Source organism: Bubalus kerabau, chromosome 3 (assembly GCF_029407905.1).
Source record: "Bubalus kerabau isolate K-KA32 ecotype Philippines breed swamp buffalo chromosome 3, PCC_UOA_SB_1v2, whole genome shotgun sequence".
Taxonomy (NCBI): Eukaryota; Metazoa; Chordata; class Mammalia; order Artiodactyla; family Bovidae; genus Bubalus; species Bubalus kerabau.
Window position 1 is genome coordinate 184,160,940 of NC_073626.1, and position 130,137 is coordinate 184,291,076.

Consider the following 130,137-nt stretch of genomic DNA (forward strand, 5'->3'; position numbering starts at 1 on the left):
ACCAAAATGTATCATGACCGCTTTTGCTCCTCACCTCCGCCAGCATCCAGGCTGCGCCCCCATCAGCCCCAGCGGGACAGCTCTGGGGACACATGGCTGGCCCCATCCACACCCTCTAAGCCCCTTCAGTGGAGCTCCATGCCACGGCCAGAAAGACCAGCCAGCACAAACTCTCATGCTCGGTCCCTGCCCCAGGGGCTTTCTTCCCTGAGTAGAGCATTTCCAGAGCCTTCCCCTGCTCTCTCCAGACAGAGACCCAGATCCTTACCATGCCTGCAGGACCTGTCCTGCAGTCTGGACCAGCCACCTCTCCAGGCACCACCTCCTCCCTGTCTGCATGCACAGCCTTTGTGTAGGGAGCACCTTCCCTTGGACCTCCCCCCGCCCTCCAGCCCCTCCTGCTCATCCTCAGAGAAGCCATCCCCGGGCCCTCGCCCAAGTCCACTCTCTAGCAAAGCCCTCCAGAGCTCAGCTCAGTTTGGGAATCCACCTGCCCCGTTCCTACAAGGACAGGGCTCATCTCGGCTGGCACTGGACACAAACCTTCAACACGCAGTGTGGGGCTGCCTCCGTGAGGACTTTCTGCCATGGTCCCAGCACCCTTTGTGGGGGAGGGCCTGGCCCAGGCCCGGGAAGGGGGCTAGATCCTTTCTGCCCCCTTACCTGCCTGTGTGACTGCAGGCAAATGACGTGACCTCTCTGGGAGCACAGCTCAGCGTGGTGGGGAGGTCTCCACGGGCTCTCAACATCTGGGATGATGTGGCAGGATATTCACTATTCTTATTAATCTTAATAACAGCCCTTTGAAGCAAGTTCTATTATTATCTACACTTTATAAATGAGGAGAATCAGGTGGAGGTGAGGTGACATGATCCATCCAAGATGCCACAGCTGTGAAGCAGCAGACCCAGGGTTCAAACCCAGAACTATGGTTTTCAGAGCCCGCATTCCCGCTGTAGTGAGGCGGCAGGGAGAGGGGAGAGAGGGATAGTCAGATGAGTGGGAGCTGCCGACTCCTATCCCGGTTGTTGATTTGTGGGTTATGGAGGCGGGGGGTGGGGTGGGGTGCGGGCCGTTCCCAGAGCTGTGTGTCTTTGGGAGGTTACTTCACCTCTCTGAGCCTCAGGTCCCAGCCTGAAAAATGGGACACCACCACCTGCTGTTTAGGGGGGCTGATGATTTAGAAGGTGCCTGGTACCCAGTAGGCCCTCCTGCCTCTGCTCCCTGCCCGGCCCTGAGACCATCCTCTGGGGAGGTAGGGGTGGGCAGAAGTGATCAGAGTGTGGCTTGTTATCAGAAAGAGGAGCATTAATATCCCTGATATTAAAAAAAATAACCTTATCATCATCATTCTGCTTGTCAGGAGGAGATGAGCCCCCATCGGTATTCTGACAGACAGGAGCAGCTCTCTGTGTTTGCAGGAGACAGTCAGAGAAGGAGGGAGGGAGAGAGATGCAGAGAGACAGAGAGACACACTCAGAGAAGAGAGCCCCGTGTGTGCGTGTGCGTGTGTAGGAGAATGAGAGTGCCTGGGTGACATGACTTGTTGGGGATGGGTGGGTGGGGATGGCACCTCTCCAGAGTAGGGAATAGCTTTAGGAGGGTGACTTGGTAATACCCAATATCGAATGTATTGAAATGCTAAGCAGCTCTAAAGATCTCTGTCTGATTTTCATTAAAGCTGCTGAGGCAGAGGGTGTGATGGGAGGGGCAGGGCCTCCCTGGCTGCCTGGGAGGATCTGATTACAGGAGCCCCCCAGGGTCGTGACCAGCGCCGAGGCCACACCCCCACCCGCTCGTGGGCGCCACCGTCACCGCCGTCACCGCAGGACCCGCAGCACTGGGTCACTGAACAGCCTCGGTGATCACGGCTGCTCCAAACCGAGGGGCACTGCACCCCACCCATGCCCCTCTCCCTCCCTCCCGGCCACACCAGCTCCTCTGCCACCAGAGCACTGTGACATTCCCACCCCATCCCCTCCACCCAGGTTTCTGAGGTCCCGAAGTGCTAGGATGGTGGGGCGGGGTGGGGAACACACCGGTGGCCCTCCAGTCCCTGCCTGTCTGAGAGAGCTAGAATAGATGCTTTCAGGGCCTTGCAGCAGGAACACCGACAAGCTGCTGAACGGCCCAAAGGAGGGACAGCTAAACAGGTTGGTGATGGTGCGCTTGTGGAGGAGGCGGGGAGGAGTCACAGGCCCAGAGAGGGCAGATGATCCCCTCAAGGTCACACAGCCAGCAGCAGCCACATGTCTGGGACCAGCACCCAATCTCCTTGCCCCTGTCCAGTGCTAGGGCCCCCACATGAGGCCACCTCACCATGGAGCGTTTTTTAGGATGTGGAGAGGGGCCCGGGCAGAGGGTTTGATCACAGGTCAGCCTCAGGGAGAGGTGTAGTGGGGTGGGGCTGCAGGCGGCTTCCCCACAGGAAGGGGAGATCAGCAGCTGGAAGAGGGTTATCGTTTATGGGGTGTCTGCTGGGATGCTCTGCAATTCCCCTGTCCAGGAACCCCACACCAAGGGTATCATACCACGTACATTAGTCTCCCTGGAGGCTCAGAGAGGGAGAGTAAGCTGTCCAAGGTCACTCAGCCAGCAAGCGGCCAAGCTGAGATGTGAACCCAGGATATCTGATGCTCACACTGGTGTGTGTCACTCTTGGCCAGATGACCCCTGGGGGAAGGGCTTCTTGAGTAAGAGACAGAGAGTCAAGTGGGAGCTGGAGACCCATCAGTGGCCAGAGCTCCCAAGAGTCCAGTTTAGTTTGAAATGGCCCCAAATGCAGATTTACTCTCGGGGAGGTGGCTGGAGGAGGGAGCGAGAGCCCAGGGCTGCCGGGGGTTGGGGTGGGGTGGGGGCCTGGGCTGTTTGAATTCCGGCCAAGCTCTTCCCAGCCTGGCCCAAGGTCATTTGTTCGGGGAAGAGAGGCAGCTTCTCCGCCCTGGGCGCCCCGCCCTCGCGGCTCTGAGCAGGGAGCTGGTGGAGACTGAAGGACAACATTCCTGGTGAAGGCAGATTACCAGCACGGGGCCGGCAGGGCGGGGCGGCACCGTGGTGACAGGTCCATCGGGCGCCTCGGCTTGCGTCTCCTCTCCCAGGGGATGTTTCTGGGGGCTGCTGGTGACAGGCCCGGGGCTGTGGAGGCAGTGCTGATGACGGGGACACAGCCTGGCCCCTCGCCTGGAGACGGCGATGGGCAGGGGCTCTCAGCCTCTTCGATGCCTCCTCCCCAGGAGCCCCAGGAATCACCCTCTCCTGGTTTGGGACCACCCTGTGAATCCACCCCCTCTTTAACTCCATCATGCCAGGGCGGGTGTCTGCCCCAGGTGCCCCCTCTCCCCTCTCCAATCTCGCTTCTGACCGCAGGCAGGGTCACCTTTCTCAAGCACCACTCTCCCCTGCTTACCTGCTGCAGGCACCCCGTGGTCCCAGGAGAAAGCCCTGCTCCTTGGCCTGAGAAGCGAAGCCCTTTGAAGTCTGGCGTCTGCTCCTTCCCTGCCCTCTTCTCCTGTCTGCCCTGGGCCTCTGCGCACCCTCCCCTTGTCTCGCCATTTCCCCACGGGGCCCAATTCTACTTCTCCCGCAGGTCTAAGCTTGGACGTCACCTCCTCCCTGAAGCCTTCCCTGAACTGCAGTCCGGAGGTCTAGGTAGGGTGTCCCCGCCCCCAGCATCCTGGCATTTACCTCTTTGATCATCCTCACCTCCTACAGCAGCTCACAGGGTGGAGTCTCAAGTTGTGCAGGGCCTGTGCTCAGTGTTGTGTTCACGTCTCCTCGTTCCACCCTGGCACCCCCCAGAGTGTGGGAAATGCCTGTTCGTCTGCGGCATGCACCTTCCGATACTTGAGTGCCTTGTGATCACCCACTTTTTAAAGGAGGGGGTGGGGGGCTCCAGATGGAAATGATGTCCTCAGAGGCACCAGCGGCTAAGTGGCTGATGTGAACCAAGACTTCAAAACTCCTGATCACCCACTTCTAGCGCACATCCTGGGCTTGCCCTGTGGCTCAGCTGGTAGAATCTGCCTGCAGTGTGGGAGACCGGGGATCGATCCCTGGTTGGGAAGATCCACTGGAGAAGGGATAGCCCACCCACTCCAGTATTCTTGGGCTTCCTTGATGGCTCAGCTGGTAAAGAATCCTCCTGCAATATGGGAGACCTGGGTTCGATCCCTGGGTTGAGAAGATACCCTGGAGAAGGGGGAAGGCTAACCCATTCCAGTATTCTGGCCTGAAGAATTCCATGGACTGTATAGTCCATGGGGTTGCAAAGAGTCGGACAGAGACCAAATGCACATCTTACCTTCGATATCTCGGCTTCTGGGGGCTTCTGAGGGGTCCTGAGCTCTGGCTGGAAGCAGCCCTGGGCAGTCTGACTGTAGCCAGGACCATCCCTCCTGGCAGCCCTAGGCCTCTGGGGACCCGACAGTTCTGAGCTACTTCCAGGGAAGAGCATGCACTCCTCCCAGTGCAGCCAGGAATTCTCAGCCTACTCCTGGGACTCTCAGCTCCATTTTGGCAGCCCCTTAACTGACTCCAGAGTTCCTGACCTCACCCAGCTATGATTTCCTGGTTTCCAGATCCTGGCTCTTGCTGGTCCCCCATCCCTATCTCCACGTGCAGATCCCACCTTTGTCTCCCCCCCCCACCCCACCCCGCTCCCTCCAGCCCGCTGGCTCTGTGTGGGGCAGCTGGGGATAAGCCTGACCTGGGACCCCACCCCAGGGCCTGCCCCGCCCTCAGCCTGGGCTTCAGGCTTGTTCTGCCAGCCTGTTCCCCCACCAGAGCTTTGAACCCCACCTCCTCTCCGCACCACCGCCGAGGGGCTGGGGGGGCTGGGGATGATGAAGTCGTCTCCGAAGGAGGAAGCTAAAGATGTAAACGAGCCCGTGAAATCTCCGATGACAGCCGTGACCACAGTGGCTCCAGCCATTAAACACGGAGCTTTAATGGCCCCCGAAATACACCTGGGGCACTTGTCAGCAGCTCCTGCTTGTCACACGTGCACATGTGAACCGAGCACACGCGTGCACGCACACAGGCGCAGCGAACAGCACAGAAGGGGAGAATAGGAAACCCTGGCAGATGGTTTCGGCAATTCCCCTGGCCTCGGGGTTGGAAGGGTGGGGTCCAGGGTGGGGGGTCCAGGCATCCTTTCATAGTCTGCATCCCTCGTGGCCTCTTCCCCTCTCAGATCACACTTTATCTTTGCACAGCACTCACTTGTCTCCTGTATGCTTCTGAAAGGGCCTTGGTGTGGTTCAGACGCTGTCTGATCCCTGCCCCTCCCCGTCCACAGCACAGCCTCCAAACATGCAGCACAGTGCCCAGCACACAGCTGGCAGAAGGAGATGTGTGTAGGCTGAATGCGTTAGGTTTCAGCAGCATCAGAAATTCCTAACCGAGACCCTCATGCTTTGAGGCTCACTTGATCGCGTTGAAAGTGCTGGATAAGGGCTCTGAGTTCTGGCCTTGACACTAACTCGGGTGTGACCTTGGTTTCTTGTGTGACCGAGGTATCCTCCTCTGTAGTATCAGCTTCCTTACCTGAAAGGTCCTCGGGCTGCCCTGGTCGCCAGAGCATCTGTGATGGTCGCCTAAATCACGTGGTGAATGTTGGTTGGCCTGCGGTCCCTGCAGCCTGACCAGGGATGATGGCCTGGCCGCTGTGAACACTCAGAGCCTGCAGGACCAAGGAGGCTCTGTTAGGAGTGTTCCTATGTCGACAGTCATTTTTGTTCACATAGCACTTAGAGCACATAGTAGGTACTCAGGGTAGTCTGGCTAGTCTGAACTCAGCCATCAAATCCTGGAAGACTGAATTTTCAGGCAGCATTTGGAAAACACTTCTTCTGTATCAATTCCCCACCTAGAGAGTTCTGCATCCTGACTCTTGATTACCTCTTCAGTCACGGGTCTCACCACGCCTCCTTCCCCATGCTAAGCAATAACCACTCTGAGCTTCAGTGTCCCCAGGCTGCCGCAGTCTCCCCGGCTCCCCTCTGCCAGTCCCTCAGTGGGTACACTCCTCTTCCCCTAGTCCCACCCCTTTGCCTGGTGAACTCAGCTTTAAGCTACTCCAACTTCAGGTGTCCAGAAAGCCTTCCTTGGCTCCCTGCGCCTGGGTTGGCTGCATCCTCAGACTCACAGCATCCTGAACTTCTGCCATCACTCATCACGGTGACATGTCCATGCGAGCACCTTCTCCAGCCGCCTAGGACTTGGGAGAGCTGGCTGGTGTTCCCTTCAAGGGAAACTCAGGGTTGGTGGGTTCTGGCTGCCCTCCCACCCTCTCACTGGTTCCCACCTCATGATTTGAGCATCCACCTGGTTCTTCAGCGCCTACCAAACATGGCTATTTCTGGGGCCAAGGCCCCTGCCCGGGCTGCCTGCCCAGAGGGCTCCAACCCTGTGCCATAGGCAAGCCTAAATGAGGGCCGTCCTACAGCACCAGGCACGGGGCTGGTGCACAAAAGCCAGCCATGCCCTCGTGAGTATGCCTTTTCCAAACACAGTGGGCCCCCTCTCTCATGCTCCCAAGGTCTTCGGGGCTCCGTCTCCCCATCTCAGCCTCATAACTTTTGCCCTTTCCGGGAGGCATCTTTCAGTGATAATCGGAAGCAGAGTCCAAGGACTTTGAAAGTTCCTGAGCAGAAAACTGCCTGTCCTTGCTTGTGACAAGACCAGATGCAAAGGATTATCTGCAGTGGGAAAGGTCAGATGGGTGGGGGGACAGTAATGGTGGGAAAGCGGGCATACCCGGAGCAGGGAGGGGAGGCCAGGCCGGAGGAGAGAAGGGTGACGGGCCCTCGTCTGCGCAGACATCTGGTCACAGGGGTGGGCCAAAGGCTGCTGGGAAACTAAGCTCTGACCGTGGGTGAAGGGCAGGCTCAAGACCGAGTGCTAGGCCCTGGGGCGGGGACACTGTGGGGCCAGCAGCGGTGGGTGAGGGAGAGCCCTGTGGAGGAGCCTGAGCGAGCTGCTGTGCTCCTCTGGAACGTGGAGGTGATCCCTGCAGCTCTTCCCAGGGTAGTTCTGAGTCCACAGAGGTCCAGGTCTGAGAGGCAGGCCTGGCATATATGTGTTTGCTGTGATCGAGATGCTGCTTGGCTACCCACGTTTTTGCTCTTGCTGTTATCGTGGTGGTGGTTCTTTATCGAGCCGTGAGCTGGCCCTAGTCATGTGATGGCTCATTTAATCCTTGCCACACGGTGTGCGTAAATACTCTCACCCCACCTGGGGGGCCAAAGGAGCAGGGCGCTGGGGAGGAGATGAGGGACCTGGAGGTGGAGTCTGTGCAGAGTCGAGGTCATGCCCCCACATTCCCTTGCCTCCGGCTCTCTGTCATCCTCCCTGCACCATGGCGTGGGTGATCAACTGGGGAGGGGTGGGGAGCCTGTGGGGCAGTGGGATCTCAGCCAGCGGAGCCTGGTGGCTGACCCCGGGAGTGTCCGGGGGTCGGGGGGGGGGACCCATGCGGCAGGGCAGGTCTGGGGTGGCCTGGCTCAAACCCTCCACCCACCCCTCGGTTTCCAACAGAGATTCATTTAAGAGCAATGGCCAGCTTGCTCGGGGACTTCAAAGATAGTATTTGATGAGTTTTAGCAGCTTCAGCAAAACTCTAATTTGAATTTCAGGCACTGGTGTGTGATTTCCTCGGTGACAGCTCCGAGGGAGGCTGGGGCTCGGCTGTCATCCGCTGGGGCCCTCTCGCTGGCCGCCCACCTTCCCAGGGAGGAGGGACAGGAGGAGCCGGGAGCCCGGGCTCCACTGAAACTCAGGGAGGAGGAGAATAAACAAGTGACAGGGAGAGAGGGGGCTGGGGGGTGATGAGAACAGACACCAAGGAACAGAGAGAGAGGATGGAGAGGCTTGAGGGGCTGAGGGTGAGGTTAGGGACCCCCGGAGGACACCCCAGATATGCGGGGAAAGATGGGGAGGCCCAGAGGAAAAAAGGTGAGCGAAGGGAGAGAGAAAGAGACAGAGAGAGACGGGAAGGAACAGAGAGACAAGCCAAGAGCCAGGCTCAGGGAGTGAGCGAGAGAAAGAGCAGGGAGGTGGAGACTGAACTGCCAGGAGGAGGGCGGAAGAGGGAGCGGGGAGGATGGACAGACAGACAAGAATTACGGGCAGACACTCTTTCACTGAGCATGCGCAGGGCCAGGCCCGGGGGCCCTGGGGTCCCAGAGATGGAGACAGGGGAAATTGGGGTTGGGGGTGAGACTTGGCTCAGGGCGCTGGGTGCGGCAGGAGAAGAAAGTTCTGTCTCCCATCCTCCCTTCCCCAGCATCCCCCCGCCCCCACCTTAGCTGAGGGTCTTAGGTCCTGTGTCTCTGGGTCCCAGAGTCCAGCTCTGAACCCAACCTCTCTCCACTGTCCTGACCCCCAGCCATGGGGCAGCTCGCGAGCAGGATGATAACGCCTGGTGCCAAGGCTGTGTGTGGGTCCCGTGTGCATTGTAGCCAACCCACCCTCCCCACCGCCCCACGTACCCACACACAGACACGAACGACGGGTGAGAAGGAGCCAGAAAGGGACAGGCAGAATGAAAGAGGAATTGAGGTGCAAGGGAAAGAGTCCCTTCTCTCTGAGCCTCAGTTTCCTCCTCTGGGAAAAACCAGGATCCAAATTCCCACCTCTCACTGGGCTCTTGCCAGGGTAAGTGAGATGAGTCGTGTAATGGGTTTAGCACCTGGCTCAATTGAATCTGAGCTGAAGGGGACCCATGCCCTGGAAAGAGACCCGGGGTTCTGAGATCTGTCTTCCTCGTGATGTCTCCCCTCCTGGGGGAGAGGAAGGCAGTGCCCCTCTCCCCTGCGTGACCTTCAAGGCCACAAGGACCATCCCCCAGCCTCAGAGCAGAGCTCTGGGTGTCACAGGCCCTGTGTGGCTGTCATCCAACTGGGCTCTGGGGAGTCAGTGAGAGCAGAGGCTGGGGGCAGGATGAGATGAGAACTCCAGCCCAGCATGGGTCGCACAGGCAGCCACTAGCCCCGTGTGGCTACAGAGCCCGTGAAAAGCAGGTAGTTTGAACTGAGATGATTTAGCATGAAGAAAATGTCAACTATTTCATTAGTATTTTTATATTGATTACACGTTAAAATGAGAATAATTTCGATGTTCTGGGTGAAATAAAATATATGGTTAAATTGAGACTTCCCTGGTGGTCCAGTGGTAAAGAATCTGCCTGCCAATGCAGGGAACATGGGTTTGATCTCTGGCCCAGGAAGATTCCACACGCGACTAAGCCCATGTGCCTGCAGCTACTGAGGATCTTGAGGCTGGAGCTCATCTCTGCAAGAAGAAAAGCCACTGCAGAGGGAGCCCTGCACGCCGCAACTGGAGAGCAGCCCCCAGTCGCCGTAACTAGGGGAGCCAATGCACAGCAATGAAAACTCAGCACATACTCCCCCACCCCAAAAAATATATATTTTGGGGCTGGGGCTTGCTCCAGGTCATACAGGCTAAAAGGAGTATCCAGAACTCACCAAGGATGGGGGCAGGCCAGTGAATTAAGGACACCATAGCCGCTGAAGGATGTGCTCATTTAAAAAGGAGAAAAAGGCAAAGCTGAACTCTGGACTCAGCCTTCAGTGGTGAAGGCTACAGGCCTTACACGCTTCATAAAAGGCAGAGCAGAAGTATTACAAATAGGCCCAGGTCTGGGCCTAAGGACCTCAGAGACCCACCAGCAGGCTGTGCAGAGGACAAAGGCGAAGCTGGCTGGGGGGTGAGGCCAGTGAGTCAGCCTCTCTGGTGCCCGCTTCCCTGTTAGTGGCCTAGTGTCTAATGGGTCAGTGGTAAAGAGCCTGTCTCTCAGTGTAGGAGACGTGATTTGATCCCTGGTCCAGGATGATCTCCTGGAGAAGGAAATGGCAACCCGCTACAGTATTCCTGCCTGGAGAACCCCATGGAGCCTGGCGGGCTACAGTCCGTGGGGTCGCAGAGTTGGACACGACTTAGCAGCTGAATGACAACAGCAAGTCCGAGAGGGTAGGCTTTGGAACCCAGTGGGCCTGACCCCTGGCTGGCTCTGTCACCTATCAGAGGCCCTGAGCAAATCACTTGACAACTCTGAGGCCCCCCTTCCTCTTTGAAAAAACCTCCTACGTCCAAGGACGGCTGGGAGGGTGGGTGAGTGAGAGATGTGAAGGGCTCGGGCCCTGTGGGCACACAGGCATGGGAAGTGTTCATTTGTTCAGCACCTGCCCTGTCTTAGGTGCCGGGAACCCAACAGTGAACCAGGAAGGCCAGGTGCCCACCCCCCCACGGTGCTTCCCGTGTAGGTGGGGAGACAGACCAGTGAGGAGAGGCTGTATAAACATGTAGATGGTGACAGGTGCGGTGAAGACAGCTGACTTGAGGGTGAAGGGACAGACAGTGACATGGGCACATCGTTTTAGGCCGTGTGGACGGGTGGTTCGCTGCACAGTGATACTCAGCTGCTGTGGATATTATTACAATCCGAGAGCCCTGGTGTTGGAAAGCTCTACAAAGGCTCTACAGCTCCGGCCCTCCGCCTCCCCGGGGCCCACTCCTCCTGCAAGGCTGAGACGACAGCTTTGACGTTGGACTTCCGGGTTTCAATCTCAGTTCCACCTCCTAGTAGCCGTGTGACCTTGGCTGAGTTCCTATTCCGTCGTCTCTGCCATGAGGATGATAACACAGGACAAGGTTGTGCTGGCCTCCCGGGACGGCCGGTGGGGGGCTTGGTCCACCTGCAGATGACAAGCCCAGGCTTGTCTGGCAAGGCTGACCCCAAGACAGTGGACCCTGGGGTCAGGGCAAGGCAAGGGTGCAACGGACGCGTGAAGGAGGGTTTCCTGAAAAAGCCAACATCCCGGTCACAGCTCGGAATGCCTTCCAGCGGAAGCAGGAGTCGGGCAGGAAGAAGGGAAGGCCAGGCACCCTGGCCTTTGTGACCATGAGCAGAGGCGCAGGGAGCCATGCTCCCTTCTTGCTGTAGGAGCAGGACAGGCACAGCATTTAGGGGGCTGCTGGCAGTCTGGTAGCCTGGAGAGGGAGGTTGGAGGCCGGGACTTGTGAGTGATGAGTCATGGAGCACCCTGTCTGTCGGCTGAGCTGCCAGGACTTCATCTCGGCCACTCTGCGGGTCTGGAGCCAGGGCACAATGTGACCCCATCCCCGTCGTAAGCAGATCCTGCTGACGGTTGAAGGGCTGGGAAGACAGCTCTAGGGCCCCGGGGGCCTTCCCTTTTCTAGCCTGGGCTCTCCAGCTGCATCTGAGGCCATCTCTTCAGCATGTGCCCTGCTTGCAAACGGGGCCCAGGGGAGTGAGGGAGCGTGGCTCTTAGACGGACAGCTCAGAGCACCCGGTGCGTCTGGCTCCCTAAACCCACCGTGTCTGTGTCTTCTCACCACACGCGTGCCTGCTTTCAGCCAGTGGGTTCAAATCCTGGCTCCCTCACTTACTCTCCGTGTGGACTTGAGCAGGTGACTAGCTTCTCTGTGCCTCGGTCTTCTCATCTGTACAGTGGGGAGGAATCTCCTCCTCAGTGCAGTGGGGGCGTGTGAGTAGAAGAGTTCATGTGTCTGGGGAGTGTGACTCATGGCTCCTGTGTGCCTCCCTTATCCAACACCCTGTGAAGTAGGTGCGGGGAGAGACTGTACTTACCTCCCGTGTTAGAGACAAGGAAGCTGAGACCGAGAGGGAGATGGCCTGTCCAAGGATACTGACTCCGTGTACACCAGGGGCACTGCTGGGACCAGGAGTCAGGTATTTTGGTATCTGGTCTGGAATGCTTTCCAGTACCATCAAGAGTAATATTTCAAGTTGCCCTGATGGAGCTCTAATGGGAGGAGTCTGGGCATCTCCCAATGATGTTATTTTTGAGCGGAGGCTCTGAAAGCAGGAAATTCTCAGCCTGCACCTCCATTTCCCCAGAGGAATCAGTCTATGTGGGCATCTGCTCTCTCTGCCACCCGGGACTGGGAGCTGGGGTCAGTAGGCTGCCCCTGCCCAGAGCTGCCTGGTCTCCCATCCAGCCCTGCCTGCTCGGCAACGTCCCTGGAGCCTTCCTGGTGCTAGCCCCACCCCCACCCCTACCCCGGCCCCAGCACAGCGCTTGTCATTGTGTATAACGATTGTCTAGTTTCCCGCCTGTCCCTCACTAGATTGTAGCTGCAGGGAAGAGTCTCTGAGCTTGGTCACCTCTGTCCCCAGCATGAGGACTGAGCCCTATTATTGTTTGCTCCAAACTCTGACCCTCCCTCCCTCTCTTAACCTGGTGCTTCTCACTCCTTCTTCCAGGATTGCTCCCCAAGGAGCCTTTTAAGACATCTTCTCCCCTAATTCTCCATGCTCATGAAATTTTCATACTATAGATACACTGTATGTTTGTGTATGTGCTCTATCTATGCACTTTATACATAACAAGAGTAAGATTTTTTTCACCCTCCAATTGCCAAATATCATCCCCCTTAATTGGGCTTTTCTGTTGTCTCAGCAGTAAAAAAATCTGCCTGCAATATAGGAGATGCAGGAGATGTGGGTTTGATCCCTGGGTTGGGAAGATCCCTTGGAGAAGGAAATGGCAACCCACTCCGGTGTTATTGCTGGGAAAATCCTAAGGAAGGAGGAACTTAGCAGGCTACAGTCCATGGGGTCACAAAGAGTCAGACATGACTTAGTGACTGAGCACATCCCCCTTAACCTTAACCCACGTCACTTGTGAGTCCCGTGGCCTGCAAACCACACTTGCTCGATTGACTTAATTGCTTCACCAAGAGTTAATCACTTCTCGGTGGAAGATGAACATGGCAAAACCGAGGTTAGGGCAATTTTGCTAGGTCAGGTGGGTGTAATGGGAGCAGGAAGGCAACATGGACCCCGGCCTTGATCCATCCACCCCAGCTGGGGGGCCCAGCTCAGAGGAGGGCGAGGGCAAGTTGGCCTCATGGGGTTATGGGAGATCTGAGTTGGCAGAGCCCTTCAAGATTGTCTGGCCCAAACTCATTTTACTAATGGAGAGATTGAGGCCAAGGGAAGAGTGGAAGGCCTAGAGAATTTGTAACAAGACTGTGAGCCTGTTGAGGGGAAGACATGTCTTCCTAATTTCTGTATTCCCAGCACCTGACACCATGTCTGACACAGGTTAGATGTACAGGGCATGGTGGATCAACAGATGAACAGATGGATGGGTGGATGAGTGGATGGATAGATGGATGGGCAGATGGGCAGATGGATGGATGAGTGGGTGGATGAATGGATGGATGAGTGGATGGATGAATGGATGGATGGATGGATGGATGAGTGAGTGGATGGATGGATGAATGGATGGATGAGTGGTGGATGAATGGGTGGGTGGATGGATGAGTGGGTGGATGAATGGATGGATGAGTGGATGGATGAATGGATGGATGGATGGATGAGTGAGTGGATGGATGGATGAATGGATGGATGAATGAATGGATGGATGAGTGGTGGATGAATGGGTGGATGAATGGATGGGTGAATGGATGGATGGATGGATGAATGGATGGATGGATGAGTGGGTGGATGAATGGATGAATGAATGAATGGATGAATGGATGGATGGATGAGTGGGTGGATGAATGGATGAATGAATGAATGGATGAATGGATGGATGAATGGATGGATGAGTGAGTGAATGGATGAATGAATGGATGGATGAGTGGGTGGATGAATGGATGGGTGAATGGATGGATGAATGAATGGATGGATGAGTGGTGGATGAATGGATGGGTGAATGGATGGATGGATGGATGGAAGGATGGATGAGTGGGTGGATGAATGGATGGATGGATGAGTGGGTGGATGAATGGATGGGTGAATGGATGGATGAATGAGTGAGTGGATGGATGGATGAATGGATGGATGAATGAATGGATGGATGAGTGGTGGATGAATGGGTGGGTGGATGGATGAGTGGGTGGATGAATGGATGGAAGGATGGATGAGTGGGTGGATGAATGGATGGATGGATGAGTGGGTGGATGAATGGATGGATGGATGAGTGGGTGGATGAATGGATGGGTGAATGGATGGATGGATGGATGGAAGGATGGATGAGGGGGGGATGAATGGATGGATGGATGAGTGGGTGGATGAATGGATGGATGAGTGGATGGATGAATGGATGGAAGGATGGATGAGTGGGTGGATGAATGGATGGATGGATGGATGAGTGGGTGGATGAATGTATGGATAGATGGACGGGCAGATGGACAGATGTGCAAAGGATGGCAGATTGTGACACCTGGGTTTCTAGAAAGCTCTCTTGATGCCAGGTACCAGCTGGGCCTCAGAAAACAAAATAGGAACGCTGGGCAGGGTGATCATAAGGTCCCTGACTCCAGACTCATGTTTCAGGTGCCTCTTGGGTGTTTAACTGAAACCTCAAGCTTAACACGCCCCCAGCTGTGTTCCTTCTCTTTCCTCCAAAACCTGCCCTCACTCTGCTCCCTTCCCCAGCCTATGGCGACTTCATGCTCCTACTTTCAGACCAAGCTTGGGAATCATTCTCGAGTCTCCTCTTTTTTCCCAGATCCCACATCTAATCCATCAGCAAACCCTGTCTGTCCCGCTGTCAGCATCTGACCGCCCCCCACCAGCGCCCTGGTCCAGGCCCTCACCATTTCCCTGCTCGGCTAACAAATGAGCCACTCAGAAACTTATTTAGGTTGCAGCCTCATTTTAATTTTTAATCTTTATGAAATTCTTCTGTGATGAGATACTGCAATAACCCCTAAGTAATCTCCCAGCACCCACTCTCTCTCCCTATATTTATTCTCTACACAGCAACCGCAGCACTCACTCAAAACCCGCCACTGGCCAAACCCTTACAAGGCCGTGGAAGGTCCTAGGTAATCTGGCCTGACTACTTTTCTTTCTTTTAATAGTTATTTTTATTTTTTATAGGGCTGCGAGGGTCTTAGCTGTGGCACAGGGGATCTTCGATCTTCACTGGGGCACGTGGGATCTAGTTCCCTGACCGGGGATTGAGCCAGGGCCCCCTGCACTGGGAGCGTGGAGTCTCAGACACTGGGCCACCAGGGAGGTCCCCCTGACTACTTCTCTAACTGGATCTCCTCCTAGGCTCTCCCTGGCCCACCCTACTCCAGCCACACTGGCCTCCTCCGTACTCCTCGCACCAGCCACATGCACACGCCTCGGGGTTCTTGCACAAGCTGTTCCCACTGCTGGGGAAGCTCTTCTGTAGACACTGACATTCACATAGCCAGGCCGTGGAAGTCATCAGGTCTTTGCTGGAGTCACTTAATAAGTGAGGCTTTTCCCAGCCTCCTATCCACACCTCTGCAGGCCCCTCTGTCGCCTGTCGATATAATCATTCTCTCTTTTTTAAAAAATTTTATTTTGTTAATTGTTCTCTCGGACACTCAACATTATCCAGCAGACTATTGACTCATGTATAGTCTCTTCTATTAAAATATAAGCTCCATGAGAGCAGGGATTTTGTTCTGTTCTGTTCACTGCGGTGTCTATAGCACCTAGAACCCTGCCTTGGCCACACTGAGTTTTATAGATGCCCGTCGTTGAATGAATGGATTCTAGGTACGTGGTGTGAGGGGGCGTGGCAGGGGACCAGGCCTGTCTTGGGAGCCTTAGGCATCATCACCTTTGTTCTTTTGCTCCTTCACTTGCCCCTCTTCCCCAGTCACTCAGTAGAGGCACAGGGCTCCATGGAGGGTTAAGCCGTGAACACAGATGCTACATAATTTCACTAATTCCACTTCCAGTTGGTGATGGAGAGGGAAGCCTGGCGTGCTGCAGTCCATGGGGTTGTCAAGAGTTTGAACATGACGGAGCGACTGAACTGATGATAAACCTAGACTCGCCAGTCAGAGACAGGGAGTGGAATGGTGGTGTCTAGGAGGAGGGGGACCAAGGGCTGATGCTCACAGGAATGGGGCCGCCTTCAACGGTGATGGAAACATTCAGTGGGAACAGAGTTTCAGTATGAAGAGGCAAGAAAGTTCTGGAGACGGACAGCGGTGATGGCTTTGCAGCAGTGTGAGTACAGCGGTTGTTGCTGCTGAGCTTTCACAAACAGCCACAAGGGTAAATGTTATATTTATTTTGCCACCAAAAAAAAAAAAAGTAAAAAGAGACAGCGTGAACACATATTATCAAGTGCTTTAATATTGTGGGTCATATAAGGGATCAGAGAAGGCCAGAGGCCAACACTTTTGGTTGGGGTGACTGGTGGAGACTTTCTAGAGTGGGAGTCACTCAGGCTGGTCCTTGAAGGATGGGGAGAAGCCAAGTGGAAAAGGCCGGCAGAGGACATGGGTGGACCATGGGGCCAGCTTGGGCCTGGAGGTGAGTTTGGCCCAGAGTATCTGTGCTTGGCTGGGGTCCATGGGCCCCATGCTGGGAGCCTTGAGGTCCCCTCTCAGGGCCTGGGCGTGAGCCCCCAAGATGGCCTGTGGGGAAGCCTCTGACCAGGAGACGGGGGCAGTCTGTGGGAGCCAGCGATCCTCTCCTCAGGCTGCCTGATAGCTGGTGTAAGGAAGCCCGTTATAAACCTGGGGTTCTGGTCTCCACTGCCCAGCCCATCAGGCCTCTCCCTATCACTGCAAAAGCCGCAGACTAACCGAGGTCGGGGGTGGAACTCCTAGCAGGCACCTCCTCTGCTCTTACCCCGTGGGCCTCAGAGTCCCGGCTGTGAATCACAGCCTCATCCTGCAACAGCTGACCTTTCGCGGGGTAAGGGGCCAGGGAAGCTAATAACCACTCACTGAGTCCCTGCTCTGCAGGGTATGTCAGGGCCTTCATGGGGGTTATTTTATAATCCTAAGAGGCAGGCAAGGGCTATTATCCTCCCCATTTCATGTGCGGGGAAGTGAAGTGAAGTGAAGTGAAGTGAAGTGAAAGTCGCTCAGTTATGTCTGACTCTTTGAGACCCCATGGACTATACAGTCCCTGGAATACTCTAGGCCACAATATTGGAATGGGTAGCCTTCCCTTCTCCAGGGAATCTTCCCAATCCAGGGATTGAACACAGGTCTCCCGCACTGCAGGCAGATTCTTTACCAGCTGAGCCACAAGGGAAGCCCAAGAATACTGGAGTGGGTAGCCTGTCCCTTCTCCAGCAGATCTTCCTGACCCAGGAATCAAACCAGGGTCTCTTGCTTTGCAGGTGGATTCTTTACCAACTGAGCTATCAGGGAAGCCCCCATTTCATAGATGAAGAGAATAAGGCCCGAGAGATTATGTGGTTTGCCCAGAGCCAGAGAACTGGGCAGTGGCAGGGCTGACCTTTGACCACGTGACCCCATAGCCCTGACCACTCAGCCCTGGGGCGACCCCCAGCCCGGGGTTTTCATCAGACCCTGGCTTGCAGGGCTGCTGTGCTAAAATCCCCTCCCCTCCAGGGCAGCTCCTCCCCACAAGCTCCAGGAAGGCCTGCAGGCTGTTGTCACTTGTCCTGCCAGCTCCTCCCAGCTGTGCAGGCGGTGGGTGTGGCCCCCACTGGGGAGGGGGTAGGCGGGGCTGGACCGGATGGAAGGCGCCTTGGGAGGCTCTCTTTGGCACAGCTCTGAGCACCTGTGGCAGCATCTTGGCCAGAAGGGGACCCATTCCCCTCCCCTCTGAGGACTGGGAGTTCCTCCATTGTCTCTTCCTCGAGAGTGGGGCGATGAGGTACTGTTGGGCTTTGTGTGAGCCCCCCGAAGCCCACCAGCAGCACCCTGGCCCCCTCGCCATGTGGCAGCCCTGTGCCTGGCCCAGGCCTCCGCTCTGCGGGGGCAGCACCAGCCCAGGTGAGGAGCCGGAGGCTCAGAGACAAGTCACACGATGTGGAAGTAGCAGAGTCGGGCCCCGAATCCTGATTTCTCCACCGCCTGTGCTCTAAGAGGAGTCACAGAATGTTGGAGAAGGGCCCTTAGCGGTCATCTAACCCGCTCGCTGGGGTGGGGCGGAGGAGACCTGTCCAAGGTCACGCGGCTCGTGAGTGACAATGAGTTTAGTTTTCCCACGACTCTCATTAAAAATGTGCTGGCCTGCTGCCACAAATCCTGCCAGTTCCAAGATAAACAAAACTCGCATTTGAGAGGTGGTAGGCTTTAAAAAAAAACACGTGTTTGAGGCAAGTGGCTTCTACTGCAATAGGAGACATGCAAAGGGTATGCACACTGAAGCCCCTGCCGCCCTCTCCGGGGCACAGTGGCTGGTGCCCAGGCGGCAAGCTCAGTGCCATGGTTTCAAGACGGGAAGGGTAGGGGGCTTCTTGGCTGCCTCTGTGGCACCCTCTAAGTTCAGTTCAGCTTTGGTGTGGAGCTGGAGAGAAACAGGAGCAAGAGTTGGGCATTGTGTATTCATACCAGCGTGACTCTTCCAGCAAGAGATCACCCAGCTTGGACGAGTTTCTCCACCCTTTGGAGCATCCACGTACTTGCTGCTGCTGCTGCTGCTAAGTCGCTTCAGTCGTGTCCGACTCTGTGTGACCCCATACATGGCAGCCCACCAGGCTCCCCTGTCCCTGGGATTCTCCAGGCAAGAACACTGGAGTGGGTTGCCATTTCCTTCTCCAATGCATGAAAGTGAAAAGTGAAAGTGAAGTTGCTCAGTCATGTCCGACTCCTAGCTACCCCATGGACTGCAGCCCACCAGGCTCCTCTGTCCATGGGATTTTCCAGGCAAGAGGACTGGAGTGGGGTGCCATTGCCTTCTCCATCCATGTACTTACTCGTCGGTAAAATGGGATGGCAGGACCGTCACTGTAGAGGACGCATCAGGGTCAGTCTGCAGGGAGGTAGAGCCCCTGGTACAAAGGGTGCCGACTAGGATGAGGATGAAGACGGGGCGGGCCCAGAGCAGGGGAGACACCGAGCGTGTAAGCATGAAGGCTGCAGGGAACGAGGTGTTCCGAACCTCGAGGCCAATGCTCACCACTCTCTTACTGCACATCCCTCCTGACAGGAGGGGAAAGGTGGTGGGTTTTGGAGCCTGACGGACCTGGGTTTGAATACAGGCTCAGCCACTTCCTGTGCAGTGATCACCTCTGAGCCTCCACCCCTTTCTCTGCCATCTAGACGACAGCCACTAGCCACACACGACCATTTAAAATTTAAAATCTGGCTTCTTGGCCACGCTGGCCACGTTTCAAGTGCTGAAAGCCGTATCTGACGGTGGCCCCACATGGGGCGGTGCAGGATAGACCACCTTTGTCATCAGAGAGAGTCCTGTTGGAGGGGGCTCCCTGTGACCGGCACCAGGTGGGGGGCGCACACCTGGCCCGGCCAGGGCAGAGGGCGGTAACAGACGCTCAGCCTGTCCCTCCTGCGGGCCTCCGGCTGAGCCCCGAGTCCCCGCCCTCACCTGGGCTCAGGTGTGCTCTTCCTGACAAAGTGAAGGTAATGCCGGGTCCAGCTGCTCTGACTGCACCTCTGCTACTGACTTCCCACGGGACCGAGTGATGTCACCTCCTGGAACCTCAGTTTCTTCATCTGCAAAATAATCATTCAAGCCCTTCCAGCCTCAGGGCAATGCTGCCCAGAGTCAAGCAAGCAAATGACTCCAAGTCATGATGTCACCGGGGGGACCAGAGCGTCACAGGGCAGCGTGGCGAGGTGGGGAAAGACTCCATCTGGTATCCAAACCATCTCACTAGCTGAGGACCCTTAGGTCCTCAGAGGAGGCTGCATCTGAATTCCTTCACTGGAAAAGGGTAACCGTGAAGATACTAACTCTATACTTTGACGTTACCATGAGGATGGGTGATGCAAATGGAAGTGATCTGAGAACAGCAGAGTGCTCCTCAAGTGTAAGGCGTTACAGACCCGCTGCTCCTGCACAATACGAGGGCGGCCCAGTCTCTGGGCCAAGGACCTGCCACCTCCTCTCCTTTCTGTGCTCCATGCCCCCTCCCCTCTACCCACGCCCCCACCCCAGGGCTCTCCTGCTCCAAGCCGAGAGACCAGGTTGGCACAGAAATGGGTCGAGACGACTTATTCTGCTGATGCCAGGACCAGACAGCGAGCCCACTGGGGCCTCAGGGCCAGGTTCTATCCAGGAAGTCTGCTTGCCCCTGTGACCTGTCCCTTGGGCTGTAGGATCTCGCTCCAGGTGGCCCCAAGGTGCAGCAAGGAGGAGCATCAGGAGTGCGGTTCCAGGCATCCAGACCCCAGCCCTGGGCTTGCTGCTCTCCAGTCTTACATAAGGTGCTCCCTGGATGCCAGACATCAAGGAAACGGGGGACGGAGAGATGCCAAGGCCGGGCCCTGACCTCCAGGGACTCTGTCCGGCTGGCCCTCTTTTTCACCTTCCACTCCCCTACAGAAGTCTACCCTGCTTGAGCTTTGGAAGCACCCCCGTGGGCTCTCTGCACTGGGACAAGGACTGCCCGAGGCTTTGGGTCCCTTGATGAATGGTATCACTTTTATGGAGCTCTTCCTACATACCGTGACCTATGCGTGCACGCAGAGCTGCTCCAGTCGTATCTGCCTCTTCTCGACCATGTGGAATGGAGCCCACCAGGCTCCTCTGTCCATGGGATTCTCCAGGCAAGAATACTGGAGTGGATTGCCACACCCTCCTCCAGGGGATCTTATCAAACGCAGGGATAGAACCGGTGTCTCTTGGGTCTCCTGCATTGGCGGGCAGGTTCTTTACCACTAGTGACGCCCGGATGACCTATACCAGAATCTCAAAGGTGTTCCTTTTAATCTCCACGATTACCTTGAGATTTTCATTACTTCCAGTTTACAGAGAAGAAAAACAATCAGGAAAAGACATGCAAACATGCCCAAAGCACACACCTATCAAGGGACACAGCAGGGATCTGAACTCAGATTTGAGTAACTCTACAACAGGCTCTGAACCACTGCATTCTCTATTGTCTCCTGATCCTGAGTTCTCCAAAAAAATGATTGCTGTTCTAGGAAACACTGCTTCCTTCAGGAGCCCAGGATAAGAGGAGAGATGGGGAAGGCAGAGAGGCTGTGATACTTCCCTGAGCTGTCTGGGGGGGAAGCACCCTCACACACTCGTGCCCGACCCCAGGCTGGGCTCAGCGGGAGCTCACACAGGGCCTGAATGGTCCTCTGATTTGAAGGAAGAGCCCCGGCTGAGCCATCAAGGGTCCACTGAGGACTGGTGACTCTGTGAGAGGCAGCAGGGGCCCCTCAAAGTGACAGCTCCTAGACCACAAACGATCTAGTCCCCACACAAGGCAAAGGGCATGACTCCTGTTGCTACTGGACACATTTCCAGCTGATAAAAGCAGAGTTTCCGGCCTGGTTGTCTGTCTCAGGCAGGAGAGACGGAGGTGGAGGTCAAGGAGAAAGCAGATCAGGGGATGCGGTAGGTCTATGACCGTCCAGGTGGCCCTGACCAGTGGCCCAAGGACTGAGAAGTTGGTGGCCCAGGTATCTTCTGCTAAGTGGGTATCAAGCAAGAAATGCCCGGATGTAGCTGGTGTTTAAGAGTGAACTCTGGGCGGCCTGGGTGGGAGCGGGGTTTGGGGGAGAATGGACACGTGTGTATGCATGGCTGAGTCCGTTGGCTCTTCACCTGGACCGTCACAACACTGTTAATCGGCTATACCCCAGTACAAAATAAAAAGATAAAAAAAAGATCGAGCTCTGGAGTCAGGTGGCCTGGATCATGTCCCAGCTGAGCTGCTCGCTGGCCATGTACCCGTCAGGTGGCCTTCCTGGTGTAGGTGTCCTTGCCTGAAATGTGGGGCAACAACAGCCCCTACATCATGGTGCTGGGGAGGTAAAAATTACATAAAGCTCTCCATCCAGTGTCCATCACGTGCTAAGCACTTACTAACACCAATTATTAATTATGACAGCATTTCTGGAAAATATTAATCCCCCCGCCACCAGTAAAAAAGACAAAACTAAAAAAAAAAAAAAGACAAAGGAACATAGCATTTATAGGCATTTAGGTTGCGCATCCGGAGAAGGCAATGGCACCCCACTCCAGTCCTCTTGCCTGGAAAATCCCATGGACAGAGGAGCCTGGTGGGCTGCAGTCCATGCGGTTGCTAGAAGTCGGACACGACTGAGCGACGTCACTTTCACTTTTCACTTTCATGCACTGGAGAAGGAAACGGCAACCCACTCCAGTGTTCCTGCCTGGAGAATCCCAGGGACGGGGGAGCCTGGTGGGCTGTCGTCTACAGGGTTGCACAGAGTCGGACACGACTGAAGCGACTCAGCAGCAGCAGGTTGCGCATCTGCACTGGCTTGCTGTTGTTCATACTTGTTTCTCATACGCAGCCCTTGCTGACCAGGTTAGCAGTCCTATTGGAGCAGGCATCGCACACTGTCTTAGCCTGTTGTTGCTGTTGTCCAGTTGTGTTGACTAAGTCATGCCTGACTCTTTGCGACCCCAAGGGCTGCAGCACACCAGGCTCCCCTGTCCTTCACTACCCCTGGAGTTTGCTCAAACTCAAGGTCCACTGAGTCAGTGATGTTATTTAACCATCTCATCCTCTGCCACCCTCCTTTTCCTCCTGCCCTCAATCTTTCCCAGCATCGAGGTCTGGGTCCTGGTTCTTCACATCAGGTGGCCAAAGTATTGGAGCTTCAGCTTCAGCATCAGTCTTTCCAATGAATATTCAGGGTTAATTTCCTTTAGGATGGACTGGTTTGATCTCCTTGCTGTATTAGCCTGATCCATCCTCAACCTCCACAGCGTCGGGCATGGGACCGTGTACACAGTAGGACCCCACGGGCTCCAGAACCTCAGCTCGAAAGGACTCCTGCTGTGCCAGCCTGTGCGTGTGAACAAAAAGGATAAAGCAGTTCTTGCCCTTGAAAGGGTCACAGTTTAGCAAGGGAGGATCTCAAGTCATCCTGTGACAATCTAACCGTCCCACGCTCCCAAGCCCACGCGCTCCTACCTGACATCTCTCTCACCCCCACAGTCCTGTGTGCACACACACGTCCCCTTGGCTCCCTGGGCTCACAGGCAGCTCTGGCCCTGGCCTGTCTGGAAATGTGGGCTTTGGCCTGAACTCTGCGTGGAGCACAGAGGTTTCAAAATGGAGTGAGCAGCTCTTTGGTCCTGGGCCGGCCCCGTGGGTCTGCTTCCCCACCCCCTGTCCGTTTTTATCAGACCCTCCTGATGGCAGGTCTGTGAAATCTCTCCTGGAGGGGGACTGTGGGTCCCTGGACTGACCTTGTCCTGATGTGTTTGATCAGCTGTTTCCGACCTGCGCTGGGGGAACCGGTGCACGCAGAGCCGGCAGGAGTGGTGTTTGATCAGAGCAGCTGGGGAGCTCTGGGCTGGGCGAGCTGCTGTCAGCCTTCTGCCCAGCTCTTCTCGGAGGACAGAGAGAGGAGGATGTCCTGATGGACCCGCCCATAGGTAACTGGGTGGGGGCCCAGTCGCTGGCGGTGGGGAGAGGCGGAAGGTGGGCCCTGCCTGAGGGTGTGAGGCCAACTGGAGGAGCTCTGCGTGTCCCTGGCTGGGCAGGAGGGGCACCCGCCAAACTCCCAAAGCTTGCTGTCTGGTGCCAGGCGTGTGGGAAATACAAGTGTCCAGTGGACGTGGGACCAACGCTCTGGTAGCACCGGGTGGCAGAGCAGAAGGCAAGACAGACGCACAAGAAAGGCCTGGCGAGCATTCACAGGAAGCTGGGCTCGCCCCCCGCACCAACCCCCCCAACCGTGTCCTAGATCCTCTCTTCTCAGTAAAACCATGAGTCCTGGAGTGCTTCCCAACAAAGGTCTAGGACAAAGCACGTGGAGCTGTAAGTTCTTTCTTTTTTACCCAAACACGTGCCTGAGTACCAGCTCGTGCGAGGGAAGATGAACAATGACTCTGAGAGCTCCAGAGGCAAGGCGGGACGGCCGGACACCATCGCATCCTCGGTGTTTCCGCTTCCCGCCCTCTCACTGGACGCGTGACCACCAGAGCTCCAATCTGTGCCCTTCCTCGGATGGGACCCCTAGGCTGCGGGGCCAAGGAGCTCCGAGAATCCCGGTTCCTTCCTGGGAGCTCCTGTCCCCCCCTTATCGCTGTCCACCCTGGCCTGAGACAGAGGCTCTGGATTGTTGTATATACTGTGGCCTGGGGAGCTCCATGGGGTCTTCTGGGTCTGGGTCTGGGTCTGGGGTCTGGGTCCAGGTCGGGGTCGGGGTCTGGGTCTGGGGTCTGGGGGGTCTGGGTCCGGGTCCGGGTCTGGGGTCTCGGGTCTGGGTCTGGATCTGGGGTCTCGGGTCTGGATCTGGATCTGGGGTCTCGGGTCTGGGGACTGGGGTCTGGGGTCTCGGGGTCTGGGTCCAGGTCTGGGGTCTGGGGTCTGGGTCTCGGGTCTGGGGTCTGGTTCTGGGTCTCCCCTGCTCTCTGCTCCAGGCCCTCCATCTTAGGGCATTTCCTGCCCTTCTCTGCCTTCTTCCCTCAGGTTCAAGTACTAGAATCAGGAACAGACATCATCTATGAAGCATCTGTACCATTTGGGCATTTTACAGGTGTTGACTCTCCCCCTCACAGCCGTCAGGAATGACTCACCCAAGGTCACGGTCAGTTGGGAGCTGGGGATGGGAAGCTGCACCACGGCTCTGCCTCCAGCAGCCGACCCCCTGGCCCAGACTGAAGGTAACACCACCTCCGGGGAATCGCTGGGCCCCTCTCCTACCTCTGCTCAGCCACTCCTGATCCAGAGCAGCACTTCATCTCTGTACAGACCTCCACAGCCAGAGCCCAGCTCCCAGGGACACCCCAGGATCTCAGCTCCAGATACGACTGATGACTCCAGCCCCTCTCCCCAAACACACCACTCAGGCAGAAAGGCCTACGTCCTAGAGGCCTCGTGGGCTCTGGGCAAGGGTCAGGACTGCCCCAGACTTGAGCACAGCCACCCCCACCCCTGCCTCGGGGCAGACCTGAGCTTAGGTGGGTACAGGGTACGACGCCCCCGCCTTCCCCGCAGGACTCTCACTGCAGAAATTATGAACATCCTGTCCGCGTGTCTACCTCTCGTTCCCACGTTGGCTGCCAGCAACATGACATTTTCAGCTGTTCACCACGAAAGGTTTCTGCTTATTTCACAGTTATCTGCTCAGCACTTCGCGCTTTGGGGGCAGTTGAGGTTCAAGAGATAAATGGAAAGTGGTGGGTGTTCTCAAGATCCCCAAGGGTGCAGAGAGAGAGGGAGAGGTGAGACAGCAGGAATGAACGCTCTCCCCAGTGCTGGAAAATGTAGGGAATGGCTGACCTGTATGTGAAGGACTTATTAATAACAACTACAATCGACACCAAATTCATTAAATCCAGGCTTTTAATTAGAACTACAATTCTGTGGGGTGAATACAATAATTTCCTCTATTTGTGAATGAGCACTGGGAGGAGGGAGCTTAGAAGAGGACAAGGATCTCACCAAGGTCACAGTCAGAGCGAGCGCCGGGATGCGCCGAGGCGAGGCTGGTCTCTGAAAGCGACACCACGCCTGCTCCCTGGGAGCGAGGGCTCAGGAAAAGCAGGCTCCACCCGACAGGCGAGCTCCTGGCCACCCCCAGGCCGTGCTCACACGTCCGCGGGTTCAAGAGCCCCTAGGAAAGCAGGCCTGTCCAGCCTGGTCCCATCTGACAGCTGCCCAAAACCACAGAGAACACGGGTCTATTATCACAGTCCATTTGAAACTCACACAGCATAATTCTTTCCAAAGTACGTATTTTATTTATATAGAGTAGTGCAAGTTGAATGCGAATTAATGGTCTGTAATCCAGTTTCAACAGCATCCTGTGCTGGCTAGCTGCCCTCACCACGGGTGGTAGCCGGTGTGGCTGGCCTTTGTAAGGGACATGATCAAACATTTCCCTGATTGGGAAGAAATCTAAATTAGCCCAGGGGATAATTTTTTTTTTTTTTTTTTCTTTTTTCCAACAATGTCATCTCCAAAGCACAACGTCTTCTCCTTTCCTCCCAGGCCGAGTCAGAGGGGAGCAACTTTCCGACTTCTTTCTGGCTGTGCTGCTGAGCTTTGGGCCCAAGTCCTACCAGCCCCCATGTTTCCCATGGCCACAAGACACTCCCTTCGACCCTAGATCTCATTCTTTCATGCCCACTTTCTCCCTGACTCCTCAGAACCCTGGAACACGCTGGGCCCAGTGGAGCTGGGCAGAGGCTGCTCAAGCCTTCCTGTGATGAAAGCACCCCAGGATTTTCTCCACTGCTGCCCAACTATCTACCCCAATTTCACAGAGATACCACTTGTCCCCTGGAACCATACTGTGTAAGGCTGGCAGTTCCTCCAACCCTTGGTCCATCTGTAGATCTCCCACCCACACTAATATCCAGTTAGCCTACGGCATGGTGGCTGCAGCATCGCCTGGGATAGAGAAGCTCTGGGCCCGTGCTTCCTCCTTGGTGCTCGTTATACCACGGGCAGAGGACGGGCTCCTGGCCTCCCTGTGCCCTTGTTTGACTGGGTCTCCTTCACCCTCGACCCGCGGCCCTCAGGGCTCTTCCGCGGGGGATGAAGCTGAAAGAACACACCGTGGTTGGGCCGGCGGGGCAGGGAGAGTCAGACAGCTTCCTCAGAGAGGACTTGAACCTCCAGGGGAATCCGCTTTCACACCGTACATTGTGGTACTTTCTGAGCTCAGAGTTTCCCAAACATCCAGCTTCTGAGACGGAAGAGACCGGCTTTATCAAATAAACAAGTATAGACCATTGTCTGTGCTTCACTCCCTTTCAGGCTCTGTTCACACACTTGCCTGGGCCCATCTTCCCAGGGCGGGCCTCGCTCCTGAGCGTCTCTTGCTTTCTGCCTCACTCACCTGTGATGAGCAAATGCCTTTCCATCACGGATCCCCCACTGTTCCCATGGAGTCAGACTCCAGTCTGGAATATGCCAGCCCTTTCTTCCTCACCAGGTGTTTCACGAGCTCTGGGATTAGAGAAGGGGCGGTGGGGGGTCTCATGAATAAATCCAAGTGTTCCAAGAAAGCCCACAGACTCCTGCGTATCATAGCCAGTGCCCCAAGGTTCAGCCCCGAGACTGTCCGGGCAGCAACCCAGCAGCAAAGGCCACATGAGAGCCAGTGACGTGGACAAAGGAACCCGGGTAACAGCGTCCTTTCTGGCAGCAATCCAGAGAGTCTCTTGGGCAGACAGAACTAGGAAAGTCTTCCTACAATGAAATCCATGCTTGGGGGTCTCCAGGGAGCAACGGTGTAAAAATCACTGTTGATGCAGCATCTCCCAGAGATCCACTCGGAGCAGAAATGAGACTCTGGCTGCACCTTCCCCTCACGCTGACCAGAACCAGCACAGGCCTGGTGCTCCCGCTGGCCGGCCGTGCCGGGGCTCAGAGTGCGGCTGGCGGCAAGGCCCACTTCCCTGCCTGCTCTCGGCACAGCGAGCTGCCGGTCCAGTGATTCTGAGGCGAAGGAGCGTCCTGCCTCCACCCAGGTCTCCATCCGAAACCTGAGAAAAGGCTGTCTCGGTACTCGAAAAGGATCGGAAAGTTGGGTTGAAAGTTTACAGCTTTCTTTATTCAGAGGACTTTTTTAAAAAGAAAAAAATCACTTTCCCCTACAGGTCCCCAGTCATTAATTTTTAAATTTTTTCTTTTTTTGGCTGAAGAAGTTTTGATGATGCTGCGATTCCCAAGTACCCGTGCCTTCTTATCTGCCAGGCTCGGCCTCCATGCCCTGCGGGTTGGGCAGCTCCGTAATCTCAGTGGGGTTTTATCTGGTGCCAAGCAGAGGTTCGGTGTCATCTCGTCACTTGCTGATCAAGAGCAGTCCTGGTCTGACAGCTCACGGGGCTGAGCAACCTTAAGAAGACAGAGACAGCCCTGGCGGAAGCAGTGAGGGCCTCACAGGGAGGCCAAGTCTTAAAGGTTTGAGCACCATCTTCTGGTCAGTCATTGGCCTTTGAAAACTTCATTTACTTCATAACGGGAAGATCCCTGAACTGACAAGCTCAAGCGATTTGCACAGAAAATGAGCACGGGGCTGGAGGGGGGAGCGAGCTGCTGAGCTGCCTGCAGAGAGCGGGCCGGTGGCAAGGGCCATACCGCGGCCCTTCCGGCAAAGTGTGATGGCGAATAAAGGACTGACCATGGCCCGAATCGACCCCCTCCCCTGCTGGTGCCTGGTGCTGTAAAATGTGCTGAGAGAGAAGGGGTGGCCTTGTCTCTGGGCGGCCTGTACCGTGAGGGTGAGGGATCAGACAGGGGGTCAGCCGCACAAGCTGGCAGGGAGCCGTGCTGGGCGTGGACACGCTGCCCTCGCAGACATCAACCTTCTGGCATCAAGGAAAGGAAGATAAATGCTAGCCATTCCCTCTGAACGGCGGGAACCTATATCCATCTAATTGCACTTCATAATGGATTCCATAAACCATTAATTATCGGATTATATTTTGGGAACTGAAGACAAAAAAAAGCTCTGTGAAATTCAGACTCCAGAGTCCCGCTGGCCAGCACTCCCCGTGGCGGCCGGGAAGGGCACTGCCAGTGGGGCTACACACAGGGCAGGGGAGACCGGGGCAGCAGGAGGAGTCGGGGGCCACGGGCACCAGGGGGAGGGGCCAAGGCCTCCAGGCTGGGTGGAAGCGTGAGGCTTTGATTAAGGACAGGGGATAAGGACACCACGGAAACACTGTGGGAACCAGCCTCCAGTGCAGAACACCATGAGGAGTTTCCGGGAGGGCAGGTGTGGTTTGCAGCTACGTGGCCTCACACCAGACACCCGCACGGCTATGGGAAGGGCCGATGGAGCCGACAGGGTGGGCCTTGGCCTGGAAACGAGGGCTTCCTGATGGGCACGCTGCTACCAGGCCTACCGCTGCCATGCAGGGGGCTGGGAGGATGCCAGACGCGAGGAAAGGGATCCTGCACGGCCTGACGGTGTGGTTCTCTTGCTTTTCAATGGCCAGAAGGCCCTGGCAGCATGTGCTGGCCCACTCCGCGGGCCACAGTCCCGCCTAGAACTGCCCCTCCGCATACTGAGGGCTGCCAGCTCGTCACACCTGTCCCTCTGATCACCGGCCCTTGCCCCACTGCTCCTTCAGCCTCTGTTTCAGAAGCCACACTCCGCTTGCGGATGGACAGGGTCAGAGGCCGCCGCAGGAGGCCTGTGGGAAACAGGCCTGCCGGCCACGGGGGGCGGTCGTGATGGCTGCCAATGACTCAGAAGCTGGTTTTATGAGAACAGCCATGCTTCTGCCCCTTCCCAAGGGAGACCATTTAGGTTGGTGTGAAGCTAAGATGCTCAATACTGTGCCAGGGAGGAGGGGCAACAGGCAAGTGTGGAGCTTTTCCTCCACTGCACACGCAGGATCCCCCTCCCCCAGCCATGAGCAGCCACTCATTTGGCCTCCCCACAGATTAGGGTCACGGTCCCGTCCAGCAAGTCCTCCACGGTTACGGCCACGAGCTCAGAGCTGGTCTGGGCTGTCTGTGAATCCGGCAACGTCACGAACACCTGTGAGCCAGTAAGCTGGGTCTCCTCCAGCGTGACTACCTGCTCCGTCGGGGCCACCGGCTCTGGGGTCTGGATCACCTGCAAGGGAAAGACGGCGAGGCAGGGCTGGGCAGTGTCCACAGCTGGCTCCCCAGAACTTACATGGTTTTCCTCTCACGCTGTAATGATGGTATTTATGTTTTCACCTGAGGAGAGCAATTACATGTGCCTAATGGGAAGAGGCAAGTCTAACACACCCGTGATGCAAAAGAGAAGGCAGGCAAACAATTTAAATAACTCTGTGTGCTAAATTGCTATAATTTAGCTCAGTACGCCATCTCAGGGCGCCCGGACTCTATGATTACACACCAGCGAACGTGGGCTCAGTTTCTCGCACTGGTTTTCCTGTCTCAAGGATTACACCACAGAGCTAAGTGCCATGTGAAAGATGCTACGGAATGAAGGTGGTTCGTGTCATGCTTGGACCAGGGAAACGGGGATGGCTGACCAGAAGCCTCAGCTTGCCGTAGGCGGCGTGTCTGGGCCTTGATCAGGCGGAGGGCCTCACTTGGGAGGCTGGGTGGCTACAGGAGGAAGAACAGGCGGGCAAAATGTGGCTTCTGTAGCTCCCCCGCGCAGCTCACCCGGCTGAGGCACAGGCTTCTACAGGCCACACGCACCCCTTTCAAATGGGCATCAGCTCTTAGAGATGACGCCCCCATCACCGGGAGAACCAGTCTGCTTAAGAACACCTGCTTCCTGCCTGAACCTCAACCTTCTGAGCTATAGAGCTCGGAATAGCTGACGCTGTCAATGCGGAGCGCCCGCAGAGGGCTCAGCCATCCTGATTGCTGAGGGGTGGCCGAGAGCGGAGAGTGTCCTCCTCTAGACAGGAGTGGAGAGACAGGGACGCCAAGCTCCGCCACGTCTCTGCTGTGAGAGGGGAGAGGCTGACTGTGACGTTCAATAAAAAATCATCTAGGACAGCAGCTTTCAAACTGCCATTTTCTTTTAGCAACGGACTCTTTTCTGTTTCCCCCTGCAAAGGACATCTTACCAAGAATCCTAATATGTATATATATTAAAAAACAAATAAAAGCAGAGCCGTTCTTGAAATGGCAGCAGGAGCAGCACCTGGAGGCCTGGCACCTGCCTTGCCCTCTGCTCTGCACAGGGGCCTGCAGGAACTCGGAAAAAGGGACTGCTCAACAGGACAGGACGGGGCGCAGCCCGGCCAGCTCACAGTGCCTCTCTGGTCCATCTGCAATTTACTGTCAATTAACAGAATGGAGCTTCATTTCCTCTTCTGCCCACCCTCTCTGGAGAAGATGGGACGAGCAGTAAGAGTTCCAGAGACACAAAGAGGGGCGGGAGCAAACACAGCCTTGAGACCTGAGAAGAGGCGGGGCTTCCCCCAGAAAAGCCCAGACATTCAAACATGCTCTGAGCCCAGCTCACAGGGGCTATCAAGCTTAGGGCTTTCAACCGAAGGTGGTCCCAACAAAGAGCTCCCCACCTCCTCCGAGGGTTCCTGCAACCCTGACCACACCCCATGGTGGTCGCAGAGGGTGAGCGAGGGTGTGAATGGGAAGGAGAGGCCCAGGTCATTCTGCTTTTAGAATTCTTTTTCCAGCTTCTCTAGACCCAGGGGCTGTTTCACAGGTAGCCACCAGGTGGTCGAGAGAGACTTCTGCAAGATCCTCCTGGCCATGAAGTCATCACTCACGGGGCCCCTTGAGAGTCCCAGGGAGAAAGGCTAGTTGTCTGAAGGGGCTGCCTCCGGAGAAGCCTCAAGACCCCTGGGTCCGCAACCCCGAATCCAAGGTCCCACAATCACCTGCACCATCTGCGACTGGGTTTCAGCGCCTAGAACCTTCGGGTGTTCAGACTCCAGGTGACAGTCCAGCTGGGCCTGGGAGGTGAAGAGCTCCCCGCAGAGCTCACAGGGGAAGGTGCTCTCCGACTGCTTGAAGTGCTCGGTGGTGACGTGGTGCTGAAGGGCCCCCGGGAAGCGGAAGGTGGCCGCACAGTACAGGCAGCGGAAGGGCTGTGACCCTGCGGGAGGGGGATGGAGGTGTGGTTGGGGCAGCCAGAGTGGGGCGGGGCCGGGAAGGGGCGGGGCAGCCAGAGGCAGCTCTTCAGCTTGTGTGGGGCCTGGAGCTTGAACAACTTGGGGAGCCCTCTTTAGGAAAATGAGTACAAATTTACACACACAGGATTGGGGGCAGAACTTTGGAAAAGTCCCACCAGCGAGAGGCCCCAAGTCCAGCTTCATTAGCATCCGATTCAGGCTAAATCTGCCTCTGCCAAAGCCCATTATTCATTGATTCAATGGTAAGGACGCTACTTGTCACTTTTGACACCTCTCAAACGGGATCAACAACAGCTGCGCTGCTGCAAGCCGTGGAGGTCGGGTGTGTCAACCGGTGCCGTGCGCGCACGCCTAAAGGGGTAGCATGGAGACCCGCGGGATGCTTGTCCACTGCCTCCAAGGAAAGCCCTGAGACGGGAGCGGTGCGCGTTTCTAACTCTCAGGAACCAAATGTGAGTTACATGAGAGGTCAGGGTTGGACGGTCAGCTGCATTCCCAAAGAGGAATCAGAAGAGACTAGCTCTACGTTAATGCTCAGGAGACCAAAACCGCAGGCGTTACCACACGCCCCCTGACCGGCGCCCTTGATGGCAGAGGACAACCCCGTGTGGAATAACACGCATGTCAACAATCTCACCTGAGCACTACTCTGGGAAGCTGAGTTCTTATGTTAATCAACTTACTTAATGGCAGATGAGAGTACATAAACATCTACGTCAAATTGAGCCCAGAGCAGGACTTAGGATAACAAGTTTTTCTAATGGTTCATTAAAAATGGTGCCTCTTAAATAACTGGCATTTAGGTTTGATGGGACATAGCAGGAACAAGGCTAATCACAGGTGATGCGTGAGATGCCTCCCTGCGCGGGGCCTGCACTAGCGTGTTTGGCTCTCACAGTTACCCCGTGAGGTAGGCAGTAGTCGGCCCCGTGTTGTGGATGAGGCACAACTCGGCTGTCACTTGGCCTGGGCTGCGCAGCTGTGAGGGGACGGGGAGGGGAACACCCCGGGCCGCCCTGCCCTGGGGCGCCTCGCGGGCACCGACCTGAATGCTGGCACTTGATGTGCACCTGCAGCAGCGCTGGCGTGGGGAAGAGCTCCTTGCACTGGTCACACTCGTGGAACTTCACATCTGCGTGGCGCATGAGCAGAGGCATGGCGGAAAGAACGAAAGGAAGACTCTCGCAGTCGGGAGTAATGGGGCTGGGGCGAGGGCGCACAGCAGCAGGCGTCTGCCAACTGCTAGGAGCCCGACACCTATGCTAGGGGCTGGCCCAAAAGTTCGTTCGGTTTTTCTGCCCAATGTTGGCTGCTGGCCAACCCAAAACACCAGCGAAATGTGTGGTAAAGAGCGCCAGAATGCCTGGATGTAAAGGGGATTACTGCAGAATCAAAGGAGGAAACACCGGTGCTTGGCGACACGCCATGTGCTCAGGAAACCCTCCCTGAGTGCGAGCTGCTGTCATTCTGCCCCCATTTACCGGCCACACAGGTGTGAATAATCGACCTTCTGAAGAGCAGGAAACGGGTTCAGAGCGAGGGGTCACTTTCCAAGGTCATACACCAGAGTCAGGATTCCTACCCCAGCCTGTGTGCCACCCGGGGACGGCGGGACTCACGCTGCTCGAGGTTCCACAACCTCTGCCACTCAAGCCAGTGTCACGGGTGGACTGACTGACGTGGCGCCCGTGGGTATGCTGGGGCACGACGGGGAGTCACCGAAGCACCCCGCGCTCCAGCACAGGGAGGAGCAATTCGGGGCTGGAGCCCAGGGCGCTAAGCCACAAGCCCCTCCCACTCGCCAGCCCCCACTCCCCGCCTGGGCACCGCAGCTCCACCTGCATGCTCCGTTTTGATGTGCTTCTTGTGTTCGAGCGTGGTGGAGAAGGTTTTGTCACAGGAGCTGCACTGGAGGGACGAGAACTTGGAAGATCGATGGTTCTGAGCAGCGAATACATCCGGGTGGTGGGTCCGATTGTGGTACCACAAGCCCGACAGTTGCTGAAAGGAATGTGGCAAGCGCCAGGTCTTAAACGTTCCGGCAAGCCGGAGGGTTCACAAGACTCGGGAGAGACAAGCGCTCCCAGGCAAGCTTATGATCTGGAGTCCCACTCTTTTTTTTAAGGCGTCTACCTGAGCAAAAATTGATTTGAATAAGGCAGCAGCCAATCTTAGCAGACAGAAAGGAGCTCCGAGGAGTGGGGAGCTCAGTTAGTCGACCTGGAGTCTCACTCTTACCCATCACCGTGAGCGCTGACAGGCGAGGGAAGGCTTGTTCATGGGAACAAGGCGCCCGTGTATGTACTGAGGCCACTACAGGGCAGGGCTGGGCCCTTCAGAAACGCAGCCTCAGAGTAAGCCTAGGAGGGAGGTGCTAGGCTCTCTGCAGTGCCCAAGGTCACACGATTAGCAAACAGAAACACCAGGAGTCACACCCTGGCCTGCCGACTGGAGAAACTGTCCTTCACCATCCACCTGTCTCTCAGAGGCCCAGGGTGCAGCAGGGAAACCTTATGGAGAGAGGCTGCTGTGCCAGCTCCGAAAGCCGGTGTCCTTCTTCCCGGGTGCCGGAGCGGCACTGTGCCACTCTCCCCACAGCTCCAGGCTTTCCTAGAGACTCAGCCCAGGTCTCACCCGGCTCTGCAAACCCAACGTCTCAGCACAAGGCTCACAACAAAGCTAGCTGTCCATTTCAGTTGAGCTGAAATGAGCTGCTGGGCATCTCTCTGTACCCAAATGTTACAGACGCCAGCAAGGGCCATCCTCTGCTCTGTGGTCTCAGAGAGCTTTTCATAGATGTCGTTTCTTTTTAGATCCATAGGGGGTTTCACTTAATTACACAGCGAACTCTAAGGTAAAAAAAAAACTAAAAAAAACAAAAAAAACAGAGCTCTTCCCTAGGAGTTAAGGAAAAAAAAAAAGAAACCCACAAAACACCAGTAATTCTGCTAAACAAGATAATCCAGCTATTGTCATCCTCACATCCCATGACACATGGATCAATAGGTTCCAAAGAATGTTGAGTATCCAGGGGAAAAGCAGCATTCAGTTCAGGACAAGGCTGAACTCTAAGAGAAGGAGGGCAAGGACTCTTGGCTCCAATTAAGCTCCCCACCAACCCCACTCTGACCAGTCACGGCAGAGGAGCTGAGTAAGCTATGAGCTGCATGCTTTGTGAGAACCAGCTGCCCGGTCATATCCTGGAGACGAGGGGTGTCCCACAAGCCGCCAGCCCCGGGGGGCCGAGGGAGACCAGAGGGAGGGCCGGGATGGGGGGCGGGCTGGGCAGGCTCCCGTGGGGGCCAGGCTCACCTGGTAGGCCTTGTTGCAGATCCCGCAGCTGAAGGGCTTCCCCCCGACGTGGGTCACCATGTGCCGCTCCAGCATGGATGGGGCGCTGAAGATCTTGCCGCACGTCGGGCAGGGGTGGTACTCCTTGGAGTGCACCTCGTGGATGTGCTTGCGGTGGTCTTGCAGGGTGGGGAAGCTCATCCTGCACTTCTTGCAGTCGTATGGGTCTTCGATGTCTGGTGGGCGGGGGAGACACCACAGGCAACAGTCAGTGAGAAGCGGCTGACTGTGTGCAGTTCCAGAGGCAAGACTGCTCAGAGGTCACGCGGGGCCACAGATCCAAGGGCCGGGAATCACTGCATCTATCACCCAACCACCTTCCACCTTCGTCCCAGGGTCGGGAGTGAGGCTCCTCTGAGGCTTCTGGATTAAGCACCATTTAAAGACTGAGCATTTAAGGACTGGTGCTGAAGCTGAAGCTCCAATACTCTGGGCACCTGATGCGAAGAACTGACTCATCTGAAAAGACCCTGATGCTGGGAAAGATTGAAGGCGGGAGGAGTAGGGGACAACAGAGGATGAGATGGTTGGATGGCATCACTGACCAATGCACACGAGTTTGAGTAACCTCCGGGAGTTGGTGATGGACAAGGAGGCCTGGCGTGTTGCAGTCCACGGGGTCGCAAAGACTTGGACACAACTGAGCGACTGAACTGAACGGAGCATTAAGCCGTTTAACCTCGATTCCTCACTTCGCATCTTACAAGTCAAACTTCGTTTTACTATTTTCCAGAAAGTATGGCTCTTCCCTTCCCCTGACGGTGGCGGGTGTTGTGAAGTTTTCTAATTCTCTACAGAGACTACCCGCACATCACTCCTGAAGTATCACTACTTCCTTTGCGGTCAGTAGGACGACTCAAGAGGAGGAATGCGTCTTTGATCCCCACTTTAGATTCAACGACAGAAACATTTTCCTAAGCCATGTCTGCTAAGTGCCAAATGACGGGCGAGTTTTAAGTGCCCTCCATGCCCTCATTCACTCAACCCTTCCAGTAACCCTATGTGCAGATGCTATGACCAGTCCTACTTTACTGATTAGGAAAATCGAGCTTTAGAGAATGGTGTGAGTAGGGTGCCGCGGAGCTGGCTAACAAGGCCACCCTCTGCACTGCATGCTTAACTGGACAAGGCAACTCCTCGGGGGAACCTCAAGAATAAGAACTGGCACTGACGAAGGCTACATTTGCCAGCCCTGTGGCAGGAGACTTCAGTCCACTCTCTGAATAGAAAGTAAGATATTTTAATAATAAAATCCTTTGCCCACAAGAAAGGCCCAGCCCACAAGCCAATCTCCTGTGTGCGCTGCTGATTCAGATTAGCTTGGGAATTCCGACATGCAGCAGCACTCAGGATCATTAACTAGTTTCCCTGCGGACAGGAGCTCGTGAGATCTCAGATTCACACTGTCTTCTAAGACACCTGATGGAATGCTCCAGAAGCAGCGAGGAGACCATGAAACAGGCAAGAACAGTCGATGAGAGAGGGGCCTGGATGCTGGACCGGCTGCAGGTGACGCACGCCAAGTCATGGCAGAGTGTTCAGGGTCTGCTCTATTCTGGAAATTGATGAAGTCTGCCCCTCTCCTGACCCCACGTAACGCTGCTGGGACACTGTGACTGAAGCAGAATGCCACTGAGAGAGGCTGAGAGGACTTCCAAGTTGCGGCACTGGCTCCAAGCCAGATCTCACCCATCTGCAAGTCTACGGTAACTGGATCTGCTGGGCAACCTTGTAAACTCCTTGGGGGGAATGGGGGGTTGGGGCAGGAGGCACTTTACGTTTTCCTGCACTGCCCAGTGTCCAGCCACATGCTGGGTACATGCAGGCTCTGGCCAAGTGCCTTGCTGGCCGGCTGACAACAGGCCTGAACGTGTTGACAGAAAGCACATGTTTGTGAGATACTGTATTTGCCAACAGCTAGACACTGGTGAGTGGGGACCACAGGCAGGGAGGGGAGAAGGGAAGAGGGAACGCAAGGTGCAGGGCGTGAGAAAGGAGACGGCTCTGACGGTGACAGGCGGCACCGGAGGCGGCTGCTCCGTCACCAGCGCGTCCTGGCGTTCACTGCGCGCTTCCTGTGTGGCAGGCGTGCAGCATCACGCTTTGTGTGTGAGACCTCTTCTGCTCTCACAGCAACCCGGCGTGGCAGCATGACCATTTCCTCCAACTTACAGACGGGGCGGAGCTTAGCGAGATAAGGAAATCTGTTTAAGGCCTCGAGGAAGTAAATGGCAGAGTAGTCAAGATTCAAAGTGTGATTTGAGACCTGGGCTCTTAAGCCCCTGCCGGACTGTGCTGATCATGCGCCTGCTACAACTAGAGCAGCTGGAGACGGGGTGACTGCGGGTGTGTCCTGATGGTTTCTTGACGATGCGTGCGTGCCTGCTCAGTTGCTTCAGTTACGTCCGACTCTTGGTGACCCCATGGGCTGTAGCCCGCCAGGCTCTCTGTCCATGGGATTCTCCAGGCAAGAGTACTGGAGTGGGTTGCCCTGCCCATCTGCAGGGGATCTTCCCAACCTGGGGACTGAACCTGCATCTCCTGGGTCTCCTGCATTGCAGGCAGATTCTTTACCCACTGAGCACAGGGGAAGCAGCCCTTTCTTGATGATGGGGGATCACAAAATCTCCTCCCCCTCCCTGCCGCGTGTGTAGAACGGACGTGCGTCTCCACCTGTAGCAGTTCTAGTCAAAGGGGACAAAGACGGGGCAGACCCCACTAACTGAGCGAAGAGCATGCTGGGCAGCAGGCTTTTAGGGAGCACGGCGAGGGGCCACACGTTACACAGTACTTCACAAAGTGTCTGGGCTGCTCCTGGGGCAAAGGCAGGTTATGAACAGGAGGAGAGTGGGAGAGGCGGGGTGGGAGGAGAAGAAAGCAGCTCAGTGGACAAATGGGAAATATTCTGAGGCCCTGTGAGCCTGTCTGTCATAGAGGCTCTTTCCTTCAAACATAATTGGCCTCTGTCAGCCAAGCAGAGCCAGGTGGGCTAAACCAGAAGACGAGGAAATAGCCTGGACAGGGAAACGAGGCATCACACAGAAACACGTTAAAATGGGATTCTTCTGGAAATAGCAAAGAGGGACTCCAGCTTTTTGCAGGAGGACAGGGGAGGGGAAGCGCTGAGCGGGGGCCCAGGAGGGTGGAGAGACAGGCGCTGTGAGGACCGCTGCGTGCCTTCCCAGGGCCTGGCCTGACATCCGCAGCCTCAGTACGTACTGTGAAAGGTGTGCAGGTGGATGGAAAGGCCGTTGGCCTGCCGGAAGCCCTTGCCGCAGTCTCTGCAGACATACGGCTTGTCGCCGGTGTGGGTCCTCACGTGGCGGGACAGCTCGATGGACTGGGCGAACACAGCATCACAGTACTGGCAGGCGTACATCTTCCCTGGAAACACACGGGGTCCATCAGAGCCAACAGTGGACGTGCAGGCATTCATAAAACACGATCACGCTCTAAGGCACACGGCGGGGAAAGACAGCCTGGGAGGTGACAGGGAAACACCAGGGATGCGTAAGGCACTGGGCGCGAGGTCTGGGCCATCCGATCAGATGGCACCTCACCAACGCAGCTGATTGCAGAGAGGGCAGCAGTGTGGTCTCCCTGCCCTGAGGGGAAGGACAGAGTTCTCCCCACACAACTAGCCGTCTGTTAATCGGGCCACTGCAAGTGTGGAAGAGCTTATTCCATTCCCAGGAAACGGATACATTCTTGAGCCCAGGGAACGCCTGGACCCCTTCGCAAACACGTAGGGCAGAAACGCATATAGAAATGACAGACACGGAAAGATTCTCCTGTCTTCTCTATTTTCTCATGCATGGGATGAAAATACAATGACCAGACTAGACTGCCAAAGAGTATTAGAAAACACTGGTAAAGAGCGTGTCTGGAAACCTGGTACTTGTTAAAAAAAAAAAACAAAGCTAGAACAACGGTACCTCCAATCTCCCTCAGGGGCCAACAGCAAAGGGGGAAAACCTGTAAGGTTAGGGTCCAGACCCCCCAGATCATAGGGTCGACCTTAACTAGGGGGATCAACCTCATTTTCATTTTTTGTATGTTTACCCTTTGGAATAAAATTTTGTTAGGGAAAAAAAGGGTTTCTAGAACCAAGAGCTGAAATAATTGAGAAGCCCAGGACTCAGCCTTTGGCCTTCTTCTCCACCTCCACCTTCTGGATGATCTCATCTCAGAGCCTTGCATTCCATCTGTATACTCACAGCTCCCACATTTAGAGCATCAGCTCCAGACTTACAGTCACTGCCTACCAGTCTCCTTCTCCACTTGGAGGTCTAAGAGGTATCTCAAATTATCATGTACCAAGACAGAGCTCCAGATTCTCTACCACACACACACACACACACTCTCTCTCTCTCTGTCTCTCTCCCTCTCTCTCCAGTTTCCCCCATTTCCTTAAAGGGCAGCATCACTTGCCTGGTTGCTCCTGTCCAAACCCCTAAGCCATCCTTAATGCCTCTCGTTCCCTCACATCCCACATCTAATCCATTCTCCATGCTGTCGCTTCCACTTTCAACAATAGAGCTCCCAACTTGAACTTTTTTTACACCTCCCCCAACACAGCTCTCATCAAAAAGCCCATCACCTCCACAATGGACTAACCATCTCTTTAAAGCCCAGCACCTCCACAACGGATTAACTGTCTCTTTGTTTATACTATACGCCTGCCTTGTTAAGCCTTATTGTCCAGAGTGGTCAGAGTTAACCTGAAAAACTGTGCGTCAGATCCTATCCCTCCTTGTGGTGGACAGAACAAAGGTCCCAAAGAGGTCCACACCCTCGCCCCTAAGGCTTGTGCATGTCACCTTACAAGGCAAAAGGGACTCGGTAGATGCGACTAAGGATCTTGAGATGAGGGCACCCTGGGTTACCCCAGTAGGCCCAGCTGGAATCTCAAATGTCCTTCGAAGAGGCAGGGAGGACAGGCAAGGTGGGGCACAATGACGCAGCAGAGACTGCAGCTACGGAAGCCCCTCCGGCAGCTGCGAGAAGCAGGAACAAACTCCCCGAGATCCTCCAGGAGGAACGCACTCCGCTGAAACTTTGGTGCTAAGCTTCCTAAGGCCCGTTTTGGATTTTTAACCTTCAAAATGGTAAAAGATAATACACTGATGCTGTTTCAAGCCACTGTTTCTGGAAATTTTTTACAGCAGCAATAGAAACTAATACTCCTCACATTAAAAGCCAAGTCCTCACCTTGGCTCCTAAGATCCTGTAAGAGCCGGCCTTTGGTGACCTCTCTGACCTTATTTCTCAACACTGGACCCTCGTGGACTGTGCTTCAGCCCCTTCTAGTTCTCTCGGGCCCCTCTTTCACGCCCGTGTGGGATGTGGGGGGTGTGGTCCGCATCATGATGTTCTCCCAGATCTTCCACTGGTTCCATCTTCACTGCATTCAGGTTTCTACTCAGATCTCATCTGCCCTCACTGTTGACACAAACACACAGGCCCGACCCCCACCGCTACTGCTTGCTTGGCTTTGTTTTCCCTCACTGCAATGGCTACTATCTGACTTTATATTATGCATTGATATACAGTCGGTTTTACCCACTGGAAGGTAAGTTCCACGAGGGTGTGTATAGTTGAACTATCTCTAGTGCCTGGAATCATGCTCAAGAAACTCATTCACTCTGTAAATGTTTATTGAGGGCCTCCTCTTGCTGAGCACTATTCTAAGTTCCACAGATACAGCGGAAGGAGGGGAAAAAAAAGACTGAGTGCTCTACCCTCATGCAGTTTCCATTCTAACAGGGGGAAAATCAACTATAAACAAAATAAATTAAGACGGGAGATGACAGACTGACCCTATGGTAAGCTCGATGGAGAAAACCAACGCAGTGGGGCTGGAGTGCTGAGATTTCACACGGAGGGGCAGGAGAGGCCTCACAGGAAAGGCGAGGCATGCGTGAGGAGCTGCAGGTGGGGACGAAGTGAAGCCTGGAGGCGTCTGAAGGGAAGGCCTTCCAAACAGAGGAACAGCCAGAGCACAGGTCAGCAGGAGGTGCCCCGCCGGTCAGAGGCCTCGCAGGGAGGCTGCAACAGGTGGAACAGGGCGAGCCAGGGAGAGCAGTGAGGGATAAGGTCGGAGGGGCATCAGGGGGCTTGATCAGGAGACTAGCAGGCTACCTTCAGAGTTCACACTAACTGAGGTGATAAACCTTTGTGGGGCTTTGAGCAGAGAAGTGACCTGCTACAGTTTAGCTTTCAGAGGCTCACTTGAGCCTGCGCGTTGAGCACGCTGCCCAGAGAAAGGGGGCAAGAGGCGGAGACCAGTTAGGACGCAACAACAGCGATCCAGGGGAGATGATGACGGCATCCGTGCTCACATGTATCTGCTCCAAAAGATGTGCAGCCTCCTCCGGGAAGCCTTTCCTGACCACACACCTCCTCCCCTCCCACTGGACTAGAAACCCTTACGCCCACTTTCCGTGTGTCCCTGTAATGGTTTTTATTCTACCTCACACCTCTGAGGTCTCTGTCGCTAGAGACACTCAAGACCATCAGCTCCGTGCTCACAGGGATTCCAGGTAAGACACGTAGCACCTGCCACTGCCTGATCCACAGTGCATGCTCCACCACGGTTTTTTATGCTTGACCTCCCCCTCGAAGCCCATGGGATTCCTGGCTTATGTAAATTCTGTAACCGTAAGTCACCATATTATGTCAGCTGGCCACTCTTTAGAGACTCTCACCATAGCAGCTTACATGTCTGTGCTCAAAGGTTTTCCCATCGTCTGTGGGCCTGGAGACTCTGTCTGTTTCTGCTTTTGATCTACCTGAGACTTTTTATCACGCCTAATGTCCAGTGGGTTTCCAGGCAGCTCACACTTAACGCCTGCAGGAAGAATGAAGACGCCCTCCACGCCTTACCTTCTGAGTGCTTCTTCTTGGTGTGGTAGGCCAGGGCAGAGGCCTGGGTGAAGGTCATCAGGCAGTGCTTGCACATGAACGGCCGGTCCCCCGTGTGAAGGCGAAGGTGGTTCTTCAGGGTGGAATTGGCCGCAAACTTTGCCCCACACTCTTCACAGGAGAATGGCTTCTCGTCAAAATGCTCTGTCAGTTTGTGGTACTGCATGCCTAGGGAAGCCGTGCCAGGGACCGGAGATACGAGTGATCAGAGCTATGAATCCAGCAGGAAGACACACCTGAGCACTGCCAGGCCAGGCCTCGAGAGACAGCATGGCGTGAACTCACTTTTCTGTTTCATTAGGTCTCAGGCAAGGGAAAACAATCTACTTCTGCTGGTTTCTAGGACACTTGTTTACTCTCCAGAAACCAGCGATACTTGGAAACCAGAGTATCAGGTGAGAAAGAGCTGGCTATCGTTATGAGTAACAGCCACAGTTTACTGAGCACTAACTCTGCTGAAGGCACTGCACCAGGTGTCTCAGCTACACTGTCTCAAATCTTCATGCAAGTGAAATGTCGCTCAGTCATGTCTGACTCTTTGCGAGCCCATGGACTCTACAGTCCATGGGATTCTCCAGGCCAGAATACTGGAGTTGGGAGCCTTTCCCTTTTCCAGGGGATCTTCCCAATGCAGGGAACAAACCCAGGTCTCCCGCATTGCAGGCGGATTCTTTACCAGCTGAGCCACCAGGGAAGCCCTAAATCTTCATAACGTCCAAAACAGTGGGTGTTAATCAGGGTACCTATTTGACAGAGGGGGAAATGAAAGCTCAGGATGCCGATTCCCAAGCTCCTGCTCTTCTCAAAACAGTCCCCTGCCTCTGCTTTATTTTCTAAGCACTTACATAGTCCTTCTCGTATCCTGGAGGCAAAGCCTGGAATCCAAACTACAACACAGTAAGTGCCTTACATACGAATATTTGGGTTGTGAACTTTCAAAGATGCGAACGTGCCCCTGTATGCCAGCTGCTGAATTGGACCACTGTATTTTTCAAGGTACTATACTGTAAGATTTAAAATGTTTTCTGTGTTTGTTTTTTATGTACTGTTTGTGTGAAAAGTATTATAAACCCATTATAATACAGTACTACACAGCTGAGCCTGTTAGCGGGGCACCTAGGCTAACTGTGCTGGACTTCATGCACACGCTCTCAGAACGGGAGTCGTTCGTATGTAGGGGACTCACTGTGTTTGAAGTATCACCCTCCGTGACCACGCCTTCCTGAACGTACCTGAGGCATGAGCAAATTCCCGTCCGCAGAGGTCACAGGTCACCGGGAGCCTCTTCTTCTTCTTCTTGGGGACGCTGGGCTCTCCACCCGCGCCGTGGGCCTCCAGCTGATGCTTCTCCAGCTCCTCCTTGGAGTCCTTGGTCTCGTTACACTCCTTACACTGCGCCTGCCTGCTCTTGGCCGCGCGGCAGCGCTTCACGTGCACCTTGAGGCGGCAGTAGAAGTGGAAGCTCTTGTCGCAGGCCTCGCAGACGAAGCTCTTCTGGGCCGAGTCTGGGGAGGCGGACGCGTCTTTCTCCCGTCGTTCGGGCAAGGCAGCTGTCTCGCCTTGACCAGCCTGGTTTCCAGGCTGGCAGTCTTCTCCAGCTGGCGTTTCACCTGCTTTGTCCTTGCCTTCAGACTGAAATTTACCACTCACTGTCCACCTTTCCTTCTCTCCCTTTTCCTGAGCAAGGAAACCTGTGCAGGAGAGAGAGATCGCATGGCTCTGGGAATTCTCCTGGCTTCTACTTTGCTTTCTAACTTTCCTTCTTTGGGGAAGATTGGAAACTACTTAGGACCCTCATCAAACTCTAATGAAATATCATTGTCATCTCTTCTCTCTGACAAACACAAATCACATCCGTGGTCTATGACATCTCTAAGTATTCGCGAGCACACAAAATAAATAAGGTAGTGATGGATGAACTCTTCTATGAACTGCTGCCTCTTCTGTCCAACAAGGAGACAAGCTGGGGCCTAACAGGACCCCACCTGCCGTTTCTTACCAGCGCACGCTAACTCCCGCATGACGGGCTGCAGGCCTGGGGAGGATCTGTGGATGCTGCACAGAAGCTGACATATTTCAGTGGCTGAGATGGATTTTTCCGCGGCTCTGCTCAGCAGTGCTCCCAGGGAAGCTTCGGGGCTGGCTGTCTCAGAGGAGCTGCTCAGAATCTAAATGAATACCACGAGACCAAGGTTTGTGGTTAACATCAGCAGATTTTTTTCGATGGTTTTCAACTTAGAAAACAAAGCTAATTTCAGAGATGCATTGCCCTATCTATAATAAATAACACATTTCTCACTATACATATAGCAGAGAGTCCCCCCTTTTCTCCAAGCACAGGGAAATTCACAAAATTTAAACGAGGAGACACATATGAAGACCACTGTGCAAATACAAAGGTGCAAGCAAAGAATCGTTGAGGATTTTCTATGAGAAATATCTTCTCAGAAACCAGGAGTCTCCTAAAGAACTTTTCTAGATCTCAGTATCAAATGCTTGGGGACAGCTATAGGACGTGGCTGTTGGCATTTCTGTCTCGAAGACTGAGATAATTTTTCATTGTCTATAACGGTCTCAGTGTCGGGAAGCAATTCTGCATGATCAGTGCAGGCTTCACATTTTTAGATACTTAGATGTACCCTTTTAAACATCATTTTCTTTCATAAAGAAACTCAGCTTTTTAAAGAAGGTTCAAATAGGGGCTTTAAAGAGGCCAAGAATATTATTTCAAAGCCACCCTCTCAGAACGTTAGAGCTATCAGCAGAAAGAATCAGTATGCTGAGAAATAAAACTAAACCATCCGCAGATGGCCAAATGGAATTTTCATTTTGGGGGATATTTTATTTCTGCTCTTTTCAAGTCTATCTAAATAAACCTGATGTCCCTGGAGGCAGGCATGAGACCAATTAGTGAGGCTAAAACTGATCAACGGCAGAAGCCCCATCTCTGAAGTGCGAGGCATGCTGGAGAGAGTCTAGCAGATGCATCTCTCCTCTGAAGCCCCACAGAAACATGTGCCATCTTCTGCCCATCTGAGAGCCAGACTGAGGTGGGGCTGTCACCTGTGTGCAGGGTTAGAAACCGCCCTTCTACACACCACGGCCACACCCATCTGGATCAGAAAGCACCATAGGTGAATCTGTAGCTAAATTTCATGTTCCTTTATGATTCTTTTGCACTCAAGATGCACATGATCCTGAGATGAACATCCGTGAATTCCCCCCACCATCCCCACCTGGTTTTTCTGGGATGCTGGCCACATTGCGAGAAGCCTTACAGAAAATGAGTTGGCACTATTTGCTACCCCATATGGGCAAAAGCTTTGTTCTTTCTATGTTTATTTTGGCTCTTTCTAGAAGCCAGAATAGAGCGTGTAATAAGACTAATTTTACTTTTCTTCCTCTGAAAAAAGTTGCTTCTTAGAACATGTGACAGGACAGTATCATGGTTCCCTCTGAGTTTTCCTAGGTTCAGACAAACAGACTCTGCATCTGAGTCACTTGAACCCGCGTTCCAATCCTGGCTGCTTCTCTGACCGGCTGGCACATCCTCAATCTGCCACTGACCCCTCGGAGCCCCAGGTCCCTTATCTGTAAAATGCCGGTGACAGCACCCACCGTGCAGAGTGGGGAGGATTAAAAGAGCGAAAGCGTGACAAATGCCGTTTGGCCCTGGGCCCGCCCACAGCAGTCGCTGAACAGGAGCTGGTTCCTCCCCTAGGAGAGGACACGCCGCTGTAGAGCTCCCCCAGACGCCGCATTGTCATCCCCAGCGCACCTCTTTCACGGTCTCTGCCAGCTGCTCCTCCTCTGAGGCCAGGCACTTGAGTTGAGCCGTTTGCTGGATGGCCTCTAGGATCGACCTGTGATGCCTCAGGATGGTCTCGAAGGCAGCACTTTCTGGGGTCATCACTGAACAAAGAAGGATTGAAAACTCATGAACAGAACTCTGAGCTCCATTTTTCCCTTTCACCTTTTCTCAACTCAATTCTTCAGCATGAGAATCTATTTTATCTGGCTCCCACCTTGGCGGGGGCCGGGGGGGAATGCCAAACAGCACTGAAGTTGGAGAAATAATATTATTAATACAAGTGTAGAATAACTGCCCATATTTTACTTTCAAAGGTTTACAAACTCCCATTTCCTTGAACAAAACTGCCGGTCCTTACTTCTATGGGTTGGGATGCGGAAGAGTGAAAGAGAGCTCTATTTTCTGGCAAGACTGACAATAACCTCTGGAGGGGGCAAAGCAAGCACAGAGTCCCTGGCACCGTACCTGCCCGGAAGAAAGCATGAGCACCGGGCTCCCTTCGTATCTCCTCCATGAGCAGACTCAATGGGCAGGGCTTCGTCTCCTGAGCCAACAGGAGCAGTTGCCAGATGGCCACTGCAGACACCGTGTGCTTCTCTAGAACTGCTGACATCAGAGCATGGGCACCACCAGAACCAGCGCCACGTCTCACAAGCTTCTCCATGACCTTCAGGACGCAGCACAAACACACATGTAAGGCTCTTTCTAGCCGGCAGTCCCGCTACAGAACTGCGAGTCTGGGCGTTGCGTCACAGTGAACGTATTTCTGGGGAGTTTTTCAACATCCTTCACCTCCTTCAACCTGAGAGATGATGATGCATGAGAAGGGTTTCCATTCCTCCTTTGGAAAGCCCTTCCTTACATCATTGCAGACATTACAACTACCCTACTTCTCACTCTGCCTTAGAAATGGAATCGCCTTCTATTTCTCCTTCTCTGCTGATTTCCTAGCCTATCATTTCTCAACATGGCTGTGGTGCTTATATAGAATATATATTAAACAAAAAAAAATATATATATATATGTTCATCTTTTCCCTTCTCTCTCATTATGCCCACCCTTCCTCCTTCTCTCTTACCTCTTTTTCTCCAGGGACTATACTCTTCACGTGTGGGATCATTCTTAGTAACACCTGGTTGTCTGTGAAAATCTCAGAGAGGTTCTCATGATACCGTCTCAATAGTTCAATCCCATAATCATCAGGGTTTGCTTGGGCTGTAAAGATATTAGCAAAACAACAACGTTTGATGCGACAAAGCCTCCTTAAGGGCTTCTTCCAGGTGACGTGAGGGGAGTTACAAATGCGGGTGGAGGAGCAGATCGGTGTGGGAGCCTGGTCTCCTTTGGAGCACAACTGCAGCTCCTGGCATGGGGCCTCACACACATGTGCTCACGTCTCCTCTGGGCTACACTTAATCACTCACTGCTGCAGGGCCACAAAACCCACCAGCACTTTGAAAGTTAGCGCCCAGTGGGAGAAGCTAGTGATTGCTCAACAGGGGGGTAATTAGAAGGCTGCACTTGTAAGAGATTCAGATGTACAGATTCAAGGGATATTATCCATCAAGCCCGAGGTAAAGCATCCACGTGGTGATCCCAAGTACAGGCAGGCACGAGTCGCGAGTGCAGTAGCGAAGCTGACCCATCCTTCTGTTTAGATGCCCTCGGAGCCAATCTGTTAGCGGCTCTCTTTCAAGAGGTCATACTTATTTGAAAGCAAAGAAAAATCAAAACTATCAGGCATTCCCTTTAGCTCTGCAGATATTTAAAAATTTATTCTCCTCTCTGGCCCAGTAACTCCACTTCTGGGAATCTAGCCTTAAGAAATGATCTGAAGGCAAAAAAAAAAAAAATCTGTGTACAAAGATTTCTGCCACTATGTATACCTATGGCTGATTCACGTTGATGTATGGCAAAAACCAGGACAACACTGTAAAGCAACTACCTTCCAATTAAAAAAAAGATATTTGCCACTAAGAAACTTGAGATGATGATGATGAAGAAGATAACTAACACTAACTGAGTGCCTATCATGTGTATAGTGAAGCCTATGGTTTTTCCAGTAGCCATGTACAGATATGAGAACTGGACCATAAAGAAGGTAGAGCACTGATGAATTGACGCTTTCAAACTGTGGTGTTGGAGAAGACTCTTGAGAGTCCTTTGGAAAGCAAGGAGATCCAATCAGTCAACCTTAAAGGAAATCAACCCTGAATACTCTTTGGAAGGATTGATGCTGAAGCTGAAGCTCCAATACTTTGGCCACCTGATAGCAAACAGCTAACTCATTGGAAAAGACCCTGATGCTGGCAGGAGAAGAGGGCAACAGAGGATGAGGTGGTTGGATGGCATCACCGACTCAATGGACATGAACTTGGGCAAACTCCGGGACATGGTGAGGGACAGGGAAGCCTGGCAAGCTGCAGTCCACAGGGTTGCAAAAAGTCTCACATGACTTGGTGACTAGACAAGGACAAAATCATGTGCTGAGCTCTGTGCTCAATGTTTACATACTATCTCATAGTGGCCATGAAAACGAAGGAGCAGGTACCATTCTTACCCCTGTCTCATGGAGGAAAGAATGAGGTTCAGAAGGGTTAAGTCACTCAGGGTCACACAGCTATCAAAGAAAGCAGGATGCAAACCCTGGGAATCTTGAGAGACTTCACTGTTAGGTTACACGTGCCCCTGGATACGGGCACAAGTAAAACAGCCTATGTATCCTGATGGTGGAAACCATACAGCCTTAAAAAAAAAAAAATCTAGAACTCTAGGGAGTGTTCTGAAATCTGGAGAATGTTTAGGTTACACTGTTAAGTGGGGGAAATGATAAAATGTAGTAGAGTATCTCAACACTGTAAAACTAATGTGACAGAATGTGTTAATACTGACATAATCAAGTGGGATTTGAGGTTCTTGCCTTTATTTTTTGAACAGTTCAGGTTTGTAGAAGGATATGTTATTTCTATCAGCTAGTAAAAAAGTTGTCTCACTTCCCAAATACCTTTTTCTGAAACCCACCTCAGTCTCAAATGGTCTGGGATGGGGTGGGGGGTGGGGGGGGGTGGGAGTGGGATTGGCTAGAGCTGGGCTGTTTTTCTAAGGGATGGGATGTGGACCCATTAACCCAAACTGGCTGGACACGAGGGGTGGTCCACTCTGGGCACTGCTGGAAGCAGACGGCACTCCAGTAGGCGTAAGGGTGTCGGGAAGTGAGCTCCTGCTGCTCATGTTTGTGAGCCCATCTGCTCCACAGGCATTCAGCCCCGGGAAAGCCGTACTTTCGTAAACCCTGAACCAGGGGAACATCACAGGGGAGTTTAATGGAGGAGAAATTCTCGGATTTCCAATCCTAACTCCAGAAACGCTGAGAATCACTGATGGGAGACAGCAAGTTTCTGTTTCACAGTGGCCTTTCCTAACACTGTCTTATCTGCCCAGTGAGAAGCCAAATGGGGAGTTTTTAGCTATGGCTTTCTGTAACAGTGATCCCAGCCCAGAGAGTCAATAATTAACTTATACCTGTGGTGCTCGGCAAAGCGGCTAATTTCTGCAAATTCTCCAGCAGAAGGCCCAAGCCTGGGAACGCCGCCTTCACAGCCTGCAGCAGTTTTAGCAGACTCTCAGCACTCAGGGTCTCCTCTTCAGACGTCCTGTGCAACAACTTTTCTATCGTCTCCTTGGGCGTGCTGCCCTCACAGCAACTCAGCATCACCTGCAGTGGTGAGCAACCGACCCACAGCAGTTACCGGCGATTCCGAGCGTGCCTGACACACCCCTGGGAAGCCCAGCAAGACCGCATTACCGGCTGCCCCGTCTCCAAGGCCGCTCCGGCTCACCTCTAGAGCTAGCTGTCACAGTCTCTTCCTTATTCTGTTTCAATAAAACCCAAAGCATTCTCCAAACAAACAGCTCTATGAAAATCTTTCTCTTTCAACTGCAGGTCTGTGCATATTCTTCACCTCAGTGCATTTTGCAAAAATATTCTTACGCTAGGCCTATGTGACAGAGCGAGCAGTTTACATCAAAGCTTTAGATTGAGTCTGTTCAGACACTAAGATTGAGAAATCGACTAGCAATTAATAAATACGGTTACAGTGTTTTCCCATTTTATCCAATAAAGTGGCCAGAAGTTGCAAGTTCAGAGCAATGCTATTCTTTTCTTTCCTTTATTGATACAGCAATTTGAATATACAGATACTTCATTTGTCTGTGGTCTCCAAAACAGATAGATTCAAAGTGCACTTTCGGATTATTTTCCTTGTGGGTTCCTCATTACCCCTCTCCTCCCCAGTGGCCACAGATACCAGTTCCAGGTATCAGCCCACGGTTCTACCCACTGGTTCTTCCCTGCATGCTAGAGGGTTCTCTGAGTCAACAGGGCACAGGGCTCCAGCAAAAGGTTGAAAAGTCAAATCCCTGACAGTTAGTTACTTTATAGCTATTTTCCTATTACAGTAGAACTAATTCTTCATGGGCTGCAACTCACTCTATATAACTTGGTTCTTGTGGATGACTTTGGGGATTATTTCAGTACATGCAGTCTACAGGTTCACTGTAACTGAATCCTGAGGCTTCCCTTGGGAAAAAGCCAGCTCTCAGGGGAAAGAGTTAGGCAGATCAGTCATTGTTGCATGTCAGAGGATGCCACTATCAAATTACTCCCATTTAAAAAATAATAAATTCAGGTATAAAACCAAATTGGTTTTATATATGTAAAAGGAGTATTATATCTATTAAAGGCATGTATATATATTAATAAATTAAGTGGTCATATTTCTTGTCCGTACAGAACACAGTCATTCTCTTTAAGGTCTCATACATATCAGATTTCTATCTATTAAATGAGACATAATTTAAAATAAGGGCTTGTACCTAAAAGCTATTCTGATTTCCATGTTACCTCTTAGATCCTAAGTGATAACCTGATCCAAAATGAGGCAGGTGGATACTGTTAAGAGTGAGAAGGAACTGCTAAGCCAGACAGGCCTAGTTTGAAACCAAGTTCTAAAATGTATGGCCTCTGTGACCTTGGGCAAGTTATTTAAGTCTTTAAACCTTAATTTCCTCATCTGCAAAGGAAAATAACAATACCAACTCTTGCACAGTTGTTATGCGGATTCTCTAACATGAAGTTCCCATTTGTAGAGCCAAGCCTAAGTCCTAGGACAAACGATTGCTAGTAAATGACACTGGTTACCAATATTAATAGGAACCAAGATGCACAGGGGTTAAGAGATGTGCTTTGTTCACTTATTCATTAAAAGATCTTTTTTTTAAATGTGGACCATTTTTAAAGTCTTTATTGAATTTGCTACAATCTTGTTTCTGTTTTATGTTTTGGTTTCTTGGCCACGGGGCATGTAGGATCTTAGCTCCCCAAGCAGGTATCGAACCAGCACCCCTTCACTGGAAGGTGAAATGCTAACCCCTGGACCTCCAGGGAAGTCCCAGATGTGCTTTGTTTAGAAGTCTGGGTTCCAGTGCTGGCCCAGGCAACCGTGCCTTTGGGTGCACTGCTCACACTTCTAAAGCTTCTGTTTCTTCATCTTTAAATTAGGGTAAGAGAGGAAATGGCACCCCACTCCAGTTCTCTCGCCTGGAAAATCCTATGGATGGAGGAGCCTGGTAGGCTATAGTCCCATGGGGTCGCAAAGAGTCGGACACAACTGAGCAACTTCACTTTCACTTTTTCCCCCCCATAAAGTTACTACAAGGGTAGAATTTAGTAAGGCTTAAAAGGTCCTCAGCACACTGCTTGGCACACAGAAAACAATAAATAAGTGGCAGCTATAGTAATTACTGTTTCTGTATCTGTTTCCAATCCTGAAGTAAAGAAATGCCTATTTACCACTTCTTATAGCACCCAAGGTATGTTTACAGACTGTGGTACTTGTGATTAGCATCATTCCAGAGGAGAGAAAGTTCCGAAGGCCCAAGATGGCACACTCCAGATGGTACGAAAACACCGTGCCTATGTGGTCGACATCCCTCTCTGCACTCCTGCCTTATTATGCTCCTCCAATTTTCGCGAGAAACAGTAGCTTAATGAAGCTCTGGCGGAACCCCAGTCCTAAGAAGTGCTTTTGTGATTTACAACTAATTTAAGTTCTTCTGCTTCAGCCCTTTCTGTCAAGCAAACCGAAAGTGACAGAGGAAAATGACGGTGGGGTCTGCCGGGCTGCGGGGAACGAGGCTGAGTCTGGGCTCTTCCTATAAGGGCTATTTTACCAAGATAATGAAGCAGTTCAGAGGACACATTCAACCTAGCTAACAAGGAAAAGGTCTGAATGAGTAATTGAATGAAATCACTAAACAAGGACGGGGTACCTCTAGAGCTAGAAGCAACTCACTTAAACTGCGTGCCTAAAATTACACTTAATCTCAAGTCTAAGGAGAAAATAGGGGTTTAATCTTATCCTGTGAGTATATCATCTTTCTCAAGAAGTTCAAAGGAGTTAAATTTTTAAAAATATAATTTTCAAAATACAATTTTGAGATGAAAAGTTTTCCCATTTTATATGAAAAAAAATGGCAACACAATATCATCGAGAATAAGAAAATCTAGGATCCATTCTCTCACTGTGAATCCAATACTCAGCCATCACACCCATGGTTCGTAAACATTTTCTCTCCTGAACAGTTAAACCACTTCCCACAGTTTGATGGCACAAAAGTTCTATCTCCGTATTTCTTCCTTCCCAATATCAAAATATTTTTAGCACAAAGTTGAAATCGATAACACCAACAAATACAGTTATCTAGTTGGCTTGAGAAGTCATGCTAGCAGTTTTATGAGGACTTTAGCAGCTGGCTGGAGGGAGAGTAAATTGGTACAACCTTCCTGAAGGGCAATTTGGCAATATATATCAAACACTTGAAAAACTTGACATTCTCTCTTCCAAATTCTTACTTCTTAGAAATTCCTCTGAGAAAATAACCTGAGATGTATGCAAAGATCTATGTGCAAAATGATCCCTGCAGCATCATTTATGATAGCAAAATACTGGAATAAGCAAAAAATAAGAAAAGAATGCCCAATAGGCAAGCATTAAAGAATCATGGTACAGCCATTAGAACAGAATACAGCTACCATAATCCATACTGCAGGTATGGAAATACATTCACAATATATTCAATTAAAAAATAAACTCACAAAACTATATGATACTCCCGTCCCAGGGTGATTTAGACGAGGAAAGTGGGAGCACAGGCTCCAAAATGTTAGCAGTGACGATCTCTGAGTGCTGAGATGCTGGGAGGTTTAGATTTTTTCCTTTCTGCTTACTTTCCCAATTGTGACTTCTTTACTTTAGTACTTACTTACTTACTTTAGGAAGTGACTACTTACTTCCTAAGTGACTTCATCACTAAAGATGAACAGTGTTATCATTTCTATAAAAAGTGTCATAATAATTAGAAATGTGCCTAAACACACACACACCTAACTCTTTTGGGGGCAAGAGTTACAGAGTCAGAATCTTACAGAGTCAGAGCAGGGAGAGCCATCCGTCCGTGCATCTAAGGACGCAGGGGATACAGGAGGCATGAAGTAAGAACCGAGCTTCAGGGCGCTTTCCGTGTAGCATGTGAAGAAACACTGCGAGGGGACAGGTGCTCTGCGCCACAAGAGGCTTAAAAGTAAGTGTCGCCTGAGTTCAGGAGGGAGCAAGAGACACTGGACAGTTACCCTTTTCTCAGAGCCAGGCAGGAATTCCTCCTCCACTGTTTCCAGGAACTCCAAAATGGGTCTCAGCTGTGTTACACACCGGATCAGGTCCTCTTTGTGTTCCAGTAACAGAACAGACAAGGTCTTTCCCTCCTCTGTGCTCCCTGGGGGAGAAAGAGCTGGAGACGGACAAGAGAAGCTAGTCAATTTGAAGAAAATGACAGTGTGGTTTGTCAAGAGAGATCTAACAGAATAGTAAAGTGATTCTCAGCCTATTCTGAGCACCCGAACGCAGAATCTCTTTTTGGAGAGGAAAATACTTTATTATTCCGTTTAAACTCTTCTATGAAAGGGAAAATGTTTCATTTATCTGTCGAAACACAAAGCGGCAGAGCCAGCCAGAGGTTAACGTCTGGTTGGCAAGGCCACCGCTTTGCACGTAACCCAAACGAGAGGAACCTCAGCCTTTACGTGCTGTCAGCAACCAGTCCACCCCGGGCACGCCAAACGCTGATTTGGACGTGTGGCTTTTGAAGGGCAGGAGAACACGGATGATATTCTGCAACTTCAAGGTGTCAGATTTAGCTAACTAGGGGGCAGAAATGAAGACTCAAATTCAGTTTGTATATGTTAACACGCAGCCTCTGGAACTACAGGTAGAAATTTATGTGCCAATCACTTAATAATAACTAGGCCACTGAAAAAAATGGGATCACTTGAGCAAGCTTTGTAGCATCTTCCCAGAACAAAACGCAGTCACTCAGGTGGATGGGGTTGCTCCTACCTTTCGGCTGCACTGCTTCTACAGCCTCCGGCTTTCTGCCCGCCAGTGCTGTCCTCACTGCAGGATTGGAATCCTGGTACAGCCGCAACAGGGACACAACGGTCTGAACATCCAGGCTCTCACTTCTTACTTTATCCAGGATTCTCTGAAATGCTGATTGTCCTTCACCCTCAAGGCATCCCATTATGGTCTGCGGAACACAAGTGCCCAGAAAGAGATGAGTCAGGAATCCTATGCTCCCTGGATTGGGCAAGCAGGCTCTCAACAGTATGGTCCCCGCTGATGTGACCTTTCTACGACACTTGATGGTACTATCGCTTCTGCAACACAATTCTCTGACTTCCTGACACGGAAGTGTTTTGGTAAGAACTTGCCTTTCTGAACTGAAGTGAAGTCACTCAGTTGTGTCCGACTCTTTGCGACCCCGTGGACTGTAGCCTACCAGGTTCCTCTGTCCATGGGGTTTTCCAGGCAAGAATACTGGAGTGGGTTGCCATTTCCTTCTCCAGAGGATTTTCCCAACCCAGGGATCGAACCCGGGTCTCCTGCATTGCAGGCAGACGCTTTACCGTCTGAGCCACCAGGGAAGTCCAAAGTCCAGTGCCTTTCTGCCACTCTTTCTCTGCCTTCCTCGATGGCTCTTCTTTCAAATCGGTAACCAAAAGCAGTACCTGAGACTGGTCTCAACTCTGTTTTTTCTCCCTTATACACTCTCCTTTTGAAAAGCTCTCACACACGTCTCTTTATGAAGACAACCCTGAAAACCAGCGTGCTCATCCTGAACTCTGTTTCAGTCAAGAGTCACAGTGTCTGTGGGATGTACCTGATCCTCCAGGGGTCTCAGCACCACATGCCTAACACCCAACTCACCTCCATGACTGTTTAAACCTAGAGCACTAAAATGCCAACAACTCCAGGGGTAAGATAAACAATGTTAGCACTCAACTGGGCGTCTCATGCAGATGGGAGGAAGGCCAACCGGAAGGCAGAATTAATATTTCTGTCTCAGCACTAATGAAAAATCTGGTAATCAAAACTTAATTTCATGTGGATAGCATTATGTATAATCTTTATATTCCTACTTGGCAAAACTACAACCTACCTCTGATGCTTTTTAGTATTGATACTACAAAAGAAAATAGTTTTCTAAGGAGAGTCTTTAGAGAACAAAAATCTAAGGTTTTCTAGACACACACACACTCCACAGCAATATACACAACACAAAAGGATCTCATGAATATGTACACTGGCAAAGTTCACCCAGTTATTACATATTCTGACAGTAATTACATGTTTAAAATTATTGTTTAGAGAGACTTGATCTCCTTGCCTCCCAAATAAACAGGATTATAAATGAGTCAGACTCTGTGTTTCTTGAGTTTGCTCGAGCTTGTTTCCTGATCAGAAAGGACTGTATAAAGCTAACTTTAAAAAAAAAAAAAAAAAAAAGGTTCCTATGTTTTTCGGCCATCTCCAAAAGTAAACAGAGATAAAATACATAATCCACACTAAGCTTTTACTGGAATAAGTAACTTTCATGAACAAAAGATAAATCGTTTTGTCTCTATTTTAAAAATAATAAATAAGATAAAGATACCAGTTGAATGCCTAATTCTCTTTGGTCTCATTTATTCGGGCTTTCTGGCTTTCAGCAGTTGGCCTATAGTCTCCTTAGAATGCCTCTTCTTTGACAGCAGTAGGGACCTGCGGCAGGCAGCCTCTGAAACGGCTCCTAGCATGCCCGCCTCCAGGTTTTCACACCCTTGGGCTGAGCCTCGTGACTCGCTTCTAAGAAAAAGAATAGGGGACAGGTAGCGGGCCGGCAAGTGTGAGGCTGGGTCACCGTGGCTGCCATCTCACCCCTGTGTGGACGCTCTCAGCATCTTTGCTCTAGGGGATGCAAGCTGCCATGCTAGGAGGTGCTCAAGAGAGAGGCCCTCGTGGCAAGGAAGTCAGTCCCTGGCCAACAAACAGATGAGTGAGCTTAGGAAGAGACGGCCCCAGCTGAGCCTCGGCGTGTCTGCAGCCCAGGCTCACAGCCTGAGTGCAGCTCCGTGAGGGACACTGAGCCAGGGACTCAGCTGAGCTGTGCCTGGATTTCTGACCCCCAGAAACCGTGAGGGCATAGATGCCTGTTCGTTAAAGCTGCTAAAATTTAAGAGAAATCCGTTCAACGTAGGACCATGGGAATAGGTATCTCCTAAAGACCCATGATTGCTCATACCCTTAGTTTTAAACCTGCTTCTTCCTCTTTATTTTCCATTTCCTCCCTCCCTCCCTCCGTCCGACCTTCTTGTGCACTTAGTTGATAACAGCCTAGCTATCTCATTGTATCCTAGGCCACTTTTCGTTCACCGAAGCTCTCCAGATATCCCAGGTCCGCCTCTCTCAGTATCCAATTTGTCTGCATTATCATTTGAGCCGGTGGGGAGGGGGAGCTTTCATCAACGGTGGGATCTGACGTGCTGCTCATTATCCTCACCGCCGTCTCCTCCTCTGCCGAACTGCTCAGCAGTGAAATTAAAACATTTGTTAACTTCATTGCTCAGCAGTGACACCAGGGTGGCCATCTGGGAAGAGAAGCGGGGCTGGGCTGATGAAAGGGCCGGGAGTGAGCAGTCAGCTGCCGGGACGGCCCTGCGCCCTGCTCTTTCTTCCAGAACCTCCTGCGGACCTGCATCAGAGCCAGTGCAGTTGACTGTCAGCTCCATCAGCGCCCTAGGCTGCCTGGGGCTCCACAGCGGAGTAAGCGCTTTTCTGGAAATAGGGAATCTGCCTAAACAGAAGGGTGTCACATATTGCAACAGGCTGGAACTCACTGATTGCTATCACGGAACAGAACTCTAGGAAAATGAACCAAAACAGACTTTTATTCTTCAACCAGACATTTAGAACCCCTTTGATTCTTAGAGTTAAAAGTACTTCAATAAATTCGTACCAATTCATGGTCACACAAGTACTCAAAGTACTTTTATCTATGAGTGAAATACGGGTCAATATATTTCAAGACGGAACAGTTTTCTTTCCCTCTGTTGTCTGTGAAAAAAATGACTCAATCTTCCCCTTACACTCAGATCTTTTAATGGCATTTACTTGTTTCCCCACTGCCTGCCTACGGCCTCTGGACTTGTCTGGGTCACACCATACTCTTGTTTGCTCATGCCTTCCCTGGATGCTGAGGGCCAGACAAGGGTAACAACGAGACAGACCGTGACAGCTCAGCGCCACCCCAGATGCTGTGCAATACGTGCCACCTATTCACTCCCCACGCCAGATCCTGCAGGCACTACCACGACTACCTAAAGGAGAGTCAGAGAGGCGCAGTAACTGGCCCAAGGATGCATGGCTGGTGAGCAGAACACCAGGATGAAACGCCAGCTCACTCCACTGACCTGGCACCTCTTTCGCAAGGTTCATCTTCCAGACTTTGAGTGTAACCAAATCCATTTCACTGGACTTTATTGGACTTCTTAGAATCAACATCAGATGGAACACTGGTTAGCCTCCAGACAATCTATACCATGCCTCCTGATCGCAATGATTAGTGCGGAGACTGGTATACAATAGGTGCTTAATAAATGTTTGTTCAACTGAATGAAATTCCCTTCCCATAAGACCACCAGCCCTTTGAGCTATAGCTGCATATCTTAGACTTGATAATTAGAAGAGACTTGAAAAACCAACTTGTTTCTCTCTCATAGATCTGTAAAGTGAATCCTACCCCTTCACTTCTCAAGAAAGTTACCCTACTTTGTCAGTGAGCACAGCCCACCAAACACAGACCTGCACTTCTTAACAAACCCTTGAGGTCATGACACAGTTGAAAACATCAGGTTCACATAAGAGCCTTCAATGTTATTTGCCTTTGAAACAAAGGTGAAGGAAAAAAGGATGCTACCAGGCCTTTGGTTTGGGAAGTCTTTCTAGAACTTTAGGTGAAAAGTAGATCAAACAGCAAGGAAATCAATAGTGGAAAGAGATATCTCCTTATTCTAGTCAGACTCACTTTGCTATATACACAATGATTTAAAAAGCAGGGCCATGGCTAGGAATAAATTAAAAGTTTTAGCATAAAAGCTGAAAAAAAGTATAAGTTTCTGGTGGTTCCAGGCTGTAAAGAATCTGTCTGCCTTGCAGGAGACGGAGGTTTGATCCCTTGTTTGGGAAGATCCCCTGGAGAAGGAAATGGCTACCTACTCCAATATTCTTGCCTGGGAAATCCCATAGACAGAGGAGCCTGGGGGGCTACAGTCCCTGAGGTCACAAAGCATCAGACACAACTGAGCAACTAACAGTTTCACACTTTTCTTTTACCCAGTTCAGCCAGAAAGCCCTTTAGGTCAGTACCTGCTTTTTCTAATGGGTCAGAGATACTACACTGAGATGAAGACAAGCGGAAGACACTGTCCCATCCCAGCACCCTAGCGATTTCTCCTTAATCAGTTCTGGCTTTGGTTTCACACAATTCAAGCCGCCCAGCCTCTTCTCATGTTGCTGCAATCGCTGCTCAGGCGATGGCTTTGCCACCTTTCGTCACTCATCTCAGGAAATAAAACAGTCAGGACACTGGCTCACGTGTCCTCCTTAACTCAATCCAGGCCAACTGCCTATCTCATATCTGTTTTTTAGGGGAAAAAAAAGGAACCGACTGGTCCATCTCAATCAGAATAGCACTATACGCCTTAAGAGGCCTCAAAATTACACATCTAAGTGTAAATTATTTTTAACACTGAGCTATCTCTTTTTATATAATTTTATTAATTTATTTTTGGCTGTGTCGGCTCTTTGTTGCTGAGTGGGCTTTTCTCTAGTTGCGACGAGCAGGGGCCACTCTCCAGCTGTGGTGCGTGGGCTTCTCATTACAGTGGCTTCTCTGGTGGAACATGGGCTCTAGGGTGCACAGGCTTCAGGAGTTGCAACTCCTGGGCTCTGGAGCACACACTACCGAGTGTGCGGCGAACGGGGTTACATGCTCTGCAGCATGTGGGATCTTCCCGGACCAAGGATCGAACCTGTGTCCCCCGAACTGGCAGGCCAGATTCTTTACCACTGAGCCACCAGGGAAGCCCAAGCTAATTTTTTTTTTTTTAATGTGATGATGATTAACCAAATAACAACCACCACCACTACCAAAAACAGTCAAAGCTAAAACACCACCACCAAACAAACTCCCCAAACAACCTTTAAAACTGTAGATGAAATGTAGAGTGCCTATGTGCCAGGGTTTCTTTGCTGTCAAGACATTCTATAAGGATAGGGATCCAGCCTTATTTATGTTTTTTTTTTTTTTTTTTTCCCAGCAACCAGCTCAATGCCTGGCACACACCAGTTGCTCAGTAAACATTTGCTGAATCAAGAGGAAAGCAAAGAATAACACTTGGGAAAATGGGCATTCAGCAACTCCTCAAAACACTGACAGCTGTCAGCATAGATGCGGTGACATCTGCCAGCACACATTAAGAATTTTGTAGGCGTTCACTTCTCCAGCAATGCTTCTCAAAATGTAGTCTAGAGGTACCAAAAAAGCCATCCACGGGGAACTCGTTCAAGATGGAGATTCCCAAGCCCTACCAGAATGTAAGATTCAGACTCCGGAAATGTGGTCTGGAGGCGTACATTTTAACAAGAGCATTTTTATATACACCGAGTTGTCACTCTAGAGACTGATGGCTTCGTGTGAGACGCTGCACTGGCGGTTCCGAAAACTACTTTCAAGGGTAATGGCACCCATTTGAAAGCACGACTTGCAAATTAAGCTTAAACATCAACAGGAAACCATCTCGTGTCAAAGGAAGTGACCACAGTACTAGGATATTATAAGGCATTAAGTGAAAAAGGAGTTTCAAGGCTGACTGAGTCCAAAAACACCGAGTTAATGTATCAGCAAACAGCAGCCGTCATCTCCTGTTGGGCTCCTTCTATATGCCTGGCATCTTGGTATGAGTTTTACATAAATCTTAATTAATTCACAATGACCCTATGATGTAGGTGATAACACTCCCAAATTTTACAAATTAGGAAATTAAGACTTACAGAAATTAAGCCGATGAAGGTCACAAGGCTAGTAAATGGGGGGGGGGGGGGGTGTGTGCGCGTGCTCAGTCACTCAGTCCTGTCTGACTCTTTGCGGCCCCACGGACTATAGTCCACCAGGCTCCTCTGCCCACGGAAATTTCCAGCCAAGAATACTGGAGTGGGGTGCCATTTTCTACTCCAGAGCTAGTAAATAGTAGAGCTGGATAAATAAATGGTATATACATACAATGGAACGCTGCTCAGCAATAAAAAGGAGTGAATATGCAACAATCTGGGTGAACCTCAAAATAGTTATGCTGAATGCAAGAAGCCAGACCAGAAGGAACACGGACTGTAGGACTCCATCTATGTAATACTCGAGAAGATGCACATTCATCGAGGCAGAAAGCAGACCAGCGTCACCTGGGGAAGCGGGAGGATGGATGGATTGCCAAGGGATGTGAAAATATTTTTAGGGGGGGGTGGACATGGTCACTATCTTGATTGTGATGATGATTTCAGGTTTTGAAACTTAGCAAACTGCAACCTTTAAATATGTGCAATTTGCTATATGTCAATCATACCTCAAGCTGTCTAAAAGAAAGTGAGAGCGTGAGACAAAGTGAGAGAAAGAAGTATACAGGGCCTATGCACAAAGCAGGGACTCCTAACTCTCTCCTGCTTGCTCGCTCTACATATATACACATATTTTTTTTGGCCCTGCCAAACGGTTTGCCAGATCTTAGCTCCCCAACCAAGGACTGAACCTGGGACCCCTGCAGTGGAAGCGGCAAGTCCACCAAGGAATTCCTCCTCCAACTCTATGTTTAATTTAATCTTATGTTCTTACAGTATTTTTGCCTTTTTCTTTCTGTAGCTGAACAATTTATTATAGAATAAAACAGAATCAGTGTTAAATGTAGCCACCAAGTGCTTTGTAGAGCTCTTACTCTGACCTCTAAAACCGAGGAAGAAATAACATAATCCTATAAAGATCACCCATGGAGAATCAGTGTTGTTGCAAAGTACTCTTAATGTTGTTGCCATCAAAGGATTAGGGCAAGGAGAAGGGGGAAATGCTGAATGAATCCTTATACAGCAAATATTTTTTGAGCACCTGTTATGTGCCAGACACTTTTAGGTACCGGTGTTAAGAAAAGAAAAATGCATAAGACACAGTTTGAGTGAGCGCACAGGTGACACTGATCGTGTGAGGACTGCTGGTCCAAGGAGTGCCGATGCCCCTGCAACCCAACTTAACCCAAGTTAAGTGGGCAGGAAGTCATGAGAGAGAAAGCGAAGAGCTGTGCCTGTAAGCTATCGAGGTAACAAACTAGTGACAAAAATGATGGACTGGACCGTTAAGAGAACATCCAAGTGCAAAAATATAAACCATCATGTCCTTCTGCATAATCAGTGCAAAGAGTACCAGGATTTACAGCCTGAAACCTCCCCTAAGAGAGTCATCAGGGTCCACGCAGTCTTGTAAACAGTTTATCTCTCAAGAAAACAATTTACAGCCAATTGTCAGTAAACTATGGTTGCGGTGAACACTTGACCTTGAATTTGTTTTTTCAAAAAAGTAACTTGTTGTGGGGCAGAGCGAGAGAGGCTCAAGATGAAGGGGATACACACACACACACACACACACTTACGGCCGATTTGGGTTCTTCAGTAGAAATCAACGCAACACTGTAAAGCAACTATCCTCCAATTAAAAATTAAACAATAAAATAAAAAGTAACTTGCTATGAATTAGGGAACTATTTAAATAGTAGAAGGCATGCATTGCTTGGATGAATAGTAACTGGTGATTTAGTCACTAAGTCCTGTTCGACTCTTGTGACCTCATGGACTGTAGCCCACCAAGTTCCTCTGTCCATGGGATTTTCCAGGCAAGAATACTGGGGTGGGTTGCCATTTCCTTCTCCAGGGGATCCTCCCGATCCAGGGATCGAAGCGGGGTCTCCTGCACTGCAGGCAGATTCTTTGCCAACTCAGTCACCAGCAGTAAGTAACGGCCACTAAACTGCCTACGGCACCAGAGGAGGCCTCCCCACCGGACCCGCCAGATGAGCAAGCCTGCAGGCAGCCCCGCTCACTCTGCCAGCAGCCCTAGAATAAGAGGCGAGGCCACGAGAAAGGGGAAGCGAGGGAGCCCTAGAGTGGCCGTGTGGTCAGCCCTGCACCATCAGGCGTGAGAAGCTGGGTAGTGAGGGAGTCCACTGTGGGGACGCATCTCACTGAGATGATGAAAAAACAGAAAACATCAACCGAGTAACAGAGATGATAAGCATTTGCCAGTTTTATGTAGACAACACTGAACAGTTATACACACGTGACATACACGTATCATTTTTACCCCGTTGGGAGGCAATAACTCAGTGCAAGAGAAGAGCCCTAACATCAGAACGCTCAGGTTTGACTTCTTGCTCAGAGTTTAGTTTCATGACCTCTGCAACCTTGGCCAAGCTAAATCACTTCTTTGAGATACTTCTTCTCATCCGTAAAACAGGGATATATAATAATAAAATAGTATCCACTTCAATGATTTTTGTGAGGATTAAATGAGATAACTAACATATGTACCAAGCATAGCACAGGTAAAGTATTTAATACAAGTTCCCCATTATTGTCTGAAAATAGCAACTGTATTCCAAAAAACTGGATGCAATTTACTATGTAAGTTTATATTAAATCCTTTTTGTATCATATTTTCAGTATTTATGGTTATTTTGTTTTTTGTTTCTATTATTTGATCTATGATTTGGGGTTATCTGTGACTGCCTTCTGCCTCATTTTATTCCTGATTAATCAGGAGGAAATGGTAACCTCAGTTAAGTATCCTGGTTCAAAACTGGGGATTCACCTAGTGATCAAAACGTGTTTTTGTTTTGAAAATACCTTGCCTAGCACTTTTGCAAGACTGTCCTTTTAGGGGGTAAATGTCCCCCCACCCAAAAAAAGCTTAAGGTTTGAAAAAAATTGAGACCCTGATACCTGATCTATCCTGAGAACATGAAACCAGCAAACAAATAAAACTCATGGTACCTACCTGCTTCTGCACATCTTTAATTTCTGAACACTCTTCTAGTCTTTTTAAAACATCCTGGGTAATCAAGAGTGCGTCTGAAAAGATTTTTTCATTTTCTAGAAGAAAATTCAGCTGGTAATGTTTCCCCTCATACTCTGAATGTAAAACAAAACAAAATTTAAAAAATCAGTGGCTGATTACTTGAAATGATTTTTACAAGTGTAAGCTGAGAACTTTTAGGTCATGCACTGCATTTATAAATGGTATCTAACATATCAATTATGAGCAGCAGAAACACCATTTCTCACAGCTTCCTCCTTTGTGTCATCTTCATCCTTGTTAAGATAATGGGTAAAAATAAAAAACGGTACATGGTTATTTCAATACAATACTGCTTTTCTGCTTTGTGGTTCACCTTCAGGCTTCCAACACTTAAAACCACAGACGTGCTTAAAAGACGAATGCCGTAGTACGATTATTGCATTGGATCTTGGTTTCCAATCTAACAGTGGTCTTTGACAAGTTTATCAATGAAACAAAAAAACTCATAAAGGTCACTGAGTCCAGTAATAGAAGGATAGGTTACAAAACAACGATTAAGGGAATATTACCTTGTTCTGTGCTTGCTTCCTTGGCCTCCCTAAAGGTTTGTACAACAGGGGAGGAGGGACAAACTTCAGCTGAATGAGACACCGGGGTGTCTGTGTTCCCCTGAACCTCCTGGGCAGCAGGAGGATCCACTCTCATCTCTTGCACTGCCGTATGGACCCCGTGCTTCACCTCCGCTTTCACGGGGCCCCCTGGAGGAGTGGAGACCTCCGGGGAAGTGTGATGCTCTCCAGCACCCTCGGAGGAAAGGATTTCCGTTTCAGGCTTCTCCGACTCCTTCCTGGACGGTTCTGATGGTGTGGAAACATCCCTCACCAGCTGACCCTGCACAGAGCAGTTTACGAGGCTGGCCAGAAGGCTTCTACAACTGACGGCCACGTCGAGCATCTGAAGGCTGTCGGCTAAGGAGATGATTTTGGAGAAGTTGTGCTTGCCCACAGGCAGTTTGCCTGTGTACATCATTTCCAACAAGAGGGCAAACTCCTCGGGGCTCACAACAGACGCGTCGATGGAGATGGTGTCTGTGTTGTCCAGCAGGGTTTTGAACAGGAGGCTGGCAGCAGCCAGGACCAGCTTGTGGGCCCTGAAGTAAATGGTCCCGATGGAGATGGTGCAGTCACAGAACTGCTGCTCCTTGCACAGCCTGTAGAGCTGCTGCAGCAGCTGCCGGCTGTAGTTGGGGAGCTCCATCACTTCAGCTCTGCCCGAGGACTCCCCTTCCTCTCTTCTTCCAGAAACGCTTGGTGAGGGTCAGCACGCGATCCTGGAGGAAGCCCCAGAAATGCCACGTTAACGCTTCACAAGCACACAGGGAAATGCCCTGAATGAAATATTAAAATGAACATGCAATTCACTGGTTCATTCAGCAAATGCTGCTGAATAGCAAGGGCTGGGTACACTGAATTAATCATGAAGATAACTGGCATGGGTCTGACTGCATGAAAGGGAGTCTGCTTGGTGTGCCATCTGGTCGATCTCATTTGATCCTTATGAGATACTCTAACCTTCCCATTTCACAGATGAGACTGAAGCTCAGAGACTGAGAGAACCAGCCTAAGGAAAAATAGCCATTAAATGGCATGCCCATGTCTCACTGATTTCAAAGCTGTAAGTAACAACACTGCTAAATGTGTCTGCTCCCGAGTTCTCAGCCAACTGAAGGAGACAAACACATATGAACAGGTCTACAATACAACCTTGACCTGCCTGGGGCACTGGACCCAGGTCATCATTCCCCGCCCTCTAAGATGCATTTCTCGCTTGCGCCTGCACTCTCTGGTTCCTCTGCAGGGTCCTCTGCACCACTATGGCCTCCAAAGTTTTCTTTGCTCCAAGACTGTCATCTCACATCTTATCTTCTCTCTCATCTGATTCCACACCTTTGAAACATCTAAATGCTCAGAGCTTTCAGATTTATATCTTTTGCTCAGACCCTTCCTCTGAACTCCAGATGCACACTTGGAACTACCTACTGAACACCTCCAACTGGAGGCCCAATCAGCTTCTTAAACTTAAATCCGAACTCCCCTGCCACCTTCCCCCCACTTCACAGCAACGCTGTCCCTTCTTGTTGTTCAGATACAAAACCTGGAAATCATTCTGGACTCCTGCTTTTCTCGTGTCCCTTATCCAAGGCTTTATAAATCCTGTTGGCTTTATCTTCAAAATACATCCAACTCCAATCACTAATCACCACTTCCCCTGACTCTACTTCGGTCAGCCCACGCCATCATCACCTTTTATCCGGGTTACTGCAACGATGTCCTAACTGGTCTCCATGCCTCCGCCCCTTCCAAGCCCTACCTCTCTCTACCCTACTCTCTCTATCTTCAACCCAGGAGTCAGAGTCATCTTTTAGCACACAGACAGGTACCGTCCCTTTGCACAAAAGAATCCGTGGTTCCTGGTCTCAGAGTAAAAGCCAAATGCCCGAATTTGACTCTGGCTGTCATTAGCTCTCAAACTCATCTTCCGCCCCGCTCCCCCTCACCCATGTGCTGAAAGCCCCAGGCCTTACGGGCTGCTCATGGAACACACGAAGCACACTCGTGCACAGGTTTCTTCACATGTGTGTGTGGCTCACTCCCGCTCCCATCAGGGCTCTGCTCAAAGCCACATGATCAACGAGGCCTTCCCTGACCATGTTCTTTAAACAGTAGCCTCCTCTCCAACCTCAGAATATTCCGTCCCTCTTATTCTATTTTTCATCATAGCTACTGACACGTTTTTATTCCTTACTTATTATGTACCTCCTTTCACTAGGATATAAACTCCATTAGAAGATGAGCTTTTCCCCCTCATTGTCTGCTGTATCCCAGTGCTTAAAATTCTGCCCAACACGAACACTGTTGGTTAGTTGGTGGAATGAATAAATGAATGGGAGGAAATGTAATGATAGAGATTTGTACCTGGAAGCCCAGCTTGGGGAACAGGGATATCCAAAAGTCAGAGTGAGGTTTCTAAGGAGGAGCTAACAGCTAACCTGCCTTAAGAAATGAGTAGGCATTGATGAGGGGAAAAAGGCATTCTAAGCAGGGAAGCCTGCAGGAAGCACACAGATAAGAACACATCACACAGTGGCAGGAAGGAGTTTAGGAGGGGGGAGCATAAGGAGATCATTGATAGTGGGACATAAAGAAGGGGACAGGGAGTGCCCGGACACGAATCTGGAGAGGCAGGCCCAGGCTCCGCCCGCAGAGAGGCACACAGACCACGCTCAGGGGCTTGGATTTAGCCTAACGGCAGTGAGGAGTCAATGATGGCTTTGAGGGACTTTAACTAGGACACTCACATGGTCAGATACGCATTTGAGAATATACCATCCAAGCAACACTTGTGCAGAATATGAAGAGGATAATGCTAGAGTCAGGCTCTATTACTGCAGAAGTTCAGGGGAAAATCATTGAGGGCTTTGACCAGCAGAAGTGGTAACAGAAGCGAGAGAGAGAGGTAGCAAAAAACATTTAGAAAGTGTAACCGTCATGACTTAGTATCTGAAGAGATGTGAGGGAAGTCAGAGACAATTCCCAGGTTCCTGGTTTGGTGAGTGAGTTATCCGAAATGATCCAGATAACATGAAAGAGTTTAGGGAACAAGACATCTACTTCTGTTTTGGGTCTGAGGATGTTATGATGATAGCAAAACTATATAATCTCACTTGTATAAATTTTTTAAAAACTACAAAAAGGATGGAAAGACATTTATCAAAATAGCAACGGTTGCCTTTGTTAGAAGGATTATGACTACTTTATCACTCTACCACTATTTCCGTATTTTCCCACATTTAAAATTGACAAATAGAAATGAAAATATTTCCAACTTCTGGTTTCCAGGTTTCTCGTCTGGCATGTAAGAAGATTAAAAGTCACCATTCTACCCTGCAAACAAGTGAAAAGGTAAATGGAAAAATCAACAGAGCTTGAGCTCTGTCAGAGAAGTGAAGTCACGGGGCAAAAGCACTGCCCCCAAAATTGGAGAGACAGGCAGAGACTCACAGCTTCTCAGAGAGAAAGCCACCAACACAAGTCCATGGGAAACAGCACCAGAATAGGAAAACTGAGCTTAAGTTGACAAACTGCTAGAGGCTCAGGGTGGACAAGCCTGAGAGTTTAAAACCCCAGAGGGGTCGAGTCATAATTTTGTGAGTTTTAACTCCAAGAGTTCTACTGAGTTCTAACAGCATATCCTGGAGAAAAATTCCCTTCTGTTCTGGCAGGAGGAAGGGGAAAGTAACCATTTTAAAATATAACAAAGCATTCTGTTCTTCTCAACAAGGTGTAGAATCAGAAAATAGTTCACCAGAGTCTAACCTAATTGGAGGAGGGGAAATACCCAATTTCAACTTCAGCCCACTCCAGTCATCCTGAACCACTTAAAGGCACGGCAGGGGTGGGTAAAAGCGCTTGTGAAGCTCACAGGCCGGGGGCGCAGGCGCCAAAAGACTGAGACCGACTGTCTGTAAAACACACTTCCTCCTCCTCACACCTCACCACCTCAATGCTCTAAAAACACCGATTAAAAACAGACTGTCAGAGTGGACCAAAAGACAAGACCCATCTCATGTTGTCTACAAGAAACCCACTTAAAGATGCACATAGATTATAGTCAAAGCTTTCTACCCAAGAATGGTCACAAGGCAGGGATGTCTCATTTCACCCTCGCTTTTCATTATCATTCTGGAGACAGTAAAGGTATACATACGGGAAGGAAGGCACAAAACAGCCTGTTCACAGATGATATGACTGTCTGATGAGAGGATATATAGAAAATCTGAAGGAACTGACAAAAAATACTAATAATAGCAAGACTGCAGGATACAAGGTAAATATAAAAGTTAATTGCTTTCCTCATCAGCAACGAATAAGTGGAACTGGAAGCTAAAACATTCCCATTTCAGTTGCACCCCCAAAAAGTAAAATTTAAAAAGTGAAATACTTAAGAATAAGTCTAACAAAATATATATAACATGTATATGAGAAAAACTACAAAACTCTGAGGAAAGATATCAAAGAAAAACTGAGTAAATGGAGAGATATTCCATGTTCACGGACAGGAAGACTCAGTGTCAAGATTTCAGTTCTTCCTAACTTGATCTATAAATTCAAAACAATCCTAATCAAAATCTCAGCAAGTTATCTTGTGGATACTGACAAAAGAATTCTAAAGTTTATATGGAGAGGCAAAAGATCGAGAATAGCCAGCTCAACGTCAGGGCAGAAGGACAAAGTAGGAGGACTAACACCACTCAGTACCAACTTCAATCCTCAGCCACAGCAACCTAAACGGTGTGTGACCAGTGCAAGAGCAGAGAGACCCACGAAAATACAGCCAGCTGATCCGTGACAATGGAGCAAAGACAGTGCGATGGAAAAAAGACAGCATTTGCAACAAATGGGGCTGGAACAACTGGACATCCGTATGTGAAAAAAAAAAAAGAAGAAGAATCTATTAAATAGACACAGACCTCATAGCCTTCACAAATTTAACTCAAAATGGATCACAGACTTAAAAGCAAAAACACAATAGTATAAAACCCCCAGAAAATAGCACAGCAGAAAACCTAGACGAACTCAAGTATGGCAATGACTTTTTAGATATACCTCCTAAGCCATGATCCCTGAAAGAAATAACAGATAGGATGAATTTCATTAAACTTAAAGCACTTCTGCTCTGTGAATGATTATGTTAAGAGAATGAGAAGACAAGCCACAGAGCAACAGTCTAGGAAAAAATATCTGCAAAAGACACATCTGTTAAAAGGCTGTTATCCAAAACATACAAGAATTCTTAAAACTCAACAATAACAAAACCCAACCTGATTAAAAAATAGATCAAAGACCTTAACAGACATCCCACCAAGAAAGAGCTACAGATAGCAACTAAGATTATAAAAAGGTGTCTAACTTCATATGTTATAAGGGAATTGCAAAGAAAACCTATTAGAAACACCAAAACCCAGATCACTGACAACACCAAATGCAGGTGAGGATGGATGGCAACAGGAAGCGCTATTCACTGCTGGCAAGAATACAAAACGGACAGCACTTTGTAAAACGCTTTAGGAGTTTCTTATAAAATTAAACATACTCTTATCATACGATCCTACAGTTGTGCTCCTTGGTATTTACCCAAACAAACTGAAAACTTACGTCCACACAAACACCTACATGCAGATGTTTACGGCAGCTTTATTCATAATTGCCAAAACTTGGAAGCAATCAAAACATCTTTTATCAGGTAAATGGATAAACAGTGGTACATCGCAACAATGGAATATGATTCCGTGCAAAGAGAAATGAGCTATCAAGCAATGGAAAGATGTGGAGGAAACTTAAAATGCATATGAGTAAGTGAAAGAATCCAACATAAAAAGGCTACTATATGTATACAACTATACGACACTCTGGAAAACATAAAATGATGGAGATCGCAGAAGATCAGTGGTTGCCAGTGGTTAGGAGCAGGGAGGGATAAACAGGTGAAGTACAGAGGGTCTTTAGGGCAGAGAAACTATCCTCTATGAAACTGTGGTGAATTCAAGTATCAGACACATGCCAAAATCCACAGAATGCATGAAACCAAAACTGTACCCTAATGCACAGGAGACAGGGATCAAGACCATCCCCATGGAAAAGAAATGCAAAAAACCAAAATGGCCTTCTGGGGAGGCCTTACAAATAGCTGTCAAAAGAAGAGAAGCGAAAAGCAAAGGAGAAAAGGAAAGATATAAGCATCTGAATGCAGACTTCCAAAGAATAGCAAGGAGAGATAAGAAACCCTTCCTCAGCGATCAACTCAAAGAAATAGAGGAAAACAACAGAATGGGAAAGACTAGAGATCTCTTCAAGAAAATTAGAGATACCAAGGAACATTTCATGCAAAGATAGGCTCAATAAAGGACAGAAATGGTATGGACCTAACAGAAGCAGAAGATATTAAGAAGAGGTGGCAAGAATACACAGAAGAACTATACAAAAAGATCTTCATGACCAAGATAATCACAATGGTGTGATCATTCACCTAGAGCCAGACATCCTACAATGTGAAGTCAAGTGGGCCTTAGAAAGCATCACTATGAACAAAGCTAGTGGAGGTGATGGAATTCCAGTTGAGCTATTTCAAATGCTAAAAGATGATGCTGTGAAAGTGCTGCACTCAATATGCCAGCAAATTTGGAAAACTCAGCAGTGGCCACAGGACTGGAAAAGGGCAGTTTTCATTCCAATCCCAAAGAAAGGCAATGCCAAAGAATGTTCAAACTACCACACAGTTGCACTCATCTCACATGCTAGCAAAGTAATGCTCAAAATTCTCCAGGCCAGGCTTCAGCAATACGTGAACCATGAACTTCCAGATGTTCAAACTGGTTTTAGAAAAGGCAGAGGAACCAGAGATCAAATTGCCAACATCTGCTGGATCATGGAAAAAGCAAGAGAGTTCCAGAAAAACATCTATTTCTGCTTTATTGACTATGCCAAAGCCTTTGACTGTGTGGATCACATCAACTGTGGAAAATTCTGAAAGAGATGGGCATACCAGACCACCTGACCTGCCTCTTGAGAAACCTATATGCAGGTCTGGAAGCAACAGTTAGAACTGGACATGGAACAACAGACTGGTTCCAAATAGGAAAAGGAGTACGTCAAGGCTGTATATTGTCACCCTGTTTATTCAGCTTGTATGCAGAGTACATCATGAGAAACGCTGGACTGGAAGAAGCACAAGCTGGAATCAAGATTGCCGGGAGAAATATCAATAACCTCAGATATGCAGATGACACCACCCTTATGGCAGAAAGTGAGGAGGAACTCAAAAGCCTCTTGATGAAAGTGAAAGAGGAGAGTGAAAAAGTTGGCTTAAAGCTCAACATTCAGAAAACGAAAATCATGGCATCTGGTCCCATCACTTCATGGCAAATAGATGGGGAAACAGTGGAAACAGTGTCAGACTTTATTTTTCTGGGCTCCAAAATCACTGCAGATGGTGACTACAGTTATGAAATTAAAAGACGCTTACTCCTTGGAAGGAAAGTTATGAGCAACCCAGAAAGCATATTCAAAAGCAGAGACATTACTTTGCCAACAAAGGTCCGTCTAGTCAAGGCTATGGTTTTTTCAGTGGTCACGTATGGATGTGAAAGTTGGACTATGAAGAAAGCGGAGCGCCGAAGAATTGATGCTTTTGAACTGTGGTGTTGGAGAAGATTCTTGAGAGTCCCTTGGACTGCAAGGAGATCCAACCAGTTCATTCTAAAAGAGATCAGTCCTGGGGGTTCTTTGGAAGCAATGATGCTGAGGCTGAAACTCCAGTACTCTGGCCACCTCATGCGAAAAGTTGACTCATTGGAAAAGACCCTGATGCTGGGAGGGAATGGGGGCAGGAGGAGAAGGGGACGACAGAGGATGAGATGGCTGGATGGCATCACTGACTCGATGGATGTGAGCTTGAGTGAACTCTGGGAGTTTGTGATGGACAGGGAGGCCTGGCGTGCTGCGATTCATGGGGTTGCAAAGAGTCGGACACAACTGAGCGACTGAACTGAACTGAATGCAAACTAAGGACTTCTGTTAATAATCATGTATCCATGTAGTTCACTGATTGTAACAAATGCATCACCCTGTTTCAGGATAGTGGGAGAAGTTGTATGGGGACAGGGTTATATGCGAACTCTCTGTACTTTATCTCAATTTTGCTGTGAACCAAAAACTGCTCTAAAAAATAAAGCTCTTTTATTTAAAAAATAATTTCCAGTTAGGAATGTAAATTTTTCAGTATTAATCACCCCAAACTTTATGTTGTATCTAACACTGCAGAACATTCATGATTTCATATAATTTTAAAAAAAAAAGTTTATTCAAAGAGCATCTTGAGAACATCTAGCCATACTGCTTGTGTACAGCTTGTCTGAACATCTGTATTACAGGAACACATACTTTGTAAAGACAGATAAACTGAGGCATAGGAGCTAACTGACTTGCTGAAATAGTAGTAGCAGCAGGAATAGGTCCGGAATATCTCCTGATTCTTGAGGAAAACAGAAAAAAAAAAAAAAAAAATTTGTAAGATTTGGAACAGGCAAAAGTAGGAGCTATCTTTAGAGAAAAAACGGAGCTAATTCTGAAAATCTTTAAATTATTTTAATATCTGAGAAAAAAAGTCAAAACAGAATTTGATTTGCAAATAAAACAAAGTAAAAACTACTAAACATGATGTGGTTTTTCTGAAGAACAAATGATATTAAGAGAATGTGATTTTCTTCCTAAGGCAAGAAATAGGCTCTATGGATTATAATACGTCGAAAGTAATACAGACATAAATCTTTTTAAACAAACATATTAATAAAGAACAAGTTACTAGGATTATATTTTTAGGATAAACTAAAACTTATTTAAAATGTTGCTTTGGAAGTCATTCTTCTGGTCATTTTTGGTCAGTCTTTCATTAGATTAAAAAATACAGAGAGCCACCAATGATCCAGAGGGAGGTATTTTGAGCATTAACTACAGGATTTTTGTAGTCAGTTATTTCATATTTTTGTAAACAACTAAATTAAATAAGAAAATAATAAAACATCTGTAATAGAAAAAGGAACTGAGCAGGGTTTAAAAAATTGAACCAATTTAAGTCTATTTTAGTAGACACTAAAAACATGGTTATAAACTTGAGCAAGAAAAGGAGAATGGGGATAGTTAAGGTAGAATTAATTCAAGGGTGATCAAAGGTTACTTAATGAATATGAGCTGGTAAAGTTGAAAGTTTACTGAGATTAATAGGAATACTAATTAAGGAAAGACTTTTGGCCAAATGGCACACTGAGCTGATGTAAATGGATCTTTTCCTCCCACTTCACACACAGAAACACTAGATAAAACATAACAAAAATGCTTTTAACATATATAGTCAAACTTTAAAAAAAAAAAAAAAAAAGGAAATCCCCAGGCACCTGAAATGAAAGTAACATCAAAATCAAAGCTGGAACAGTAAGTGGGATTTGAGACCATGGTGGCCCGTAGGGTTTTAAACTCCAAATCAGAACTCAGGCTTGGAGGAGAAAGCACTAAAGCTCACATGGAGATGGGAAATATAGCTTCAGGCAGGTAGAATTTAGGGGAGTTGGAACTGAGACCCTTGCACAAAGCCCAGAGCCTCAAATACCTATTCCTCCTTGATTTGCAGTCTGAAAAGTCTCACTGGCTCAGGGAAACGGCAATAAAAGTTGCTAATTATCTGGTTCTTGAATAGTGGAAAAGGCACTCACAAGAAATCTAAAACGTAGGCCTATGACAGAAAGGGTGAAGGATCCAAATTTACATTCTGTATCACACAAGAGTCATGAGCTGAGAAATTTACACAAAATCTGGTCTTTGACATGTGGAAGAAAAAAAACCAGAATACTTTCATAACTCAAAGCACAGAGACACACAGGGAAAAAGAAAAACAGACAGAAAGGAGCTCACTATTACAAACCATATGAGGAAGACCTGAATGTGAAAGGTAGATTTATAAAAGCTACAGTAAAAGATATCAAACGGTATCTTTGAAGCAGGAGTAGGGAAACTTCTTAAACACTGCCCCAAAAGCTTTAAAAAAAAGAAATGAATTTGACTATATTGATATTAAAGGTTTTTGTCAAAGAACTCTAGTCTATAGACATGATTAACAGACAAGGGACAAATGATAGAACCAGGAGATATTTGCAAAGCTTAAAGACAACATGGAATTAATTACTAGAATATATAAGAAATTCCTGGAAACCTTGAGTGAAAAAAATTCAATGGGGAGAAAAATGGGCAAATGATGTAACTGAGCAATTCAGAAGAGAAGCTTACTTAACTGGCTAACAAGTAATAGTAGTTGGTATAATAGCAGTAAAGGCAGTAATATTTATTATACATTCAGGGAGTACTTATTATATTCAGGAATATGCTTTACATATATTAACTCATTTTATCCTCTTAACAACCTAATGATGCAGATGCTATTATTATTCCCTCTTACTAATGAGGAGACTAAGGTCCAGAGACGGTAAGTAATTTCTCTAAGGTCTTACAGTAACAAATAGTAGAACACAGAATTGAACTCAGGGTAAAACTGGTGGTATATAAATTCATATAGCTATTCTGGAAAAAACTGCTGCTAATATTTAGTGAAATTTACTGTGCATATATGCCTTGTGCCCTAAGAATCATATTCCTGGATACATTTCCTTCAAAAGTTCTCACATAGGTTCATAAGAAAACATTGCCAGAAAGACCACTGAGCCATTGTTTTTGGTAGCAGGGAAACAGGAGGTAATTTAGATGTCGATCATTAAAAGAATTTAGTGATATGCAGATAGATATGTAGAATATATGGGCTTCCCAGGTGGTGCTAGTGGTAAAAAACCTGCCTGCCAACACAGGAGACGTAAGAGATGTAGATTTGATCCCTGAATTGGGATCCCTGAATTTGACCCCTGAAATGGCAATCCATTCCAGTATGCTTGGCTGGAAAATTCCATGGACAGAGAGGAGCCTGGCAGGCTACAGTCCATGGGGTCACAAAGACTCAGACATGACTGAAGTGACTTAGCATGCATACACATGCAGAATATATACTATGCAATAGACAGCATTAGAAAGAAGCAAACAACTAGCTATTAGACAGAATAAATACCCAGTTGAGTGGAAAAAATTACAAACAGAACAAGACCTAGAGCATAATACCATGTATGTGAGTCAAAAACACATAATCAAAACAATAAATAAGATAAAGTTACACTGCAGCCAAAGGCATTATTTCAAATACATTAGAGGGGCTGCTGTAAATGGGAGGGAAATGGGAGTAGGGGTTGGAGGTTAGGGAGGGAAAAAAAAAAAATCAAACATGAAGATCCTTACCAAGACAGACAGATGTAGAGTTTCACAGATGAGGAGGATTTCTGTACACCCCTAAAAGGCAAACAGTAAAAACAAAAAGTCAGATGAGGAAAAATGAACTGCCACATGGAAAGACATCAGATGCAGGAAAGAGCCCAAACGGCACCCCCAAGAACTGAAAACCCTAAAAACTACAGAACACTATGAAAACACTATCAACTGTTTAGTTTTAATAAACAGGCAAAATGAAGGGAAGTCATAAAGAAAGAAAAAGATAATATGAAAAAAGAAAAGGCAGATGTGAAAAAGAACCAAAGAACTTCTAGGAACAGAAGTTAAGTCACTGAAATTCACCCATCAATGAATTAAACAGATTAGATAAAGCTAAACAGAAAATTGCCAACATCTGCTGGATCATGGAAAAAGCACGAGAGTTCCAGAAAAACATCTATTTCTGCTTTATTGACTATGCCAAAGCCTTTGACTGTGTGGATCACAATAAACTGTGGAAAATTCTGAAAGAGATGGGCATACCAGACCACCTGACCTGCCTCTTGAGAAACCTATATGCAGGTCTGGAAGCAACAGTTAGAACTGGACATGGAACAACAGACTGGTTCCAAATAGGAAAAGGAGTACGTCAAGGCTGTATATTGTCACCCTGCTTATTTAACTTCTATGCAGAGTACATCATGAGAAACACTGGGCTGGAAGAAGCACAAGCTGGAATCAAGATTACTAGAAATATCAATAACCTCAGATATGCAGATGACACCACCCTTATGGCAGAAAGTGAAGAGGAACTCAAAAGCCTCTTGATGAAAGTGAAAGAGGAGAGTGAAAAAGTTGGCTTAAAGCTCAACATTCAGAAAGCGAAAATCATGGCATCTGGTCCCATCACTTCATGGCAAATAGATGGGGAAACAGTGGAAACAGTGTCAGACTTTATTTTTCTGGGCTCCAAAATCACTGCAGATGGTGACTGCAGCCATGAAATTAAAAGATGCTTACTCCTTGAAAGGAAAGTTATGACCAACTTAGCATATTCAAAAGCAGAGACATTACTTTGCCAACAAAGGTCCATCTAGTCAAGGCTATGGTTTTTCCAGTAGTCATGTATGGATGTGAGAGTTGGACTGTGAAGAAGGCTGAGCACTGAAGAATTGATGCTTCTGAACTGTGCTGTTGGAGAAGACTCTTGAGAGTCCCTTGGACTACAAGGAGATCCAACCAGTCCATCCTAAAGGAGATCAGTCCTGGGTGTTTTTTGGAAGGACTGATGTTGAAGCTGAAACTCCAGTACTTTGGCCACCTCATGCGAAGAGTTGACTCATTGGAAAAGACTCTGATGCTGGGGGGGATTGGGGGCAGGAGGAGAAGGGGACGACAGAGGATGAGATGGCTGGATGGCATCACTGACTCCATGGACCTGAGTCTGAGTGAACTCCGGGAGTTGGTGATGAACAGGGAGGCCTGGCGTGCTGCGATTCATGGGGTTGTAAAGAGTCAGACACGACTGAGCGACTGAACTGAACTGAAAGAGAAAATTACTGATTAGGAAAAGAAGTGTGAGAAAATGACTCAGAAGGTAGCAAAGTTAAAAAAAAAATCCAACAACCAAGAAACAGAATGTGAAAGAGGTTAAAGGACATGGAAAACGAATACGAAGGCTTCACACGCATCTAAACAGGTGTTCCTGGTAGGAATACTGAGGAACATATGGGAGAAGCGATCTGAATGTGTAATTTCTGAGACTGTTCAAGAATTAAAGTCAGACATGAGTCTTTAGAATAAAAACTTGAAAATATCAACAACACGGAGAAAAAGAAATTGTAAGCAAACCAAAAGAAAAGATTATTAACAAGAGAGTGACAAGTTGGCTGATACAGACTTCTCATTAATAACAACAGATATCAGAATAAAATGGAGTTAAGTTTCAAATATTAAGGAAAATAACAATTAACCATGTATCTATATACAGATTGAACTAAAATCACCTTCAAAGGTAAGAGGCTCAGAGAAAGAATTACGGTAAGAAGGATACTGTACCGGAAAGAAGGTACCGAATTTAAGACAAAACACCAAGAAGCAAAGAAACTGCGAACAGATTCTTTAGCTGCTAAGTCACTCCAGTCGTGTCCGACTCTGTGCGACCCCACAGACGGCAGCCCACCAGGCTCCTCCGTCCATGGGATTTGCCAGGCAAGAACACTGGAGTGGGTTGCCATTTCCTTCTCCAATTCTTTAGCTGCTAAAAGTTAAAACCAGAAAGACTGATAACACCGAATATGCGAGGATGTGGAATGCCTAGAACTCGTATACATTACAGGTGACGGTACAAAATGTTACAACTGCGTTGAAGAACTGTGTGGAGGTTTCTTATAATAAAGGATTAACCACTGATGCAAGTAACGAAATGGATAAACCCAAAAAACAGTATGTTAAATCAAAGAAGCCAGGCATAAAAGGGTACATATATATGACCCGATCTATAGGAAACAGACACAGAGGCAAAACTGACCGACAGTGACAGAAACCAGAGAGCAGCTGCAGAGGCTGTGGGGCTCGTGTGGGGGAAGGGAATTCAACAGCAAGAGACACGAGGAAACTTTCCCAGGGAATGGAAATGTTCTATGTCTTATTTTGGGTGGTGGTTAAAGAGTAGGTATTGGTCAAAAACTCTTCAAGTAGAATTCATGATACCGTGTGTTAATTCTATCTCAATAAAAAAGAAATTAAGAAACGTGTTGGCATACCTAAAGTACACCGGCTATTTACAAACAGATAGGGAAGGGGGCTGAAGATGAAGCAGAATGCTGACAACCACGGCAGCCACCGCTTTCCGCGTGCTTCTCATGCGCCAGGCGCTGTTCTGAACGCTCTGCATCTGTTAATTCATGTAGTCTTTTCAACAACTCTGTAAAGTCGGTACTCTTTATCATCCTCATTTTATATGTAAGAAAACTGAAGCCCAGGGAGGTTATATAACTTACCTAAGGTCACACAACTAGCATGTGGCAGATCTGGGCTCCAAACTCAGGCAGTCTGGCTCCGAGGTCTACATTCATAAAAATCCACAGTCTCTCTGAAATGAAAAATCAATAAGAACATGGAAGATCAGAGAAGAAGAATGAGAGTTAGAACGTTCTAAGGGCCAAGGGGATGACGAAAATAATGATTAACTTTAGCCCTAGGCTTAAGTGAAGGATGGATGTTAACAGGTAAGGAAATAAGGGAATAAAACCTGAACAAATATTTGCAAATAAGAGACGTAAAAATGATTAAGAAAATGGGATTACTACAACAGTAAGCGGCCTCCTCGGTGGCTCAGTGGTAAAGTATCTCCTGCAACGCAGGAGACCCAGTTTTGATCACCGGGTTGGGAAGATTCCCCTGGAGGAGGGAATGGCATCCCACTCCATTATTCTTGCCTGGAGAATCCCATGGACAGAGGAGCCCAGTGGGCTACACTCCATAGGGTCTCGAAGAGTCAGACACGACTGAAACGAATGATTAGACACAACGGCAAGTAGAAAAAGGGGGAAAGAATGGCAAAGCAAGTGTGGTAAATAGACAGCAACTTACGATGGCAGAAATAAGCCCAAATGTATTAGTAATCACAGTGAAGAAGCAGATTAAACTTCCTTCTTAATGGCAGAGATTCTCTGATTGGATTCTTAAAAAAAAAAAAAAAAATAGGCATGCGTTGCTTATCAGAGAATTAATGTGTGGGTGTGTTTACACTTAAAACAGTGCCTAGCATACAGTAAAGACTACATGTGTTAGCTGCGTTATTATTAGCAAGACAGACTAAACTTTCCTCATTAAACAGTTTTGAAACTACCCATCTGACATGACAGCTAAAGTACATATCTGTACATAAACAATTAAACCATATAATCTTTGTAGATCACTTTCAAGTACAGAATACTGTTATTAAATAAATGTAATATATAATCATCAGGGATACACTAGGGGCTACTGAAATGTACTATAGAGAGAGGCTAAACTATATTGCCAATCTCACAACTAAAATATAAAAGCCTTTAACATATATTTCACTGTTTCCTCCTGACTCCGCTTGCCAGGAAGTCAAATGGAGGGGAGCGAATATAGCACTAAATATAATGCCATGAAAGTGTGCTTTTCAGAGTTAAGAAACTGCAGTGGAACACAGAACACTGAACTGTGTGAGTGAAGTCTTATAGATCCCTGTATAGAGGCAACCTCGGATATGTTATTAAGCACTTACTGAAATTGCTGGGCTTTGGAAAATTGTCAGAGGTCCCAAGGGAAGAACACTTAAGCAACAAAAAAGCACCAGAGAGATGGATGTTACTCAAAGGAACAATACTAAAGCCTCAAGAAAAGACTCCTGATATAGAAGATACTTAGAAAGAAAACACTTAATTGGCTGAACCAAGTGCTGCATAATGACCCAAAACACAAATGGGAATTCAACACAAAGTAGAAACTAGGCCAGCTTTCTAAAAGAAGCACAAAGAGTATTTATTTATTTATTTCAATTTTTATTCTGTCTACTTCCAAAAAAAGGATTTCAAAGTTTGAGAATTCTTTAAGTTACAAAGAAACAACAGTCACACACACAGGGAAAAAAAAAAGCACAAGTGAGAGCTAAGTTAGAGCTGGTAAGAAACATGGAACCCCTTCAGTGAACAAGAAGGAATACAACACTAAGGGGAGTTCCCTGGTGGTCCCGCGGCTAAGACTCCAGTCTCCCAGTGCAGGGGCCCATGGGTTCAATCCCTGGTCAGGAAATTAGAGCCCATATGCCGCAACTAAGACCCAGTGCAGCCAACTAAACAAACACTAAAAAAAAAATGAAGAATATAATACTAAAGACTTATAGTCTCGATATACATCATTTAATTAAAGTAGATGTTCTGAAATCCACAACTGATGGCAACGTCCTTAGTGAGACTCAAACCAAGGCCTCCGCTGCCACTGCTGGAGGGGAAAAGACTCTTCTGTGGGCCTCAGGAACTGGACATGCCATTCCCCAATTCACTGCACTTATTTCTCGGTAGGTCTTCAGCCAGCAATACATGTGTCAACCAACAACTATTTATGGGTCAATTGCCTACCATTTACTCAGCCCACTGTTAGGTGCCGTGTGGAAGCCAAGTGAAATATAAAACAAGGTCCTTGTCCACAGGGAGTTTATAATAAAGTTGACAGCTTATTTCAACTGGAATGACTGAAAACGGAAGCCTTAAAAAGACTCAATCCACCAGACACAGAAGAGGCAAAGAGAGAAGAGGGGAAAAAAAAAAACAGATTGATCTCAGTGAATGAAAAGGAAAAGGGAAGGGCTGGAGTTGGTAAATGCAAGTTAAGTACAATTTCACCAGGCAAGGGTGAGAAGGGACGGAGAATATTCTGGGATCATGTGTGCGTACAGGCAACTGGTACTGCACCCCCAGGAAAGGCCTCCAGGGAGTTGTCGTCATGGACACGAGCTGCAGTGGGTCTCCGTATGTAAGAGGAAATGTGGAGCACCAGACTGCCTAGGCTAGGGAGGCCGGAAAAGGACCAGGCGAACTGCACTAAGGGAGGAGCTTCTGAAAGAGAAACAGCACAATTAAAGCAGAGCTTTTCAGCGACAGACGGCGCGGTCTAAGAGGGAAAAGTGACTAGCAACGGGAAGGAAAAACACGGATCCTATATATATTGTCTAACAGTAAAGAAAGTTCCATGGAACACAAGTTGGACCCATCTCTGCCTGGATTTCTGTATCCCTAATACCCAAGAAAGAAAAGCCATTCTAAGACTTGGTCAAGGTCCTACATTTTGGTTCTCCTAACAATTCTGCACTCTCTTTGGGGAACATCTTTCTCATGGTCTGAGATCTCTCTCTCTGGTCTGGCTCAAAGCAACCTTATCTGCCTAAAGTTCTGACTTTACTGTTGTTATTGATAATCCCATCTCCAGAATAAAATCTTTACTTCTGTCTCGATTTCTGGGCTCTGCTAGAACCAGAGAGCTGGAAAGGGACCTTGGAGAGCCCTATTTATTGCTTTCAGCAAACACAAGTTCATTACTTTATCTATCACGTACTCTTGTTGCACGCCCAAATGACCTTAGTTCAATCCCTCCCCTTTCTAATGGAGGAAACTGAGGTCCTGGGAGGCTGAGCTGCTCTTTGATCCAAGTCGGCTTGAACCCCATGGCTATTTAGTATCTCACAAACAACCAGAGTCAGGTGAAATAACAGGCACTCTCAACATAATTAGAGCAAAGATCACACATTCAGAGACAAGAAATGGGGCATTTGCTACACACTAAAAGACGATTTAAAATGTAAGGTATCTAAGGAATCAGCTAAGTTAAAAGAAAACCACTAGCAATTATTTCTGAGAACGCAAGTAGGATTGGTGAGGTTACAGAAGGGTGACTGTAGCTTTTAGCGGGCCCACATTTCTCGAGTTCAAAAGCAGCTGTCATTTGGTCTCTTCTTACACTGAGGGCCTGAAAGGCAGCAATATATAGTGTAAGGGATGGAGATTTTATATTTGACACTCCTGGGTTCATGACAGTATCTCTTTATACGTATTGTCATTGCTGTTTCTAATATTATCATCACTATCATCATCAATCCATCCCAAATGCGAGTCTACTACTGTTCCAACCTTTCAGCTTTGTGGCAATGCCTGAATGGCCTGTGTGCTTTCCTAAGGCACAATCTGGTTACTGGGAGATCCGGGTGTGGATTTGGAACAGCTCTGAAGAACTGCAGTACAGCAAGTCCCCTACAGTTGAATGAGTTCCATTCCAAGAGCATGTTCACAAGTCCAATTTGTAAATCCAACAAAGTTAGCCCAGGTACCCAACTAACACAATTGGCTATAATAGAACTGTACTCTAATAGGTTTATAATACTTCCCATACAAATAATACACAACAAACACAAAAAATAAAACATTTTAATCATACAGTACAGTATCTTGAAAAGTACAGCAGTACTGTACAACAGCTGGCATACAGGGGCATACGTTTGCATCTTTGAAAGTTTGCACCTTGAAGGTTCGCGTGTAGGGGATTTACTGTACTGAAGATTCTAAAGCAGCTGAATCAGGCCTAAGATTCACCTTCGGGGATTTGGGAGGCTGTCGAGTGAGCTCTATGGTACATACCAAGCAGGGATAGGATCTTGCTGTCTACTGGGATTTATACCTCGGCACTCCATTTATCTTTGTTTTACAGATGCAGACTAAGGCTCAGGGGTGTCAAATGGCTTGTTGAAGGCCACACAGCTAGCAAGGGGCATAAATGAGCCCAGGTCTCTTCAGAAGAACTATTCTCAAGACATAGCTCTTTTCTCTATAATGTGAAGGCCTCTCTGGAGGCCAAGACTTAGCTACCACTTCTGCAGATTATTCTCCCTTCTAAGAGCTCAGTGGCCATTAAGAAGTATAGCTATCAACTCTTGCTTACTTAACAAGGACGCTTGTAGCGCCCTGAAGGGAACTGGTTAATGAGCCCACCACAGCCACTGGCCCGTCAGCCCAGGAGACCGTCTTCTCTAAACTGCCAATGCATGTCTCATGAACAGAGTTAGCTCTGATGGTACCTGCTCTCTCTTTTCATATTTTACCAAATTTCACAAGGATATTATTTATCAAACAACCACAAATAAGAGCTGCTAATAAAGTACCTTACTATGCTTCTAAGCATGTTTTACATGTTACCCTCTTTAATAACTAATAACCCAGCAAGACAGCTAAAGCCAATTTACAATTCAGTTCCAAGGGCTGAGAGGCCAAGCAACAGGGCAAAGTCAGTAGAAGAACTGACATTTTAATCCAGTCTGCCTGAGCCTTAAAGCTCGTGCCCTTCTACCCACTACAACAGTCTCTCAAACTTCAATGTACCTAAGAATCACCTGGGATCTTGCAAAGAAAAAAAAAAGATTCTGATCCAGAAGGCCTAGGATGGGATCTGAATTCTGAATTTCTAATAAGCTCTGAATTGATTCAGATGGTGTTTGCCCAAGGAATCTTCTCGGACTAGCAAAACACTATACTACATTCTTCTCACATCACATTTTTTCACATCTAATTATTATCAAATATGTTAATGCAACCCTTCACCCTTAAAGAATTCTAAGTCATCCTCAAAACCTTCCCTTCTGCACCTGCCCTTTTCTCCAGTCAGGACAGCTCTAAGAATAAAACCTGCAAAACATGGAGGATTCTAATAACCTTAGGAGAATAGCCCTGTGGCCTGGAGCCAACCCAAACTCCTTTAGAATGCATTCTAGCGACCTGGACTTTCAGGGATAGACAAGCTTCCTTGGCTGCTGCCAAAGTAAATGGAAGTCAAATTGCTCCTGATCTAGAGTGAAGTGATTAACTGAACCTGGCTAAGCCTTGTCATGTCCTAGGATGGTACAGCCAATCCATAAATGCAGGCCGAACGGGACAGACTGAACAGTTCTGGGCTCATGACACCATGTGTGACCTACTGTGACATTTCCATTCTAACTACTATGCCCATCTGTCTTCCCCCTCTGAACCAGACAACTGTGCTTGTCTTCCACGGCCTTCTACTCAAATCCCCTGAAAGCTGTATCAAACAACATTTCAAGGCCTATATTCTCTTTTATGGTATCAGTCTAAAGATCAAGGCTTAAAAATCTGTGCTGCCTTGACATCTGGTAAAATCAGGGGGGCCTCAAATGTCCTAACCATAAATTCCAATACCCATTTTGCTCCCATGGACACAGTCCCCTAGCCAAACAATCTTCCTTATCAAAGAGGGCAGGTACTGTTTCTGTTTATTCCTGGGCAGTGGGTTTCAGTTCTCTGCCAGCCCCCAAAATTACTCAAACAAGCCAATCATATCCTCTGGCATAACCAAGAAGCGATCACTTTTTTTTTTTTTTTTTTTTTTTTGATACTTACAAGCCTGCCTCCCACAGCCCTTGGTTGCTCACTCTGCTCCTGAGTACACCCGCTGTGTCCTCCCTGGGCTGTTAGTATAAGTGACTTCTACACGCCGCCAGTCTCATCTGCCAGTGTCCACTGCTGTGTGCTCAGCCATCCACACAACCCTAGGGTAGGAATCCCTCCCTCCTCAATGGGGTGAAGAGGAAGTGATTAAACCATTTTATTTATTTATTTATTTTTTGCCCAATCCACTGGTCTCTGCCCTTTTCTCTATCCCTGAACCTCTTAATTGGCAAGGTCATCAACTGCTCTATGACGATAAGGATGCCCAGCATTTGTTCTAAGCTCTGTCCACAGACTTTCCCACTTAATCCCCCTAACATCCCTATGAGGTAGATCTCATTATTATTCCTAATACACAGAGGAAACTAAACTACCCAACAAGGTTATGCAAGACCTTGTCCAAGACCATACAGGTCTGAGCAGAGCTCAAATGCAGATCCACCTGTTCTTAATTACTACCTTAGTCTTGAGAGGATTTCTGGGCTCAATGCCACTGTTGCTCAACCCCTCTCACAGACAGAGATGTGTGGCTGGAAGGTCCAACCGGATCACCCGAATTTGAGACGTCTTGTCTTTTGGTGATATCTGCTAAAAGATGGATGGAAATGCGTATCTGGGAAAAAGTGAGGTTGGAACAGACCAGCTGGCTTGCCAGGAAGAGACTGGCAACGGACTTCCCCTCGATGGTTTGAATTTCATTTACCAAAGGTCTAGTTTGATTATCAACCTCACAGATACAAACACCCTAGGTCTCAAAGTTAATCAGACTTGGGGAGTTTGGATCAGTTCAGTTTAGTTCAGTTCAGCCGCTCTGTCATGTCCAACTCTTTGCAACCCCATGGACTGCAGCACGCCAGGCTTCCCTGTCCATCACCAACTCCCAGAGTTTACTCAAACTCATGTCCACTGAGTTGGTGATGCCATTCAACCATCTCATCTTCTATCATCCCCTTCTCCTCCTGCCTTCAGTCCTTCCCAGCATCAGGGTCTTTTCCAATGAGTCAGTTCTTCACATCAGGTGGCCTAAGTAATGGAGTTTCAGCTTCAGCATCAGTCCTTCCAATGAATATTCAGGACTGATTTCCTTTAGGATGGACTGGTTGGATCTCCTTGCAGTCCAAGGAACTCTCAAGAGTCTTCTCCAATACCACAGTTCAAAGGCATCTGAGAATTTGGATAGCACTGTCTAAACTTATAAGAGAAGAAATATAAATCAGAAAGTCAATTTATTAGTTCACTTATTAGTGAAATATGCCTACTCTTCGCAGTCATCTGTGAAAGAATTACAGCAGTAAGGTCAAGTATAATGAGAAATCCCAGAAGACACTGTATCTCTCAACATCCAGTGGTGGCCTGGTGTATCTGTCTTTGCCATGGAAGTAAATGTGTGACCCCCAGACCAGGCAGATAGAGTCTGGGGGTCAATGTCCACTGCATGGCCACTGACATTCTGGCTTGTCCCTTCCACTAGCAAGTTCCTGGTTTCTACTGTGGCTCTAGCCTCTGCTCCGACACAGCTGAGCTCAGCTTTGCCTCTGAGGTGGCCCTGTGCAGGTACCTAATAGCATTGACCATGGGCTAATTTTTCAGTCTTGTAGAACACAGGGAGTGCCCTCTGGTTGCTCCCACCCCCAGGCTTCTCTTCCGATGCTCCAAACCTCTATCTGTAGCAGATCAGAACTACTCCTCCTTCAAGCAGGCTATGCGCAAGGAAGTGCTCAACTTCGATCTCATCCACCTTCTAACTTCTATCTGGGTCATCTGCCTTACACCGCTGAACCAGATTCAGTCCTTACTCCCTTTCCCTTGGTCCACTCACCTCCTCCTTCCTCCCATGCACTTCGTTCACCTATTATTCTGCATTCTTTCAGACCACTCTGCCACAAACCACTAAAACTTAAATATATATAAACATATATATATATATATATATATATATATATAACATGAATGATTTCTGATCAGAAGGATAATAAAAAAATCAGAGAATTTTACAATGAGAATTATCTGTAGAGACTATGTAATTCAGCCCTCTCATGTTCCAGGTGAAGAAATGGATAGAAATTCAGTGACCTGCCAAGTCATGTTATCCAGGCAATGGTAGGGTTAGAGCCAGGATCTAGGTTTCTGGGTTTTCAAGCTAGCACGTGAACCAAGTACCAGACTCCTAAGTGTATACAAACAGGCCCTCAGTCGGGGGGAGGCTTTCTGTGTATCTGACAGACTGGCAGCCGCTAGTAGTAGGTATGTTATTTGGTTTACTATTTTTTTCTTCGAATGTTGATTTAAATATCAATCACTGATAGCTCTAACAATGAGAAAATAATTATTTTCAAGCCACAGAACTGCCCAAAAGTATCTCAGGGGATACATAACTGCAAATTTCCCAATCTACTGCCAAAGGGAGAGCAGTAGTAGGGTGGGTTTGTGACTTAACGAAAACAAGAAAAAACAAAAAACAAAAAAATTTTAAGTGACTAAGATATTTAAAAGATATATTAATGAATACTTAACTAAGGTCAGGGTGGAGAAGGCCTTTCTATGCATACAAGAAACAGAATAAATTTACAAATGATCAATAGGTTTGACTACATATAAATGAAAACTTCCAAGAAAATCAGCATTAGCAAAATTAAAACAAATAAACACTTCATATCACGTGAAGTGAAAACTAAGCAGTTAATATTAGAATAGAAAGATGATACAAAAATAAGAAAAATCTCAACATTTATATTTCTTAATGGACAAAGAAAAACAGATAATTCACTAAAGAAATAAACAGTTAACAACCCAACAGAAAAGTTCACCCTGATAAACAAAGAAATGCAAATCAAAACATTAAGACTATTTAGGGGCAATAAATTTGGAAAAGTTTTGCGATGATAGTATTTCAGTGGGAAGCAGTGGTTTTAAACCAAGGACTCTGATTTAGACTTCAGTTTGAAGCCTAACTTGGACACTCAATCAGTGATCCTGGGCAACTCACTTCAATCACTGTGAGCCTCAACGTCTCTACAGTTTTGGTGTGAAGATGAAATGAGACAATGCAGCTGAAATGTTTTAACAAAGTGCCTGTCAACAGTAAATGCTCAATATGTGTTACCTATTATGATAAAAACAATATTTGCACGCGTAACAGAGGGAAGGAGCAATGAGGCAGGTACCCATACAGTGCTGATGGAAGTTTAAACTGGTAAAAATCTTTTAGGGATGTAATCTGGTAAGTAACCTGCTCATCTAAAGCTCTAAAAAATGTCCTTGGAGAGAGACATGAGAATTTGGGGAGACTGGGGAGAATATACTTTACATGCATTGTTTGAATGTTTTACCAGGAATGTTTTACCAGGAATGTTTTACCAGGATATATTACAGAATATATCTGTAATATAAATCAGCTATATTAAAAAAAAGAATGAGTCCCATGATATTAGAAGAAAAAAGGTTTTTTTTATAATGCTTATTCCTTTAGACCTACTTCTAGGAATCTATCTATAACGACATACTTAACAATTGGAGACATAATAAAATATTTATGCAGAGCAATAGATTTAATGGTAAAGAAACTAGAAACTTAGATGTATGAGATTTTTAAAGATACTATGGAATATTATGCAGCCATTAAAAATCAGGCTCTGTATATGATACCTATAGATAGCATAAGTAATCAAAGGAAAAGTAAATTGGACTTCATCAAATTTAAAAACTTCTGTGGATCAAAGGGCATGATCATGAAAGTAAAAAGACAACCCACAAAACAGGCACAAATATTCTCAAATCATATATCTGATAAGGGTCTGGTACCCAGAATATATAAACATAGCATATAGGAACAAAGTATCCAGAAGTCATAACAACTCAACAATAAGAGGACAAATAAGCCAATTTTAAAATGGGCAAAGGATTTGCATAGCTCTCTCTCCAAAGAAGACATACAAAATGGCAAATAAGCACATGACAAGATGCCCCACATCAGTAGTCACAGAGGAAATGCCAATCAGACCACAATGAGACATCACTGCGCACCTGCTGGGATGCTGTGATAAAACAGAAAAGCTAAGCATCGCCGAAGACACGAAGCAACTGCAAACCCTGCACGCTGCTGGCAGGAGCGCGCGGTAGTGCTGCCGCTGTGAACAACAGTTTGACAGCTCCTCAAAAAGTTAGAGACAGAGTTCCCAAATGACCCAGCAATCCCACTCCTAGGTATATACCCAAGAGAAACGAAAATAGATGTCTACACAAGAACTTGTACACTAATTTTCACTGTAGCAGTATGTATAACAGCCAAAAAGTGGAAACAACTCAAACGTCCACCAACTGATAACCAAATAAAATGGTGTATAGTTATACAGTGGAATATTATTCAGTCATTAAAAGGAATGGAATACTCATAGTGCTACAAACAGGGGAAAACCTTGAAAACATGCTAAGTTAAAGAAGCCAGACACAAGAGGCCAGAGCACGATCCCTTTTCTATAAAATGTCTAGAATAGGCAAATCCACAGAGACAGAAAGTAGTTAAAGAGATTGCTGGAGGTTGGGAGGAGGAAGGATTGGGGAGGAAATGCTAATGGGTGTGGGGGTTCTTTTGGAGTGATGAAAATGATCTAGAATTAGAAAGTGGTGATACTTCACAGGCTTTGAATTGTATACTTTAAAACAGTAAATTGTATGGTATGTGAATTATATCTAAATAAATTTTTTAAATTAGGCTCTTGAAGATTTTTAATAACATGGTGAAATGCTTTCAACGTACTAAAAGAAAAAAAAGCAGCATGCAACTGTATGTATAATTGCAATGTGGTTTTAAAATATATGTAAATGCATATATACATATGCATTTAAAAGAGAAAATACATTAAAATGCTAACAGCGGTTGTCCCTAGGTAGTGTCACTATGGAGGACTTATTTTCTTCTTCACGTAGTTCAAATTTTTCTACAGAAAACATAAACTATTTTTATAATCTGCAAATTAAAAAACCCAGGTATGTTTGCCTGGCTTCAAAGCTAGTGTCATTTCTGACACACTATACACTCATTAGATATTTATTTATCTCCTACCAGGTACCAGGACTTTCCTGGTGGCTCAGTGGTAAAGAATTCCCCTGTCAATGCAGGAGACATGGGGTCAGTCCCTGGGTTGGGACGATCCCCCTGGAGAAGGAAATGGCAACCCACTCCAGTATTCTTGCCTGGGAAATCCCATGGCCGGAGGAGCCCGGCAGGCTATAGTCTACGGGGTTGCCAAGAGGCAGACACGACTGAGCAACTAAACAACTACAACCACCACCACCATGCACCAAGCAAAGTTAAATGAGGTAAAATCAGGGCCCACAGGAGTGTACATATGTCTAGTGTGGGGTTTGAGCCCAAGTCCATGGACAAGGAAGGCGAAGACGCATCCATAGGGTCTTTAAATCACCTGACACACGACACCGCTCAGCTGCACGCTTTCTGGGAGACGATCACGAGCAGCAGTGTAGCTCACTGCTTACAGGCTGGAGTCAGAGCCAGACTACCTAGGTGTGTAGCCTGAACGCCCAGGTACAAGCTGTGTGATCTTGGGAAAATCACCTAAACTCCATGCAGCATAGTTTCCTCATCTACTAAATAGCGGTGATAACAGTACCTCTCTCACTGGGCTGTTGGAAGATCAAAAGAATTAACACAGCTAAAGCACCAGCATTATACGCTCAGGACATAGTAGGTGCTCAGTAAATTAATTAGCGGCTAACTGCCAGCATCAGCCTCCCTGTCCGCATCACTACCACCACCTCACCAGCATACTCTCAAGGAGGCAGAGACACAGAAGACTAAGGACCGCTAGAAAGGCTGTTTTCCACATCTCAAAACTGGCTGCTAGCATCTGCTTCTTAAAGCCTATAATAACTATTACATTCAACTAATTTCTTTTTCCAGATTCTCTCAATCTCTAATGAAACTCTATTTTTGAGATGTTCTATAAAATACAACATCCAACTGTTCGGCATAACAAACTGCTTGTGTCCTCTTATCTTTTGTCTAATTCATAGAAACAAGTGATTTTTTTCAAGCCTATTGTAATGGAAGGCGGCTTTGAGAGGCTTATCTGCCTTTCCCCTGCCTTTCTGGGCCATGCTGCTCTGATCCAGTAGTTCACCCAGGATGACTCTTCACAGGCCAAACTGCAAAATCTCCCGAGCAACATGGCCATCTAATGAGTGACTGGGGATTGTGACTGCATTACACCTAATGCCGACCCTCCCAGCCTGCAGAGTCTCAACAAGCAATCACCACTTTAGCGCTTTCACAGCCAATCTCTTAGGTGTTACAGAGGACCCTCGGCTTTGTCACTGTGCTTCTACCTTGATCTGAAAATGTGGATGAGTTCTGAGTTTTTTGCCAATCTGATTATGAGAATACACTTTTCTGCAGTAGGGAGTAAGTCTGGACCACTCAGGAACAAATTTCAAATTCAAAGATACCCATCTAATGTAAGAGAGCTCAGGCAGCTAAAGAACACCAAAACAGGCCGTGTGACTCCAGAGGCTATGTGTTTACCAGCAAAGGTTTGATGCACAGGCTGTAAAGACAGACAGCTTGCCCAGGGCATTCATTACAGCCCGGTCTCTCTTACCAGCTATACAAATTTAGGCCAGTTGCTTAACGCTCTGGGCCTCAGTTTCCTCATATGTAAAATGGGGATAATATTAGTCATATCTCATGGGGTAGCTGTAAGCATAGACTATACACCGCCAGGCTCCTCATTTCATGGAATCCTCCAGGCAAGAATACTGGAGTGGGTAGCTATGCCCTTCTCCAGGGGATCTTCCCAACCCAGGAACAGAACCCAGGTCTCCTTGACTACAGGCAGATTCTTGACCATCTGAGCCACCAGGGAAGCCCGAGCATTAATATGTCACTGTTAATGAGTCAACAGACATGAAAGCCTTTCCCGTAACATTGTAAACATTTAGTAAATGTTAAAAGGAAGCATAAAAATATACCTGCCAAATATTCTTTTTACAGTTTTTGGTTGTGTGGTCAGTTCACAGATTTACTTGTTTTTAATCACTTTGCCTCATCACTTACATAAATCACATGTTATCAGTATCTTCTATATGCTATATGTCAAATATTACATAATTTCTAAAAAAGAATTTATAGACAATCACATTGCTAGTTTCACAGCTGAATCAGCTAAGAAAGGGAGAGAGTTGGGCCTCTCATAACAGCATGCTGGACTGATATCCTAGAGATTTCACAGAAAGCCCTTAATTTACTGAAAATTAATAGCAGATACAAAGAACTAAAACCACCTGCTCCAATTCTCTCATCTGTAGATGAAGAAACTGAGGCCCTGAGAAGTGTTTCAAGATCTTCCAGTTCACTAATGTCAGAAATCAGACACTTCTGTTTCCTCTGACTCAGATACGTATTTTATAAGTGGAAAGCAACGAGGAAGACATGATGGAAAAGGGAAAAGACTGATGTAGTTTGGAAGGGTTAAGGCAGCAACCTAACAACGGGAGCTAACATTTTATGAAGATTATAGCCCAGGCACTGTGACAAGCATTTTGCATGGGTGGCCTTATATAATTTTTGCAAAACCTGCAAGGTAGTTACTATTATTAACTCCCCTTTTAACTGAGAAAGTGGAGGCCTAGAGAGATAAAATGACTGGCCCCAAATCACAAAGCCAGTGAGAGGGAGAGTCAGTAAATGAACCCATGCTGTCTGACTCTGGAGCCAGAACCTTTTCCACTGGATATTGCCCAAGCTTGAGAATTTAAAAAGCATGGAAGCTCTTGATCCTTGAGTCCTTCTCCTACTTTTTTTTAGTAACTTCTCTGTTCAGAGGCAGTGCACAGACAGACAGCAAATGAAGTGGTTTTTAGGGAAGAACAGATGACCTTGATTTAGAGCCTACGTGAAGTGAAAGCTGCTCAGTCGTGTCCGACTCTGTGATCCCATGGTCTATAGCGCCCATGGTATTCTCCAGGCCATAATACTGGAGTGGGTAGCTGTTCCCTTCTCCAGGGGATCTTCCAAACCCAGGTCTCCTGCATTGCAGGCAGATTCTTTACCAGCTGAGCCATGAGGGAAGCCCTTATTCCCTGCTATTTGAAGAAGCACCATACACACATCACTCTAGTCCCCTGACTTGTTCAAGGCCACATAGCTGGTAAAAGTGCCACTGGAGGATGCGAACCCCATGCCGCCCCAGCGAAGCTCCAAGACCCATTTCCTGGACTCGTAAGTGGACAGTGTGTGCTTGTCTGTCCAGTAGATCTTTACTGAGCTCAGCCAAAGGCCCTTAACTGGCTTGGAACTACATGGAGTAAGAAGTTCAGCACACTCCCTGCTCTCAAGGAGTTTATGGCAAAGCTGGGAAGGAGAGACCACTTTCAGCTTAAGATCCTTCTTTTCTTCTACTTTGTAGTTAAGAAGCAGAAACACTGAAGAGACTATGTGCTGGGAGCCAGCACAGGAGATCCCACCCATGACAACGTCATGCGGAGGAGACCTGACAGGCAAGGCGGATCAGGACTCGAGGGACTCCCTGGACCTGCTCGAGCATCTACCCTGAAACCAAAGTCTGTCTACTGTCTACTATATTATGCCTTTCATCAACTCTTCTGACATTAACAGGGGGCTATCCCCAACCACCTTTCTCTGAAGAAAATCAACTTAGGGCTCTAGTTAATAAGTCTCCTCGGCATGAAAGGAGTATTTCAATTCTAACCCCTCTGTTGGCATTCTAGCTTGCTTGGCAGGTTTATTCATACTCTTGCAATTAACGCACACAATTGTTCACAACTTCCCAACCATGAAAGGCACGGGAAGCCTAACCATTCTAAAAGTCCTAATGGGCATAGAGCCCTTCAAGGGGTGAAAAATTATTAGAACAGTACTGGTGAAGGGTTTCATTGTTGAGCCAATGCTTGCTGCCAAGTCTCCATATCCCTTATCCATTGTGTGCCTGGGAGTGCATTAGTTAATATAGTTGGAATGTAGGAAAAACAAGTAGTAGCCTTGGCATTAGCAACATTAAACCTTTGCGTTAATTAAGTTCTTTCTTTGTTGTAACCCACTGCACCTTTGCTCCATAAGAATGTAACTTTAGTACTTTCTGAGGGTGACACAGATTGGAAAAATAAAGAAAAAACACTTTAAGGGAAAACAAGTTTTCTGGTTGACCAACCTTTATCAGAAAAGGGTCATAAAATGTCATTAGGCCTCCAGGTCATAAGATAATGTACATAACATAAGACCCTTGTAAATGGAAAGGTATGCAGAAAAAATCCTGGTTTCGATAAAGGTCAAAACTGATGGAATGTTGAGCTGACTCTGCATGACTCTGCATCTTTCACTTCTGGAAATGTGTAACTCAGGGTATAAAAGCTCCTTTTGAAAATAAAGCTGCAGACACCGCTTCACCTAAGCTTGGTCTCCCTGTGTCATCTTTCACTGACGCCATTCATCCTGAGGGTATCCCTGGACTCTGCTGAGGCTGGACCCTGGCAGACTGTGGAGCCCTAACTTCCTGCAAGACTGTCCTATTCCGCTACTCAGGCCACCCTGTGACCTGACACCTCTGTGTCTATTTCATAGATGAACTCCATTTGCCTCTCCTCTCAGTGCTATAAGCCTTTTCTCTTGTCTTTTAAGAAGTGGTGATTATTTTCGTCTCAATCTTTCTCTCACTCATCACCAAGGATTATGACAAGAGGGTTAACTTAAGGAGCTAACCCAAAAAAAAAAAAAAGAAAAGGTAACTTCTCTCTTGCCTTTAACTTTTGTAAAGAGCCTATGGGATTCCATAATATTTTCTCAAAAATGTTCAAAGAAATACATGGAAAATTTCACCCTCAACATTTTGCTGCCCAGGATAAAAAAAACAAAACCCAGAACTCTAGGGGCCAATTATTCTGCTGTCTTGGACTCTGACCTTAGAAAATCTCCCTCTGGTTTAAATCTGACTGGAACTGAGGGCAGCTGACAGCAGCTATAAGTACCAGCTAGAAGAGCAACTTGTGTCTAGGTGGTCAGATTTAATGACTGCCGGGGCTTCGGAGCATCACTCAAAAGTTACAGCACCGCACCAAACTTCTGGGTATGGGCTAACTGAGTAAGAACAGCAAGTTTCACTGTTATTTAAATTTATAAGTTTTTACTATGTTCCCAACATCATGCTAGCAGCTAGGTACTCAAAACAGTGACAGGTCTTTAAAAATCAACTAGTATCAACTGCACTAATAAGACCAGATAAAGAGAAGGCAGGGCAAAAGCAGAGAACATAAGAGAAGCGGTAAAGAGGGAGGGGGGGCTTACTGTTGGCAAACAGTGGATTGAGTGAAATATTGTGATGTGAATTAGAATGTAAAGTGGTAAAGAACCCACCTCAATATCAGCTCTCAGTGGTAAAGAATCTACCTGCCAGCGCAGGAGACAGGGGTTCAATCTGTGGGTTGGGAAGATCCACTGGAGAAGAAAATGGCAACCCACTCCAGTCCTCTTGCCTGGGAAATCCCATAAACAGAGGAGCCTGGTGGGGCTACAGTCCCTCAGGTCGTAAGAGTCGGACATGATTTAGGGGCTAGATGACAACCAGCAGGCGTTTAGAAGCGTGGCTCTTGACCGTCTCCCCTGCTTCTGCTTTTCCCTGGCTGGTTGCAGTTGAAAATGTAAAAAACAATCTTAATAAGGAAATAAATGAGTTGGGTTCTAAGCCTGACCTTAGCTCTGAAACCATGAGTTACTTAACCTTTCACAATCTGTTTTCTCAAGTGCAAAATGAGTGAACATGTATATGGGAGCTCACTTTTATGGTTGAAAGTTCCATCATAATTTTTAAAATTGGGATAACGGTATCTATGGCTTAGTTCCTGTGAGGATTACAAGAAATAATTGGGTGAAACACCTAGCGCAGTGCCTGGTGCTTTCTAGCTGTTCAATAAACGGAAGCTCTTATCACCAACATGGTATTTTGTTGTATTTTTTAAGTTCTGGGATGGGGTTAGAGGAGAACAAAATGAGAACCAGTGAATTAAGACTGGAGTTCAGTTCAGTTGCTCAGTCATGTCCAACTCATAGCGACCCCATGGACTGCAGCACGCCAGGCCTCCCTGTCCATCACCAACTCCCGGAGTTTACTCAAACTCATGTCCATTGAATCAGTGATGCCATCCAACCATCTCATCCTCTGTCATCCCGTTCTCCTCCTGCCTTCTATCTTTCCTAGCATCAGAGTCTTTTCTAATGAGTCAGTTCTTCACATCAGGTGGCCAAAATATTGAAGCTTCAGATTCAGCATCAGTCCTTCCAATGAATATTCAGGGTTGATTTCCTTTAGGATAGACTGGTTGGATCTCCTTGCAGTCCAAGGGATTCTCAAGAGTCTTCTCCAACACCACAAGTTCAAAAGCATCAATTCTTTGGCACTCAGCCTTCTTTATGGTCCAATTCTCACATCCATACATGACTAGTGGAAAAACCATAGCTTTGACTAGAGGACCTTTGTCAGCAAAGTAATGTCTCTGCTTTTTAATATGCTGTCTAGGATGGTCATAGCTTTTCTTCCAAGGAGCAAGCACCTTTTAATTTCATGGCTGCAGTCACCACCTGCAGTGATTTTGGAGCCCAAGAAAACAAAGTCTGTCACTGTATCCATTATTTTCTCATCTGTTTGCCATGAAGAGATGGGAGCGGATGCCATGATCTTTGTTTTTGGAATGTTAGGGACATCTAGCATCTGTAGAAGGAAAACCTCCCTAGAGTAGGTCTTACAGGCTTCCTTCCCACTCTTTTATTCTCTTTCCTTTCCCCTTACTGCTTTATTCATTCCATTCAACAAACATGCACTGACTGCCTACAGTATGTAGGACACAGAGCTAAGTACTGAGAGTGGGAAAGAGAGAGAAGAGGAGGGATTCTGAGGGGACAATATAATCAGATCGGCTTTTGGAGGAGGGTATCTATGAACCATCAGAAATTATATGCAAAATTTTTTGAGTATGTGGGTGTATACAACTTCTCTGAGAAGTTCTGGAGGGATTCTAAAATGAATTTTTTTTTAAAGAATGAAAAGTATAATAAACTGAGCAAGAAGCAAACAAAATTTATATAAGCAAAAACAAAATACTCTTGAAAAATCACAAAATTAGTCTTGAGGAAATAGAAAGATGGACCATGATCCTTAGATAGAAAATTTCAACCTCATAAAGATGGCAGTATTCCCTAAGCTACTTTATAAATTAAAACATAATCTCAATAAAAATACCACCAAGTGTTTCATCTGGAAATTAGACAAACTTATTATGAAGCTCATATGGCAGAATAAACAAGCAAAACAGCCAGGAAAACTCTGAAAAGGAAAAACTAATCCCTCCAGATAGCAAAACAAATTACAAGCCACTAAAATTGAGATAGTCTTGTAATGGCCTATTAATTGACAATCAAACTAATGGAACAAAACAGGAAATCCGGTAGGAAACCCAAATGCACATAAGAGTTTAGTAGTATCTGCTTAAGACAGCATCTCAAACCAGTGAAGAAAGGATAAGAGCCTCTAACAAGCAGTGTTACAATAAATTGGCTGGCCATTGGAAAGAATATAGGACTCGATCCTTCCTCAAACCAAATGCCAAGATAAATTCCAAATGGATCAGACTCTTAGATGTTTTTTTAAAAAAGGTGAAACCATATATTTTTCTAGAAGAAAACATTAATGAATTCCTCATAAATTGAGAGTGGTGCAAACTTCCTAACTCTGACTCAAAATCTTAAGTAATACACTGTAGGGCTGATAATTAGCACTATATAAAGATGCCAAACTTTACAGCAATAACACAACATATGTAAAAGTCAGGCACGTGACAAACCGGAAAAAATATCTTTGTAACTTATACCACAGACACTGGGCAGATATTCCGAACTCCAAAAAGGAGAAAACAAATTAAAAGTATACTGAAATATTATTTCTTACCTATCAGATTGACAGAACCCCAAAAACTCTGGCAGCAAGACTTAAGAGAAAAAGAAAAGAAGGGTCAGGCATGAAATAAAAACTTCAGTTAATGTCCCTTGTTACATAGTTCTGATTTTGGAACCATGTACATGGTTTTCATAGTTAAAAAGACAAAATTAAATTTTAAAAGGCAATTCTTAAATTTTAAAACAAAAAGCAGTCTGATTATCAAGTTGGTGGCATAACCACATAGACAAAATAATTATATCAAGGGACTTTGGGACACTGTTTGACTGCTGCTACTGCTGCTAAATCACTTTAGTCATGTCCGACTCTATGTGACCCCACAGACGGCAGCCCACCAGACTCCCCCGTCCCTGGGATTCTCCAGGCAAGAACACTGGAGTGGGTTGCCATTTCCTTCTCCAATGCATGAAAGTGAAAAGTGAAAGTGAAGTTGCTCAGTTGTGTCTGACCCTCAGCGACCCCATGGACTGCAGCCTTCCAGGCTCCTCCGTCCATGGGATTTTCCAGGCAAGAGTACTGGAATGGGGTGCCATTGCCTTCTCAAATAGTGTATATTTGAAGGACAAAAGAAACCATATAGAAAACTAAAACATTCAGCAATCTAATAGTCAGTACAGATAACAGCATTGCTACTTGCCTGGTTAATAATGTGACCAGAGAAATCGGAGTGAACGAACAGCCCCAAAGCCCCAGAGCATGGCCCACTGAGTGTTAATGACTGATGCTCAAGTAGAAGGGTGAGAGGTGAGTGGAGACAGTGCTAAGAGTTGAGGCTTGAGACAGGCACAGCCAGGGTTTGAGGGCAGCCCAAGCCATGCCAAGGAACCGTGCAGAGGATTAGCCTGGAGAGTAACATGTTCAGATCTGTGCTTTATAAAGATCACGAGCAACAGTGTACAAATAGACTGCAGAGAAACAAAGCTGGGAAGTTGGCCAGCCAGCTAGAAGACTGTTGTGGCAGTAATTCAAGACAAGCAAGTACAGTAGCTTTGGCCAAAAGAGAAAGGGGACTTCAATGGGCTTGTAGTCTAAATAAGTGGGTGCCATTTGTGGATGGGGAGTAGAAGGGGATGGAGAGTTGAAGAGAAGAGGAAGAACACTGGACAACTCGCGGGTTTCTACCTCTGGCAACACTGTGGCGCTATCCATGGAGACGAGGAGCCCAAGAGAAGTGGCAGATGAAAGAAGAATGGCAAGTTCACTGCTGCTGGAAGGAAGTCAAGAAGACAGACCCAACTGTCAGGCCACAGTCCTAGCAAGATGGGAAACAGGTGGAACTGGAGAGTTAGATTACCTGTAGTAAAATTTTCTCAAAGTCAGAAACAGAACCATATACTGTTCACTTATGATTTTATATTTTTTAAAAAGTCAACCAACCAGTATTTGGAGCCTAAAAAGCTATTTAGCCTTGTGATCCTTTGTTTCTCATCTCCCTCAACATTCCTGGGTCTTTTCCTTCACAAAACATATTCTATGGTATGTCCCAGAATCAGATTCTAGTTACAGCAGAGGTCACTCATGCAAACACCTTCAGGGGTCACAGACGTAAAATCTCTGATGTTTAAAAGTAAGCAACTAATTGGTAAACGCTACATGGGCCAAACTCTGGTTTAAACTGTTTTCTACTAAGGTCCCATTAAATAAATATATATCCTAACATACAGATGGGCTTTCCCAGGAGGCTCAGTGGTAAAAGAATCCACCTGCCAATGCAGGAGATGCGGGTTTGATCTCCGGGTCGGGAAGATCCCCTGGAGGAGGAAATGGCAACCCACTCCAGCATTCAGGCCTGGAGAACCCCACGGACAGAGGAGCCTGGCCGGCTGCAGTCCATGGGGTCGCAGTCATCACGACTGAGCATGCACACACAGAACATAAAGATGTAAAAGGTCTTCCCTTCTTCCCTGTTCCCCACCCCGCTTTGGGTACTAATAAAACCAGAAAACATGTCTACAAACTGACTTTTTCAGAGGTCCTAACACTAGCTAAAGTCTGAGATGAAAAGTGAAAGATGAAAGTGAAGTCGCTCAGTCGTGTCCGACTGTTTGCGACCCCATGGACTGTAGCCTATCAGGCTCCTCCATCCATGGGATTTTCCAGGCAAGAGTGCTGGAGTGGATTGCCATTTCCTTCTCCAGGGGATCTTCCCAATCCAGGAATCGAACCCGGGTCTCCCATACTGCAGGCAGACGCTTTACCGTCTGAGCCACAAAGTCTGAGATGAGTCTGGTTTCAGAGAGCAGCTCTGCTGTCACAGAGGGGCCCCAGGACAAACGCAGGGCAGCACCCTCTCCCCCGTGCTGCCTCTCTGAATCTACCCTTCTCCTCTCTCCCCTTTATCCCTGCTCTCTAACCCTGAGAAACTGACTCTATCTGCAGAAAGTTGATGCCTAGAGCCAAAGTACTGGGCTTCTATGCTCTTCCCTTCACCTATTGGAAGAAATGACTGTTTTATCTGCTTACCAGGCAGCCGAGACAACATGTCCCCACTCACCAGCCTCGCATGAAACAACAGCAAGGGTCTCTAAAGCATCTCTGAAGCACTTCGCTGGGTAAAGGCTTCTGCACAAACATTCAACTATGCTCAACCGGTTTAGACAGGAAACAAAGCCAGAAAAGATACTTTTCCATCTTTGAGGTCAAGGGCAAAGAAAAACAGAAAGTACTGGTTTTAGGGGGACTCTCCTCGCTGTTTCAGTTCAGTGGTGTATTATATGTTCATTGTCGGCTCTGTACCGTTGGAGGGGTCTAGGACCCACCCCTCTGAGATCTGACTAAAGTACAAGCATACCTCATTTTATTGTGGTTCAAAGACAATGCATTTTTTACAAATTGAAGGTTTGTGGTAATCACGCATTGTCAGATGATGGTTAGCATTTTTTAACAAAGTTTTTTTAAAAATTAAGGTATGTACATTGTTTTTTTAGACATAATGCTATTATACACTTAATAGACTAGTATAGTGTGAACATAGCTTTTACATGTCATGTTTGAGAAATTAAGAAATCAAAATTGAGAAACTGAGAAATCAAACAATATACGTGACTCACTTTATTGCAATGGTCTAGAACTGAACCCGCCGTATCTCCGCGCTATGCCTGTAACGGGCTCTTTTCCCAGAATTAAAAATGGCATTTACACAAGTCTGCAGGCAAATTCAAAGGCTTCATAGGTCCCCTGCAACCTGACCCCAGATTAACAAGTTGATGCGGATCAGCAGTAACATATTTACTTTATCTATGGAAATGAAATACTTGATGTCATGATTTTGAGGATATGCAGTTACATAACACCATCAGGGCAATGTTAGGAAAGATAGTTTTCTTTCCCTACCCTTCTCTCCCTGAGAGCTGTAGGAGTCTTAAAACTGCACTCTGTGTGAATGAAATACCGCACCCACTGCACAACTTAAAGGAAGTGACAACTTCATCTCTGAATTTAAATGCCCTTAATATTTAATTCTTTCCTCTCTGTGGTTATAGCTTGCTTTCTCCACGTTATTAGGATGATGGCTTTAGAAGGCAGGCTATTGGAGATCCAGAAAAACCACATATCCCAATTCAATTTCCTCGTGAAAATCAAAGAGCTCACGCTCTTGAAGAGTTGAAAGAGGCTGAAGGGTCACCGCCTCCCCCAGGGTGCTGGCACAGGCAGTGCTCCAGAAGGGTAATGTAAATACTCAGAACGAGGCAACGGGGCACACCAATTTGTTTTTCAATCTATTTTATTTCAGTTCAAAGCATCTTTGCAGACAGATAGTCCAAGAAAACAAGCCACACTTCGGTTATACTCAGTCTTCCTCAATCTCCAAAAGCAGGTGAGGACTGCCCAAGTGTGGCGTGGTTCCCTGTACTGCCTGTCTGCAATGATGCTTTGAACTGAAATAAAATAGAATGAAAAACAAACTGGTATGCCCTGGCTTTTCCTGCAGTTTTATATTATCCTTCAAATAGTGTTACCACCTACTCTTTACTGAAACCCAACAGACCCAAATCACAGAGTAAAACTGCAAGAGTTTAAATGCGAAGGTCCCACCCAAACCTAAAATAGCAATTTAATTCAGGGCTTGCTGGTTAACACTGCATTAACATGCCACTCTCTGTTGGGTTCCCTGCTCCATTTGCTGGGCTGGATCACATCTTCTGGTGACTTATGCAGTATGCTTACTGGAGAGAGTAAAAGTAAAAGTAAAACTTGACATTGCTGATCTTCCTATATACTCTGCTTGATTTATTACTGCCTCTGTAAATTTTCCTGTTTATGAGCCCAAACATCATCATGTGTCTTTACCTGTGCAAAAAGTCTACCTGCTTTAAAGCATTCAACATTCTGCTTATAGGATGCAACATTATTTTGAAAACTTTTACAGGAAACCCCAAATCATTTGCAAACAAATTCTAAAATTACTACCAACTAGAAGAAGCCTATCATTTTCTTAGAATGAAGGAATGCAAATATTTTCAAGCTTAAAACACCAAAACGATGAAATACACTCTACAGACACTTGTGCAACTTTATTAAAAAAATTAAATCCGATTTGGAAATGTTCCCCTCTTAACATAAAGAAAAAAATGAGACCTGTCCCCTCCCCCAAAGATAAAACCATACACACATACACCCATGCACAAACACACCCTCAAATTCAACTGTAATGCACTTCTGAATTTTTGTTATTATTTAGCACTTTGAGTGAGCTTCTCTGGTGGCTCAGACTGTAAAGAATCTGCCTGCAATGCAGGAGACCCAGGTTTGATCCCTGGGTCGGGAAGATCCCCTGGAGAAGGGAATGGCTAACCACTCCAGTATTCTTGCCTGGAGAATTCCATGGATAGAAGGGCCAGTGGAGTACAGCCCATGGGGTTACAGAGAGTTGGACAGGACTGAGCCACTAACACTTTCACTTTCCAGCATTTTAAGTAAGTTTCCATTTGGGGCCAAACTTGGCTGCTCTAACTGGAATTCAGCAACATGTGTAACAAAACACACACAAGAGTCCTCTGGTACCATTATCCATTATCCACATGTATCAGATAAGATGATGACTTGTAACTGGCCCAAGAGAGGCCCCTTTTTCAGCAGTAACGCTGGGAACAGGGCCAGGACTCAGAGCATAGGACTGTGAGACACAGCACAGTCACCGGCTTCTTTCAGCCCTGTGCTCTCCAAGTTGGTGCCGTCTCACAGTGCTTGAACTGCTGAAAAGTTCTTCCTCCTCAACTCCTTCCCCTTTCCCTTCTTCTGAACTGGATCCTAGTCACTGCACAAGTTTCAGCCTAAACTACCCAGAAGAGAGACCTCCGGGGACAGGCGGTCTCCCAAGTCAGCACGGCTTCGTTTCCTTTACAGCAGCTGCCGCAACCCGGAACGCCTGGGCTATTCTTTTACTGTGTTAAGACACTGGTTTTAAGTCCATGTTTCATCCTGGTAATCCCAGTCACAGTGCTGTCTGGTAAACAGCAGACACGCAAATATTTGCTCAATGAATGACCTGCGTTTATTTAATATTTACCAAATGCCAGGTTGTGGGCACTGGCTAGCAGCTGATGTAAAAACAAGCAAGGTGTGGTACCTGCCCTTGAAGACCTCCCAAGCAGTAGGAAAGATTTAATAAACAGATGGGTAATGTAGGGTGGTTAGTGTGATCAGTTTAGGTTCAGATCCCAGCTCCCTTAGGCATTAGCTATGTAACCTTGGACATCTCTTCTGACTCTGTTTCCTCATCTTTAAAATAGGACTATCAATACAACCTATGCCATAGTGTTGGTGTGAGGAGTAAATGACAGGCTATGGAAATAAAGCACATAACACAGTCCTTGGCACACAGGAATCAGTCAATAAAAATTAACTACTAATTTGACTATAAAGATGCTATGACAGCTGTATATGAAATTATCTTTGATTACCTTTATGCCATCTGTCCAAGCCTCTACAGAATTTATTTCCACAGAAGGGCAGAGATGATATTGATCTTGTTCACCATTGTATTTCTATTTCCAGGAGTCTGAATCATTGCTAGTATTTTGTAGGCACTCCACAAATACTGAATGCTTAACTAATGCATGCATACAAACATTGGGTACTCTGAGTCTACTTGTTAGTTAAACTAGTGATGAATAGTTGGGTTTGGGAACAACTCCTATAAAAGAACCAAGTCTAAATTAGAAAGTGGGGGTGCAGCAGAAGTTTGATGATTTAGCCAAGTAAGAGGAAATTTTCATTTTGAGGTTGTAATTAAAATCCACAAACCATACAAAGATTTGGCTTCCATTCCAAGGAAGAACCAATAGTGCCAGGTTGACAGATCTAAAAGAATAAAATCTAAACAGAAGGAGATGGGTCCCCAGGCAGGTGGCATCCGGGAGCAACTTGCCAGACCCGTAATCTATGAGGCTCTAAAACAGCTTAACCTCTCAGAACCTGGGCTTTCAACCCACGCAAAACGGACACATGGAGGGACAAAAGCTGCTGGCGCAAAAGCGCTGTGCATTAATATAAATAAGTACCTGGCTTGCTGCAGGTGCTCAGTAGATGATACTATTATTCAAAGGAGGGGAAACAATTCCATTTTGAATAATAAACCAATAAAACCAGAAGTAATGGGAGCCAGAGTGTGTGGTTAACTACAGACCTCTGGGGTGCACAGGGCAGTTGTAATTCGAGTTTCCCACTCGGGTGGGAAGGGGCCTGAGGAGTCCCTGAAGCCTGAAGGACAACACTAACCCAGCCTACTTGTGTCTACAGCTGGTCCTGCCACACTGCTGCGAAAAGGCCAAAGACAGCGTCGGCTTTGGGGATCAAAGCATCAGAGGCATCAGATTTAAGTCTTGCAACTACTCAAATTCGCTCTTGCACGAAGAAAGCGGCCATGGACAAATATAGAAACCACGAACACGGCTGTGTTCCAAGAAAACTTCACTGATGGACACCGGAATTTGATTTCCTGTTAACTGTCACAAGTTATGCGAAATACTTTCTCCCTCAACCAGTAAAAAAGAAAAAAGTAAAACCTTCTTAGCCCCCGGCAGACAAAAAAATAAAAAGGGAAGGGAGGGGAGCGGCGGCTTTGGGCCAAGGGCACAGTTTGCCGAGGCCCGGAGAAGGGTAGGGATTTTAGGGGGGGCGGGGGGGAAAAGTGCGAGGAGCAGCTGCGAGGAGGCCTCGGATCACGCCGAGCAGTCGGCGATGCGGGGCGAGGGCAAGTCCCCGGCGGAGGCCGGGCCCCAAGCGGGGACTAGGCCCGGCCGAGCATTCCGGCCGGGAACCCGGGGCAAACCCCTCGGCCGGAGACGAGAGCGGAGCCTGCGCTCAGGAGTGTGGGCCGCTCCGGGGGTGCGGTAGGGGAGTTCCAAGTTCCCCCCGGGGCGGGAACAGGCGGCTGGGACACTCAGCAGGGCGCAGCGGGCTCCGCCAGGCCGAAGGGTCTCTGCGCGCCCCTCGTTTGGGGAGCCTCCCGGCCCTCAGCGGCAAAAGGGGTCTCCAACGCGGAGTCCCGGCCCCGTTTCTATGGTTACCTGTTCAGGACCGATTCAAACTGCCGTTCTTTATTGACAGCGCCATAGAGGACACGAACACTCCTACCCGAAGGGAACAATAAAGCTTTCTCCATTCAACAGCGCCAGAGACGCCAGAGGGCGGCCATCTTGAGGCCGGCGCTAAAGGCGTATGAAGAGGGGGAGGGGGCGGCCCGGCCTGCCTCGCGCGCCACAGTCACGTGCTGAGGGAGGGGCGGGCCTTACGGGGGGCGTGGCCTGCGTCGCGCGCGCGCGCGGGCTCTCTACCAATACAAACACGCTCGGACCCGCCGGTTGCTAACTACTTCTCCGACCTCTGACCCTTGACCCCTCGCCCCCCTCTCCACACTCTCTGAGGAAATTCTAACAGGTTTCCACCAGCCTGGGTGAGGCCGCGCTAAGGTTCTCTCATTTCAAAGCACAGAGAGAATTAGGCACCAAAGGTTTCTTTCCACTTTTCCAAGGACGACAGGTTCACTTGCAAGACAGAGACGTGACCCGAGCCGCGTCCCCAAACGCCTCGTCGTTGGTGGAGAAGCTTGGCTCGGACGTTAAGAGGCCATTTTAGGATGCATGGGTTTGGGGGTGAAGTGGTAACTTTGCTTTTGCTCTCTTTTTCTGTTAACATGCTGTCGCACCCTATGCATTCCAGTTGGGGGCTCCTCTTGCCACCTTCACACAACCGGACAGATGAAATCATACCCAAACCGCTGCTGCTAAGTCGCTTCAGTCGTGTTCGACTCTGTGCGACCCCATAGACGGCAGCCCACCAGGCTCCCCCGTCCCTGGGATTCTCCAGGCAAGAACACTGGAGTGCGTTGCCATTGCCTTCTCCAATGCATGAACGTGAAGTCGCTCAGTCGTGGTCGACTCTTAGCAACCCCATGGACTGCAGCCCACCAGGCTCCTCCATCCATGGGATTCTCCAGGCGAGAGTACTGGAGTGGGGTGCCAGCTGGACAGATGAAATCATATCCAAACAGTGTCAGATAAATTAAGTCACATCGATGCCGGCCCACTGAACCCCACAATGTCATTCTGTCACTGACAGGCAGCAGATTTTTCTTTCTGCCAGTCATGCTGCTCGAATCTAGTTGTCTCAGTACAAGGCCGAGTTCCCTCTTCGGTTACAGCTGTTCTATCCCCAGTGTCAAAATTCAGTCGTTCTGAAGGATGTCATTGTTGGACCCACTCCCATCACCTTTTTAATCATAAATTCAATCTACTGGGCAAAACTGTCGTTTGCATTGTTGCTACCATCCAGTTCATCATCTTCTACAGTCACTGTGCAGTATGCGGCCTCCCCTCTCTGTGCCCACAAACTTCTAACAGTTCCTGTGCAGTGTAGCAATTGGAATGTGTGCTCAGCTGTCACCCTTTCAGTTGTTTTCAGCATCATTATCACTCAGCTACTTTCACTGCCACACAGTCAACAACTACAGACCCCAGCTGGATAGGTGGGCTTCCCTGGTGGCTCAGACAGTAAGGAATCTGCTTGCAGTGCAGGAGACCTCGGTTAGATCCCTGGGTTGGGAAGATCCCCCCTGGAGAAGGGAATGGCTACCCATTCCAGTATTCTTCCTGGAGAATTCCATAGACAGAGGAGCCTGGGTGTCTACAGTCCATGGGGTTGCAAAGTGTTGGACCCGACGGAGAGACTAACACACACAACTAGGGTGTACAGGGTCCTCGTTACTGCCCACTTAGTCACTTTCACTATCACAATAAGAGTCAAATTTACTGGAGATGACAGTCACTTTTGTAGTCACTAGACTCACACCTATAGCTATTGTGTCTCCTAATCACTTATTTTCATGATCTCTGCATTCTCCTTTGGTGGGAGCACTCAATACCACATTGTCAGATTTAACAAACACGTAGAGTGCTGCTTGGCACATAGTAGGTGCTGTCAAAATATTTATCCAATCAGTCAAATTGTTAAAGAGCAGTGTTATTGCCAAGTTACTGTATGGAAATGTGGATGGCTTGAGGTTTATTATTCTCAAGCAACAGGAATAAGTGCAGACACAATCTATGTTCCCTATTTAAGATTGAATCCTACAGAGACAAGAAGGAGAAAGCAAGAGAAATGTGGATATGTTGAATTCCTGGGATTATGGTTATACAAAATAGGATGAGATTTTAAATAAGTTTTTGTTTCTTATTTTAAGGAGTATACGTTTGTTGTAAAGTATAGAAAATATAGAAAGAACTCTTTCCACCTAAAGGTTTGTTTATTTTTTTAAATTTTATTGAAGAATAGTTGATTTACAATGTGGTCTTAATTTCTGCTGTACAGCAGAGAGATTCAGTTATAAATATTGATGTATATTCTTTTTCATGTTCTTTTCCATTATGGTTTATTATAGGATAATGAGTACAGTTTCCTATGCGTTACAGTAGGACCTTGTTGTTTATCCACTCTATATGTAATTGTTTGCATCTGCTAATCCCAAACTCCCAATGCCTACCCCTACCCCCACTCCACTGCTTGGCAACCACGAGTCTGTTCTCTATGTCCATGAGTCTGTGAGTCTCTTTCTGCTTCTGTTTCATAGAAAGTTCATTCGTGTCATATTTTAGATTTCACATGCAACTGTTAGCATATAGCATTTGTCTTTCTCTTTCTGACTTACTCTGCTTAGTATAATAATCTCTAGATCCATCCATGTTGCTGCAAAAGGCATTATTTCATTCTTACTTATAGTGAAGTAGTATTCAATTTGGAGAAGGCGATGGCACCCGACTCCAGTACTCTTGCCTGGAAAATCCCATGGACGGAGGAGCCTGGTGGGCTACAGTCCATGGGGTTGCTAAGAGTCAGACACGACTGAGCAACTTCACTTTCACTTTTCACTTTCATGTATTGGAGAAGGAAATGGCAACCCACTCCAGTGTTCTTGCCTGGAGAATCCCAGGGACAGGGGAGCCTGGTGGGCTGCTGTCTATGGGGTCGCACAGAGTCGGACATGACTGAAGCAACTTAGCAAGCAAGCAAGTATTCAATTGGATATAGAAGGACGTGGGAACCTGCTCCAGTATTCTTGCCTGGAGAATTCTATTGATAGAGGAGCGTGGTAGGCTACAGTCCATGGAGTGGCAAAGAGCTGGACACGACTGAGTGAATAACACTTTCACTTTCTTTCAGTATTCCATTGGTACGTGTGTGTGTGTGTGTGTGTGTGTGGTGTGTATACACACATACACCACATCTTTATCCATCCATCTGTCAATGGACATTTAGATTGTTTCCATGTTTGGTTATTGTAAATGCTGCTCCTGTGAACATAGGAGTGCATGAATGTGTGCTTAGTTGCTCAGTCATGTCTGATTCTTTGTGACCCCATCAGAGGATGAGATGGCTGGGTGGCATCACCAACTTGATGGACATGAGTTTGAGTCAGCTCCAGGAGTTGGTGATGGACAGGGAAGCCTGGCATGCTGCAGTCCATGGGGTCACAAAGAGTTAGACACAACTGAGCAACTGAGCATTCTTTGGCATTGCCTTTCTTTGGGATTGGAATGAAAACTAACCTTTTCCAGTCCTGTGGCCACTGCTGAGTTTTCCAAATTTGCTGGCATATTGAGTACAGCACATTCACAGCATCATCTTTCAGGATTTGAAATAGCTCAGCTGGAATTCCATCACCTCCACTAACTTTGTTTGTAGTGATGCTTTCTAAGGCCCACTTGACTTCACATTCCAGGATGTCTGGCTCTAGGTGAGTGATCACACCATCGTGATTATCTGGGTTGTGAAGATCTTTTTTGTACAGTTCTTCTTGCCACCTCTTCTTAATATCTTCTGCTTCTGTTAGGTCCATACCATTTCTGTCCTTTATTGAGCCCATCTTTGCATGAAATATTCCCTTGGTATCTCTAATTTTCTTGAAGAGATCTCTAGTTTTTCCCATTCTATTGTTTTCCTCTATTTCTTTGCATTGATTGCTGAGGAAGGCTTTCTTATCTCTTCTTGCTATTCTTTGGAACTCTGCATTCAGATGCTTATATCTTTCCTTTTCTCCTTTGCTTTTCGCTTCTCTTCTTTTGACAGCTATTTGTAAGGCCTCCCCAGAAGGCCATTTTGGTTTTTTGCATTTCTTTTCCATGGGGATGGTCTTGATCCCTGTCGCCTGTACAATGTCACGAACCTCAGTCCATAGTTCAGCAATATGTGAACCGTGAACTTCCAGATGTTCAAGCTGGTTTTAGAAAAGGCAGAGGAACCAGAGATCAAATTGCCAACATCCGCTGGATCATGCAAAAAGCAAGAGAGTTCCAGAAAAACATCTATTTCTGCTTTATTGACTATGCCAAAGCCTTTGACTGGGTGGATCACAATAAACTGTGGAAAATTCTGAAAGAGATGGGAATACACACCACCTGACCTGCCTCTTGAGAAATTTGTATGCAGGTCAGGAAGCAACAGTTAGAACTGGACATGGAACAACAGACTGGTTCCAAATAGGAAAAGGAGTATGTCAAGGCTGTATATTGTCACCCTGCTTATTTGACTTCTATGCAGAGTACATCATGAGAAACGCTGGGCTGAAAGAAGCACAAGCTGGAATCAAGATTGCAGGGAGAAATATCAATAACTTCAGATATGCAGATGACACCACCCTTATGGCAGAGAGTGAAGAGGAAGTAAAAAGCCTCTTGATGAAGGTGAAAGAGGAGAGTGAAAAAGTTGGCTTAAAACTCAACATTCAGAAAACGAAGATCATGGCATCTGCTCCCATCACTTCATGGCAAATAGATGGGGAAACAGTGTCAGAGTTTATTTTTTGGGGCTCCAAAATCACTGCAGATGGTGACTGCAGCCATGAAATTAAGACGCTTACTCCTTGGAAGAAAAGTTATGACCAACCTAGATAGCATATTCAAAAGCAGAGACATTACTTTGCCAACAAAGGTCTATCTAGTCAGGGCTATGGTTTTTCCAGTGGTCACGTATGGATGTGAAAGTTGGACTATGAAGAAAGCGGAGCGCCGAAGAATTGATGCTTTTGAACTGTGGTGTTGGAGAAGACTCTTGAGAGTCCCTTGGACTGCAAGGAGATCCAACCAGTCCATTCTGAAGGAGATCAGCCCTGGGATTTCTTTGGAAGGAATGATGCTAAAGCTGAAACTCCAGTACTTTGGCCACCTCATGCAAAGAGTTGACTCATTGGAAAAGACTCTAATGCTGGGAGGGATTGGGGGCAGGAGGAGAAGGGGATGACAGAGGATGAGATGGCTGGATGGCATCACCGACTCGATGGATGTGAGCTTGAGTGAACTCCGGGAGTTTGTGATGGACAGGGAGGCCTGGCGTTCTGCGATTCATGGGATCGCAAAGAATTGGACACGACTGAGTGACTGAACTGAACTAAACTGATCGACTGAACTGATAACTGATACTAATGCCATCCAACCATCTTATTCTCTGTTGCCCCCTTCTCCTCCTGCCTTCCATTTTTCCTGGCATCAGGATCTTTTCCAATGAGTCAGCACTTTACATCAGGTGGCCAGAGTATTGGAGCTTCAACATCAGTCCTTCCAATGAATATTCAGGGTTGATTTCCTTTAGTAATGACTGGTTTGATATCTTTGCAGTCCAAGGGACTCTCAAGAGTTTTCTCCAGCACCATAGTTCAAAAGCATCAATTCTTCAGTACTCAGCCTTCTTTATGGTCCAACTCTCACATCTCGACTCTTTGTGACCCCACTACTGGAGTGGGTAGCCTTTCCCTTCTCCAAGGGATCTTCCCAACCCAGGAATCAAACTCAGGTCTCCCGTATTGCAGGCAAATTCTTTACCAGCTGAGCCACAAGGGATGCCCACAGGAAAAGTGTAAAAAAATGGGGAAGAAAAAGTTTTGATGATATGGACCTTTGTCTGCTAAGTGATGTCTAGGTTGGTCATGGCTTTTCTTCCAAGAAGTAAGTGCCTTTTAATTTTGTGGCTGCAGTCACCATCCACAGCGATTTTGGAGCCCAAGAAAGTAAAATCTGTCCCTGTTTCCACTTTTTTCTTGTCTGTTTGCCATGAAGTGATGGGACCAGATGCCATGATCATGGTTTTTTGAATGTTGAGTTTTAAGCCAGCGTTTTCACTCTCCTCTTTCACTTTCATCAAGAGGCTCTTTAGTTCCTCCTCACTTTGTGTCATTGGAGTGGTATTATCTGCATATCTGAGGTTGTTGATATTTCTCCCAGCAATCTTGATTCCAGCTTGTATTCATCCAGCCCAGCATTTTGCATAATGTACTCTGCATATATGTTAAATAAGGGAGGTGACAATATACAGCCTTGACAGACTCTTTTCCCAATTTTGAACCAGTCTGTTGTTCCATGTCCAGTTCTAACTGATGGTTCTTGTCCTGCATGCAGGTTTCTCAGGAGGCAGGTGAGGTGGTCTGGTGTTCCCATCTCTTTAAGAATTTTCCACAGTTTGCCATGATCCACCAATTTAAAGGCTTTTGAGTATTCAATGAAGCAAAAGTAGATGTTTTTCTGGAATTCCGTTGCTTTTGCTATGATCCAATAGATCCTGGCAATTTGCTCTGTGGTTCTTCTACCTTTTTTAAATCCAGTTTGTACATCTGGAAGTTCTCAGTTCACATATTGTTGAAGCCTGGCTTGAAGGATTTTGAGCATGACCCTGCTAGCATGTGTAATGAACACAATTGTATGACAGTTTGAACATTCTTTGGCACTGCCTTTCTTTGGGATTGAAATGGAAACTGAGATTTTTAGTCCTGTGGCCATTGCTAAGTTTTCCAAATTTGCTGACATATTGAGTGCAGCACTTCAACAGCATCATCATTTAGGATTTTAAATAGATCAGCTGGAATTCATGTGCCCATTGGTCATCTGTATATTGAAGGATTGCTTTAGACATAACAATGAATGCAATTCCCCAACATACTCACACATGGTCAATGGAAAATGGCAGCAGTTCCCCCATAATTGTTCCCTTGATGTTTTGTATTATTAGAAATTCTCATGAAAATGACTTGCCTACAGCCCATGCAGAATAGCATAAAGGGATGGAGAGCAGTGTTCCTGGCTTCTGGCCAGCCATCATATGGGAGAATAAGAAGCCAAAGGTGGATTCTCTAAGGACCTCCTCTCTTGGGAGAGTCTCAAGAGTTTTGGAGAAATAACTTTGAGAAATTGTACTTCTCAATCACTAAAAAGGACCTAGCTCTTGACCATCAGGGGAAAGGTGCTTGAGGTTTCTTCCCTCTCTTTTCTACCTTGACAGAAAATGTTCCCAGGCCGATGCCTGAGGTGGCCCTAGTTAAACTGCCAACTGTCTCCAGAATGACTACTTCAGGCCAAGAACACTGAGGTAAGTAGAACATCAGCCTTGCCCTGGTAGGAAATAACACAGCCAGGACCACTTCTACCATTAGTAATAACAGTCATTATTTATCTCCCTCTTTTTTGCTGCCAGGTACCATGCCAAGTTCTACCTAGATTATCTCATTTCATTCCCATAGCCACCAAATGAGGTAAGTAATATCATTACCTCCTTTAAAGAGGAGAAACCAGACTCAGAGGAGGTAAATAATTTGCTCAAGGTTACGCAGCGATTAATCAATGGAGTTGAGGTTAAAACCTAGGAAGTCTGACTCCAGAGCCTTCACTTCCCTCAGCCCCCAGAATAATGACATGTGGGTTTTACAAAATATATGTGTTTGTTATAAAGAGTTCAAGGATTAGAGAAACATATAAAGAAGAGAGTTAGAAACAGAATCACTCTAAATCCTACCACTTAGCAGTAACATATCATTATAGATGAGTATTTCTCCATCTCTGAGCAAATATATGTAGGTACGTAGATGGGGAGATAATCATGGTAATAAGAACAGTTTCCTTTCAATAAGCACCATGAGCTGGACACTGTTCCGAGTGCTTTCTGTGAATTAACACATTTAATTTACTCAGAAAGAGATGGATAGACATAATTTTATTAAAATGAGCTCATTTAACATATTCAGAGTTCATATCAGCAGCCAACCACCTGGTGATGTTTTTCCCAAAATCTGGTTCTTTCCTCAGTCTTCTCTCCGCCTTCCAATCAAATCTTAAGCCCAGAGTCCTTGGGCTGCAAAAGCTGTGTCTTTAAATAGCACTCTCTGCACAGCTGCCGCCTGGTCAAATGTCTCTGCTGTTCCCCAAGGCGGTGGTGTTATTTGTAGAAGTGAAGTTTGCTAGCGGCTCAGCATATGCTTTTTATCTGCTAGAGTAGGTATCTGGGCCTTAGCCTTCTTTTCCCTGGCTTTCTAAGTGTTAGAATTCCACTACCCTTTTCTTCAATCCAAACGAAGCTTGTCTTCAGATCTTGCCCAGTGGAGGCCAGAGAGTCTCAGATGAGGATGCTGTTGGAATTTGCCAAATGACTCAGAAAGGTCAGCTTGCTCATCCATCCAAGATGACAAAAAAAAACAAGAGAAGGGAGAGACTACCTCGCTCCAAAGGGGCTCCCAGCCAATAAGAGTCGAGGGTACTTCTGTGGGGTCTGGTCTGCTTATGTCTTATATCATGAATCTCAATTTCTCCTGAGACAAGAGGCTGTATTGCATTCAGCCTCACGGAATCAACATATTTGGAGATGGCTCACAGGCCCATCGTATCCATCTAATCCAAAACAGAAGCTGTAATTTTCCAGCCCAGTCTGCTTCTCCCCTGCAGCTCCTGAGCTCAGCGAGAACAGCCTACCCACCACTCTCTACCTGATCTCTTGGGTTAGACAGCTGGGAGTTGTCCTTGACACATTTGTCATTCACCCTCAACTAGTCACCAAGTCTTGTTGATTTTACCTCTAAATATACTCTGTTTCCATGGCCAGAGTTTGAATGAATTTTATCTCTCACCTATCCTCCTCCTGCAGTTTTATTAAAATAAAATTATCCTTTGTTCTGCAGACAGAGGCCAGTGTAATCTGTCATCTCATTGAGAATGGACTTTATTAAATATAATTTACATAAAAGAAAAAGTGTACTCACTTAAAGTGCCTGTATGTGTGCCTGTTAAGTTGCTTCAGTTGTGTCCAACTCTTTGCAACCCCATGGACTATACCCTGCATGGGATTCTCCAGGCGAGAATACTGGAGTGGGTTGCCATTTCCTTCTCCACATTTAAAGAGGCATTTTGGCAAGTACATACACTCATGTAACCATCACTATATCAAGATATAGAATATTTTTATTTTTAAGAGCAGTTTTAGGTTCACAGCAAAATTGAGAGGAAAATATATAAATTTCTGGTGTTCCCCTATCCCCACGCATGCATAGCCTCTCCTACCATTAGCATCTCCCACCAGAAGAGCGCAACTGTGACACTTGATATACCTACAGTCACAGACCCTTATCACCCAAAGTTTATATTAGGGTTCACTCTGGGTGTTGTACATTCTGTGGGTTTGGTCAAATGCATAACATGTATCCTACTCCAGGGGATCTTCCTGACCCAGGGATTGACGACCCCAGTACTCTTGCCTGGAAAATCCCATGAACAGAGGAGCCTGGCAAGCTATAATCCATGAGGTCCCAAAGAGTCAGACATGACTTAGGGCTGAACGACAATAACAACATAACATGTATTCACCACTATAGCATTATGCAGAGTAGTTTCACTGCTCTAAAACCCCTTTGCTGTACTCTTGAAACTAACACAGTATTGTTAATTACCTATACTTCAATATAAAATAAAAAGTGTTAAAAAAAACACAAATGTTGCTTAGTCGATAAGTCGTACCCAACTCTTGAAACCCCGTGGACTGCAACCAGCCAGGCTCCTCTGTCCATGGGATTTCCCGGACAAGAATACTGGAGTGGGTTGCCATTCCCTCCTCCAGGGGATCTTTCCTCCTCCACTGGATCTTTCCTCCTCCACTGGATCTCAGTGACCCAGGGATTGAATCTGGATCTCCTACATTGGTAGGCAGGCGGGTTCTTTACCACGGAGCCACCAGGGATCACTATGCTGCTGCTGCGTCACTTCAGTCTCTGTGCAACCCCATACATGGCAGCCCACCAGGCTCCCCCATCCCTGGGATTTTCCAGGCAAGAGTACTGGAGTGGGGTGCCATTGCCTTCTCCAGGGATCACTATACCCCATTATAAAATAAAAAGTTAAAAAAAAGCCCACAAATATATATACTGTTAATAGGATTTTCTTCAAGGAAGGGAATTTAATTGCTGAAAACAGGGAAAGAGACAATTTTTCCTATAAACTACTTGGTAACTTTTGAATTTTGAACTATTAGCATGTATTTCCTATTCAAAAATTATTGTAAAAATGAAAATTTGTAAACCCACCTAACTGCTTGACATCTGTATATAAGGCAGAGCCTGAGATTTGCAGATGGCTTTTCACTTTTCTGCTATGTATTTGGTAATGATTGAGTTTTTCTAATAAATGTGTTCATATGCTATGTTTATAATTTAAAAACTAAAGCTAAAAAAAATCACTTGAAAAATAAATAAGTCCTCTGTGTTCTCCCTATTCATCCTCCCTGCCCCCAGACCCCTGAAGGTCACTGGCCTTTTGAGTCTCCATAGTTGTTCCTTCTCCAGAGTGTTGCATAGTTGGAATCATACAGTATATAACCTCTTAAGATTGGCTTCTTTCACTTAGGGCTTCCTTTGTGGCTCAGCTGGTAAAGAATCTACCCACAATGCGGGAGACCTGGGTTCAATCCCTGGGTTGGGAAGATCCCCTGGAGAAGAAGGGAAAGGCTACCCACTCCAGTATTCTGCCCTGGAGAATTCCATGGACCGTATAGTCCAAGGAGTCGCAAAAAGGCAGACACGACTGAGCAACTTTCACTTTTACTTTCTTTCACTTGGTAATATACATTTAAGTTTCTTTTATGTCTTTTCATGGCTCGGTATCTTATTTTTTTTTAGCACTGAGTAATATTCCATCCTCTGAACGTACCACAGTTTACTTATCCATTCACCCGTTGAAAGACGTCTTGGTTGCTTCCAAGTTTTGACAATTATGAGTAGAGGTATTATACACATCTGTGTGCAGGCTCTTGTGTGGCCATAGCTTTTCAGTTTGTTTGGGTTAATACCAAGGAGCACAATTATTGAATCATATAAGAAAAATATGTTTAGTTTTGTAAGAAACTGCCAAATTATTTTCCGAAGTAGCTGTACCATTTTGAATTCCACCAGCAGGGCTTGAGAGTTCCCACAGCTCCACATTCTTACCAGCATTTAGTGTTGTCAGTGTTCTGAATTTTGTCCTTTCTAGGAGGTATATAGCAGTATCTCGTTGTTTTAATGTGCATTTCCCTGATGATACATGTTGTGGAGTATCTTTTGATATGCTTACTTGCCATCTGTTTATCCTCTTTGGAGAGGGATCTATTAAGGTCTTTGGTCTATTTTAAAATCAGGTTGTTTGTTTTCTTATTGTTGAGTTTTAAGAGTTCTTTGTATAATTTGAATAATAGTTCTTTTCAGGTATGTCTTGTGCAAATATTTTCTCCCAGTCTGTGGCTTGTCTTCTCATTCTCTTAACATAGTGTTTTGCAGAGCCAGAGCCCAGTTTGATTCTTTCTTTCATGGATTCTGCCTTTGGTTTGTATCCAAAAAAGTCATCACTATAGCCAAGATTATCTAGATTTTCTCCTATGTTATTGTCTAGGAGCTTTGCATTTTACATTTCTGTCTGTGATCCATTTTGAATTAATTTTTTGAAAAGTAAAGTCTGTGTCCAGCTTCATTCATTTGCATGTGGGTGTCCAGTTGTTCCAGTGTCATTTGTTGAAACCATCTTCACTCCGTTGTATTACCTTTGCTACTTTTGTCAAGTATTAGTTGACTTTATATGGGTTTATTTCTGGGCTCTTTATTCATTCTATTGATTTATTTTTTTGCTTATACCACAGTCTTGATTTCCATGGTTTTATAGTAAGTATTGAAGTTGGGTAGTGTCAGTCCTCCAACTTTATCCTTCTCCTTCAATATTGGGTTGGCCATTGGGTCTCTTGTCTCTCCATAAAAACTTCAGAATCAGTTTGTCAAAATCCACAAAATTATTTACTGAGATTTTCCTAGAGATTGCATAGAGTACATAGATCTAGTTTGAAAGAACTGATATCTTGACTGTATTAGGTCTTCATATCCATGAACATGGGATGAAAGTGAAAGTGTTAGTCGCTGAGTCATGTCCTACTCTTTGCCACCCCGTGGACTGTAGCCCACCAGGTTCCTCTGTTCTTGGAATTCTCCAAGCAAGAATATTGGAGTGGATTGCCATTCCCTTCTCTAGGGTATCTTCACAACCCAGGGATCGAACCTGGGTCTCCTGCATTGCAGGCAGATTCTTTACCGTCTGAGCCATCCAGGAAGCCCCATAGTCCTCCATTTATTTAGTTTTATGTTTTACCAGAATATTGTAGTTTTCTTCATAAAGATCTTAAACATATTCTGTTTGGTCTATACTTAAGTATTTAATCTTGTGGGGTGTTAAGTAGTATTGTATTTTTAATTTCAAAATTTACTTTTCATTGATGGCATGTTGTAAAGTATTGACATTTTAATGTTAACTTTGTATCTTTCAACCTTAATATAATTATTAGTTCTAGGAAGTTTTTATTGATTTATACTTTCAGAGTTTTTCCGGAGAAGGCAATGGCACCCCACTCCAGTACTCTTGCCTGGCCAATCCCATGGACGGAGGAGCCGGGTGGGCTGCAGTTCATGGGGTTGCTACGAGTCAGACATGACTGAGTGACTTCACTTTCACTTTTCACTTTCATGCATTGGAGAAGGAAATGGCAACCCACTCCAATGTTCTTGCTTGGGGAATCCCAGGGATGGAGGAGCCTGGTGGGCTGCCGTCTATGGGCTCGCACAGAGTCGGACGTGACTGAAGCGACTTAGCAGCAGCAGCAGTAGTATCTCTTTCTTTGACAAAATTCTTGCATCTCACTTTAACATCAGGTAGTTGTTATTATTATTTTGCTATTAAGTTGTATGGGCTTCCCTGATAGCTCAGCTATTAACCCTTTATTAGATATATAGTCTGCAAATGTTTTCTCCCATTCTGTAGAATTGGTTGTTTTTCACTGTTAATTTTTCTTGTGCTCTTCAGAGCTTTTTAGTTTGGTATAATCCCACATATGTACTTTCACTTTTGTTGTCTGTGCTTTTGGTGTCATATCCAAGAAATCATCACTAAGATCAATTTCAAGAAAAGAATTTTCCTATGTTTTTCTTTTTTTCTAGGAGTTTCATGGTTTGAGGTCTTGTATTTAAGTCTTGAATTCATTTTTAGTTGGATTTTGTATATGGTATAAGACAGGATTCAGTTTCATTTTTTTGCATGTGAGTATCCAGTTTGTCCAACATCACTTATTAGAAGAGATTATCATTTCTGGACTCTCAATTCTGTTTCATTTGTCTATATGTCTTTCTTAATGCCACTACCATACTGCTTGATTACTGTAGCTTTGTAATATATTGATATTTTGAAATCAAGAAGTGTAAGGCCTCCAGTTTTGTTCTTCTTGCTCAAAATTGCTTTGGGTCTTTGAGGACTTTTGTGGTTCTATATGAATTTTAGGATTTTTTCTCTATTCCTGAAAAAAACCTGCCATTGAAATTTTGAAAAAGGTTGCATTGAACCTGTAGATTATCTTGAATAATATGGACATTTTAAAAACATGAATTCTTCCAAACCATGTACACAAGATGTGTTTCCATTTATTTGTGTCTGCTTTCTTTCATTAATGTTTTATAGTTTTCAGTGTACAAGTCTTTCATCTTCTTGGTTAAATTTATTCCTATGCATTTTATTTTTTTGATGCCATTGTAAATAAGATTGTTTTCTTAATTATCTTTTTTTAATAGTTTCTTGTTAGTGTTTAGAAGCATACTGATTTTTGTATGTTATTATGATCTCTTTTAATTAGTGTATCGTGTGACTTCCCTGGTGGCTCAGATGGTAAAAGCAGCTGCCTACAATGCGGGAGACCTGGGTTCGATCCCAGGCTTGTGAAGATCCCCTGGAGAAGGAAATGGCAACCCACTCCAGTACTCTTGCCTGGAAAATCTCATGGACGGAGGAGCCTTGTAGCCTACAGTCCATGGGGTCACAAAGAGTCAGGACATGACTGAGCGACTTCACCACACTTCAGTTCAGTTCAGTTCAGTTCACTCGCTCAGTCGTGTCCGACTCTTTGCGACCCATGAATCGCAGCACGCCAGACCTCCCTGTCCATCACCAACTCTTGGAGTTCACCCAGACTCACATCAATCAAGTCAGTGATGCCATCCAGCTGTCTCATCCTCTGTCATCCCCTTCTCCTCCTGCCCCCAATCCCTCCCAGCATCAGAGTCTTTTCCAATGAGTCAACTCTTTGCATGAGGTGGCCGAAGTACTGGAGTTTCAGCTTTAGCATCATTCCTTCCAAAGAAATCCCAGGGCTGATCTCCTTCAGAATGGACTGGTTGGATCTCCTTGCAGTCCAAGGGACTCTCAAGAGTCTTCTCCAACACCACAGTTCAAAAGCATCAATTCTTTGGCGCTCAGCCTTCCTCACAGTCCAACTCTCACATCCATACATGATCACAGGAAAAACCATAGCCTTGACTAGACGAACCTTTGTTGGCAAAGTAATGTCTCTGCTTTTGAATATGCTATCCAGGTTGGTCATAACTTTTCTTCCAAGGAGTAAGCATCTTTTAATTTCATGGCTGCAGTCACCACCTGCAGTGATTTTGGAGCCCACCCCCCACAATAGAATCTCTCACTGTTTCCACAAACTGCAGAACAATTACACCAAATAAATTCTCGCACTGGTAAGAAAGTTCTGTGACCCACAACAGATTTCCCAACCAAGGGATCTGACAAAGGGATTGAGAACCCCCAGGGAATTTGACTTTGGAGGCCAGTGGGATTTGATTACAGAACTTACACAGGACTGGGGAAACAGACTCTTGGAGGGCACAAAGAAAACTTCATGTGCACCAGGACCCAGGAGAAAGGAGCAGTGATCCCACAAGAAACTGACCCAGACTGGCCTGTGAGTGTCCAGGAGTCTGCAGCAGAGGTGTGGGTACAGGGTGCAGAGGCGGTGGCCTGCTGCAGGGCCTGGGGAACTGAGTGCAGCAGTGCGTGCACAGGGCCTTTTGAAGGAGGTCACCACTATCTTCATTAACTTCACCACAGCTTGGCCTCAGGTCAAACAACAGGGAGGGAACACAGCCCCGCCCATCAACTGAAAACTGAATTAAAGATTTGCTGAGCGTGGCCCCACCCATCAAAACAAGACCCAGTTTGTCCCACAGTCAGTCTCTCCCATCAGGAAGCTTCCATAAACTTCTTATCAGTCAGAGGGCAGACAGAATGAAAACCACAATCACAGAAAACTAATCAAACTGATCACATGGACCACAGCCTTGTCTAACTGAATGAAACTATGAACCATGCCGTGCAGGGCCACCAAAGATGGACAGGTCCTGGTGAAGACTTATGACAATACATGGTCCACTGGAGAAGGGAATAGCAAACCACTTCAGTGTTCTTGCCTTGAGAACCCCATGAACAGTATAAAAAGGCAGAAAGATAGAACACTGAAAGATGAATGCCCTAGGTCGGTAGGTGCCCAATTATGCTACTGGAGAAGAGTGGAGAAATAACTCCAGAAAGAATCAAGAGAAAGAGCCAAAGTGAAAACAACACCCATTTGTGGATATGCCTGGTGATGGTAGTAAAGTCCGATGCTGTAAAGAACAATATTACATAGAAACATGGAATGCTAGGTCCGTGAATCAAGGTAAATTGGAAGTGGTCAAGCAAGAGATGGCAAGAGTGAACATTGACATTTTAGGAATCAGAAAACTAAAATAGACTGGAATTGGCAAATTTAATTCAGATGACCATTGTATCTACTACTGTGGGGAAGAATACCTTAGAAGAAATGTAATAGCTTTCATAGTCAACAAAAGAGTCCAAAGTACAGTACTTGGGGGGCAATCTCAAAAATGACAGAATGATATCTGTTTGCTTCCAAGGCAAACCAAATATCGCAGTAATCCAAGTCTATGCCCCAACCAGTAATGCTGAAGAAGCTGAAGTTGAATGTGTCTGTGAAGACCTATAAGACCTTCTAGAACTAACACCCAAAAAAAGATGTCCTTTTCATCATAGGAGACTGGAATGCAAAAGTAGGAAGTTAAGAGATACTTGGAGTAACAGGCAAATTTGGCCTTGGAGTACAGAATGAAACAGGGCAAAGGCTAATAGAGTTTTGCCAAGAGAATGCACTGGTCATAGCAAACACCCTCTTTCAACAACACAAGAGAAGACTCTACACATGGACATCACCAAATGGCCAGCACCGAAATCAGATTGATTATATTTTATGCAGCCAAAGAATGAGAAGCTCTATATAGTCAGCAAAAACAAGACCAGGAGCTGACTGTGGCTCAGATCATGAACTCCTTATTGCCAAATTCAGACTTAAATTGAAGAAAGTAGGGAAAACCACTAGACCACTCAGTTATGACCTAAATCAAATCCCTTACGATTATAGGGTGGAAGTGACAAATAGATTTAAGGGATTAGATCTGATAGAGTGCCTGAAGAACTATGGATGGAGGTTTGTGACATTGTACAGGAGGCAGTGATCAAGACCATCCCCAAGAAAAGAAATGCAAAAAGACAAAATGGTTGTTTGAGGAGGCCTTACAAATAGCTGAGGAAAGAAGAGAAGCAAAAAGCAGAGGAGAAAAGGAAAGATATACCCATTTGAATGCAGAGTTCCAAAGAATAGCAAGGAGAGATAAGAAAGCCTTCCTCAGTGATCAATGCAAAGAAATAGAGGGAAACAATAGAATGGGAAAGATTAGAGATCTCCTCAAGAAAATTCGAGATACCAAGGGAATACTTCTTGCAAAGATGGGCACAATAAAGGGCAGAAATGGTATGGACCTATCAGAAGCAAAAGATATTAAGAAGAGGTGGCAAGAATACACAAAAGAACTATACAAGAAAGATCTTCACGACCCAGATAACCATGATGGTGTGATCATTCATCTACAGCCAGACATCCTGGAATGGAAGTCAAATGGGCCTTAGGAAGCATCACTATGGGAACAAAGCTAATGGAGGTGATGGAATTCCAGTTGAGCTATGTGAAAGCTGACTGATTAGAAAAGACCCTGATGCTGGGAAAGATTGAAGGCAGGAGGAGAAGAGGACTACAGAGGATAAGATGGTTGGATGGCATCGTTGACTCAATGGACATGAGTTTGAGCAAGCTCCAGCAGTTGGTGATGAACAGGAAGCCTGGCATGCTGCAGTCCATGGGGTCGCAAAGAGTCGGACATGACTGAGCGACTGAGCTGAGCTGAACTCAATTCCCAAAATAAAACTCTTTCATGTCTATATGTATCCTTTTGATTCTGTTTCTCTGAAGAACTCTGACTGATATACCAATGAATAAACTTTATACAGAAACTACTTAGAGGAGATAATAGAAGAAAAGACCATACATACAATAGTAACAAAAAATAAATTATCAATTAATTTTAAGTATAAACTTCAAATATTGATGCAGAATACAACAGAAAACTTGAGAGGAAAGATACATCATTTCTTAAATATCAAGAAGACTAAATATAAAAATGTTAATTCTCAGCAAACACAACAACATATTTTTTTTTCTGCAAGTGGACAAGGTGATTTTAAATTACTTATGGAAAAAATAAACAACAAAGAATATGAAGAACCAGATCTATCATATTAAATTGCATTGTAAAGCTTCAACAATTAAAACAGTGAATAATTAGCACATAAACAGGCAGACCGATGGAATAAAATAGAAAGTCCAAGATTAGACCAAAATTCATATAGAAGTTTAATATATTCTAAAGGTATAAGAGTAAGGTTAAACTTTATAATTAATGGTTTGAGGATAACTGGATAATCATTTGAAAAAAGAGTTTTATCTATACCTCACATGTTATGCTGGGATAAACTAAAAATAGATCAAAGAACTAAAGCTACGTAATTGTAGACATTAAAGTACTAGAGGAAAAAATGAGCAAATTTCCTTATAACCTTGAGGTACTGCAGGACTTTCTAATTGATTCAAAATCTAAAAACTGAAAAAGAAAAGATTGATCAATTTAGCCAGAGTTTTTAAAAGGCTCATAAATAAAGTTTAAACAAAAATGGCAACCTGGGAGGATTTATTTGCCACAGATAGTATAGATGAAGATCTAATTTCCCTAAAAGAGCTTCTAGAAATTAATAAGAACAAGACTGAAAGTCTTCTGAAAATCAAAGAAAAAAAAAAAAGACATCAAGAGGTAGTTCAGACAAAAAGACATGAAGATGGCCTATAAACACACAAAAATGTGCTCAGCCCATTCATGATATGAACAATGCAAAGTAAAACTACTCTGAAATATCTTTTTTTTTTAAAACCTATCAAATTTCAAAAAATTCTGGAAATTTGATGAGATGGGAATCTCCCATCTCCCAATGAGATGGGAAACAGGCACTCCATCACTGATTGGAATGTAGATTAATACCATTCCTGTGTAGACTAAGACTTTTATTTATTTACTTATCTGGGCTGTCCCGGGCCCTCGCCGCTGCTCACAGGCTTTTTCCAGCTGTGGCAGGTGGGGGCTGCTCTCTAGTTGCCGTGTGCAGGCTTCTCACTGTGGTGGCTTCTCCTGCTGTGGATCACAGCCCTCGAGGGCATTCGAGTTTCAGTAGCTGAGGCTTGTGGGCTCTGGCACACGGGCTTAGTCACTATGTAGCTAATGTGGAATCTTCCTGGACCAGGGGGCAAATCCACGTCCCCTGCATTGGCAGGTGGACTCAATCCCTGGGCCACCAGACAAGTCCCAAGACTAACAAATTTTATCAAACTTTACAAATACATTTTCCTTTTGATCAATAATTTCGCTTCCAGGTGCTTATTTTGTCTATGTACCTACAGATGTACAAAATGATGCATATACAAAGTTATTCACTGAAATAACCCTTGAAATAGGAAAAAAAGATGGGATTTAAACCAAAGGAACAAATTTAAGTATGTTGTGATGTGTCCACTCAGTTGAATAGTATACAGCTTCAAAAAGAGTGAGGAAGCACTAACATTCTCACAGAGAAAGAACTCCTATATATATTACTAAATTTAAAAAGCAAGACGAAGAACAGAGATCAACAAACTTTTTTTTTTTTTGGTAAAAGACCAGACAGTAAATATTTTTGACTTTGCGAGCCATGCAATCTCTGTTGCAGCTGCTTGACTTTCAACTTGCCATTTGTAGCCTGGAAGCAATCAGATAATACATATGGGTGTGGACAGATTTAGCTAGATTTGGCCTGCTGGCAGTCGTTTGTCAGACTTCTGCTCTATATACATAGTTTGCTATCTTTGTGTAAATAAGTGTATGTGTTGGAGTAGATAGAGATAGGAATATATATTTGTTAATACAGATGAACTTACAAAACAGAAAAAGACTCACAGTCTTAGAGAATGGACTTATGGTTCCGGGTTGGGGGAAGGATGAGGGGAAGGATTACTTAGGGACTTTGGGATGGACATGTACACACTGCTATATTTAAAATGGATAACCAACAAGGACCTACTCTATAGCACATGGAACTCTGCTCAATGTTATGTAACACCTGGATGGCAGGGGAGTTTGGGGAAGAAAGGATATATGTATATGTATGGCTGAATCCCTTTGCTGTTCACCTGAAACTATCACAATGTTAATCGGCTATGTGTATGTATTAGTTGCTCAGTCGTGTCTGACTCTTTGCGACCCCATGGACTGTAACCCACCAGGCTCCTCTGTCCATGGAGTTCTCCAGGCAAGAATACTGGAATGGGTAGCCATTCCCTTCTCCAGGGGGTCTTCCCACCACAGGGACCACAACCAGGTCTACTGCATTGCAGGCAGATTCTTTACCCTCTGAGCCACCAGGAAAACCCATAATTGGCTATACCTCAATACAAAATAAAAAGCTTAAAAAAGGAATATATATTTGTATTTGCTCATATTTGCATAAACATATTGGTAAGTTACATATGAAAAATAGAATGTGTATCATTCATGGGCCAACCAGCAGCCAGAAACCAGGGAAATCAGAACAGGAAATAATAAAAAGTATTATTAGTTAGTAATGCAACTAGTGGACTTCCCTGGTAGCTCAGCTAATATGAATCTGCCTGCAATGCAGGAGATACCAGTTTAATTCCTAGGTCAGGAAGATCCCCTGGAGAAGGGATAGGCTACCACTCCAGTATTCTTGGGCTTTGTTGGTGGCTCAGATGGTGAAAAGTTGGCCTGCAATGCGGGAGACCTGGGTTCAATCCCTGGGTTGGGAAGATCCCCTGGAGGAGGGCATGACAACCCACTCCAGTATTCTTGCCTGGAGAATCCCCATGGACAGAGGAGCCTGGCCAGCTACAGTCCATGGGGTTGCAAAGAGTCACTCAGAGGACTGAGTGACTAAGCACAGCACAACAATGTAACTAGTATAAAATTAATTTGAACAATGTAAAGAATTATTAGCTAATAAAGGAAACTAACTCCTAAGAGAAAGAAAGAGGCTGCTAAAGCATCACCAACCAGTTGAACATGCTGCAACGATGGACATATTCTATATCTGCACTGTCCAGTGCAATAGTCAACTAGCCACTTGCAGCTGTGAAAGACTTGAAATGTAGCTAGTGAGGCTGAAGAACTGAATTTTAAAATCGATTTCATTTTAATTATATTTGAATCTAAGTTCCCACATTTGGAAAGTGGCTACCACATAGGACACAGGTGTAGAGAGTAAGCTGCTGCCTCTAAGGGCCATGGGATGCTGGAGCATGTGCACCACTGTTTCCCGCACATCTCTGACAGAGAAGCCACTGGCTAGCAAGGAAGCCATCTGCTGGCAGCCACCCTATAAAAGCCAGAAAGAAAAGCATCAGAGTCAGAAGATAAGCCCTTTCCTCTTGCAGTTTCCCTCGGCACTCTCTGCTTGACAAGGTGTAGCATGGTACCATCTGCCAAAGGAGAAATGTTTAGAGTCTACTTCTAGTATCACAAAGCAACACAAAGAAGAATGCATTTAGAGCTGAGAGACACTGAATTGATGACTGGCATACGGTGGATGGAAACTGGGTACGAGCAAAACTATTCACTGTATGCCTTTAAACATCATTTCATGTAAACATGCTCCTTACTCAGCAAATTAAAACCCAGACGATGAAAAGTATATACCAAGCAAATACAAGTTAGAAGAAAGCTAGACCAGCAAAACATCCACACGGACTAAAAGGGGCCACAAATATCAGTAAAAAGAATGATATACTGAGGAAACATAACAAGTATAGCCATATACGTGCCTAATAATATAACTTAGAAATATTTTTAACTGATAGACTTACAAGGCAAAGTGGGTGAATTTCCAACAGTAGCTGGTGATTTTAACATATACTTCACAGAAACTGATAAGGAAGGCAGAATTTTAAAAAAAGTTCAAAGAATTTTTGAACAATTATGAGTTTAAATTTTTAAATATACCCACACAGCCAGAATACAAATTATTCTCAAAATCACATGAAATGTGTAAAAAGGGATCATATATTAAGCTACAAAGGAATGATTAATAAATTTTAAGAAGTGACATCATTTTGAACAACTATCTAAATCAAATGCAATAGAAGCAGAAATCACTAACAAAGGGAAAATGGACATGTGTCTGAAAATTAAAAATCATCTCTCTAAATAATCCATGGGATAAAGATGATATGACAAGAGAAACTAAGATCTAATGTTAGAGATGTTGTTCTGTTGCTAAGTTCTGTCTGACTCTTTGCAACCCCATGGACTGTAGCCAACCAGGCTCCTCAGTCCGTGGGATTTCCCAAGCAAGAATACTGAAGTGGGTTGCCATTTCCTTCTCAAGGGGATCTTCCCAACCCAGGGATTGAATCCACATCCCCTACATTGGAAGGCAAATTCTTTACCACTGAGCCAGCAGACACTATATTTAAAAAAAAAAAAAAAAAAAAAGGCCCATAGATATCCGCTTAACATGGAAACCACACATATACTTCTGTATACCACATGTATGCCACGTATACTTCCCAATACCACTGTTGTTCAATGTAGAGCTGAGAACCAGTGATAATGCATATCACTGTACACTGAAAATCCTGTCTTGGTATACAGTGGAGATGATATCACAACTCAGCGAGGAAAACTGTTTAATAAGTGGAGGTGGGAGAATTGGCTCATAATGTAAAGAAAATGAAGGTAGCCTCCTGAAACAAATCAGAATATGTCCAGATGGATTAAGAACCGTGTGAAAAAGCAAAGCTACAAAAACTATTAGAAGAAAAGTGTAGGCAAATATCACTGTGACTTTGAAATCGGCTAGAATATCTTGAAGAAGGAAACAGATGGATTTGACGAAGGAGACTTTGCTTGTATCAGTTAGATTTAGGTTTAGCTCTGAGATGTGTGAGCAGTCCAGGGCCCGGCATCATGAATCTGGTCCTTCCATCACAGTTTTTCCATCCTTAGCGGGTGGCTCCCAACTCATGACCCAGTACTCCAACTGGTGAGAAGGAGAAAAGGAAAGAATGGAGCTCTTCTTCTTTAAGAATATTTCCTGCATATTTCCCATAATACCTTCTCTTACATCGAGGTATGCTGGAAAGTGTAGTCTTTATGCCAGGAGGCCTGGTGTCCAATTAAAATCGGAGTTTGTTTATTTGAATTAAGAATCGAAAAAACTGAGCACCAGAGACAGAGTTAACTGGCAATTAACAGACTGGGAGAATATGTTTTCAACATATATGACTGACTGTAATATCCTAAATGTACAACATAGGGAAAAAGAAGGAGGAGGAGAATTTTATATAAAAATGTGAAAAGAAGAAAGTATGGGCAAGCAATTCATAGAAGAGGAAACCAGAGACTAGAATGGCTAATAAACAGATACAGATGTTTAACCTTATTAATGATCAAAGAAAGCCAAAAAGAAATGGATGCCACTTTACAGCCAAAGGGAAAATATGGGATAATATCAAAGTGCCAAAGATGTGGGGAAAATGCAACTTTTATGCACTGTTCAGGGAGTGAACTTTGGTACAGTCTTTAGGAGAGAAATTTGGGGGATATTTAGTGATATGGACACAATGCATATCACTGTACACTGAAAATCCTGTCTTGAGTGTAAACGCCAGAGAAATTCTTGATTAAGTACATTAAGAGATATAAATATTCAAGGATGTTTATTGCAGCACTAATTTATACTAACAGAATTAGAAATAACTTAAATGTTCTTTTTTGTCTTTTAAAAATGTTGTATTATGTTGGCGTATCATTGAATAACAAAGTTGTGGTGGTTTCAAGTGTACAGCAAAGTGATTCAGTTATACATATACATGTATCTCTTCTTTTTCAAATTCTTTTCCCATTTAGGTTATTGCAGAATTTTAGCAGAGTTCTCTGTTAAATCTCTGTTAAAACCTGCCTATGCAGTAGGTCCTTGATGGTTATCTATTTTCAATATGGCAGGGTGTATGTGTTAAACTCCCAAGTATGTGTTCGTCACTCAGTTGTGTCCAACTCTTGGCAACCTCATGGACTGTAGCCTGCGAAGCTCCTATGTTCATGGAGTTGTCCAGGCAAGAATACTGGAATGGGTAGCCATTCCCTTCTCCAGGGGATCTTCTCGACCCAGGGACTGAACGCAGGTCTCCTGCGCTGCAGGCAGACTCTTTGCCTTCTGGGCCACCAGGGAAGCCCTGGTAAGGGATAACTAAATAAAACACATGTCAATGATGGAATATAAGGCTATCATCAAAAAGAAGACTAGCTCTACATTAATCAACATGAATAGATCTCAAAGAAGCAGAGTCAGATATGTAGCAATATATCACTTATGTACATTAATATGCACACAGAGCAATATCACATCTTGTTTATGTGAATGAATTTATACATATAAATAAAATGGACCGAGAACCTGAGAACAGGGCCTACGAGAGAAAGGTGAATGGACTGGGAATAAAAGCAAAAATTAAATTGGAAAATAAAATGATAGTAAATAAAATAAAAATAATAAATATGTGCCAACCTGGGGCAAGATGAAAGCTCTATAAACTAAATCTGGGTTCAAGTAATCTTTCAAGCCATGAAGCACAATAATTGGATGTTCTATAATGTTTCTTGAGTAAGTGAATGACTATTCCCCAAACAGAAAATTGCTGAGTTTGATGTGCTCCAGCACGGGGTTTGTGAAATGATTCATAGGAATATTTTCCTTTTTGGGGCTTGCATCATTTGCCTCCAACTGTTTAATCTCATCAAGCAGCGCACTCACAATTTGAAGTTATTTCTTGTGAGGCCATTATCATTGCTGGGTTCTTTTGTTTTTCATTTGAAATTGTGTTTCTAAAGCATCTCTTTCCCTGCAGGTTTTGAGCCATCTGCGATAAAGGAGGTACTTAAGATTTCAATAACAACAAAAACAGATTAACTAAAGGTTTACCTTTCATGTGGAGTAGATTTCTGTTCAACTTTTAGGCAGTGCACTACAAAGAGTCTTTATTTTGTTTCAGTCAATTGAAAATGAGGCCTAGGTACTGGATAAAAAGCATGTGTTCTCTTTTCAACTGTTTTCAAGTGTGGAAAGCTCTTCCCTCAGATATCCACATGGCTTCACTCATGTGTCTGCTCAAATGTCATTTCTTGGAGAGATTTTCACTATTTATAACAGCATCTCCATTACTCCCTAGATCCTTTCTTTCACTTTATTTTTCTTCATGGCCCCAATTATTAAATCATGTTTATTCATTTATTAGCTATCTCCGCACACTTAAATGTGAGCTCCATGAGAACAGAGACCCCAAGGGAACAAAACAGCCCGCTTTGTTCATGGTTCAGTCCCCACACGGGGAACAGTGCCTGGAACAGAGAACGCGCTCACTAAATGTGCACTGACTGCGTGGAAGGAATTTTCTCAAGAGTTTTGTAAAGACGTCTCCATTATGCTTCTATATTTTTAATAATGAATCCAACAAGCATTTTTCCATTTTGCTGTTCATCCTTCCACCCAGTCTATAGTCATTCTTCCCAAATTTATTGAGCACCTACTGTGTTCCAGGACTGTGCCAAGTCTGAGGGATTCTGTGATAAATGACACAGACCACACCCCATCATTTTTGGTTCTTGCTTTCAACAGTGACAGTGACCTCACGTTTCTAAAATCAGCACATGCTCATCAAAAGTTTACTCCATGCCAAGCACAGAGTGAGCCTTGTTACATCCATTGTCTTTTTCAAATGTCACAACAATTCTATGAAGTTGGTATTATTAGTGTGTCTCAAAATTTCTTTCCCCTAAGCATGCAGTTGAGGAGCAATAAATGCAACAACAGAACCATCTTGTCCCAGGTAGAATTTTCCAGAGAGTAGCATACAGGGCACAGCTACATGTCGTAGCTCAGACAGTAAAGAATCTGCCTGCAATGCAGGAGACCTGGGTTTGATCCCTGGGTCGGGAAGATCGCCTGGAGAATGAAATGGTAACCCACTCCAGTATCATTGCCTGGAGACTTTCATAGACAGAGGAGCCTGGCGGGCTACCGTCCACGGGGTCACAGAGTTG

At 46.7% G+C, this 130,137-nt stretch overlaps 1 protein-coding gene and 1 non-coding gene across 4 annotated transcripts; both read right to left on the reverse strand.

The window, feature by feature from the left end:
• Window positions 1-27,434: 27,434 nt before the first annotated feature.
• ZBTB40 (zinc finger and BTB domain containing 40) lies at window positions 27,435-104,647 on the reverse strand. 3 transcript variants are annotated; one of them, XM_055574205.1, is made up of 21 exons: window positions 104,480-104,647; window positions 78,013-78,104; window positions 77,776-77,906; window positions 75,041-75,091; window positions 63,665-64,425; window positions 63,075-63,208; window positions 54,005-54,194; window positions 53,242-53,399; window positions 49,074-49,266; window positions 46,630-46,766; window positions 46,017-46,218; window positions 45,519-45,652; window positions 43,740-43,908; window positions 42,973-43,431; window positions 41,702-41,908; window positions 38,036-38,200; window positions 34,778-34,992; window positions 33,304-33,466; window positions 32,511-32,597; window positions 31,211-31,428; window positions 27,435-29,472 (listed from the first exon to the last, which is right to left on the reverse strand). In XM_055574205.1, exons 5-21 carry the CDS (start codon window positions 64,350-64,352, stop codon window positions 29,278-29,280), a joined length of 3,714 nt encoding a protein of 1,237 aa, XP_055430180.1. In that variant the 5' UTR covers window positions 64,353-64,425; window positions 75,041-75,091; window positions 77,776-77,906; window positions 78,013-78,104; window positions 104,480-104,647; the 3' UTR covers window positions 27,435-29,277. The 3 variants fall into 3 exon arrangements, with proteins under 3 accessions (XP_055430180.1, XP_055430179.1, XP_055430181.1); XM_055574204.1 differs by lacking the exon at window positions 77,776-77,906; XM_055574206.1 differs by lacking the exons at window positions 75,041-75,091; window positions 77,776-77,906.
• TRNAC-GCA (transfer RNA cysteine (anticodon GCA)) lies at window positions 54,520-54,591 on the reverse strand. Its single transcript has one exon. It is a non-coding gene; the product is annotated as a tRNA-Cys (tRNA).
• Window positions 104,648-130,137: the final 25,490 nt, after the last annotated feature.

What these genes read in the sequence shown, in the direction of transcription:
- ZBTB40 (XM_055574206.1), bottom strand. Translation starts at nt 64,352, where the DNA reads ATGGAGCTCCCCAACTACAGCCGGCAGCTGCTGCAGCAGCTCTACAGG. An exon ending in CCACCTGCACACCTTTCACA is followed by an intron (nt 34,993 to 38,035) that starts GTACGTACTGAG and finishes CCCGCCCACCAG; the next exon opens with ACATCGAAGACCCATACGAC. An exon ending in TCTGCAACAAGGCCTACCAG is followed by an intron (nt 33,467 to 34,777) that starts GTGAGCCTGGCC and finishes CATTCCTTTCAG; the next exon opens with CAACTGTCGGGCTTGTGGTA.